Below are 131,426 nucleotides of genomic sequence, written 5' to 3' on the forward strand. Positions count from 1 at the left end.
TTGTGCTCGACGACGGCTCCCGAGCCCACGCCACGCTAAACTTCTAAATATACAATTAATGCCTATTAATTATAGTTTTCAAACCCGCGAAATGATCCTTCATTAACTTAATCGCCTCTTCTGTTTTATCAGGAAATTGTCTTCTGTCTTTTCATAATCCCTGCATCTGAAGCCTCCCTTTGGCAGCGGCTGATGGTACTTGGCTGACTGTTTATGGGAAGGCCTGCCTGTCCTTCTGGCCCTCTCGACAACCGCCACCACACCCTCATACCCCGGCCCCACCCTCCACCATGAGACAGAAAGCCACTGCGGATCTCCAGAACATTCTTATGGATTGTCTGAGCAGGCTTGGGAGCCAGAGGACAGCGATGGAAGTGAGATTGGGGTGGCTGCCACCCCCAGGAACCTGGTCAAGCTGGACCCCAGGTCGGATCAAACTGGATTTAAATCAGTGTGTGTGGGGTGGGGAGGGTGATGTGGAGAGGAAATTGGGGCCATCAACCTTCTGAATCGCTATGTAGCCCTTGTCCTCACTGCCGGCAGCCATGGCGCTCACCCACCCTGTCACCCTAGCCAGCTACTTACAGCATCATTAACCCACTGCACGGGTGGGAAAAGTAAGGCTCGAAAAGGGGAAATGATTTCCTCGAGACTGCAGAGCATGTGTCGGCACGTGCGATGGTCGGCACTACTGTCCTGCAGGCTTCCATTCCCCTGTCCCCTTAGCATGGAAGGTCCTCTCCTGCCCCCTTGCCTTTGGACTTGGTCATGTGACCTGCTTTGGCCAGAGGGATGGGAGGAGACGTGATGCCCACCACGGCTCCTGCATCTTGGATGGTCAGGAGATGCTCAGGAAAAGCAGAGAGGCAGGAGAGTAGGGGAGGGGGCGGGGACAGAGAACGTCACAGGACACAGCTTTGCAACCTGATTGGGTCAAATGCCAGGGAGAAATTGTACATCTGCCCAGCCTTACCATTCCCATCTGTAAAATGGACATGATAGAAGATCTACCTCATAAAGTGAGGAGTAAACAATCAGTGCTTTGCCCAAAGGGCCACTCCACCATTTCTGGGGTATTGTTCTTATCCTCATGGTCCAATATAGTAGCTAGAATTCCAGCCATCACATCTGCTTTCCAGGCAGCAGAATGGAAGATGGGATGGAGGATAAAAGGGGCGATAGGAATAAACAAGCTCTCTCTTAAGGAGGAGGGCATCTCAGAGCGCCTAGAGGAAGTGGTTGCTTCCTCACTGAGATTCCATGGGTTGATGGCCCGTCTGGATTCTGTTAAAGCCCTATTACAGCCTTTTATAAATGTACGGGATCTCGGGTTCCCTCCCTTTGCTCCAACTTTGTTTCCACAGCCTTATTTTAAGCCCTATCTTCTCCCCTCGTTCATGCCTTGAGGTAGTTTACAGACAAGCAGTTGTGATATGAGGGACGTGAAGGAGGCTTAGGGGGCACATGCCCCCAGCTCTGAGGGTCAGAGAGGGCTCGCTGGAGGAGCCAGGTCTCCAAGGCAGAGCAGGGCAGATGCACTACAGACCCCAGGCCACCTGCAACTTCAGCTGTGACTGCCAGGGACAATCCAGCAAGCACAGACTCCCAATACCCCGGTAGGATCACCTCCCTGCAACCCCCCCAAGGCCTTCTCCAGTCTTCCAGGAGCCTGCTTGCAAGCACACAGCCCGGAAGTGAGGCGACACCACCCTGGGATGCAGGCAGGACCAGCAAACATGTGCTCTGTACGCTCCAGCCTTCCGTCCTGCAGGCGGGCAGTCAAGGAGTGCTCTGTGCACATCCCAGAGGTCCGCTGCCTCCAGGGGTAAACTTGGCAACACATCCTAACAGCAGCCTGTCGCCTTCCATGTCATCCTCCTGTTCCCTCGCTCCTCTGCCAGGCATCACTCCACCCAAACCTGATCTGCTCTTGTCTCCTTGTCTCAGACTCTGCCTTGGGGAACCCAGACTAAGTCCAAGGGCAAGAATAGGATTTGCAGGGAGGAGGAGCACATCTTCTGCGATGGAAGGGGAAGCGGAGGCCTCTGTTGTTCAAGGACCATCTGAAGGTGGTGTGGCCAGGCAGAGAGAAGGTAGGAACTGCCTGGAAGTGGGCAGGGACAGCTCACTGAGGGCCTGGACTGCTGGCTGGGAATGAGGCCCTTGTCCTGAGGACAACAGGATGGGTTTGTAGCAGGGGAAGTGTCATGGTCAGATGGATGTTTGGGGGGTTTTTTTTGGTTTTTTGTTTTGTTTTTGCTTTTTAGGACCACACCTGCAGCATGTAGAAGTCCCCAGGCTAGGGGTCGGAGCTGGAGATGCCAGCCTACACCACAGCCACAGCAATGTGGGATCCGAGCTGCATCGGCAACCTACACCAGAGCCCACAGCAACTCTGGATCCTCTAACCCACAAGTGAGGCCAGGGATCAAACCAGCTTCCTCATCGATCCTAGTCGGGCTTGTTACCACTGCGCCACAACAGGAACTTCCCAGACTGGTGTTTGAAAAGCCCTTTCTGTCTGCCTTGTGGGAATCAACAGGAGGCAGCCAGACTGGAAGAGGGGGTGACCAAGCCGGGGACAGCTGACAGGCTCCAGCAGGATCATGGCAGCGGGGATGGGGGAACTGGGCAGAGAAGGGACTCTCTTGATGATGCAGAACCAAAAGTTTCAGTAGCTGGATCAGTGGTGCGGGAAGAGGAATTGGGGTTGACACCCAGCCTTCTGCCTTGGGCTACTTGATGGATTGTCTTGCCATTTACTGAGCTTAGAACAAGGTTTGAGGCAGGGTGACGAGTTCGTTTGGGGGCATGTAGTTGGAACTCCTTATCACCAACCTAGAGACAGTCATTAAGGCCATGACAGTGGAAGAAACCCCCCCAAAAAATGAGTCCATGGAGAAGACAAGGAGGCCAAGTCTGAGATTGAAGTAGGGCCACTATTTAAAAAAAAACATTTCATTTTGAAATACTTACGGATTCTGCAAAGATAGTACAGAGAAGTCCCATGTACCCAGTCTCAATGCTGCAATTTTTAAAGGAGGATTAAGTAAAGCCGACTGCTAAAAGCAGCTCTGAGAGGCTGGAGAAAATCCAACAGGGCTTGATGTCAGGAAAGCAATTTCACTTAGAATTTAGTTTGGCTACAAGAAAGTGGTTTAAACACATGAGAAGTTTATTTATTCCTCATTTAATAGTCTAAGTGTAGATGTTCAGGTCTGGAATAGAAGCCCGGTTCCTCTAAACCTTCAGAGACACAGGCTTCCGCCAGCCACTCCACCGTTTCCAGGATATTATTCTTGTCCTCGTGGTCCAATATAGTGGCTAAAATTCCAGCCATCACATCTGCTTTCCAGGCAGCAGAATGGAAGATGGGATGGAGGATAAAAGGGGTGATAGGAATAAATAAGCTCTCTCTTAAGGAGTCATCCCAGGACCTGCCACAGGACACATGATACTGCTTAGAACTTAGTCATGGAATTTAGTTGCAAATAGTCTGAGACTGTAGTCTTTATTCTTGAACCCTAAACCAGAGAGTCCAGTACCAAGAAGGAAGGGAGAATGGATACAGGGGAGTAACTAGTGACCTGTGCACAGAATCCAAGGGTGGAGGGTGTTCTGAAAGGAAGGATATGGTCGCCATCATGAAAAACAGCCAAGAGGTCAAGAAAGGTAGCCACTGAAAGTCCCATTGGATTTAGGGCCAAAAAAGTCAGTGGCAACTTGGTGGGGATAATAATAATTTTCCATGTGACCCCAGAGCCCTAGGTCTTGCACTCTTTACTTTTTCCAGAGTTGGCCTTTGTCAGATGGGTGGGGCGGAAAGACAGAGATGACAGAGGTGAGGGTATGGGACAAAGGGTGGTGGAAATCCAGACCACGGGCTACTCTAGAGGGAGCAGAAAGTGAAGATGAGGGAGTGAAAGGGAGCAGGTGTGTTAGAAAGAACCAAGAACTGTGAGAAGGACAGGAATGAGGGCAGAGGAAAGTCAACAGGTTTTTTTGGCTTCTGGTAGGGCATTTCCAGGTCTGCAGTGGGACTCAGGAGTGGGCGGCTGAAGACAAGAGAAAAAGGAGGTTGCTTCCAGGAGTGGGTTAGTTTACGACATTTAGAGATCATATCCAAGTGAGTGCTGAAATCCTCTAAGAGGTTGGCAGGATGTCAGGTAGAGGCAGATGCCAAGATTCCTTAGAGAAGTCCTGGTGCCTTCAACAGCACCCCCAGTCTTTAATGTGTCATTATGACACTGCCCCAAATCTTGAATGCTTGCCTATGGATTCCCAGGAAAGTGTTCGAACCCCTCACCTTTTACCTCTGAGGCCTTCTATGATCACCTGGCATGGATTAAGATGCTGTCAACAACAGCAGCCTGGAGGAACCAGTGATGCCAGTGCCTGGCCCTGAGTCTCCTGGGTGAAGCATTTCGGTGTCTGCTAGTCCGTTTTCCAACTGCCAGTGCCCTGTGACTCTCTGTGGGAGGCTCTGTCTGGCCACTGGAGCTCGCTCTCCCTGTGGTGGGAGCAAGACTCAACTAATGCCTGGTGGGAAGGCATTCGCAAGCCCAGCGTCCTTGCTCTGAGGGTGGGTAACGCCGAGGGGTGTTCCACAAGGGTTCCCAGCAGCATCAAGCTCGAGCTGTCCACAGTCGCTTCCCTTCCTCGCTCCCCTCCAGCCCTTCCCAGGGTCACCTCAAAAAGAACAACTTACCCTCTAATCCTCATCTCATGGTCTTCTCCGGAGAAAAGCCAAACAACCAGAGCACAAGATGCTGAGTAGCTGTCAGGTCCTGGGCACGTGGAAGTTCAACGACATCATTTGGGGCCCGGGTTCCCTCTGTATCTGCTATGCGGTCCTCAGGCTGGTGGCAAGATGGCTGCCCCCATGACGTCTTAACAAGCCCACAACAGACTTTTCCTCAGGTCTCATTGGCCAGGAGAGGGTCATGTGACCTTCTCTGAACCAATCGCTGACGAAGGAAGTGAAGGCTTTACTAAGATGGGCTTAGACCCACGATACAGTAAATGGAGAAGGCTTTCTCCTTCCGTGAATTTGTCGGAGAAGGAAGAAGAGGAAAAATAGGGAGGCCGTGGAGGCAGAGGAAAAAGAAGAAAAGGAGCCTAAATGGAGAGTGTCCAGAAAACTTTACAAGCTCAGAAATGCATATTTGGTTCTGATGTAGATAGTAAAGCCAGCATGTAGTGAGTAAAAAAATAAAATACCAAAAGAAAGAGAGAGACCAGCTTAAACTAATCATCCAGGGGCAGCAAGGGTGTTGGGGCCAACCACAAGGAACAAAGCATGCCCTCGCCTTCCCTTCCAGTCTGACTCTTCCTCCAGAGATGTGAAATAGTGGAAAGACAGAGCTGGTTGACCCTGAATGCCAGTCATTCATTGATCCGTTGTTTCACCAAGCATGTACTGAGTGCTTACTCTGTCTCTGCCCTGAAGGAGCTCACAGGCTACTTCGGGGGTGGGGAGGGGATTGGGGAGATAAGAAAACACAGAGGGCCAAGTGTGTGGGGAGGGGATTGGGGAGATAAGAAAACACAGAGGGCCAAGTGGCAAAGGCATCATCACCTGAGGATCCCCTGATTTAGCTGTTTCGCCGCCTAGAATCCCACTCCCCTATGCCCCAGGCTCACCCTCCTCATGCCTGCCCTGTAGAGCCACTCTCCTCCAGGAAGCCTCCCTTGATTTCCCCAGACCTCCAGGCCCCACCTTTTCCTTAAGCCCTCTTGGACGTTGGATGGGTCAGGCCCTGGACTGACACTGCCTTGGAGGGCTCCAAAGTGTCCTCGTGTCCATTTGTCTCATCCTCCCCATCAAGAATGAGGGCTCCTGGAGAGAGGGGTCATGTCCCCAGGGCTGACCCACAGCCTAGGCCCACCTGCCTGGACCCAGTCTCAGCCCCCATCCCTGCCTCATGGCCTCCTCTCCCTCCCTCCATCTCTCCCATCAATTTCTTATTTCATAAAAATCAATTTCTGTCCCGTTTTTGCCATCTGCATAAAAGACAGTGGCATCAATTAGCCTTCGTTCTCTCTCTCTCTCTCCCTCTTTTTTTTTTCCTTCCTCATATTTTTTGGAAACCTCTTTGTAGGGAAAATCTCATATTTCAGCAATTTGCATTATCCACACACTCAGCTTTGAAGTTCTAAGTTATGGTAAGAAAAGGACCCACTTATCTGCCCATAAAAAATGTTCAAAGCTTATAAATTCCCTGAAACAGATGTACATTATCATTGGATTTGCCTTTCTCTTTGCTAGAGCATGCCTAATAGAGTTTCGGCCGCCCCCTGGCCCCCTTCCCCCGCCCCTGTTAGCATCTTGTCTCCACAGAAGCCTGCTCCCCACTGGGCCAGACCGACTTCAAAGGTCCCAGGCTGTCTGTTAGAAGCAAAGCACAAAGTGGGAACATAGGGGCCTTTTAAATCCCCCACGTTTAAGTCAATATCATGCCTCCCTTCTTCCTCCTCTCCTGGCAGAGGGACATAAGGCAGCCATTCCGCGTCTGCCTGCACGAGTGCCAATTCAGCAGTTACCAGAGAGGGCAAAGGGAGGCCTCGCTCCGTGTGTCTGTCTTTGCTCTCTCCTTCTCTCCCGCTTCGCTTTCTGCTCCTTCCCTCACTTGAGAAGATGCTGTTCAGGGGCAGGGAAGGTTTTGCTGACCCCGGGTGTAGGCAAACAGGTGGATCCTGAGCCCTTTATGTGTGAGAATGTCATAAGCGATGTGTATCCAATGCGCCACCCTTGGGTCCTCCGATGAGAGGCTTCCTTTCCAGTCCCTTCACCACTGACTGACCAGATGGTCACAGCCTATTCCTCCCGCCCCTACTCCCCGTGGACCCTCCAATGTCTCAGGAGCAAATTCTCCACCAGCCCCTCACCCTGCACCCTGGCCCAGGCCGCCCTGGGCCTCCTCCTTGCCATCCACGCTCGCCCACCTTGGCCCCATCCGTTATTCCAATGGCTTTTACCCCTTCTCCTACCTCAGGGCCTTTGTACAAGCTGTGTCCTCCAGCCTTTCACCTGACTATTTCCTCCTCAGCCTCGAGGTCACCGCCTACATGTGGCTTCCTGGAGAGGCCCTCCCCAAGTCCCTCTTTCAGTCAGGTCCCTTTTGGTTATTCTGTCATTCGGTTAACTGGATACGCTTGGTGATTCCCTCACATGATTCCCCAGAAATGGTCACAGTTGATAACAATGTCATTTTGATGGGACAGCTGTCCCCCTATGAGACCGAAAGCTCAGTAAAGCTAAGGAGGCCTGTGTTATTTCATGTTGAGTGTGGTTCCTGACCCATGGCAGTTATCAGTAAGGTTTTGAGAGTGTAAATGGGCAGAGGAGTCTGGAGATGAAGTTGGGAGGGGATGGTTCAGGTCAAGGCCGGCTAAGCCCAAGAAGGAAGGACCTCCAAGTTTGGGTCATCCTTTGCTCTGACCAAGCTTGATTTTGGCGGCTCCCGGTCACCAGGGGGTGGTCTGACCCCAGAGACCAGCTTGCAGTAACTAAACTGCACAGCAAGACTGAGCGGGGTACCCAAATGCTAAATTCTTTCTCCACAGCAAAGGAAGGGAGGAGGGAAGGAGGCAAGAGGAAGGAAAAAAGGTCACGCAGGCCACACTAGAATATTCTGGTATTCTGGCTAGGAATTTCTGAACAAATCAGAATCAGATGCTGCTTTTTGAGAACAGAGCCAGGAGACGTGGAAGCAGGGGACCTCTGTTAAGATGGCCAAGTTCCCACTGTGGCTCAGCGGGTTAAGAACCTGACACCGTGTCCGTGAGGATGCGGGTTCTTTCCTTGGCCTCCCTCAGGGAGTTAAGAATCCAGCTGTGGTGTAGGTCGCAGATGAGGCTTGGATCTGGTGTGGCTGTGGCTGTGGCCTAGGCCAGGGGCTATGGCTCTGATTCAACCCCTCACCTGGGTGGGAACTTCCACATGCCGCAGGTGCGGCTGTACAGAAAGGAAAAGAAAAGGCAGAAGAGGAGAGGAAAGGTGACCAAGTGCCATAACCACTGGGAGAGGACCCTGCCAGGGGACGGAGCCGCTCCAAGTCCCCCAGGATCTGCGTCCCTGATGTGTCTGGGAGCACATGGGCTGAGCCCAGCGGTGCTGCCCCTCTGCTCCCACCACACAGAGCATCCCCTGCACATCCCTGGGTTTCCGTCTGTCCAAAGGCTGCTACCCCTGCATGGAGGCGGAATCGGTGAGTCAAGGAGCCTGAGCAGGACCCCCTGCGAGGCTGTCCCATGTCTGGTTGTCCTGACAACTCCCAGTCAACAGAGATGTGCTGAGGGCTGGGAGGCGGCCACCTGCTAGGTGTGGCTTGGGGCGGAGTAGGGGAAGCCAGGAACCTGCCCTGGGTCAGTCATTCAGCAGATATGTAACCAGCACCTATCTCTGCCTCGCCTTTGGGATTACGCAATAATCTTTGGTGAACACGATCGCGCTTTAGTGGAAACAGATGTTAACCAGCTAATCGGAAGCCTGAACAGGCTGATACGACGATCCCAACTCGGCGCAGATTCTTTATGAATTCAGCTCCTTGCTAAGGGTTGGTTGTACCCTCGAAAATCAATGCTCTACTCACAACGTTTTCATGGTCATTCACGGTTGTGCGCAGAGCAGTGAAACACTCGGCTTCCAGGTTCTCAGCTGACTGAAATCAAATGAGGCAAAACTCTGCCTTCCTATTTCAGCTCTCATGTCATAGACAAGTGTTCTTCCTGTGGTCTGTTCATCACTGGGTTGCATTGTCGTGCCCTGTGTTAGCGATGGCTAAAGGGCTCTGTAGGGTGCCTCTGAGCAAGCCGCTGTCAGGTGCCTTAATGGGGAAAGACGTGTGCTAGACAAGCTGCCCTCAGGCCTGGGTTCCCGTGGCTGCGGGGCCGTGAGTTCAGGGTTCACATAAATGTCGGAGAAACCAGGTGTCTTTAAACGGAAACACACACAAAACAAGGTTATGAACGGATGGGCTGATGGCAATGTTGGGACAGAGGCTGGCAGGACACTAACCCCAAATTTCCTCTAAGGCCAATGGTTCAGTCCTGGCTAAGTTAATGTGGGCGGTGACTTTGTAGAGAATAAACATCACAAATAACAATGCTGGGCTGTCATTAGAAATGTGATCAGAGCTACAAATGAAGGGGACGAGAAGGGCACCCTGAGAGCGTGGGCACCCTCTTGCTGCAGCCGGCCTCTCAGGCCAGGCCAGGCCAGCAGCCCCTCACTCACGTTTTTTTTGGACTTGGCTGGAATGATGGTAGAGGAGGGGGTAGGACTGGTTTTGGCTATTCTTTGTTAATGTCCACAGGCTCCTGGCAAGGGAGGTTTGTCGAGTGACTAACAGTTTGTCTCCAAGGACAGGAGACACGCTGTGTTGAACCCCACCCACACATTAAGGTTGTTAAATCGCTTTGCTGAACTGTAACTGTTTCCTCATTGGTTTCCTCACAAGGCTGTGCTAGGGATATCAGCAGATGAAGACTCAACATACAATTCGCACTCCCGTTAAGTGTCAGACCTGGTGATTTAGACTCCTCTGCAATCCTAGGGCTCAGGGCCCAGTCTCAGAGGCTGAGCCAGATTCTTGGAGGATAAAGAGAGTCCCAGATGCAGAGCAGCCAAGGTCCATTCCTGGGAGTCCTCTCCCCTACCCAGGGGACAGACAGAGCTGCTGGGCATGGCTTTTAGGCTGCCAGTCCGACCACTGCCCTATTCTTTTAGGGTGCAGCATTGCCGCCCTAAGGCCCAGCTTGTCAGAGCCCAGAAAGTCCCATTATGCCAATTTGGGATTTAAGGTCCAGCGAGGGGTGGGGCTTCCCCAGGTTCATAGCGCAGGGCTGGTCTGGAAGGAACGGAGTGAATTCATCCAACCTGGAAGGGAAAAGCAACAAGGCAGGTGGAGTGGCCCTCGTGTGTGCAGGGAGGTGGCAGGGAGGTGACACGTTGCAGCCCCTGACCCACGGGGACTTGACTCGGTGGCTAGGGGTGGGGGGGGCAGGGCACCCTTCATCAGTCAGGACCATGCCTCCTTCCCCACAGGCCCTACGGGATCAGATTCTCCTCGTTAAAGCAGCTACCATCTCCCGAGGGCCTACTCCGGGCCAGGCTCTGAGACGAACACTCAGGCCCATCAGATCATTTAATCTGATCCTCACAACAGCCCGATGTGCTGGGTACTCTTATTACTGCCATGTTAACAGAGGAGGAAACCAAAGCACAGAGAAGTTGGGTCACTTGTCCAAGGTGGCACAGCCAGGAAGTAGCAGGCTCAGGATTCAGTTAGGGTCTGCCTGACTCCAGTGTCCATATACTTAGCCGTGGTCTGTTCCGCCCATCTGAGCGAGGAGGCCCCAAGCCTGCGCCGTGCTGTGATCTGGCTGCCAGATCTGGTCACCTCCGCAAATTCCACCCACTCAGCCAGGTGTGCAGGACTCAGGATGTTGGGTCCAGAGAATCTGGAGCCACATCCTCCAGAATCCACAGATGGGAAGGGCTAGACTCCAAGCTGAACCATGAGAAGTGGCCCAGAGGGACAGGAGTCACAGCCGTGCCAGGCCTGGACAGGGCAGCACTGGGCTCCCCTTCATACCCACGTGAAAACCCCGCCACTTCAGCAGCCTTTCTGCTCCCCTGCAAGAGAGCTGGCTGGGGATCGGGGCGGGCACTGGTTCAGGGAATTCCACGTGGAAGGATTTCCTCTGCCATTTCCCGCCTTGCTTCTAGCCCTAAAGAGCCAGCAGCTGCAGCACAGAAGGCCTCGTTAGACCCACTTTACAACAAAGCAAACTGAGCCTCTGAAAGGTGAAGTCAGCAACTCAAATAGTGCAGCCAGACAGAGGGAGTCCCTCAAAGTCCTTTGGGGGGGGTGTCCCTTCTGCTTTGTCCCTTTAAGGAAAGGAGGGGTTTCACAGGGGCTAAAAGGAGGACCGGGACATGTGCTGAGTGAGGATTTCCAGGACTGGCCCCAAAGAACTCCTCCCCAGGAAAGTCCTCCTAGGCCTGAAACACCACTAGCATCCTTTCTTATACCACGATGCTGTCTCGAACAGACCCAGGCTTAATCGGTGCTGCTGACCCCCAAGGTCAGGTGCTTCAGGATATTTAGGGTTATGAGCTGAGAGGTCCCAGGGGCTGGCCAGGGATGGCACATGGGCACCAGGTTGAGAGCACTGGGACCCTGGAGAGTTCGCATCCGGTGGGGGGCGGCGGTAGGGGGGACCATCAGCTTCTTTGGATTGCCACCATGGGAATGCAGGCCTGCAGGAATCACAAATTTTTTTTTTTTTTTTTTAGGGCCACACCTGTGGCACATGGAAGTTCCCCAGGCTAGAGGTCGGATAGGAGCTGTAGCTGCCAGTCTACGCCATGGCTTGCAGCAACGCTGGATCCTTAACCCACTAAGCAAGGTCAGGGATTGAACCAGCATCCTCACAGACACTATGCCAGGTTCTTAACCCACTAAGCCACCACGGGAACTCCTGGAATCGTACTTTTTGATCTTTATGATAAAAGCCCCAAATCTAGATTTTTTAGGCAACAGCTTCAGATTTCAGAAGTGAGTTCTGATTTTTGGAAATCCCAGCTGGGTCAAATATGACATGATGGCCATGATGGGTATGACTCAGGATCAGAGGGTGGATTCTTGGAGACTCAGAGTAGGCAGGAAACGGGAAGGGAAGGGGAGGGCCAGAGTCCTCAGGGAGCATTGGTCCAACAAGCTGGATCAGCATCTCCCCCCTTGCCACCACGGGCTGGGAAGCATCACTTGTGGCCCACTGCTGGGCTGCCCACAACAGGCAGTCTGGCTGCAGCTGGGCCCTGCCGGCACTGGAAGGGTCACCACAATGGCCCCTGCGGAGTCCCTGGCCCATGACCGAGGCCATGGAAAGCCAAGCCACTTCCCCAAATATCACAGATGCCGGCTGGCCTGTCCCCATGTTCCCCGGAAGGGAGCTGAGGCCACAGATTGGAAACCAGGCCTGAGAGCTGGCCTGGGCTCAGCTTCCAGGAGGAGTGTCCATCTCAACAGCACACCTCCCCCCTCAAGTCTTTGTTCTCTGGTCTCTAAAAGAGGAGAAGAGAGTTCCCGCTGGGGCACAGTGGGTTAACCTGACTGCAGTGGCTCGGGGTGCTATGGAGGTATCGGTTCAATCCCCGGTGCAGTGAGTTAAAGGATCTGGCAGTGCCGAAGCTGCGGCGTAGGTCACAGCTGTGGCTTGGATTCAGCCCCTGGCCTGGGAACTTCCATATGTTGCAGATATAGCCATAAAATATTTTAAAAATTAAAATGAAAATAAAAAGGAAGAGTAATTTCTGTCCTACTATTAAATGTTCACAAACATGACAAACAGTTAGTTAAATTTTCACTGGTTTCCAAAGGGAAAAAAGACAATACAGTGAGGGTTCTTTCTTTTTAAATAAAACTAATTGATGTCCTTTTTTTTGTTTTTCTTTAAACAATAAGACACTGCAGGAGTTCCCGTTGTGGTTCAGCAGACATGAACCTGACTAGAGTCCATGAGGATGTGGGTTTGATCCCTGGCCTCACTCAGTTAAATAAGAATGCAAAAAATATTTGCATTCAAAAATATTTGAAATGTTTTTTCTTGAAATTTGACTTTCATTTGAAAAGTCTTTTGACTTTTGCTCTATTTTCACTTTCGCTCAAAATGTTACTGCTAGAGCTCCCATTGTGGCTCCCACTGCCATGAGCTGTGGTGTAGATCTAGACGAGGCTCGGATCCTACATTGCTGTGGCTGTGGCATAGGCTGGCGGCTGTAGCTCTGATTTGACCCCTAGCCTGAGAACCTCCATATGCCGCGGGTGTGGCTCTAAAAAGAAAAGAAAAAAGAAAAGAAAAGAAAGAAAGAAAAAAGAAAAACAGAAAGGGAGGGAAAAAAATGTTACCACTTTGTAAGCTTCACAGTCAAGGACTCACAGGGAGGAGGATGCACTGAATCCTCCAGTCAGTAAAGGGTGTGCGAACCCTCTGCCCACTCCCTCCCACCCCCACCCCCCGCCTTTTTGTCTTTTTCTAGGGCCACATCTGCAGCATATAGAATTTCCCAGGCTAGGGGTTGAATTGGAGCTGTAGCCGCAGGTCTACACCACAGCCACAGCAACACCAGATCTGCACTGTGTCTGTGACCTACACCACAGCTCACGGCAACACAGATCCTTAATCCACTGAGCGAGGCCAGGGATCGAACCCGCAACCTCACGGTTCCTAGTCTAATTCGTTTCCACTGTGCCATGATGGGAACTCCCCCTTCTTCTTCTTCTTTTTTTTTTTTTTTTTGGTCATGTCATGCAGAAGTTCCTGGGCCAGGGATCAAACCCAAGCTACAGCAGTGAAGCAGTGACAGCACCAGATCCTTTAGATCCTTAACCAGTAGGCCACCAGGGAACTCCACTGTAGTTCTTCTTCTAAACCTCTAATGCCCCTCTCCTCATACCTTTTCCATCCAGATGTGGGGACTCAGGAAGAGCCCACTGAAGAGTCAGCCCAGACATGACCCCCAAAGCAGAGAAGAGTAGGGGAGTGGCAGGGTACCCATAAGCTTGGGCAGCAAGCCCTGGTCTGCAGGAGGGCAAAGCGGCACTGCTAGGAGGTTGCACGGAGCCCCGCCTCCCCAAGGCTGGCTTTGACCACCTGCCTGGGTGCCTCCCCAGGGAGCAAGGGCCCCAAAGCAAAGCAGGAAGCCTGGAAAGGGCCACTCGCATTTCCCTAAGGAGCCAAAGGAGGAAGGCCAACACGTAATCCCTACACCCGGGCCCACTGTGGAGCACAGGCCTTGTATCCCACCAGATCCAGCTCTTTGGTGCCTATAGTTTTACAAGGGGAGGGTGGTAGGTTATGGAGGGCCTGGGTGGCAGGGCCATGAGGAAAAGAACTCAGCTCACACACAGAGAGCTCTTACTACATTCTCCATCCCTGTCCTCTGGTGTGGATATGGCTACTTGCTCCAACACCAGGAGGCATTTTGTTTTATTTTATTTTATTTTATTTTATTTTACTTTATTTTAATGGTCACATCTGCGGCATATGGAAGTTCCCCCGCCAGGAGTTGAATCAGAGTTGCAGTTGAGGCCTACACCACAGCCACAGATGCCGAGCCGCCTCTGTGATCTATGTCACAGCTTGTGGCAATGCCGGATCCTTAACCCACTGAGCGAGGCCAGGGATCAGACCCACATCTTCATAGAGACATCAGGTCCCTAACCTGCTGAGCCACAGCGAGTACTCCCCATACATGAGGCTTTTGGATGGGGAAGGGGTGTGGGGAACTCCTGCCTCCCTTACACCTGAATGCACATAATCCTTAAGGTCAAGCTGCTAGGGTCTCACGCTGCTCATGTTGAGGCCCAGGCCTCTGGGTTTCTCTCACTGTGGTCTACAAAGGCCCACCTGTAACACTGTTTCCCCAGATGGGAGCTTGTTTTTTGTTTTTTGTTTTGGTCTTTGTGTCTTTTTTAGGGCCGCACCCACGGCATATGGAGATTCTCAGGCTAGGGGTCTAATCGGAGCTGTAGCCGCCGGCCTATGCCACAGCCGCAGCAACACCAGGTGCCAGCTGCGTCTGCGACCTACACCACAGCTCACGGCAACGCCGGATCCTTAACCCACTGAGCAAGGCCAGGGATCGAACCCGAAACCTCATGGTTCCTAGTTGGATTATTTCCACTGTGCCATGATGGGAACGCGGGTGGGAGCTTGTTAACAGCACTGATCCCTGCTCCCACCCACCCAGGGCCACATAATCTCAGTCTCTAGGGGTGGGCCTGGGTCTCTGCATTTAAAATGCTCCTTGGGGAGTTACCATTGTGGCTGAGTGGTAACGAACCTGACTAGTATCCATGAGGATGCAGGTTCGATCCCTGGCCTTGCTCAGTGGGTTAAGGATCTGGTGTTGCTGTGAGCTGTGGTGTAGGCTGCAGACGGGCTCAGATCCCACGTTGCTGTGGCTGTGGTGTAGCCTGGCAACTACAGCTCCGAGTGGACCCTTAGCTTGGGAATCTCCAAATGCCTTGGGTGTGGCTCTAAAAAGCAAATAATAATAATAATAATAATAATAATAATAATAATAATAAAATAAAATGCTCCCTGGGAGAATCTTACGGTCCCTAGAGTTAGGCATTGCCCTCAAAGAGCCCTCTGAGGTCATGTGGGTCTCGACCTGGCTGCACAGGAATTTGCAACTTCCTGATGCCCAGGCCAGAGAATTGACAGCAGCAGAGGTGGAGCCCTGGCACCAGTACCTTTAAAAAATCTCCCCAGGTGATTCTGAAGCACTCAGAGGACGAGAATGATTGGCTGCGCTCATTCTACTCTGACTGCCCCCAGCCCCACTCACAGGCTGGTCTATGTCAAAGTCAAGTCTGGAGGGTCTCTTGTCAAGGTCAAGACCCTCCTGCCTCTGCCAGGCTCACAGACTAGGCAGCACAATTCTCCCTTTGTGGGTTGGCAGGGGGATGTGGAGGGGAAAGGAAGGCCCTGGGGTGGTCAGTGGGAGATGGGGAGTCTAGGCCAGTCTCTGCCATTTCGTCCCTTTCTGGGGTCACCTTCTGCTCCCAGGAGATAGGTCTCGCTCCCACCCCCCTCTTCTCATGCTAAAGGCAGAGACGCTGGGTGCAGAAAGCCCTTGGAAAACATACATTCATCAGTCAAAGCATTCAAGGGCATGAGCCCCTGAGAAGATGGGTCAGGTTCAGAGGCTTGTTGGTTTGGGAGAAGGTGATAAGACCAAGGAGCAGACTGGAGCCTCCAGCAAGAGGCGCGACAGCAGGAAGTGATACAGCTTTAATGATTGGAGAGGGGCGCCCTTGGTACAGCTTTTGGGAGTCAAGAAAGTGGTTGGCTGAACCACCCGTGCTGGTTCTATAAAACACAGGCGTGGGCTCGTACACCTAGAGAGGGGGTGACGCTGGGGCTGCACTGGACAAGCGGCACGGCTGCATTGGGGTCTCTTGGGCCTGCAGCCCCTGTATGTGCTGGTGAAACCCTACTTTCAGCGAGGAGGTGGGTGCTGTGGGGGTGGCGCGCCACAGCCCGCTGGCACCGAGCACAGCTCAGGGGGTCCCCTTTCATTCCTGAGAGCGCTGACAGGCCTCACAGAAGCAGGGTTATTAGTGCAGGCAGCCTTCCCCTCCTCCTGCCACCTCCAAGGTTGCCTTCCCTCTGGCCCAGTCATGATTTGACATCTAAACGTCGAGACAAGGTGGGGGGAAGGGGGGAGAGCAGAAGAAACTGCTTCTGGCTGTTTCCTTTGCCAAAAAGTGTAATTGGCACGGCTGCGTGTGAAGTGCATAGGCCTCTGGGGACACCCCCACCCATCCCCACCCCCACCCCCACCCCGCTCCCTTCCCGCGCTCCCTAGGCAAAGAGAGCTTCAGCCTGCCTGACAGCCTTCATCAGACGTCCCCGGTGCCAGAGACAGATCAGCGGAATCGGGCATCCGAGCAACCAGCCAGTGCTTGTGGGTATGTGTGCATGAGGCCGGCAAAGCTCTGTATCCGGTCTCCAGCTCCCAGGGCAGCCTGGGTGCTCAGAGCGCAGGTCCTGGGGAAGCTCCTCTGTGAAGGGTGTCAGAGTTGCCCACGAGACAAAATTTGTCCCCACAAGCCTGCAGGAAAATGTGCTCAAAATGTCACCAAGAAGCATGGTTGACCATTTATTCTTTGGTCCCTTGGTTCCTGGGTTCTTCGGTTCCTTCCCCTCCCTCTCTTCCCCCTCCTCTCTTTTCCTTTTCTCTCTCCTCTTTCTTCAACTTCCAACTACTTGGTACAACTTCCTTTAGAGCTCATGTACAACCGATCAAAATTGAAATCAAAACTCTTTTTTGTCTTTTTTAGGGCCGCACCCGCAGCATATGGAAGTTTCCAGGCTAGGGGTTGAATCAGAGCTGCAGCTGCCGGGCTACACCACAGCGGGATCCGAGCTGCATCTTCGACCTACACTACAGCTCAAGCCACCGCTGGATCCTTAACCCACTGAGTGAGGCCAAGGATCGAACCCACATCCTCATGGATACTAGCTGGGTTCTTAACCCAATGAGCCACAACGGGAACTTTGAAGTCACAGACTCTCTTGAGCTCAGCTGTTCGGCAGTGGCACTCTGCTGCCAGTGCTCCTGGCTGGTGGGCACTAAGACAAGCCAGGCACGGGTATGTGCCATGGCCTAGGATGAGGCAGATCTGCCTGCAGGAGGGAATGGGCAAGCTGGTGACAGCGCCTCGGAGCAAGAGAAGGGTCGGGCAGCTGTTAAGAGGGGTGGGCAGAGCTCCGTGAGGGATGCGGGGAGCTCTCCAAATACATTAGGTTGCAGAGAAAAAGGGCCCAAGTATGAATACTATGCTACTCCTTGGGTAAAAATAAAAGGGTGGGGTGGGAAGAGGATTAAGCTGTAACAGCAGTGTTTTCTTTCTTAAAAATAGACCTGAAATATATACTGCAAAGTGTCCACAGTTGTAAAATCTGGGTGGGGAGTCTCACAGTTATTGTTACACGGTTTTCTGTTTCAAACTTCATTTGAAATATTTTTCAAAATAACAAAATTGGGGGTGGGGTGGGAGGAGAGAGGAGTCGGCAGAGCACGGAGCCTGTTTAGGGCAGTGAAAATTCTCTGGATATGATGTGACATGATGGATACATGTCATTACACATTTGTCCAAACCCACTGAACGCACAACACCGAGAATGAGCCCCAAGGTAAAGTGAACCTCAGGAGATTATGATGGGTCAATATAGGTTCATCCTTGGTCCAAAAGGTACCATCTGCTGCGTGATGTTGCCAATGGGTAAGGCGATGCCCACATGGGGGCAGAGGGTATACGGGACCTCCTGCCCCTTCCTCTCAATGTTGTAAATCTAATACTGCTCTGAAAAGAAAAAAAAAAAAGGCCTTTAAAAGAAATTAACGAGAATTTAAACAGGGAGATATTTCATATAGATGTACTTATTCTTGTAAAAAAAAAATGGCAGTGACACTCCTGTGGGCACTGTTTTAACACACTGAATTCTCACGATGACCCCATGGGGTAGGTCTCTCACGATCCCCCTTTATAAAGGGGAGGCTGAGGCTTGAGAGGTACACGGAGTTACTAAGGGCTGGAGTTCGGATTTGAACCTGGGTAACCGGGCACCAACATCTGTGCTCACATCACCAAACCACACTGAAGGCCCAAAAGGTACCAGGAAGCTGGGGTCGGGGAAGTCAAAGGGAAGTACATTTCTTCCTGTACACCTCTGAGTACTATCAGAATATTCTACAAGCGCGTGTTACGATTTTTTTTTAAAGTTAAGTAAATCCCAGGTACCAAGATAGAATCCTGAGAGGCATGGAGCTTGGGGAGATGGCAGGGACCTCCTCTCACAGGCTGAGGAAACGCTCTAAGGCCACCAGACCACAAAAAGCCTCCCTCTGTGGACCCAATGCCTGGCTCGTTTCCATGGTTGCGGCCATTCTCAGCCTGGGGCACCATCTGCTCTTGTCTGCTCAGCATCCTCCTGTCCCTTCTTCTGGCACAGGCCCCACCCCCTCTCCACAGGTTGGACACGTGACTCCAGGTGGGCCACGGTGATTGCTCCAGGGATGGGTACCAGATTCAAGCCCATCCAATCAGAATCCTTTCCTGGGCTTGTCCTAGGGGAAAATCCTTTTTTAAAAATCTGGTTGGGCAACCCAGAATGCCAGCAGCCCCCACACCATAGCAAAGCATGTCAGGGTGAAAATATAAATACAGATCAGGAGCAACAAGAACCAGCAAGTCTTGGCTTCATTCACATCATGGATCCTGTTATCTCAAAGCCAGCTCCCTCTCTGCCTTTCCTGCTTTGGTTACATTCTGGTCAGTTTGAGCTACTTGCTGACTGACTAGAAGCCCACCACCCCAAACAAAGGAAGCCCGAATCCATTGGTTAAGGGATCCTGGGAAAGACCAGAATCCCACCTCTGCCACCTGCTGTGTGGCCTCAAGAGTTACTCAACCTCTCTGAGCCTCCTGAGCTCCCTGAGCTTGCACTGGCTGCCTCAGCGTTGTCCTCAGGATTAACTGTGCTAATCTAGTCCCAGGCTCATCAGTAACTAATAATAAAGCGAATACAGGGACAACACCTCAGCACACTAGCTTCAAAAATAACTCCTTACCAACCGCACTAAACCAACACCAGGAGCTCTGGAAAAGGGGGTGCCAGTTGGGAGACCAAGCAGCAGAAAGGCAGGCAGTTGATCCACATATTCTTCCTGTGCCCCTCCAGATTCCCCCTCCTCTCTCCTCTCCCCTGGGAGAACTCCCAGGGGGACCCCCATCAGTAGCTCCCTACTCTGACTTCCGGTGGCTTCAGTCTCAGCAGGATTCAGGCAGGCAAGACAGTGAGGTCAGGAAGTCCTTTCCCTACAGGGTCCCGCAGGCTGGCTGCATCCTTCCAGTAAAGGTCACAGCTCTTTCAGGTTCCCCCACCTCTCTCTCTGCTGAGGATGCTCCCGGCCACCCCCTCCACACCAGGGGAGGGACTGGCACCCACAGTGCCAGCCCAGGACCCTGCCCTCTTTCAAGAGGCTCTGCCCCCACTTTGTAAATATTCTCTTTATTAAGCTCACTTTGGTCACCCAGTTAGAGTGTGTGCATTCTCTGGTTTTCACAGGGTCCCTGAGTGGTTGACAGGGGTCTTTTGCCTGGCCTTCCCAGGTCTCAACCTCATACTATCCAGCTCTGCAGAGGACACTGCTCCAGGGTCCCAATTCTGGCCACTGTCTCCATGTCCCTTCAAGCTGCTTCTTCTTTTTTCTTTTTAGGGCCACATCCATGGCATACGGAAGTTCCCAGGCTAGGGGTCGAATCGGAGCTGAAGCTGCTGGCCTAGGCCACAGCCACAGCAATGGGGGATCCAAGCTGCATCTGTGACCTATGCCACAGCTTATGGCAATGCCAGATCCTTAACCCACTGAGCGAGGCTAGGGATTGAACCTGCATCCTCATATGGACCAGTCAGGTTCTTAACCTACCGAGCCACAATGGGAACTCTCCCTCTAAACTTCTGTACTCCAACAGGCCTCTCCAAAATCTGCCAGGTCTCAAACCCCAGAAAGGATCCCCAGTGAGAGGCAAGTGGCTAACAGCAGGTAACTGACAGCAGTCTCAATGAGAGGCACACAGGGTCACATCTGGGCTCTGGATGTGTCTTGAGAAGCAAAGCACCGATTTCTGCACACCAGAAAAGTTACCTGAGAGTGTATATTTATAGAAAGATACATAGAAATGGACAGACAGCATCTATCTACAGATACAGGAAGCTCTGGTAGAGAAGCACATAGGTAGGTATATATTTGCCAATGGTAGGACCCGAGGTTTCCACATCTTCGGTCACAACCAACACCACACAACTGCCCGATCTCGGAACCCCATGCTTGTTTACGTGGTTGGTTCCCTCAGCAGAGGTTACCAAGACGAGAAGGCTGGTTTCAAGGGCAGTCTTTCAATATGCGTGTGTAGCTTTCTAAAGAAGAGAGGAGGAGGAGAGGAGAAAAGAGAAATGTATTTTCTTGGTGTGCGGTCGAAAAGGCGGGACTGGTTTGGGGGCAGGGACGCGAGTCCGCTGGAAAGGCGTGAAAGGTACTTCCAGAAAGGATAGCTAGGGTTTCTAGGTTGGGACATTGAAAACACCACAGCCGGGGAGGTCGCGCCATCTGCAGTCCGCTGAAATCCCTTGTAGCACGTTACCATCAGTGAAGGGCACAATAAAATCAGAATCATACTAAGAGGTAGCAGCTGTTTATCTTCTCGGAGATTTGGAGGGTCTCTGGAAGCCAGGCCAGGCAAGGGTGCTCTCCTGGAAGAGACTGGGGTGGGACGGAGTTCTGGCGGAGGGCTCGCCCCGGGCTGGGAAAGGCGTGGGATGGCCTGAGCCGACACCCCAGCTCTGCCGCTCCGGAGCGCCCCCCCCACCCCCGGGGGTTGGGGGGAACCTCTGCCTCTGCAGGCCACTCCAACCCAGAGTCACTTCTTGGATGAGTTATGCAGTCCCCACAACATATAAATAAAAGTTTAGTTCTGTGTTCCCGTATAGCTTCTACATGGAGGCTAGCTGAATATTAGTGGAGTACCAATAATTATTAATAACAATAATCGTCATAATAACAATAATTAATAGAATAATAATGCCTTGCGGGCAGGGGGAGGGGGTCCTTCACATGGCGGGGGCGGGGTGGGCAGGGCTCTATGTCTGGTAAAAGTGGTGGTAATGGTGGTGGTGTTCGTGGTGGTGGTGATGCTCGTGTCTCTGGACCGCCTGGCCCGCCGGGCTCTCGTACACCACCACGGCGGGCAGCTCCCGCACGTGGTCCCGCCCCACAACGGGGCCGCCCACGGCCAGGGGCGCCTGCACGCCCCGGCACCCCGGCTGGCTCTCCTTGGCGCGGTGCTTGTGCTTCTTGTGCCCGAGGGGCGCCAGCGTGGGGAGGAGGGCGGGGCTGGCGGCCAGGTGGCCGGAGGCGGGCACTGCAGGGACGGCGGGTCCCACTGGGGGTTTGCTTCTGGCCCCTCTGGCCCCGTGGCCCACACTCACGCTCTTGCCCTGGGCCTTGGGGGACCTCACAAAGTGCTTGCTCCCGTCCTGGGTGCCACCCCGGAGCCGCTGCTGGACCTCGGAGACCTTGGCGAAGGGGGCATCGAGAAAGTGGAAGGAGCCGGGGTCCGCGCCTGGGGGCTTCCGGTGCGGGATGTGGGCAGCTTCGGGCTCGTGGGAGCGAGATCGAGTGGGGTTGGAGGCGCGGGGGGGCAGTTCTGACTTCTGGGCCACTGACGGGGAGCCTAGGAACCAATTCAGCAGATGTTGAATGAGCACCTACTATGTGCTGGTGCCGCACGGTGCCCCAGAGCCCATCCCCACCACCAGTTCTCCTCGACTCATAGAGGGGTTTTTCTTTCTTTCTTCTTCTTCTTCTTTTTTTTTGTCTTTTCTAAGGCTGCACCTGCTGCATATGGAAGTTCCCAGGCTAGGGGTCTGATCGGAGCTGTAGCCACTGGCCTACGCCACAGCCACAGCAACTCGGGATCCGAGCCATGTCTGCGACCTACACTACAGCTCATGGCAACACCAGATCCTTAACCCACGAGCAGGGCCAGGGATTGAACCAGCAACCTCATGGTTCCTAGTGGGATTTGTTAACTACTGCGCCACAACGGGAACTCCCATAGAGGAGTTTCTTATCCGAGCTCCTCCCCTCTCCCACCGACTGGCCCTCCCTGCTTTGGAGGAAATTTTTCTGGAATGGAACTTTGCCGTCTGCTAAGTGGGGAAAACTGTTTCTTTGTTAGATCTTTAAAAATAATCAGTTCTCCTTCTGAGAGCTTTGAAAGAGAGGAGACAGAGATGCTTAACTGTCCGAGGTCAGCGAAGCGCAGCAAAGGAAGGCTACAAGCATATTCCTTAACTTACGGAGGCAGCGGGGAGAAAGAGGAATTAAACAGGGGAGGAAGGGGAGAAGGGCGTTAGGGGGAGTGAGATTTAGTGGACCGTGTCTTCATTTATCTTAGCAAGAGCTGAGACGTCAAGGGCTGACAGCAGCGGTTTGCTTAAGGAAGCCAGAGCTCTCAGCAGAGGAGAAGGGAACGGGGTTGGGGGTGGGTCGGTGGCCAGCACCGAACCGGTGTTTTCATTGGATTATAAACCCTCGGCTACTACTTGAGTTTGTTTCAACTTTGTGCATGTATTACTTTATTTTTTTATTTTATTTTTTTTTGTCTTTTTGCCTTTTCTAGGGCCGCTCCCACGGCATATGGAGGTTCCCAGGCCAGGGGGTCTAATCGGAGCTGTAGCCGCCGGCCTACGCCAGAGCCACAGCAACGTGGGATCCGAGCAGTCTGCGACCTACACCACAGCTCACGGCAACGCCGGATCCTTAACCCACTGAGCGAGGCCAGAGATCGAACCCGCAATCTCATGGTTCCTGGCTGGATTCGTTAACCACTGAGCCACAATGGGAACTCCCTACTTCATTTTTTTTTTTTTTATGTTTCAAATGTCGTCTCCTCCCAGAAGACTCTGTAATCCGGCCGATAAAAGCTGTGCCTTCCCCAAGCTCAGGGGACAGGGAACATCCTCGTTTGGCCCACCTGCCCGCCCAGCCATGCCCGCCCCTCGCCGCCCTCCCAGGTGAAGGAGCTCCCCTTACCAGGCCCAAACTGGGATGTGTAGTTTTCTATGCCGGCGAGGTCTAAGTAGTGGTTTCTCCTCTCAATGTTCTCATCTACGCAATGGTGGTAGCAGCCAGACTGCTCCAGACGGCTGTCACCCTGGAACCTAGCGGGGGAGGCAAGCGAGGGGGTCGGCCTTGGCCCCCTAGTGGGAGGGGTCCCACTAGCTCTTGAGAAAACACCAGGACAAGTCCACCTGTTCCCTCTGTTAGTTTCCATCTGGGTCTTAGGAGCGGGGGAAGTGGGGGGCAGGAAGGACCACCCAGCCCTCCACCCCATAACCTCCCTGGCCTGGCCTCCCTGGGCCTTCCAAAAAGATGGACAGGGACAACTATGCTTTGAACAGGCCCAAAGCAAAGGAGAGAGTGGTGACTGGTCAAAACTTAAGGATGCTCCAAAGCCAGGCTTTCAAACCACGTCTCCTAATGCCTGCCTGGCTCCCCAGCAGGGGAGGGAGGAGAGAAGCCCCCAGGCCACCGGAGTGGAAACTGGCCACTTCCATAAGCCCAGAACGACCCTTCCCAGTGTGTGTGTAGGAGGGGGGAGCAGGGGAGAGAGGTGACCTTCTGGGCTCCTGCCCCTCCTCTTCGAGGGTCTCTGTGATCCGCTTACACCCATGTGCCTCCTCCCTGCTCCCCCAGGACGGCCCCCGCACATCTATCGCACATCTATCGGGGGCTGGGTGACCCCGACCCCCAGCCCTCTCCCCCCACCCCACATTGCTTCCCTGCTTGGGCGGCCTCTCTCTTTCTCCTACGCTAGTGCCTCTCAAGTCCCAGTCCTTTCCTTTCCATGTTCACAGTAGGTACCCACTCATCCTCATGCCTCCTCCATTCCTGTTACTTCATATCACTGATAACACAGCACTTTTTTTTTTTTTTTTTAAGGTCCACATATGGAAGTTTCTAGGCTAGGAGTCAAATTGGAGCTGCAGCTGCAGGTTTATGCCACAGCAACACGGGATCTGAGCCGCATCCGTGACCTAAGCTGCAACTTATGGCTATGCAGGATCCTTAACCCACTGAGCGAGGCCAGGGATCGAACCCACATCCTCATGGATACTGGTCAGGTTCTTAACTCCCTGATCCACAACGGGAACTCCAACTCAGCACGTTTCTTTACCCCATCTCTCTGTTTTCTTCCCTCCCTCTCTTCACTTCCTTCCTTGTAGTTACAGAAATAACAAGTGAAAGATAATTGCAGCCTTACAACCCCTTATCCACAATTCTGAAATCCAAAACTCCTGAAAATAGAGTTTTCACAACCCATTTGGCAGCCGTGCTCGCTCTAAACAGATGTGAAGGTAGATATAGCCTTTATTTCACTTAGTATAGTTACATGTATCCCTGCGGAAATATTTCTGTGCTAAATCCTGAGGTTCTGCTTAGACCCGCAAGTAGAAGACACAAGAAACACGTTGGGAGTACTTTTCTAAAACTCAACAAATGTCAAATTCCAAAACACACCTGGTCCAAAGCATTTTGGGTGAAGCAACGTGGGCCTACACTAAGCTGTCTTGGAAAACTGAGTTTGATTTGTGAGCCTGTTTCCTGAAATTACTGCCCTGTCCCAAGGAGACTGTGGACTCCTCAAAATCCCTCAGAGGCGGGTACACAGCTGGTGCTCAACCCGTTGCTCCGAGGCACTGGGCCCATGCCCTACCTGAGGAGAGCCCGTTGCTTCTTCTCCCAGCTTCGCAGTTCCTCCGCAGGCTTGGTCTCTGCTCTGGGCCTGGTGCTCTGCAGGTCTGAGTCATGTCCGAGAAAGAACCCAGTAAGCAGCTTGTTCCCAAGCCCGGCAGCCTCCCGGCCCTGCCTGAGCTGTCCAGGCTGCTTGGCACCCGGCCCCTGAAACCTTGCCTACAGCAGCCTTGCAATGGCTCCGTGGAGCGGGTTCTCCCTGAGCCTGGACTACAGGGAGGGGTCTCACAGCCACCTGACCCACTTAACTCCTCCCCCAGACTCACCTCCTTCCCAGACCCCTTAGCCGCCTTTGAGGCCCTGCCCATGATATTCATAGCGGCTGCTCCACCCCCAGGCCCACCTCCAGGGCTTTGCTTCCCCGGGGACCTTCCACCTGGAATTCCTTCCCTATCCAATCCCTACTCCTGCAAGGACCCGCTCAGCTCCCACCTGTCCAAGGAACAGCTCGCAAGAGAGCCCCCGGGACTCCCCGCCACTCCTCCCAGTGGAGGGACCCTTCCCAAGAACTGGGAGCGGACTGACCCCCGCGGGCAGGATGGTGCTCCAGCCCTTCCCCAGGGTGATTGAGAAGGATGCTCTTCTTGCTCTGGCTCCCATCAGGGGCCACGGTGAGCTTCACCCGCAGCGTCTTGCTGGACGTCGGGGAGTGGTTGACGGAGGAATCCACCACCTCATAGATGGTGTGCAGCAGGCTGGTGATGTCCTGGGTGGGGAGGGAAGCAGAGACCCACTGCATTTCAAACAAAAGAATCAGAGGGCCTGGGACACCCGAAGGGTGGAAACCTCCCCGGTTCCCCCAAAGCCCAGCCTCAGCAAACACTAGGATGTGGGAGGGAGGGGAAGCAAGAGTGAGGACGCGGCAGGGAGTGGCCTGAATGCACAGGAAGGACCATGGGCAGCGGGGCTCAGTGGCACTGGGAAGGACTCTGTGCAAATGGCTTCGGAAACCTCTCATCCCTCGCTGGTGGAAAGATGCCTGAGGATGCTACATTCCCTGGACCTCCCAGATGTCCTGCAGAGGCTAAGCCATCTCATAGGCGCCAGAGAAAGCTCTTAGGCTGGGTGCTGTGTCACAGGTAAACTGAGAGGAGAGCCATGGGTCCTGTGGGCGTGGGCATCCACGGCATCCGCTTCCTAGAGTTCCCTGGTGGCATTATCAAGGATAAGGAGAAAAGGGAACCCCTGTGCACTGTTGGTGGCAACGTAAATTAGCTCAGTTGCTGTGAAAAACAGTATGGAGGTTCCTCAAAAAATTAAACATAGAATTATGATACCATCCAGCAATTCCACTAAGGAAGGGTATATGACTCAAAGAACTGAAAGCAGGTTCTCTAAAAGACATTCGTACAGCCATGTTCATAGCAGCATTATTCACAATAGCCAAAAGGTGGGTACAGCCAGGCATTGTCATTGCTATGGCACAGGTTCGATCCCTGGCCCAGGAACTTCCGCGTGCCGCAGGAAAACACACATACACATAAACAACAAGAAGAACATAAAAGACTATGTGTTTCTGATCTGATGAGCACCCTCTGAATGAAAAATGGAAAAATGAATATGAGCCTAAAGCTAAGCAACTGAGAATTTAACCAAATCTCATCTTCTGTCTGTTACCCCCTTCACCAGAACAGCTCTCTCCAATCCATGCTCCATGAGGCATCTCAAATCTTTCTGAGTGGGGGACGGCAAAGGGACGAGGTCCCCCTCACTAGGGATCCCTAATTCCGGACATGGGCTAAGGTCCTTGGTCTGAGGGGAGGCTTCCTGCTTTAGATGAGGTTGAAACCCCAGAAAAGGCATTTGCTCTATAAGTCAGGCTCGTAGTCGATGATCTGCCTAGCGACTCTTGCTGAAGACAGACGGACTCAGCCTCCCGGTGCCTCCTCACTTATAAGCCCATAGGCAGAGGCGACACCAAGCACTGCCACGGCCATGCAGGTAAGGTCTTGGATGACCAGGAGTGGCAGGGCCACTGGGATACTGTCCCCACCCACAGGAGGGGGTAATACAGCCAGCCATGCAGGCTCAGGGTCATTCCAGAGAAGCCAGAAATCCAGAGTCTCCTGTTAAATCTTTAGAATCTTTGATTCTGGCCACAAAGTTAATTTTTTCCAGCTCATTCCCCTCTGCCCCCAGCCCCTGCCATCCATCATTTGATTTCTGTCTCTATGAATCTGACAACTTTAGGTACCTCCTATAAGTGAAATCATACAGCATTTGTCTTTTTGCAACTGGCTTCTTTCACTCAACACATTGTCCTCAAAGTTCATCCAGGTCATAGCAGATGCTAGAGGCTAGATAATAGTCCATTGCACGGATCCGTCACATTTTGTGGATCCATTCATCCTTCAGTGGACACTGGGGTTGCTTCCACCTTTTGGCTATTATGAGTAATGCTACAACGAACATGCTGTATGAATGTCTTTTAGAGACTCTGCTTTCAGTTCTTTGGGGCATATACCCATGAGTGGAATTGCTGGATCATATCACAATTCTATGTTTAATATTTTTGAGGAACCCCTGTACTGTTTTCCATAGTGGCTGAACCAATTTACATTCCCACCAACAAGGGCTTCCTTTTGTCCATATCCTCTCCAATACTTTTTTTTTTTTTTTTGGTCCTTTTGATAACAACCATTTTAACCAGCATGAGGTGATATCTCAGTGTGGTTTGGTTTTCTTTCTTCCTCCCTCCCTCCTTCCTTTCTTTCCCTTCCACCCTTTTTTCTTCTTTCCTTCCTCCTTCCTTCCTCTCTCCCTTCCTTCCTTCTTTTTATGGCTGCACCTGTGGCAGGTGGAAATTCCTGGGCTAGGGGTCAACCTGAAGCTGCACCTGCCAGCCTATGCCACAGCCAGGGTAACACCGGATCCCAGCAGCCTCTGTGACCTGTGCTGCAACTTTTAGCAACACCAGATCCTTAACCCACGGAACGAGGCCAGGGATCAAACCTACATCTTTACAGAGACAATGTCAGGTCCTTAACCTGCTGAGCCATGTTTCTCACCATGGTGGTTTTGATTTGCAGTTCCTTGATGATGAATGAGGTTAAACATCTTTCTAAGTGCTTCTGGGCTATTTGTATTACTTCTCTGGAGAAATGTTTGGTTAAGTCTTTGCCCATTTTTTAATCGAGTGATTTGTTTTGTCATTGAGTTGTAGGAGCTCTTTACATATTCTGGATATGAATCCCTTCTCAGACACATGATTTGTTGATATATTGTCCTACTCCATAGGCTGCCTTTCACTCTGCTGATTGTGCCCTTATTTTGGTGTAGTCCTGTTTATCCGTTTTCACTTTTGTTGCCTGTGCTGGGCCAGAACATCTGGGGGCTAGACTGGGATTGTGGGAGCTGCCCATTTGAGACCTGGGCTCTGGCCACACACTCGCTATCTCACTGGGGATCCCAGCTTTTCTGGCAAGGCCCACAGAGGACCCTTCTTCCCCCTTCTCTTTCACCACCAGGACTGCCCACTCTCATCATCTCCAGAAGCCCATGAAGGAGGTGCTATTATCTCTATTTTACAAAGAAAAGTGAGGTCCACCAATATCCTCACCTAAGCATCATATACCCAGATTGCCTGGCGTGCAATCCCTGAGGGTCCCAGCTGATTCAAGGTCTAGGACAAGGGTGCTTTGGCAGTCCCAACTGGACGATCAGCCCTGTTGACTGCACAGAGTCCAGCACAGAGGAGCAGGTACCTGTGAATATTCATTGTACAAACGAACACCTGAAGGATGAATGGGGACTTTCTCCTGAGCTGGGAAGTTGGCCCAGATGCCGGCTATAGTGTGGCTGCAGTGAGACAGAAGCCCGTGGGCCAGCGCACAGGCACGTGCGTGCTGACGGCCAGAAAGCGTGGAGGGGAACAGGATTTACAGCCAGACTGAGGAGTGGCTTTGGGGCTAAAAATAGACCAGAGGACGCTCCAGGCTGGATCTTCTCTGGACTGGAAGCCAACCTCCTTGCTCCTTGGCAGGAGAAAGAGGCCAAGGAAGGCTCTCCCCAGGGCTGGGCTGGGGCATCCTTCTTGGAAATCCTTACTTTCTCGCTATTCCTCTTGTTAGCAAAGGGGAAAGGAGAGCAGAACGCAGCGCAGAAAGCAGTGCCTGCCTGCAAGATTTCTGTAACACGGCCGACGTGGGAGCAAACCCTCTTAAGGCCAGCTCAGGAGGCGCCCTCAGCCTCTCCTGAGCCAGAAAGGAAGAGGGCAGTTACCAGGAGCTGAGCTGTCTTGGCCACAGCATGTATTAAAAGAGGGGAGGAGTTCCCGTCATGGTGCAGTGGTTAACGAATCCCGACTAGGAACCATGAGGTTGCAGGTTCGATCCCTGGCCTCGCTCAGGGGGGTTAAAGACCTGGCGTTGCCGTGAGCTATGGTGTAGGTTGCAGACGTGGCTCGGATCCCGCATTGCCGTGGCCCTGGCATAGGCTGATGGCTACAGCTCTGATTAGACCCCTAGCCTGGGAACCTCCACATGCAGCAAGTGCGGCCCTAGAAAAAGACAAAAAAAAAAGACAAAAAAAAAAAAAGAAGGGAGCATCCACCATACCCCTAAGAAGCCCAGCCCAGCTGCCCACGGAGGCTTAACACATAGCTGGGTCACCCCAATTCAGCTTCGTGACCCAGGCTTCAAGCCTGGGGTGCATTCCCCTGTGAAAACAATAACACCATTTCCAAACAGGCTGGCAGGGGGTGGGCTGGGGGATGGGGGAAAAAAAATAACCCTTCACACAAAACATCATAGCTAGAGGACACTTGAGGGTCTCCCCAGAGTCCAACACCAGAAAAGGTCTCCACTGATTTCCAAACACTCAGGCCCCCCTGGAGCCTTTGCCTGCCTGGAATCCATCCCCCCTTCCCCTAGCTACAGCACCTTGATTTTATTTTGCGAACCAAATGCATACCCCCTCCCACTTTCAGACTATGTGACTCAGTATCAAATAACTTTCCGCTGACTCTCAAATGAGCACACGGACCCAGAGTGGGACACTAAAAGCATCATAAATTTATGGCAAAAATGACTGGTTCAGGACCAGTGAGTTCTTTTTTTTTTTTGTCTTTTTTTTTCTAGGTCCGCACTCACGGCATATGAGGTTCCCAGGCTAGAGGTCTAATCGGAGCTGTAGCTGCCAGCCTATGCCACGGCCAGCCTATGCCACAGCCACAGCAATGCGGGATCCGATCCACGTCTGCAACCTACACCACAGCTCATGCCAACGCTGGAGCCTTAACCCACTGAACGAGGCCAGGGATCAAACCCACAACCTCATGATTCCTAGTTGGATTCATTAACCACTGAGCCATGAGGGGAACTACAGGACCAGTGAGTTCTGACACTCCAGATGACTTTCTGAATTTGGGGCAGGGGGTGGGGGTTGAAGATGGCATGGAATATAGATTGAAACTATCAGCCATGATCTTGCTACTGCCTGCCTGATAATAAACACAGAGGAAAGAGAACCATAAAGAACAGCTAGTCCTGAAGACACTGAGCCTCTGGATCCAGCCATGCCTGAAGCCAGTATTTCTGGACTGAGTTTTCAGTTACATGAGCCAACAGAATCGTTTTTTTTTTTTTTTTTCTTTTAACCTAAGGATATTTGTTGGGATTCTATTCCTTACACCCCAAAGAGTCCTGAATGATTAAAAGTCCCTCACAGCTTCTTCCTCCAACCTATTCTAACATCTTCTAATCCACAGCCTGAGGAAGAGGTGGTCTTTTTTCACCCAAGTCTCCCCTCTGGCAGCTTTTTCTGTCTGTAGAGAAGAAAACACTGAGCCCTGAACCGCGACAGGGAGATAAGGCAGTGAAGCTTCAGTTCTCCTGGGAACACCCTGAGGCCCTCGCGTGCTGGACCAGAGGTGGGCATGACGCCAGCCACATTCATCTCAGACCTCCATGTGGGCCTGTTAGAGGTCACACACCTGAACACCAGGGTCTCCTGGAGAGGGGAGAGGATGTGAGAGAAGGCGGAGAGAAAAGGAAATGAGGAGATGGAAGGAATGGTACCAAGGCCCAGGCAAAAGACAGGCAGCAAATAGTCAGCTATCATTCAGACCGGATCAAGCACCAGCTTGAACCAGCCCTCCCCTGTCTTCCCTTAACACCGAGAAGCAAAGTCACCTTGCTACCTGGGGCCTCCGAGGTCACAGACCACCTGTTCTGCTGGCTCCTGGCTGCAGCCCTGTCTCTCCGGATAAGCAGCCCCTGCACCAGTGTCTTCCGCTTCCTTAAACACCCCGAGCGCTCCTGCTCTCCCAGGCCCAGGGCTCTCCCCTAGCTCGGCATGCTACATGGCTCCGCGCCCGTGCCGCCTCCTCCAGGAGGCCTCCCTGGACACCCCTGCCCCCAACTGGGGCATATCACTCTGCTTATTTCCTTCTGCTCATGTCACAGCTCACAATGATCCTAAGACTGTTGGGGCCCCTGCTTCCCTCCATAGATCATCAGAGCTACACGTCTGGAAACTGCTGCATCTGGGTTGGTCCCCGCTGTGCATGGAGCCCATAGGGGATGCTCACAGGAGAGGCAGACCCAGGCATGGAGTAAGGGGAGGAAAGCCATGCAGGGGAGGTTTGCAGGGAGAGAGAGACACAGGCCTGCGGGGGGAAGTGGGAGGAGGAGCGGGCTGGTAACAGGGCCATGGGGTTGGGGGTGCTCGTTCCTGCATCTGTGGAGGGAGGCACTGCCCGGCCTTCACGTGCCCAGCCCCCCAGCTCCAGGGCAGACGGGTCGAGGTGGGAAGTGGCCTGGGGAGGTCTTCCTCCAGGGAGGCCTCGGGGCTCTGCTCCTGCCCCTTCGCCCCTTCCCCAGCAGGAACGGCGCCTAGGCTATAGCAGCCCCGCTGTCCCTTCCTGTCTGTCACCTCCCCCAACTCGGGTCTCCATGAAGCTCCCAGTGGCCCTGCTCCTGCCCTTAGGAGACGGGGCAGCAGTGGCAGGCACACCATGGCTGGTCCCGGTCCCGTGCCTGAGGGCGTGGCCTGGCGGGAGTCCAGACAGGTGCGCTCACCTCGCGGGTGACCTTGCCGTTGTTGTCAAAGTCATACAGGGTGAAGGTCCACTCCTGCCGGCTGTCCTCCTCCACAGACACGTCACACTGCAGCTCCTGGACACGGACAGACAATAGATGAGCGTGGCTGGTCACCCGGTGGCTGGAACCTCCTGGCTGCCCTCCCCAGACCCAGTGTGACAAGCATAATGACCAAGACATGATGGGCCTGGGAGAGAGGCCAAGCCGGGGAGGGGAGCTTGGGCCAGGGGAGAGGTCCCTGCCAGGTGCCAGAGAGCCTCTGGGTCATCAAAGGCCAAGGAGACACAAGAGGGCCAGGGGTGGCGGGGTGGGGGGTGGCGGGGAGAGTCTGGGAGGAGGAATTGTGGCCTCAGGAAGACTGAACTTGGACCCAGGGCTAGGAGGTACTGGAAGGAAGACACAGGGAACAGTAACTCAGGGAGCCATGGCGGGACCGTCAGGGTGGCCCTGACCTGGAAGGCAGGACAGGAGGAGCATGAAGAGCTCAAGTTCCAAAGTCAGCTCCAGGTGCCCTGCATGACTGTCCATAGATGCATGACCTTGGCCATGGCCCTGCGCTTCTCTGAGCCTCAGTTTCCCCTCATACGAATGATGGAACATGATGGTATCAACCTCATGAGGTTGTGGAGAGCATTAACTGCCCTGCCTCCCGTCTCCTGGTCCCCTCCACGTCCCCCTGCAGCTGTGGTGGGCACTTCCTGACCTCCTAGCTCAGCCACCCGGCCTCCCTGTCCAAGGACAGCCCCCCAAGAGTCCGGGATTGAATGTCCAGGGGCGACAAGAACGAGGGAGGGGCTGAGCAGGGGGACACATCTGAACACATGCAGTCTGGCTCTCAGAGGGGCCCCAGGGGATGGAGCCCAGCTGCCCGGGACCTGCTTGTCAACCTCCCCCCACCCCCCGCCGCCGTTATGGGCACCCCTCTTTCCCTGCTCCCTGGGATCACCTCCCAAGCCTCCCAGTCTCAGCGTCTGCTTTGGGGAAACTGGAAACAAGTGCGTAAGCGGCTTGGCACGGAGAAAAGCCCCATGAGGAGCAGTAGCTGCTATTGTCTCTGCTGGAAGGATTAATAGAGCGATGACGTCATCATCCTCACTCCCAAAACTCAAAGTGTCCAACTGCGGGGACTTGGAGCCGGGAAGCTCTGTCACTGGCGGCCAGCATGCAGGGGCCAGCAGAGCATCAGGGTTCCAGAAAGGATGGCCATGGGGGGAAAGAGCATCCACAAACAGCCTTAAAGAACCACAAGTTCTATGAAAACAAGCCAAGATGCCCCCAGACCATCTTGTCCTCAGCTCCCCTCTCCTCTGCATGAGGACAGGCTCAGCCCCCCAGGGAGGGGAGGCACTCAGCCTCCAAATGCCGATTGGAGGGAGCCACAGCATGGTGCCCCCGGCCCTGGCTTCCGCAGCTCGAAGCCGGCTCCCTCCAGCAGTTCCCGGGCGGCCCACGCTGAGTTCAAAGTCAGCCTTCCCTCAGTGGTGACATGCTTGTCTGCTACCTGCCAAGTGCCCGCTCTGCTCTCGGAGGCACCGCATCGTGCAGCACGGCACTTGTTCCACACACATGCTGCACACAGGTGTACACGCTGGCACTCGCGTGTGCACACGCACACAAACATACTGGCGTACACACAAGCATACACACATATGCATACACACACATATTCACACATACACATACATGCGTTTTGCATGTGCACGCACATGCTCGTGCACACATGGGTGTTTACCTGATTCCCTCTCCCAGCCCCTTCACTTGACCCCAAAGACAGCACGAGCTAGAAGTTCAGATACCTGGTTAGGTAACTGCCCCACCCCTGTGACATTGGTCATGTGGATCTTCCTGTCCTCCCACCCAGACCTCTCAGGTGAGTCCCCCTCGTGGACCACAGAGGAGTCACAGGCATCAGCCAGCCCTCTCCGGAAGCAGACCCACTTCAGCTTCCTGGGAAGACGTCCGGCTCCGGGCCTTCCTCTGCCCCTTTGCTTGGTGCTCAGCTTTGCCAAGAACTCTCAGAAGACCTGCAGGGACCCCGGGGAGGGGGTGGGGGGCACTCAAGAAGAAGCTAGCAACCTCCGCTCCTGTGTTCAGGGCCCCTGGTGACCTGCCTTATACACACACCCCTCTCCCTCATCCCTGCACAGTGCAGCTTGCTCTTCCCACACCACATGCCTCCAGGCCTTTGCTCCTGCTGTTCCCTCCGTCTGAAGTGTCCTCCTGATCCCAAAGGCTCCCCTATGCATCCCCTCTCCCAAGTCCTGCTCTGATGCCAGACACTCAACTCAGACACCTGCCCTCCCCTACCTCCGCCTGCAGCCACGGCTCCCTCCTTCGGGCACTGCGCAGTCTGGAACTGCCAGGATGCCCATCACTCTGCACCACTCCAGCCTGACCTAGATGACCTCCCTGCCCCCTCCATGCTCCCAGATCCCCATCGCATCACGACTATGCAGTTACTGGGCCTGGGTCCCTCTTTTGTCCCCCTCCCCATGCTCTGCTCTGTGAAGGTAGGAACCATGCCTAGTTCACTGCCTGGTTCCCTGGTACCAGCAGGTATCAATCAACATTGGTTGGGGTTCCCACTGTGGCACAGCGGAAACAAAACCGACTAACATCCACGAGGATGTGGGTTCAATCCCTGGCCTTGCTCCGTGGGTTAAGGATCTGGCATTGCCGTGAGCTGGGGTGTAGGTTGCTGACATGGCTTGGATCTGGCATTGCTGTGGCTGTGGTGTAGGCTGGCAGCTGCAGCTCTGATTCTGTCCCTAACCTGGGAACTTCCATATGCCATAGGAGTGGTCCTAAAAAGACAAAAAAGAAAAAAGAAAAAAACAAACAAAAAAACTGGTTAGAAGGATGAAGGCAAGTAATTGTGTCCCAGACACCCTTTTATGCACATGAGATGCCTTCACTCAATGCTTACACCATCCTGAAAAGACAGATGTTAACATCGCCATTCCGCAGGGGAGGTGAGTGAGGCAGGGCAGAGTGGGGAACTGAACCCCCATCTGCTGGCTCAGAGTCAGCGATACCCTAGTGACCTCACGAAGGCAACAGACAAGGAAGGAGGGAGGGTACAAGGAAGGCGGGGGAGGGGAGGAGCCAGCGAGCCCCATGCAGGCAGACCTGGGTCTCGCTCTCGGCACCTGGTACACAGATGGAGCTTAATATACGGTTGGGGGAGGCGGGTCAGACAGACTGTGGGCTCTGGTTGGGTATGCCCCTTTTGGTGCTGGCCACCTGAGTCCCAGATAGAGTCAGGGACCTGCCCAAGGCCTCCTGCCTCCCGGTGGTCCACCCACCTGAGCGCCAGCCCACCCCACCCCCCCAAAAATGTTCCCCAGGACACCTCGGAAGCTGGGAGCAAAGGCTTCTTTCACCAACGAGGGAACTGAGGCCCAAGAGGAGGGCAGTCACCCAGCAAGGCCAGAGTGCCATCTCCCCTTGCCCACTTGAGTCCTCCCCCCAGGCCCCCGGGCCCTAGCCCAGTGGCATCCTCTGGCCACCACCCCATGTTGAGAGGCTGGGGACCCAAGCTGAGCGGGGAGAGGGTGGGGTCCCCAGGGCCTGGGCCGAGCTGGGGCAGCCCCAGATGTGGCAGGAGGAACATGTCACTGAGGGCGGGAGTTCAGGCAGGAGGGGAGGGACATCACATCTGGACAGGCCTCCGCTCCCCTCCAGGAAAAGCAGCATCGAGAAGGGGCACCCCTGCTGTCCAGGGTGCAGCACCAGGAAAGGAAACTTACGTCAAATTTCAGCTGCTTCTTGGAGCCAGGGCAAGAGTCCCCGACCTTCTCCATCCTCTTCTCATCACCGCTGGCCAGCCCGTCCGTCTTCTCGGGAGGCAGGGCCACTGCAGGGGGGGTGGGGGGGAGGCAAGAGAGGTCCCATGAGGAGGAGAGTCCGAAGCCGGGCTGCGGGGCCACCACACTCACTGCGGCTTTGTCCTGGAGTCAAAATCACTGCGCTCTGGCCCCCAAAATGCACAGGCCTGAGACCCCACCCCCACCGCCACCCTTGTGCCTCCTCACCAGCGACTCGGGCCACCCCCGTGGGCCCCTCAGGCCTCTGTTCTCTGCAGTCCAGGTAGGCAGCCTGTGGTCGCCTAGGACAGTGTTGGGCCAAAGAGCAGGTGGCCGAGGGCAGGCAGGTGCTTTTGGAGCCTCCAGAGGGAGGAGCTCTGGACGGCGGCCACTTCTCTGCAGTCTCACTGCCTCCGTGAGGACATTTTGGCAACTTCCAAAAATAAAAAAATGCCCAAGCGCAGCCTGTGGCACACTGGGGGGTGGTCAGGAGCAGGGACAGACATGGAATTCAGCAGGGTGGGTGAAAGGCGAGTGCACACGTGCACGCACACGCACACGCACACACAAACACACACGCGTGCGCACGCACACCACAGTATCTTCAGGAGCCAGCTCCCCCAGTGCCTTTCATCCTGCCTCTGCTCCACTAGAGGGTCCTCATTCTGCCAGAGACATTGACCAGAGGGCTCTGTGGTCCCTGTGGGTCCTCACCATAAGGACAATAAGAATAAACCAGTGGGAAGGTGGGCACAAAGCCCGGGGCCGATGGACATCATGTTCCCATGAAAACCCGCCAGAGGTGCCAGGAGGACAGCCCAGCGTGGCAGCCATTGTCCCTGGGCTAGGACCCAGCCCACGAGGTTCCATCAAATCCTGGACATCCTACCAGACCCCTTCAGCCGCTTCTGCCCACTTTCTCTCCGCCGGAATAAGGGGACTGGGGTTTGCTTGGGAATGGGTTTTTCCAGAATATCTCACAGCTCCTCTCATTAGATTCCCTCAGCTGCTCTGGGAGAGGGATTCTGTTGTCCTGTTTTACAGGGGAGCAAACAGAACCTGACTCCCACTGGAGAAACCTTCCCCCCCATGTCCGACGTGGGGTGGCCGTGAAGGGCCGTGTGAGGAGCTGAGATACCTAAGCGGCAGCCCCAACCATGGGTGGGCTTTCTTGGGGAGTCAGGAGCCTGGAGAAATGCAGCCACCAGGCCCAGGAAACTAGGTGAGGGGTCCCTATGCCCCCACCACACTCACACACCCCAGCTTTGCAGACCAGGACCCAGGAGTAAGCTACTGGGGAAGGTGTAGCCAGGACTCCCCTGGTCAGGACTGAACCCCAGCTTTCCCCCTTTGCTCCTGCCCTGTGGGCCCAGCTGTTATCCAAAGCACTTCCCTTGGGGCCCTCCCGCACACCTTAGTGGCCTCCAAGGATAAAGACGAGGCGGTGACCTCACATGGCATTGACTACAGCGTTCATCCACTCGGTCCTCATGGCAACCCTGGGAGGCTGTAATTGTTATCAGCTCCATTATCCAGATGGGAAAACTGAGGCGCAGAGAGGCGAAATGCTTTACCAGTAAATGCCAGGGCTGGGCTTTGAACCTAAGCAGCCAGCCTGGCTCATGCTCTCGGCCACTCCATGCCATTCCTGACTCTCCACAGCAGCCCGGGGAGAGGATAGCCTCTGCTTGGGCTCTGATCCTCCCTACCCTGTGTGTGGCCCCAGGCAGGTCACGTAACTTCTCTAGACGGTTCAGTTTCCCCAACTGCAAAATGGGGATGGTAACAGTCCCCTTGCCAGAGGATTGTTTTGTGGATTCAAGGAGCTACGACAGGAGGGGCTAAGAGCCCAGGGCCCGCACACAGGGTCCAGCCATTAGTAGCAATGGTCTGGGGAGCGACGTCCCTAACCGATTCAGCTTTTGGGAAGCAGGAAGTAGGTAGCTCGGAGTTCCCATCATGGCTCAGTGGAAATGAATCTACTAGCATCCATGAGGATGCAGGTTTGATCCCTGGCCTCGCTCAGTGGGTTAAGGATCTGGTGTTGCTGTGGGCTGTGGTGTAGGTCACAGTCACGGCTTGGATCTGGCATTGCTATGGCTGTGGCCTAGGCCAGGAGCTATAGCTCTGATTCATCCCCTAACCTGGGAATCTCCATATGCCGCAGGTGCAGCCCTAAAAAAAACACACAAAAAAACGGGTAGCTGAGTTTTCTAAAAACGGAGGCTTCTGGAATACAAACAGATGCAGAGCATCATATCAAGTACATGCAGCCTGGGTGGGGACAAGCCCGGGGAGGGAGGAGATAAAGCTGTGGATGCTCCGGTCACCAGGCCAGACAGGCGGGGACAGGAAAGCGATGATGGCCAGTGACTGGTCCTGCTCCCTCACAGCTCCCCTCTTGGCTGACCCTGGAGGTATGCGCAGCCATGTCTGGATGCCCCCCTCCTTCTCGTCCCCCAAACACAGGCCCAGTGGGATGCAGGGAGCCCCAGCTCGCCATGCACCCCGTCCTCCCCCAGCAAGGCAGCAACTCCCTAGAGCTGTCAGGGGCTCTGGCTAGAGACGCCTGTGTCTCAGTCACAGACTCCAGCTCCTCCCTGGTGGTTTCACAGAATGAGGCCAATGAGAATAAACCTAAGAGAGCTGGCCCCTCGGAGACCTCCAGGGTGGGCGGGGGGGCCCTTGGCATCCTCATTGCCAGGGTGGTTGTCAGGGGGAAGGTCACGGATGCTGACCGTCCCAGGGTGGTGGATGAAACCAGGTCCAGCCCTCCCTGCTCCACCAAAGCCAACACCTCCATGGCCAGGAGGTGTCCTGCCCCAGGTTGGCACCAAGCCCCAGGGAAGTTAGATGGGAGATTGGTCAGTGACCCAAGGACAGTCAAGCATACAGCCCGCGCCACCCTGACCTCTGCATCTCAAATCTATCGGTGTACTGCTGGGCCGGAGCTGCTACCATCGGAGGAAGCAGCAAAAGAAAAAGAAGAAAGGAAAACAAAGGCCAGCTCCAGCTTCAAAGCTGCTGCCTCCCTCCGCAGAGGTCCTGGCTGGAGATGCAAGCCGGCCAGGCTTATCGAAACCAAACTTCAAGTTCAAAGGGAAGTTATCAGAAAACCACCTTCAGGTTCAATGTTGCCTTTCAAGTTCCACTTGATAAAACCCAAAGAAAAGAAACCTCTGTCCCTGCTTTCCCCTTCTCTGGAGCACCCCACCCCCTGACGGCCAGACAGCCCGTCCTTCCTGCGTCCTCCCCTGCCCGCCTTCCCTTCTCCTCTCCCAGGGAGGCAGGAAACACCGCCCCCCCATTCCTCATTCTCTTCGTACATCTTCTCCAAAGACCTGGCCTTTGTCCTCTCTTCACTGGCGGGTCCCTTCTTGACTCAGAAAACCACCCGGCGGGGACACCCAGCGGGGGCCCCTTCTCGGCTTGAGGACAGGCACAAATGGGTAGCAGGACCAGAAGCCATCTGCCCTGGGGCCTGGGGACCAGGAACAAGGACAGTTAGCACCCCTTCGCCCCCACGAAAGAAAGCCCTTCACCTTCTCACTGTCGCCCACCCTGTGGCCAGGAGAGGGGGCAGATAATAGGTTAGGAAGCCACGCAGACCCCAGCGTCAGAGACGGAGGTGGGGGGTCGGAGGGTCTGTCATCTACATGCACGAATGAGCTCTTAGAGCCAAACAATGCCAAACATCACCGGCCCCAGCCAACCCAGTACACACCAAATCACCCTCCCTGCCCCCCACCCCCATCTTCGGGCTCAGGGGTGAATGGGGCTCGCTGCAGGCTGCCCAGGTCCAACCAACTGGGGAAGAGAAGAAGGATATTTTTGTCCTTCTTCTCTTCCCTCATCCCTAAAAGATGGGTTTTACCACCAGAGTCCAAGCCCGCTCTTTGTCTCTTACTTCTGTGCAGCCCAGCGATTATTTTTTGCAGAGCTGATCTTTTGGGGCATAGTTTCAGGGGGACTCTGATGACTCTTCAACGGCACCAGTAACAACACTGCTAATGTGAAGACAGGAAGGAAAGCAGTGTGAGGAGCAAGAAGAAAATGAAGGGAAGGTACAGATTGAGGAGGATGCGAAGGCTTTACGTGCCAACAAAGTACCCTTGGTGACCTAGAGCAATCTACAACCCGTGAGCCAAAGCCAGTCGGCCGCTTATTTTTGTAAATAAAGTTTTATTGGAACACAGTGACACTCACATCCATTGTCTATGCAGAGTTGAGCAGCTGCAACAGAAGAGACTCCAATGTCCCAAAGCCTAAGATACGTACTTTCCTAGCGCTTTACAGAAAAGCATATGGACTGTGCCTCAGGTGAGTGCAGGTCTGCACACCTGCCTTGATAGGCAGGGTTCAAGTCCAACTTCCTCTGCTGCTCACCTGCTCGACTGGAAATCCTTGTGCAGTCCACAGCCTGCCCAACCATACACAGTGGCCATGGAAGAAAGAAAATGTCCACGCCTCCTTCTTAAAACCAAGTCTCAGCTCAAGGGAGTCTGGGGCAGCGTGTGGAGCTCCTTCTCTCTGGAAGCTCTTCCCCGCCCCTCCTCTCACCACGGCCACGGCTATGGCCACAAGGAGCCAGCCGGCTGGCTGTGTTTACCAGATGATGGCTCTGTCCCACATTAGCTCCCAACCTGGCATCTCTCCACCCCCAGCAACTGCCAGATTAAATGCATTACTTGACCATCTTCACCCGGCTCCCTTTGATGTTCCCTTCTCAAGCTTCAAAATACCTTTTGGAGGGAGATCAGACAGCATTAAACAGAATTACTAATTAATTAAGCAAAGTTAAATTTTAAACACTGTTTGTTGTGTTAGCCAAAAGCCTGAACAGAACAGACTTTTTTCCTCCGCTGAGATCAAAGACAGTCTCTTCCCTCTCCCCTCCCCCAGTTTAAAAAAGGAGGGGGGGAGGGAAGAGAGAGAGAAAGAAGACGGTGCTAGAGGAGCTCGGGGGAGAGCAGGAAATACCTGAATGGGAGCAACTTTGATCGTGGGTCCCCCACACCCACCCTCGGGCCCCATGGGAGATGTCTGAGGCTCACGGGGGACCACACGCTGGGAGAGCCATGGTCCCTTTCTCGGGACTGTTTAGCAGTGACCCAGGGAGCAGGATGGCACAGCCCACCCAGCCCAAGCCGCTGACAGCTGGCACCGCCCAAACAGCATGAGAAGAAGAAGAAGGGCGATGAAATAAAACAGATTCACCCTCCCGAGGCCCCACCCTCCTGAGCAGGATGAGCGCCCCAGGGGTCTTTTCCCCACCCCCCCACCCCTGGCTTGGGGTCAGGGTCATTTGGGGTCATTGGGAGACTGGCCCTGAGAAGCAGGCGGTGCACTGTACAACTCTAGGGGGCGCCATTCACACGCCGGACAGCCTCGATTTGTGTTTGCTTATGACATTTTTCAGACAGATGGCAGAAAGTTGTCTCAGGGCGGAGCCCCCTTTTCCAATTTGCAGCAACGCATTTGTCGCTAACAGAGTGCTGTCTAAACCCATTGAGTCTAGCACTTTATTCTGCCGTCCTATCTGCGATCTTCTGATGGTTTCACAGGAGCCTGCTTCATCCACAGAGCCAGAATGCAAGTTTCTTTTCTTTCTTTCTTTCTTTCTTTCTTTCTTTCTTTCTTTCTTTCTTTCTTTCTTTCTTTCTTTCTTTCTTTCTTTCTTTCTTTTTTTTGTCTTTTTAGGGCTGCACCCATGGCATATGGAGATTCCCAGGCTAGGGGTCTAATTGGAGCTGCAGCCACCAGCCTACGCCACAGCCACAGCAATGCGGGGATCCGAGCCGTGTCGGTGACCCACACCACAGCTCAAGGCAATGCCGGATCCTTAACCCACTGAGCGAGGCCGGGGATCCAACTTGCGTCCTCATGGATGCTAGTCGGGTTCGTTATCGCTTGAGCCATGATGGGAACGCCCCAGAATGCAAGTTTCTTGAGTGCTGGCCAGGCAGGCTTCCGCCCCAGGGTTGCCCATGGTGTAGAGCCCATACCGTGCATACACAGAGCAGATATTCCACCCCAGCAAGCTCCACGGCACCAAATCCCACAGGTGGCTGGAAGGCAGGCTACACAACAAACACCAGGAGTCCTGGCACGGTTGAGATGGGGAACTGGCAGGGGGAAAGGGGTGGTTTGAAAGGGGTAGGTCTTGGGCTAACATCCAAATCCTGGGTGACATCCGCAAGTGCCGGCTTATTTTAACACAATCCAAAAAGCCTTTGTGGATGTTAAATTCTGGAAGAAGAGACACATTCGAGTCAGGGTATGACTAAAGCAGCCCCCCCCCCACAAAGGCCAGAAATGAATGCTGAAATGCTTGGCGGACACCAGCCCAGTTACCGGGCAAGTCTCTCTCGGTTGATATAATTTAACACAAGCCAGAGCTTCCTGGCTGGAGTCTGGACACTTGCCTTAATGTATCCACAGGCCTTTCTCAATTGTCCCCGTCCAGATTATCTGCCGCAAATATTTTAGCCTCAGGGTGGCTTGCCAGGAGGTTTCTGACTCCCCAACCCTTCAAGAGCAGCTGTTAGAGAGGGAATGCAGATGGATTTTAATATTAGCCTATGCCAAATATAATTAGGAGGGTAAATCTGCTGCCAGTAAAAAGAGAAAGATATCATGTGTGCATTCCAGGCCAAATGGTTTCTTGCATTATCTGCACGCGGCCTCCTTGGGGAACGAGGGTCCTGAGGATCCACGGATCTGTTTGGCCATGCACACAGCCGTGGGCAGCATGGGGGATGCTGGTGCTGTTTGTGGGCACACGCGTGATTTCATTCATAACAGCCCCAGGCAGCGTGTGCCACCGCTTGCCTGTTATAGGAGGAAACTCAGCCTAAAAAGCAAACCTGGTTGAGCCACTTCTCTGCTGCTGTGTCTCAGCCCCATGTCTCCACAGAGCTGCTGTTCCCCACCAAGAACACTCTTTCGGTCTCTCCGACTCCTGCTCCTCCTTCAGGCCTTCAGGTTTTTGCTTTTGTCTTTTTAGGGCCGCGCCCGAGGCATATGGAGGTTCCCAGGCTAGGGGTCGAATCCGAGCTGTAGCCGATGGCCTACACCACAGCCACAGCCACACCAGATCCAAGCCGCGTCTGCCACCTACACCACAGCTCATGGCCATGATGGATCCTCCACCCACCGAGCAAGGCCAGGGATCGAACCCGAGTCCTCATGGATACTAGTCAGAGTCATTTCCGCTGAGCCACAATGGGAACTCCCAGGCATTCAGTTTAAACGTCCCTGCCTGACCCTCACGCCCTCAGGTGCTAGGTTAGGTTTCCCGCTTCAGCAATGCCTGGTCAACACCATTCATCACCATCACTCATTGAACTAACTCCTCCTCCTCCTCCAGTTCCGATATATCGTTCCGTACCCTACAAAGAGGTGTAGCGGCGGCGGCGGTGGCAGCAAAATGAAGCAAGAGTTAGCAGCAGAATCAGGATTTGAAGCCAGAAGGTGTAAAAACTAAACCCAAAACATCCCAGTTTCCTGCCGCCCCAGCCACGGGTCTCTCCACTCGGGTCCCACCACAATAGTTGACACCTGTTCCTGCCTGTCCGGCAACCATCCCCCTCCTTCTGATAATAGCACCGGCTTTTCTCTGGTGGGCCGCCCCTCCCCCACCCCAAGCTGAGTGGTTTATGGGGCGCTGATCCCCCTCCCAGCTTCCCCGGACACACCCGGCACCCAGACCCGGCTGGCTTGCTTATTCATCCTGACAGTCCCATGTCTGAGCTCAGCGCCAAAGGAGGGAGCGTCAGGAAGCCGATGAAGCTAAAGCGTCAGGGTCCCTTGCTTGCGGGGGGGGCCCCTTCCACATTGGAATGTGCCCACGTGGTTGGTTGTTTTTGTGACATTTTCAACATTAGGTATTGTATCCACCATCTGTTAAGGACGCTGTCTCTTCCCGCTGTGACATCCTCCATGTCCCTCTGTGTCTTGGGCATTTCTGGACCCACATGTCCCTCTGTGTCACGTGGTGTTGGAGTCCAGGCATTTCTGGACCCAAGCTACCTTAAGGAGGTTGAGTCGGGGACATACTGATTTAGGTTTAGAGGGAAATATTACATAGAAATACATACATATGCATTTATATATACATGGACTAGTTACGAAAGAGAATCATGCATTCTTTTTCTTAAAGAAGGCACCTGTGTTGGATAAGCTTTGGGTCCCGCCAAACCTAGACCTACCTTGCCCAGTACAGTGAGAATCACATTTGGCAAGAAATAATGGTTGTGGGAGCTCCCTTTCACCTGCACTGGCTCGGGTCATAGGATGTGAGCATCCAGGGCTGGTTGGTCACCTCTGCCACTGTAGCAGGACAGATGAACAAAGGGCAGAGGAAGAGAGGCTGAAGAGAGAGCGAGAGAATGAATGAAGGAGTTTGTGTGTGTGCGTGTGCGTGCTGATGACATGGTTTGAGCTCCCAGACCCAGCCATCCCATCTTGGGCAAGATCCGCCCTAGGATTTCAATTTCCTGAACGAGATCTTATAGGGAGTTTGGGTTGAGTATCCAAAATAACGCAAAGAATCCTGACTCAACTCACCATCACTTGGAAAAAGTGCATTTCAGGAAAAAAAACAAAATCACCGCCCAAACCAGTAGCTGACCCCATGCAGCACTTTTTTTTTTTTTTGGTCTTTTTTTGGGCCCATGGAGGTTCCCAGGCTAGGGGGTCCAACTGGAGCTCCAGCTGCCGGCCTACACCACAGCCACAGCAACGCCAGATCCGAGCTAAGTCTGCAACCCACACCACAGCTCACGGCAATGCCAGATCCTTAACCCACTGAGCAAGGCCAGGGATCGAACCCTCAACCTCATGGTTCCTAGTTGGATTCACCTCCACTGCGCCACGACAGGAACTCCCCCCATGCAGCACTCTTGAAGGTGGTTTCCGGCAGTTTCCACCACCAGGCACCTACCCCTTTCCTGGGTCTTTTCCTCCACACTCCTGCCTTCCCCGGGCTACATTTTTCTGTAAGATTTTTATTTAAGGGCCAGTTGTAACTGAGGGAAAAGAAGAAAGGGAAAGAAAAAAAAAAAGAAAAAAAACCTTCCCAACAAATAGCATTCTGGCCTTTTTTTCTCATCAGAGCCTGAGGTTGATGGCCACTCTGCTTTGAGGTTTGAATAGGACTGAGACGAAACATCTGTTGGGAGAGGGGGCGGGGGGAACACCGGGAGACGGAGAGGGATGGGGGAAAAAAGCCTTCTTTGGGCTAAAAATATCATGTCCCTTCCACTCGCCCCCCCTCATCCCCGCCCAAGTTAAAACATGTGATGAAATTCAACTTTTAAAATCTAACCCCGAGCTACTTGAAACTATGAAAGCTTCCTCGGTATCTGACACAAGTCAGAATTTCCACTGTTCAAGCTGCGCTTTTATGAAGAACAGACTTGAGAGAAACTGCTGTCACCGCTGAAGCCTGGGCTTCTGGGGGGACTGCGGTGGAGTGAAGTCGGGGCGACTGACACTCGCCGGCAGGACAGGCTCTGAACAGAGGGAGAGAAGCCAGCGGGGTGGGGCCCGCCTGCCCCTCCGTCTGGGGGTCCCCGCTGCTCTGCAGTCAACTCCCCTTCCTCTCAGACACACTGGGAACCACGGCCAGCCCCGCCGATTGACGAACCTCGCCTGGGAGTCCCACGGAGCCGTCTGTGGTCACTTCCTGAGAAGTGTGCTCTCCTGCTCTCTCTCTCTCTCTCTCTCTCCTCCCCAAGGGCTCCCTGAACTTCAGATTCAGTGTCCAACTGTCTACTCAGCCTCTCTATCTGAAAGCAGGTCAAACAGGCATCTTAAAACCAACGTATCCCCAAATAAAAGCTCTGGAGTTCCCTGGTGGCTCAGTGGGTTAAGGACCCATCATTGTCACTGCTGTGGTGCGGGTTCGATCCCTGACCCGGGAGTATCTGCGTGGCCCCAAACCCCCAAAATGAAAACAAAAGCCTGGATTGTCACCTGCCAAAATGTCCCCTCAGAACTGACACCACTATTTCCTTAATTCCCTAAGCCCAAACTCTAAGGAGTAGCCAGGATCCCTTTCTTTCCCTCCCCTACCTCCCTCTGCCCCTCCACCCCCACCCCAACCACTTCTCTCCAGCCCTGGGCTAGGCCAATGCCATCACCTCTCCCCTGCACTATCGCAATCACCTCCTGTTCTTACCGCTTCCTTCCTCCCTCGGAATGATCCGTCCTTCCCAGAAGCCACAATTATCTTGTGCAAATGGAAGTGAAAATCTAGGCACTCACCCACCTCAAACTTTCCAACAGTGTCTCTACAATTGCAGCATGAAACCCAAGGCCCCACCCTTGCAGACTGCCCCGGCCCCAGTCCTGAGGTCTCCTGCCACCTGCCGCCACAGGGGCCTCCCTTCTGTTCCCCCCTCAACCCAGTTCCATCCCCCCAGGGCTCTGCTCCCTCCTCCTGGCCGCTGTCCCTCCACATCCTCCCCTGGCTGGCTCCTTCCTGGCATCTGCACCTCCACTGAAGTGTCACCTCCTCAGAGAGGCCTGGCCACTCCACCCTTCCCTGGGTTTCATCTCTTTGAGGAGCGCCACTCCCAGAACCGTGCGTGCTCTCTCCCGGGGTGATGTATCCACTACCTGCCTCCCTCACGTGGACACCCCGACAGCTAGCCCCCCACCCCAACCTTGCTCTCGGCTGGAACCTTGGGTCCAGCAGGGCCCTGCACCCCAAGCAGGCACTCGGTAAATTCTCGCTGAATGAGAAGGAGACGGTCCGCTGTGTGACCCTGGGCAGGTCACATCGCCTCTCTGGGCTTCAGTCTCTTATTACAGTGGAAAGGGACTAGAGGCCTCTCGGGGGCTCCTCAGCTCTGTGAATGGCTAACATCTCACACCAGGAGCCTGGATGGACTGGAGGGGGGCCCTCCCTGGGGACCTGACTCTTCTCGTGAGCACCACTGGTCCCTGAGTGATGATTTTTCAACTTTATGATGGTGCGAAAATGATACGCAATCAGTAGAAACCGTACTTCTAATTTCAAATCTGCATCTTTTCCCGGGATGGTGACACGTGCTGGGATCCCTCTGGTGACACTGAGCAGAGGCAGCAGGTCCCAGCTCCCAGCCAGTCACGTGAACACCAGGGTAAAAGCCTGGTACACTTACCCTGTGTCCAGACAACCATTTTGTTTTTCACTTTTGGTACAGTATTCAGTAAATTATGTGATGTTCAAGGCTTTATTATAAATAAGCTTTGCGTCAGTGACTTTGCCCAGGTGTGAGCTAACATACGGGTTCCAAGCACGAGTTCAGTATGTCAAATGTAGGGACTGCATTTTTGACTAATGCTATTTTTTCCTTTTGTCCTTTTTCAGGGCTGCTCCTGAGGTACATGGAGGTTCCCAGGCTAGGGGTCAAATCGGAGCTGCAGCTGCCAGACTACACCACAGCCACAGCAATGCCAGATCTGAGCCACATCTGCGAACTACATTGCAGCTTATGGCAATGCCAGATCATTAACCCACTGAGCGAGGCCAGGGATCGAACCCGCGTCCTCATGGATACTAGTAGGGTTCGTTAACCACTGAGCCACAACAGGAACTCCATGACTAATGATATTTTCAACTAACAATGAGTTTATCGGGACATAACCCCATCAGAGGTCAAGAAAGAGCTGTATTTATTGAGCACTAATGGCACAGCAGACTATGCCACGCACTCAGAGGAGGAGGAGACGTCCAGAGATTCTCATAGGACTAAAGAAGCTTTGCAAATAGGCCTTCTTTGATCTGGACTAGTAAATAATTACAAACACCACTGGGCTCCCTGTCAAGAAAGATGGCCCCATGAAACAAGAGTCAGGCAGTTCGCATACTCTGGCCCACTCTGGACCAGGGCTGTTCTCTGGGCTGATGTAAACAACCTCGCCGTCTTCCCAGGAAGAAGGGCTAAACCTGCCCCCAACTAGAAACTGAAGCACAGAGAAGTTAAGTGACTGGTCCAAGGTCACACAGTGAGATGTGCTAAAGCCAGCCTGGATCTGGAGTCTGACTTGCAAATTCCCAGCGAGTTGGAATAAAGGGGGGAGGGCCCCTCTCATGCAGCCTGTCCGGGTTGGAGGAAGACAAAGTCCAGGCCACGATGACTGGGACAGGCCCTGGGCTCACAGCGGGGCTGCTCAGCCCTTCGGGTCTCAGTCCCAACGCCACCCCACTGCCCTGCTCAGCAGGACCTCCACCCTCGGGTTAGGGAAGCAGCCACCCCTGTGGACCCCACTGGGCTGAACCTGGGCTGAGCCAAAGCAAGGCCTGCCTGGCAGCACCCCTGGACCCAGGGGCTTTGAGGGGTCTTTAATGAAGGCAGGACCAGCAGGCGGGACCTGCTCTGTGGACTCAACTTTCTTTCTTTCTTTTTGTTTTTCTTTTTTGTCTTTCTGCCTTTTCTAGAGCCGCTCCCACAGCATATGGAGGTTCCCAGGCTAGGGGTCGAATTGGAGCTGTAGCTGCCAGCCTACACCAGAGCCACAGCAATGTGGGATCCGAGCCGCATCTGCAACCTCCACCACAGCTCACAGCAGCGCAGGATCCTTAACCCACTGAGCAAGGCCAGGGATCGAAGCCACAACCTCATGGTTCCTAGTCGGATTCATTAACCACTGCGCCACGACAGGAACTCCTGGACTCGGCTTTCTATAGAAGATGCCAAGCAGACTGCACTCTGCCAGTTTTCACCTCCAAGCAAGAGGTGCAAAGACAAGATGTAGCCATGATGCTAAGGGTCAGTGACAGGCAGGAGTGGGGACAGCAGGAGGTGGCAGGGGAGAGAGGGCCCCCCGAGAGAAGGGGTTGAGGAGCACAGAGCAGTAGTCCAGGCGATGCTGGGTCAGAAGGACAGCCCTGGACACGGTGCTTCCTGGAGGCCCTTCAGGGTGACATGCACAGGTCTGCCCAGCAGGCCTGGCACCAACGTCCACCTCAGGCCACAAGCCACAGGCTGCCACCACCTGTCGTTCTGCCCACCTGGGGAGGTAGGGATGTTGAGTGGGTACCCCCTCCCCGGTCCTCAGCGCCCTGCTGGCTCAGCGGGGGAGGTTCGGCTCTCCTTTCCCGCTAAGCCGCAGGTCCGCCCGCCACGCCCGGCCAGTCCTGGAGCGCGGGACTGCTCGTGCTTACTTTGTTCTTGCCACAGTTCAAAAGCAGCTCGAGGCCCCAGCCCGCGCTCCAAGCCCAGCCTTAATCTCCCATCCCGAGAGCTCCCAGCTGGCCAGTTAAGGCAGTTAAGACGCTGGATTAGGGCCGGCTTTACATAACAACGCAGGAGCTAAAGCCATCCTCTCCTGGGATGGCTAAAAGACTTCTTTTTATCTTCACGCCTCAGATGGCCTTTTTTCTCCCCTAACAGCCCTCCAGCCATCCAAGAGGCAATGAACTTGGCCAACAGGAAGACAAAGGAGAGATTCAGGACTTCAGCTTGCTCTCCCTTGGCCCGGAGCACAGAGGGATGCCTGCAGCCCAGCTCCAGGCCAGGTGGAGGCTTCTCCGTGGCCAGGACTCCTCTCCCCAGGCCTCATGGTTCACAGCCTCATCCCCCCTTCCAGAGGGGTGGGAGGTGGGGTGGTGGTGGAGGGGGGTGGCCGGACCCAGCGCCAACGGTGGCCAAGAACCACAAACAGTCACTGGGGCCAGCATCCCCCTGCAAGGAGTTTCAGGGGCCACACAGGCAGGCCCAGGAGTAAACTAGAACAGCCCCCCTCTGCTGCTTTATTTACTTGTCGTTGTCACTTTTGGATTTCATTGTTAGTCCTCCATTTCAAAGGAATATATAGACCACTTTCTTCTTGTAAAACATTAATTACAGTTAATACTACAACCTTCTTTGACCACGCTTTCCAAGTTTAGTTTCCTCCTCCCCTGTCCAGAAGGAGCTACTATTTTTGTCTGTCTAGGCCTCTAGCTACACTATATATATATATACTATATATATGTACGTTCATATACACAAGGAAATACAGATGCCCTTTTTTTTTCCATGAAAGATAACACATGGTCTGTGACAGGCCGCATCGTGCTGCAACCTGGTCTTACATTTGGTGCTTCTGTGTAAGCTTTTGTTTGAAGAAAAGGGCCAGAAACTTGATCACCAACAACCCAGTCTAAGCCCTAGTTGGGAAACTGAGTCAAGCTGGTGGATCCCAACCTTCAAAAGCCCTCAAAGCTTGACCTGCAGCGGGTAGGCCATGGGGACAGCCTCAGAGCCACCAGCCACACCCCCTGTCCCGGACAGGAGCTAGGACCTTTAGGCACCGTATTTCTCCCCCATGCATCAGTCCATGTTTGTAAGTGCTGCCCCATAGCTGTTTGTCCTCCCTACAAGATGCCCGCATCCTCCGAGTTCAGCCCCACGTCCCCATGCGTCATGTGATAGAGGGCAAGGGGGCCCAGAGAGGGAGGGACCTGGCTAAGAGCCACAGCAAGTCACTGCGGGAGCTGGGAGGGGAGCCAGGTCCATGGGCTCCTAGGCCAAGTGCTCTTGCTGCTTCATGACTGAACACAGAGACTGAACCAAGCACCCTCCCTTGCCGAGAGAGGCGGACTCCACGGGGAGGCCGTTTCATGTCAGCAGGGAAAGCGGCCTCATGTGAAATTGATGACATGATTGCAGACTGAACCCCAGTGGACAGAGAAGTGCCTCATTTGGGGGCAGTAACCAGGGACTCAGTAAATGCTGACGAGGCAGGCAGATTGAGATGGACGGGTGATATTTGGAGGATGGTTACATGGGTTAAGGAGTGAGTGATGGGGTTGAAGAGACGGGCAGAGGATGGGCTATGCGGGGCTGGATGATAGAGAAGCACAGGCCAGCTGATGCGTGGGTGACAAAAGAGTAGGGCGATGAATGAATAGGCAGTGATGGAAGGATGGGCGGGTGATGGGGGGGCAACAGACGGATGGATAAGTGTTGGATGGGTGGGTCAGAGACTACGGGGTGGGTGATGAGTGAGTGATGGATGGATGAATGGATTGATAGATGAGTGGACAGGCAGATGCTTAGATGGAGAGTGGATGGAATAGATAAAAGGATGAATGAACAAGAGCATGAACTTGCTAAGTTACCGGGTGAATGAGCAAATGAATAGATAAGTGGAATAAGCACAGAAGCCCATGGAATCCATGTCTGGGGTGGCCTCAGTCCCAGGTGCCTACCTCCTGCAGACCCTGACCTGACTCCCCAGATTTACCCTAGGCGCCAAGTCCCGGCATCTCTCCATGGACCCAGAGATGAAAGCTGAGGCTTAGGGGAGCCCAGGGAACCATGAGAATCAAAGCCACCAAGCCCCAGAGTGTAGTCACCAGATCTGCAGGCCACCAGGCTTGAGGGAAACACCCCAGAGCCTGGACAGGACTGTCTGTCCATGCATCTCCTCCTCCTCCTATCTGGGACCTGCTCATCATATCTGAGCAAAGTCTGGATAGATAGCTGGGTCCCCAGCCAGCCTCCAACTCCTGGACCACTGAGTGAATCTCTCAAAACAGGGCTTCTCAAAGTATTGTGTGCACACAAGGTCTCCTGGGGAGCCCATTACAGGGCAGGCTGGATTCAGCAAGCCTGGGGGGAGGTAGGAGCTTATACTATCAGAGCTCTTGGGCCCCATGTGGCCGCAGTCCTCAGGTCTGACCCAGGCTCTCCTCCAGAACCTCCTGGCACAGCCTACGTCTCCTTTCTAGACTTTGCAGGAGTTTCAAGGTCCAGATTCTCCTCCCCCCACTAGACCCCTGGGCGTCCAGCTCTCCCGCCAGCTGCCTGTCCCGGTCCCAGCAGAGAGAGCTTGACTGTTCTAAGGCTGCGCCCGTTTGATGATTCTCTCCTCTGATTCTGAGTAAAAAAGGGAAACATGGAGTTCTCGTGTGGCACAGTGGGTTAAAGAGCCAGCATCGTCACTGAAGCAGCCCAGGTCGCTGCTGGGGCGCAGGTTCGATCCCTGACCTGAGAACATCCCTAATGCTGTGAGCACAGCCAGAAAATAAAAAGAGGAAACAATTTTCCTTTTAGGTAATGCCATCTGGATCTTGCAGCAACTCAGGGAATCGAGTAGGAAACGTCTCCCGATTACCACTCCACAAACATGGAAACTCAGGCTCGGAAAAAGGACGTGGCTTCCCAAAGTCAAATCGGCACACCTGTGGCCAGCGCTCGACTCGCGCGTCCTACTTCATCCTACAAGGCAGGGCATCCCCTTGAAGGAAGAAAGGAGGGAGAGCTCCCGAGGAGAGCAGGGAGGGGCTGGGGGGTGTGGATGTGTGTGCTCACCTGTGCTCCAGGTGAGGGAGAGGTCGTTTAATGGGAAACACAAGGACTGCTCCGTGCAGTGCTTCCTAGGTGCCTAATGCTGCGTGAGGAGCCTACACACGGCCACTATAATCACCCCCAATGGGGAAGCCAAGGTCAAACAACCTGACCACGGCCCCGTGGGGAACACAGACTGAAGAGGGCCAGGATGTGAAGCTGCGTGGTCTGGATCCGCTCCAGGTGTGGACCTATGAGGCGCTACTTCCCTCTTCACCCCACCCACCCCCATGGAGTGTCAGAGTCCTGTCCTCTGCCGGGTCTGCAGATTTTCTGGAGGGCACGCTGGGCACGAGGTAGACCCGATGGCCCTTCCCTACCTCCCTGGCCTTGAGAAGAAAGTAATGGATTCTAGTACCTTCTAGCCGGAAGTCCTCCTCTTCCTCCTCGCTGAGCGTTTCTCTGAAAACTTCGCCCACAAGCTCCTAGAAGAAAGCAAAGCAGGGCTATTAAGGAAGAACTGGGGTCCGGTTGGACCCTGGCCGTGTTATGGTCAAGGTGCTACAGTGAACATGTGTGTGGCAGGTCGCAAAGACGCAGGGACCCTGTTCTGATTCTTCTGATGGAAATTTAGCTCAAAGCGGTAGACCCTATCGCTCTAGAAAAGTTAAGTACTGCACCGCCGCTTTTTTGGACGCTAAGTTTTTCTCGGCTTCCAACCCACCACGAAACAATGCACAGAACCACGTTTCTTTTTCAGAAAGGGGGTTCCACCCTCCATCCTGGAAAAAGACAAAGGCAAGATCCCTCCTCTATACTGTGAGCCAGCTGCAGGGACTCGGGACCACAGCCTCCCTGTGGGTCCCACGAAGGGACCTCAGTTTGGGTCCTCCCTCTACCAGAGAGTCTCAGGCGGGCTGTCTGGTGAGTTTATAAAGAGAGCCTGGTGTGCTGTGGGCGGGCAAACTTAACATAAACCCTTAACACAATCCCAAACTCTTCAGCTCAGCCTCTAGGAATCCACAGGCTTTGGGTCCAGCTGACCCTCCATCCCCGTTCCCATATCTTCCCAACACACACATCTTCTGGCGACTAGCCTGATCCTGGCACAAGCCTTGCCTTGGTCCCCAAGCATGAGTTAAAAATGTCTAGCCTCTCATCCCATGAGACAAAGCTGCTCCGAATCAGTGGGGAGGCTGCCACTCAGGTTGTCAAGGGGCGTTCGTTTGGTCCACAGACTGGGAAATTTCTGGACTATTAATAAAGGTCCCATCTATCTGATCTGCCCCAGCAGGATGACTCCAGATACAGAGAAGACAGGACCAGCGCTTGTCAAACTGTCTTGTGTCTTTGCTGGTTTTCTGCCAAGAAGAGTACTGTGTGCAAAAAAGATTGTTTGAAACAAAGGTAAACAAGTCCCCTTCCTGCAAGACTGACTACGGTAACGGATGCTGCAGATCTTTAAGTGGTAGCTTATCCCTCAAGCCTATTTAGACCCTAAAGTTTTGTTTTTCAAAAGCATCACACAGGGAGTTCCCATCATGGCTCAGTGGAAATGAATCTGACTAGTATCCATGAGGACACAGGTTCGATCCCTGGCCTTGCTCAGTGGGTTAAGGATCCAGCATTGCCGTGAGCTGTGCTGTGGGTCTCAGACATGGCTCAGATCTGGCGCAGCTGTGGCTGTGGCATAGACTGGCAGCTATGGCTCCCATTGGACCCCTAGCCTGGGAGCCTCCATACGCCACAGGTGAGGCCCTAAAAAGACGGAAAAAAAAAAATCACATGGGATTTGTGTTCTAAAGAACCCACGTTGGGAAATGTCGCTCTCTGGGGAGGGGGGGAGGTGAGGTTTGGGGGGGGTGCACTGCTTATCTCCCTTAATGCCCCCAGTGATGCTACAGCTGTGCTTCCTGAACCACTAAATGATAAGCAATAAAAATAAAAAAAAGCAACTCAGCATCTCTCACCAACTTCTCTTCCTGAAGAAAAAAAAAAGTATAAAGAAAAGGGAAAAAACACTCTCTTCTTGAAAAATTAGAAGAAAAAAAATAAATAATCCTGCACTGGAGATGCCTAAAAGAAAAAGCAGAGCTCGCCTTGATTAACAAAAGAAAAACAATGCTTTGTATAGCTGATCTTATCAGCTGGACCCAGCTGGAGATAAGTCTCTTGTGTGTATGTTTTTTAAAGATGAACAGCTAACATTTTATGGATTAGGGGTGGTTTTCTCTGTTCTCTTTCTTCTTTCAAAGCATTCTAGGGTCGTACACACGCTGTCTTAGAGGTTGTTCAAATGTGGTCATTCAGACTCCCAGTGTCCCATGGACTTCAATACCAGGCTACTTTATTCTCCGAGTCAGGAGGACTTCGCTCTCCTTCGCCGCCAATTATTATAATCACCGAACACTTCCTGGGCTTGTAAACTGGCTGTTTGTGTTAACAGAGCCAGAGTTGACAGGGGAACTGGGAGACGGTGACAGGAAGGGCCGCACTCAGCTGGCATCATTAGACGGCTGGGACGCCCTGGCAGCCAATTAGAGCTGATCTTTCATGCTGGAGAAAGACGGATGCCGCCTCCCCAGAAGGGCTGGCAGGCAGCGCTGCCTTACGGGAGCAGGTGACCGTCTTCAAGGGAAGCAGCAGACCTGTTCACGCTGGGGCCTCACGGAGGGCGGGAGCTGGCGCTGACCCCCGCCGCCTTGACTGCTCCTGGCAAGGCCGACTGGACCCGGGAGACAGATGCTTTGGGGCACCTGCCTCTGTACTGGCACACTCAGAGGAGTTTAAAGACGTCACCACATCACCATCAGCAAAGCAGCCGTCTGGAACCCCGTAACGATGCCTGGCATGTGTATAACACATCCCCACCCCCACCCCCACCCCCGTCATCACTGTGGAGGCTCTTTAAGAAAAACTGTCTGCTGGGAGGACCTAACTCTCTGACATATTAAAGGTATGTCTCTGCACGTTAAAGCAGAGTTCTGGCAAGTTCTGGGGTCGGCCTCTTCCCGCCAGACCTTACCCTGCTCTGCCTAACACATTAAAAGCTCCTCAGCACCACGGTGCAATGCAGGTGCTCAACCACGGCACAAGTTCACTTCCTCCACTGACCCAGACAGCCCGGGGCCCAGGGAGTGTGGTGTCTGTGGTCAAGCTCTGAATCACCGGGACAGGGACAGAGGCAACATAGCCTGTTGAGCCAGATGCAGCGTCAAATCCTGGCTCCGTCGCCTCCCTCACCCTTGGCTGTGGGACCAGCCACTGGCTTCTGGGAACCTCAGTCTACTTAGCTGTAAAACGGGCACAGGGCTAAACCACAGCAATAAGACAACACCAATAAGACAGCTGACACTTATTGTGCATTTCCTACGTACCAGGCACCGTGTCAGGCACTATATATATATATATATATATATATATAATATATATATAATATTATCTGCCTGTACCATCACAACAGCCCTGCTCTTCTCCGTCTCTCAAGGAACCACCTGGCACACGCTCATAAAAATGATTTGCAAATGTTAAGTGAGACATATAATTGTCATTGGTTTTTTCCTACAGCGAAAGGGTCCCAACCCTCAAGGAATGAGACAGGACAAGAATGACAGTCACTCACATCACCAAGCTCTCATGCTCCTTGAGGCACTGATCCACTGGAATCTTCACCAGAATCTCTGGAGAACAAGATTCCCAAGAACCCTGGGTTTAAATGAGGAGGAGGCTCCAGGAGGCCAGACGACCACCTCTGGATCATCGGCAGAGCCAAGATGTGAGCCAGCTCCGTCGGGCGCAGGCCTGAGCTTGTACCCGGGGAATCAGGGCTCCTAAGGGCATGGGGTCAGAGGTGGATAAGAATCCTGGGACTTGCCAGGGACCAAGAATCACACTTAAAGAAGAGCAAGAAAACAGCCCAGCCAGCAGCTCCAGTGGGTCAGGGGCCAAGTACTCCCATCTGCCCTGCAGACTCAAAGGCCCCACGGCTCCTCCCTCCCAGGTTTGGAACAGGCCCAAGCCTCAGCCAGGAGCTCTACATGTAAGGTTTGGGGCCAGGCCCCCAGGAGCATCCTGCAGGGAGATCCTTGACAGCCACAAGCCTCAATGTGGGCCCCTGTGGGTGCAGGGCAGGGAACTGGTGTTGCTTAGGCCTTGGTTCAAATCCCAGCTCTGGGGAGTTCCCCTTGTGGCTCAGCAGGTTAAGAACCCAGCTCATATCCATGAGGACGCAGGTTCAATCCCTGGCCTTGCTCAGTGGGTTAAGGATCCAGCAATGCCGTAAGCTATGATATAGGACTCAGACATGGCTCGGATCCCATGTTGCTGTGGCTGTGGTGGTATAGGCTGGCAGCTGCAACTCCAATTCAACTCCCGCCCCGAACATCTATATGCCACACATGCAGCAATTAAAAAAAAAAAAAAAAATCCCAGCTCTGCTGGTCACCCAGCTGAAGGAGCTTTATCTCCAGAGTGCCTCAGTCTCCCCATCTGGACATGGGGATGAGAGCAGTCACACTGTCTTGCGGTGGCTGTGAGGATCCAGTAAGCCACGGCACAGAAAGCACTTAGCAGGACATCTGATGCCATGATTGGGGCTCGACGAGCAAGAGCTATTGTTTATTATTTCTTCTGCTCTTCTTATCAGATGGTTACCAGAACATTGCAGGAAGAAGCTGAAAGGCCCACCAGACCCAAGGTGCCCTCAGACACTGAGAAATATGTGCCTCTTCTGCCACAAGCACTGTTTTTAGTGCTTTGCATTTACTCCCCATGGCAGTCCTTTGAGTGGTGTTGTTATTACTCCCATTTTACAGATGAGAAACTGAGGCACAGAGAGGTTAAGTGACTTGTCCAAGGTCACACAGCTAGTGTCAGAGCCAGGCTTGAAGGCAGGCTGCCCGGCTTCAGAGCCCTTACCCTTCACCACAGCCCTATAGGAAACTCGATAAGCAGTCATCTCCTTTCTCTCTGTTGTGCCCCTGTGTCCCCTTAGCCATCACTCTGATCCCCTGGTCCCAGGCTCCCTCTCCTTTGGACAGATAGCCTCCACTCCAAGATCAGATCAAAGACCTTCCTGGCTCTGTCCTCCTGCCCCTCCCAGCCTGGTGCCAGGCTGCCACCCCCCCCCCACACACACACCGGCCCAGTGGCCAGGCTTGGTGGCCTCTCAGGCCACAGGGCGTGGACCTGCCTCCTTCCCAAGTCCTAGTGCTGCCCCTCCTTTGCCCCACGCTGGGCCCCAGGAAGAGAGGCCAGCTCTTCCGGGCAATGAGTGTATAGCCAGCATCAGCCCAGAGCCCAGAATTGCAGGCGCAATGCCTTATAAGGCCTCCGGGGACGGGAACCCACATCAAAGCAGGGCCTTGGGGAGCGGGCTGGAGTTCGGTTGGGGTTTTTCCTCTTTGTCTTTGAGACTTCATACTCCTGAGCTTAATATATTTCCCCACCGCCTGCCCCAGCAGTGCTTTGTCAATCTTTCTGTTCTCTAAGAGCTAACAGATGTTGGTGCCACGGGGTTTCAAAGGAAACTCCTGGTGCCCACAGAACACGGCACAACTTATAGATTCTAAGAATGCACAGAGCTGGGACAGGCCAGGGGAAGAGAAGGGTGGGAGGCAGGACCCAGCCACCCCGTCACCCTTAGATCCAAGCAGTCTGCCCTGGAGCTGCTCCAGGAAATTCCTGGCGAGCTCTCTCTTCCCAGCATGCCGCACAGAGGCGGCGTTCCTGCGCACAGGGCATTCCTGGGGAACCGGCGCCACTGTGGGCAGGCCTCTCCGAGAGCAAACTCTGGCTGTCCAGGACAGGGATGCTCCATTTCCAGAACCCGGCCGGACCTGGGAGTCAGGCGCTCGCCTGCCCACCTTCGGCAGCTGAGTGATAGATAGCAGATGCCTCCCTTAGCCCCTCTGGGCCCCGTGATGCTCTTTGTGAAATGGGGGTTTTGATGTCAAACAGGAGTCAGAACGAAAAGGTAGACGAGGAGTTCCTGTTGGGGCTCACTGGTAACGAACCCATGTAGAGTCCACAAGGATGCGGGTTTGAGTCCCTGGCCTCGGTCCGTGGGTTAAGGATCCGGTATTGCCTTGAGCTGCAGTGTAGGCTGTGGCTGTGGCGTAGGACGGCAGCTACAGCTCTGATTAGACCCCTAGCCTGGGAACCTCCCTATGCGGAGAGGGCGGCCCTAAAAAGACCAAAAAAAAAAGTAGGCAAAAATCCCTAGGATCGTGTCTGATGGGAAGGGTAGGGAACATGAACTTCTCTCCGCCTTCTGTGGCGCCCTATTCCTGCCGCGTGCTCAGACCATTCTCACATTTTATCCTTAGAAAACCCTAATAATTCAAAACCTTTGTGTCCACCCTGGGACAACATGCACACATGTGCATCAGGGAGGCATGTTCAAGTTCAGCGATTTTTTTTAATGTATTTTTGTTTTGTTTTGTTTTCTGTTTTTTAAGATTTTATTTTTTTTATATATATATATATATTTTTTTGCTTTATAGGGCAGCACCCATGGCCTATGGAGGTTCCCAGGCCAGGAGTCTAATCGGAGCTGCAGCTGCCGACCTACACACAGCCATAGCAACGTGGGATCCAAGCCGCATCTGTGACCTGCACCACAGCTCACGGCAACACAGGATCCTTAACCCACTGAGCAAGGCCAGGGATCGAACCCACAACCTCACGGTTCCTAGTCAGATTCGTTTCCACTGTGCCACCACGGGAACTCCCTAAAATTTTTTTTGTATAATTTTTTCCTTATTTGAAGTTTTATCAAAGAATAGTTGATTTATAATGTTGTGATAATTTCTGCTGCACGACAGCAGAAGTTCAGTTATCCATCTACACACATCCATTCTCTCTCAGATTCTTTGCCCCCCTAGATGATCCCAGAATATTGGGTAGAGTTCTCTGTGCTATACGGCAGGTCCCTGTTGGCCAGCCGTTCCAGAGATGTGTGCTAGGGTTTTGGGATTGGCACGTCCAGTGATGCTGAGGCAACGCAGTTCCTAATAACCCACCATGGGTGTTCATACACGCTGAACACCCATCAAAAGAAAGTGGGCTCGATCCAGGCAGTGGATACCACGCTGTGGCTCAAAAGAGCCACATACGCACTGACACACGGAGCACCGTGCCACATGCACGACGGACAGAGTGCCCCGGAAAACACCGAACACAGCCAGGTACCCTGAGATCACCCACAGGTACATAATGTAGATGGTTCCCCTCCAGGGAAGGGACGAAGACAAGATGGAGGGAATGGGAGTCAGAAATTTCAGCTTCATCAGAATGGATCTCATTTTTTTTTTGTCTTGTTGTTGTTGTTGTTGTTGTTGCTATTTCTTGGGCCGCTCCCACGGCATATGGAGGTTCCCAGGCTAGGGGTTGAATCGGAGCTGTAGCCACTGGCCTACGCCAGAGCCACAGCAAAGCGGGATCCGAGCCGCGTCTGCAACCTACACCACACTCACGGCAACGCCGGATCATTAACCCACTGAGCAAGGGCAGGGACCAAACCCGCAACCTCATGGTTCCTAGTCGGATTCGTTAACCACTGCGCCATGATGGGAACTCCTGGATCTCATTTTTAAATACATTCACGTACCACTTGGGTCATTAAAGCCTCCTTTAACACAAACCCGCACAGTAGCCCACTTGACAAAAGATGAACTGGAGGCTCAGACAGGAGATTAAATGGCTGGTCCAAGGTCCCTTAAGGAGAGGAAGTGGCTGGGCTGGGTTAGAGCCCCCAGGTCCCGGGATCCTTATCCGAAGAAGGGGCAGCAGGCCAGGATGACACCTGTGGTCCCCTGGAGCACAGACCTGGGGCTCCAGCCCCCCACCTGGCTGTGGGACAAACCCCTTCTCTTGGGCTCCACCCGGGAACCAAGAGTGGGAGGGAAAGCGGCAGGGCTGTCCGCTTTCCGGGTCCCAGTGTCAACTCCAGGATGCACCTCTAAGCGGTGGACCTTTGTTACTTCTGCCCTGAGAGCCTTCTCTGGCCTCCAAAGTCTGCGCCACCCACAAGAGCAGGGGGAGGGGAGAGGGTACGGGCAGCAGCTTCGGGGAGTTGGGGGGGGGTGGAAGGCGGGGGGAGGGGGTGGTTCCCAGGGGCCCTGGCTCTCCCTTAGGCTGGGAGGGGCTAGGGATTCCCTCCTCCCCAGGGATGGGAGGGAACACTCACCCCTCCCGGACCTGATGTCAGCAGACCCCAGACCCCAAGAGGCAGCCTCCAAAGAGAAACAGCACCTGCTCTTAAAAGAGTGGAATGGGGAGTTCCCGTCGTGGCGCAGTGGTTAACGAATCCGACTAGGAACCATGAGGTTGCGGGTTCGGTCCCTGCCCTTGCTCAGTGGGTTAACGATCCAGCGTTGCCGTGAGCTGTGGTGTAGGTTGCAGACGCGGCTCGGATCCCGCGTTGCTGTGGCTCTGGCGTAGGCTGGTGGCTACAGCTCCGATTCAACCCCTAGGCTGGGAACCTCCATATGCCGCAGGAGTGGCCCAAGAAATAGCAACAACAACAATAACAACAACAACAACAACAACAAAAAGACAAAAAAAAAAAGAGCAGAATGGGCCAGGGCCCTTGGCCACTTCCCTGAGGACACGGCAGCCTCCCGTGGCCACAGGTCACCTGTGGAGGTTTCAGGTCCACCTGCTCAGCACCTGTCCCCTGAGCACGGCGAAGCCACTTGAGCCATCCCAGGACCCTCCTCATGGGAGCAGGCAGGAAACATGTCTGGTGCTCAGGCTGCATCTAAACTCCTCTCCAATGTCTGGGTAAGGACCAACCCAGGAGAGCACTCCCAGGGGGACAGAGAGAGGCCAGCGCTCTGTCCAGGGGGACGGGGACAGGGCGTGCGTTCATGGTCTCGAGTCCAGCCTTCTCCATAAGGCTGGCTCCCCAAGGGCAGGGCTCTGGGTCTGTTTTGTAGTAGACCAGTGTCTCATGCAGAGCAGGCCTTCGATAAATAACCTGTTGGATGAACCCGGGGCCAGTCACACGACAGTCACAGATGCCACTAAGTTGCCCTCCTTGCTTATCATAGCAATTCGGGTTACTTGCAATGGCAGGCTCTGGCCCCCACGGCCCCCAGCACCAAACCAGGGTCTCCTAATACCCAAGTCCAAATTCCCAGCCAAGCTTGGGAGCCAGAGGAAGGAAGCTGCCACCGCCTGCTTCGCTGCAGCGCCTCCACAACTGTCCTGAGCACAGAGAGCTGGGAAGGCGGAGGAGGAGGAGGCGCCCCCCGCCCCTCACCCCCAGGGCTGCAGCCTGCAGAGCCAGCCAGCCTGTGTTTGGCCTGGGAGGACCAGGGCTTCGGGGATGCGTGGCAGTCATTAAAATTCTTCAGATTTCTCCCTGACTGTTTTTCATCTGTGATCCCTGTACCCATGTCCCAGGGATTCCAACCTGAGCTTGCATCCTGGACTTGGGGGTGGCTTTGCAGGAAGGTGGATGGCAGGCAGGGAGTGGGATGGTGGGGCTTGGCAGAGAGGGGTATTACTAGTAGTATTTTTAAGGCCGCATCGTCAGCATGAGGCTGTGGCATAGGAAAGTTCCCAGGTTAGGGGTGGAATCGGAGCTGCAGCTGAGACCTATACCACAGCCACAGCCACAGCCACAGCTGGATGCAAGCCACACCTGTGACCTATGCTGAAGCTTGTGGCAACTTCGAATCCTTAACCCACTGCGCGAGGCCAGGGATCAAACCCACATCCTCATGGACACCATGTCGAATTCTTAACACACTGAGCCACAAGGGAACTCTAGCAGGGAGGACTTCTGATCCTTGGGGCCTGACTCTGGAGCCACCACTGTGTCCCCTTCCTCTAAGCCTCAGGTCCTAGACCCTACAGGACAAAAATAACCCCCAAAGATGGGTTTGTCTAGTCCTGGAAAAACAGCTGGCCATGGGCAGCAAAGAGCTAGCAAAGTCCACTCGCTGGGCAGTTACCCCTCCAAGCTGTGGCATCCACAAGCCATCACTCTAACTTCCCCTGGAACTGGGTCCCCCTGGGCTACCATGAGTGCTTCACATTTTTCTTTAAATTGGCTCTTTCTCTTCTTTCCTTTTTTTTTTTTTTTTTAATCTAGTCTTGCCATAAGCAATAAGATCGAGAAAATTCTGGGTGCAGTGTACTAGTTAGAAATGGTTGGTTTTTTGGTTTTTTTTTTCTTTTTCAGGCTGCACCTGCAGCACCTCTCAGAGTTCCCAGGCTAGGGGTCAATTTGGGGCCTACACCACAGCCACAGCAACACCAGATCCAAGCCTCATCTGCGACTTACATCACAGCCTGTGGCAGCACAGCTCGCTTAACCCAGTGAGCGAGGGGAGGGATCGAACCTGCATCCTCCTGGACATGTCAGGTTCTTAACCCGCTGAGCTACAAGGGCAGCTCCAGAGCTGGGGTTTTAAAGAATATAACACATGTGAAACAAACACAGAACCAGGATGTCCCCCCTTGACCCCAAGTCCCATCCCTCCCAGTCAAAAGTAGAAGGTGCTTTGGGAACCAGGTTTAAGGAGCCCAAAGCGGAGGTCTTTGCCTCCATCTCTGCCCTGAGCAAACAGGCTGCTTTTGACAGGGGAGGAGGTGTTGGGGGAGGAAGTGGGGAGGCCCAGGTGAGGCAAGCACCTGGCGAGGATGGATGAAAGGTTCTCACGGCCCAAAGGACATCCCTCCCACCCGATCACAAGCCCTCCCTCCAGGGCTCATGCTTCTGGTTGTGGTTTCTGGACGTGGAGCAAATGGCTGCGGCCAATAGAAAATGGCAAAGTTGAGCATGACCCACGGTGCAGCCTGACCTCCAACCTTCGGGATTGCAGAGCTCTTCGGAGGAGATGACCCAAAGCGAGGCAGATGGTCCAGGGCTAGGCGGGGCTTCCAGAACGCGCTGCTGGCGTGACTGGAAGTTTCCTATATGTCTGTGGTTCAAAGGAGTGTCTTGCAGTGGGAACCAGGATCTGAGGGGCTGCTCAGGGCGTGGGAGCAACTGAGGTCACAAATATAAAGGACTCAGTGATAATAACAACTAGCCTTTCTTTGGGGAGGGCCAGGCACGTGCCAGGGCTCTGCTCAGCACGTTGCGTGCATTGCGAAACGCTCCCAACAGCCCTACAGGCTGGGTGCCACTGTCACCCCACTTTAGCCTCAAGGGAGGCTTAGTGACTTAGTTAAGTGAGTCCCCTGAGGGTCTGACTTGACCCTGTCTGCTTGACAATGCATGACCTTGTACAAATGCTTTCACCTGTCTGTGCCTGGTTGTCTCACCTGAACATGGAAAGGACAGCCCCTGCCTGGCACTGCGGCTGCAGAGGGGAAACAGGAGCGCGTATGGAAGCCTGCAGCGCACTCCAGGCAGTCGGCACGTCAGCCACACAGCTGGCACTTCTCTTTCTGCCCCCCTCTCTCATTCTCTGCCCTCCCATCCTCTCCTCCACCCCCGCAGACTCCAGGATGCCGGACAGCTGATCAAAGCTGGACCCAGCAGAGCCTCCACCGCCCCGCGAGGCCCCAAGCAGCACCCCCGCAGGCCGCCTGCACTCAGCACCTCTCAGAGTCTCTGCCCTCCTGCCTGGCCCCTGGCCAGCCATGCCACTGCCAGCTGACCCTGCCGCCCAACTGGCCTGCCACACCGCTGGTTGCCACGCTGCTGACCAGCCACACCACTGGCCTGCCACGTCCCGCAGCCGAGTGCTGATAACAGGAGAGGCCAAAGGGGTGGGGTGCGCCTCTGAGCATCGAGCAGCTGGGGTTGCCTCTGCCAGCAGCTCCTGGCCCTGGGACAGGCCCCAGGTCTGCTGCCAGGGTCCAGCGTGTATGCCTCACCGAGCAGGGTGGCTGTGAGCCAGGCTGCTTATGACAGCACTGTCATCTGTCCACGAGAGAACAGTGCCCCATAGACCACCCAGCCACCTCGATGCGGGGAAAAGATGTGCGTCTCTGCCAAGACCAGAGGCCAGCCCAGTTGGGGACCCCTCGTGACCAGAGGACCCAGGGACGTGTGGTATTCCTCTCAGCTTGGAGAGTGAGAGGGTTAGGCGTCTTGCTTCTGCTAACTTAAATAAATAGATGGAATACAATCCTCTTGTTTCAAATGATATGAGGAGCCCTTATCATTTGCATGAGAGTAGCTGTTTAGGCGAGACTTTGGGACCCTCCTCCCACGCGCGCGTGTGCGCTCAGCCCACCCCATCAGGCCCTGGAGTTCTTGCAGGAGTCATCTTCTGTCCCCTGCGATCCTAGCTGACACAAGGCCTGTCTTCTTCTCTCCTGCCCCGCCCCCATAACCCAGATTTGAGGACCTCTCACCCTCACTCTCACCGGCTGGACCACCTGCCTCCAGGGTCCAAACCCTGCCTGTGCTGTGTCCTCGGCCTGGAGACTCTTCTCCCAGTGGCTGCCAGGTGAATCTTATCCCTCCCTCAACCTGGTGTGACTGCTGACTCCCAACAGCCCTACCCCACCCAGTGGGGGCAGAATCCAGGGCCACCCCTCGGGCTTCCCAGAAGACTCAGTTCATTCAGGATCTTAGTTGACGATGTGTTGCTGGCTCTGTAACTCAGCATCCACATCTGTAAAATGGGCCTGTGACACAGGAGGGCCTTGAGGGTCACAGGAGAGGTGGGTGTGAAAGCCCAGAAGAGTTAAGAACCCTGTTTGGGATCGAGGGGTCCCAGGTCCTCGGTGCTGTCAGGTAGGAGAGCAGCTGAAAAACTGCCCAGAGTCCATTCCCCTTGCGATTGTAAATAAAAGAGGCATGTTCTCTGGAATGTTTCTGGAAGGACATGCAATGGTCATGGCTACTCTTGGGGAGCTGAGCCGCTGTTCTTGCACTGTCCAGCTTTCTGGACTGTTTGGATTTTGTGTTCTTCTTTTTTAAACCAAGAATATAACAATGTTTTTCTACTTAAAAGAAATGAGGAGTTCCTGCTGTGGCTCAGCGGAAATGAACCTGACTAGTATCCATCGAGGATGTGGGTTTGATCCCTTGGGCTAAGGATTCGGCGTTGCCATGAGCTGCAGCATAGGTTGCAGATGTGGCTCAGATCTTGATTCAACCCTTAGCATGGGAACTTCCCTATGGCGCACGCGCAGCCCTAAAAAAAAAAAAAAAAAGGAAATAAAACTTTTGGAAAGTGGCTATTCCATGGAGAATGATGTGGTTCCTCTACCTACTCGATGGCTCCCCCGAGCTCCTGGACCAGCACCCCAGACTTCACGTATCCCAGGGCTGCCCCCCTGACTTCTTCCCTGGTCCAGCTGGAGCAGCTCCCTCCTTCTTGCTGCTCAGGCCAGACACCCGGGAGTCAACCTGCCATGTCTCTTCCAGCCCTTGTTCCATCCACAGTATATCCTGTGGGCTCTATCTTCAAAAGGTACCCCGACAGCAAATTTTTTTTTCTTTTGTCTTTTGTCTTCTTAGGGCTGCACCTGTGGCATATGGAAGTTCCCAGGCTAGGGGTCTAATCAGAGCTGCAGCTGCCGGCCTATGCCACAGCCACAGCCACACAGGATCCGAGCCACGTCTGTGATCTACACCACAGCTCACAGCAACACCGGATCCTTAACCCACTGAACAAGGCCAGGGATTGAACCTGCAACCTCATGCTTCCTAGTCAGATTTGTTTCTGCTGCGCCATGACAAAAACTCCCCTGGCAGCAAATTTTCACTTCCTCCACATCCATCAGATGCTCCAGGCCAGGGAGAGAGGCCATCCTCTCTCACCAGGACATAGCAGTCATTTTCTATTCCCCATATCCACCTCCCACCTCATTCTCCAAAATCTTACTAATGCTTCACAAAGCCCCACCAATCTGTTACATCACCCCCCCGTCCACAGAATGCCTCCCGTCGCTACGCCCCAGCCACCCTGGCCTTGCTGTTGCTCCAACATGCTTGGCGCAGTCCCACCTCAGGGCCTTTGTACATGCTGTTCCCACTGCCTGGAATTCTTTGTCCAACTCTCCCTTCCCCCCACCCCTCCTTCAGGTTTTGGTCGCCATCACTTCATCACCTGGGTGAGGTCTTCCAACTCCCCCCCTCATTTTGTTTGTTTGTTTGTTTGTTTGTTTTTCAGGGCCGCACTTATGGCATATGGAGGTTCCCAGAGCTGCAGCTGCCAGCCTTCACCACAGCCAGAGCAACACCAGATCCGAGCCACATCCTGGACCTACGCCACAGCTCGTGGCTACGCTGGATCCTTAACCTACTGAGCGAGGCCAGGGATCAAACCCGCATCCTCAAGGATACTAGCCAGGTTCTTAACCCGCTGAGCCACAGGGAGAACTCCCTGATCCCCCTCATTCAAAATTGCAGTGCCCCACTTCTCCTCTCTCTGCCCCTTCCCTCCTTCATTCTCTCTGGGGAATTACCAGCATCTGACATACGCATCCGTGCCTGAAAGAAGAGGCACCCAACGAATACAGGCTGACAACTAAACGCGGCTCTGTATTCACTGACTCGGAAAGCCATTCCCTGCATTTTCTTGAAAGAGAAAAGCAGTTGCCAAAGAGCAAAGAGAATCCAATTGCATCTGTTAAAATTATCTGCGTGTGTTTCCATGCAGAGGCGTCAGAGAGGCCCATCTGGAAAGAAGGCACGAGAATGTTGTTCCCGGAGGTTTGGGCCTGGACGCCGGATTCAAGGTTGTCAAATGCATGATGACGTCTCCAATCAGAAATAATAGCAAGGCATTTGGAAGAGAGCACAAGGAAACAAAATGGGAACGTGAGCTGATTCTAGAAGGACTGGCGCACGGATGCCCCGGCCAGCAGGGCTCCTGCTCCAGTGCGGGGTGAGATTTGCAACTCTCTGGGGAACTGGGGAGTTTTCTGGTCCTAGTAGGAGGGAAGGTGGAGGCTCTGTGCTTCTCTACACCCCAGACGCCACTGCTCCCTCCCACAGCCATGCCGTGCACACAGACCGGGAAGAGACCACTGCTGGAAGCCCAGTGCTTCTCATTGCCTTTGGCTGCACACCCAGAGAAAGCTGGGGGGCTAGCAAGACCTCTTTTTGTGATCATGTAATGCAGTCGAGGCTTGGATTCCAGAAATGGCATGATGCCAGCTGAGCACATCAAACTGGGCTGTCACCAGGAGTGGGGGAGGGTGGCAGCTCCCTCCACCCACCCCAACCGCAGCACACCAGCCAGGTCCTACTGTTCCCACTGTCAAGGAGGGAGGGAGGGAGGAGGGAAGGAAGGAAGGAAGGAAGGAAGGAAGGAAGGAAGGAAGGAAGCCCTCCATAGGCTGACCAGATTTCACAAATAAGAGCATAGGATACACAGTGATACTTGAATCTCAGATTTAATAATTTTTTTACTATAAATATGTGCCATGTAGCATTTGGGAATATACTTAAATTTAAACATTACTTGTTATTTGTCTGAAATTCAAATTTAACTGGGCATCCTATATTTTATCTGGAAACCCTTCCCCTCCATCACTTTCATCCAAGAGGTATGGACAGGGCGGATTTCTCCCCCTAACCACAAAGGTGGACACATGTCTCAGAGCTGACCGAGCAGACTGGCCACTCCGATTGGCCAAGACCTGCCGCAGGACCCAAGCCAGGCCTAAGAGATGCAATCCCAGGACAGCTGCTCTCTTTCTCCTGACATTAATGAGATGCGTGGGTGGGGATCTGACACTGAGGAAAACATATTACCTCCTCACAGGGAGATCCTGTCTAAGAAAAAAACCATCTCAGAGGAAAAGAGAACAAGGAGGCGAAACAAAAGAAAACATGTCCTGACAATATTGCCTGAGCACCTGGATCAAACTATGCCTGAAGCTAGTATTTCTCCTAGACTTTTCACTTACATGAACCGCTAAATGTTCCCTTTTTGCTTAAGCCAGTTTGAGCCTCTTTTCTGTCATGAATGAAATCTGCTCAATTCAGCCTCTTCTCACCCCACCCATCCCTGGCACAATGCTGGGCACAGAGTCCACACTGTGAGAGTATTTAAGCTGCATATGTTGTAACTTTACACTTTACTATGAAAGTTAGTGTAGGATTATGGGAAAGCCTGGGCTTTCAAGACAGGAAAGCTCAGTTCCCAGCTCGGTCCCATCCCCATTCTGGGTTTACACAAATAACTCAAGTCTTGTGAGCCTCAGTTTCCTCATCTGTAAAACAAAGATACCTATACCTGGCATGTCTGTATAATTTCACTGCCCAAACCAGGACGCTTTTGAGAGTGAAAGGGGGCAATTAGAACAACCAGGCCAGGACCACAGGAGTGGCTGGAACTGCCTTGGGCAAACAGGCCAGTGGTACAACGACCTACAACTGACCTTACCCACCTCCATCTGACCAGCGGTCAATGCCCTCGGTCCTGTCCACCCACCCCTCTGCCCAGGACACTCCCCCACTCTCTCCTTCCAGCTTTAACTGAGGTCTCCGAGGGCACCTCTTGGAGAAGCCATCCTGAGATCGCCCCACACTCAGTATGGTTCCCCCTCTGTGACCCCGGCCACCTGTGACACTCTCATTGTTGTCCCCATTGTCCTGTCTGACTACCATTTGTGGATGGCCAGTCTCCCCGCGTGGCTAAACTCATCAAGGACAGGAACTGCACATTGCTTCCTCATTACCGAAGGCCCTACAGACCTGGCACCGTGCCTGGAACACATATGACAGCAGCCAAGAAAGTAGACAGCTAGCCCTCCTTCTCTGCAGGCTCCATATTTTCTCCGTGTGTCGATAAAACCAGCCTGGGTGAGATGTCACCCAGGGCCGACTGGGACGAGGATCACAGAGCGGGGAGGGTGTGCGGCAAAGGGAGGGCCTGCCCCCAGCAGGCCAGGACACGCTGATAATGTTCTCAGAGCCAGGGACTCTGGGGGACAGCAGCCCCAGGAGGCCCCGCCCAGATCAGCGGCCCCCGAGGCAGTGGTGGTGGTGGTGGCGGCGGCGGCGGCGGCAAGTACGCTGGCCCTGCGACAGCTTTCACTGATCTGGGGCCAACATTGGACTGGACCTGGGCCGGCTGCTTCTTCCAGAATCCAGCCCTGGCTCCTATTCAAAACACAGGCCCGGCGACTCCCCACAGCCCCAGCCAGCTCTGCCCTGGTGGCAGCCAAGTCACTGCCCAGAATGCAAATTGGGCAGGTGCACAGGGCCTCTCCGACCTGAGACCACGGCCATGACATCCCGCACAGCCCAGACTGTTCCACCTATGAGCATACAGCATCCCCTGGGTTGCTCAGCCCCTTACCACACAAGCAACCCTGGCCTACCCTAGGGTAGGCTCCCCACCCAATTTCTCAGTCCAGCCAGGCTCCCAGCCTGAGGTCAGCTACCTGGAGAGCATGTTGCCATACCAGCACCTTGACTCACACCTCAATCCAGATGGCACACCGCTTCTTTATTTTCACAGCATCCCTCCTCTGCTCTACAGCCCTCGATGGCTCCCTATTCCCAACCCTCTGAAGTCTTGCCCTACCTCCCCCGTCCTGCTCACTGGGAGACAAGTAGCTACAGGGATGGGGAAGGCTAGCCTTGGAGCCTCACCTTCTGTCTCTGTTTCCCCATTTGTGCAAAGGGAAGGGGCAGGGCTACAAGAGTCCATGATTCCATGGGCTCACAACAGGGCCAGTCCAGCCGGGCCCTCCATCCTTCCTCGGCTCTTCAGGAAGGGCTAATACCCACTTGCAAAGCCCCTGGCCAGTCTCTCAGGACCACCTCTCTCAGGAGCAAAAACCCTGGAGGAGAAGGAAAGAGATCTATGGGATCCGAATGTTTCCCCTAAGCAGATTCGGGATCAGCCCAGCACAGAGCTCCCCCAGCCCCACCACGCAGGAGCAAGAATGGACAGTTCAGACTGAGAAATGGGAAACACAGAAAACACCCCAGGCAGGACCCCAGCAGCTCAGCCTAGTGCACCTCCAAAACCATACTTATTAAGGTCAATCTCACGATAGGTTGAGTCCTAAATAAAACTAAAAGTTGGAGTTCTCTTCCGACATAGCAGGCTAAGGATCAAGTGTGGTCACTGCCGTGGCTCAGGTCACTACTGAGGCACAGGTTCAATCCCTGGCCTGGGAAATTCCACATGCCACAGGTGTGGCGAATGAATAAATACTAAAGGTTAATATAAAATACATAAAGAGGTACTTGTAGAAAAGGAGGGTGATTCCCTGCCCTCCAAAAAGGATCACTATTTTTTCTTCTCTTTATTTATTTTTTTTTTTTTCCCGCTTTTTAGGGCCACATCCAGGGCACATGGAGGTTCCCAGGTCAGGGGTGGAATCGGAGCTATAGCTGCCAGCCTACACCACAGCCACAGAGACGCCGGAAGAGATCACTATTTTTGAATATTTTTAGCATTTATCAGCTCGATGTAGAGGAGGGTATAAATGTCTATGGGTAATGTTGCTTCTTCCTTTGGGTGTTTCCTGGTCTTATACGAGGTATTGATATGTTCTTGTATTACAAGCACAGGAGGGTCGATATGGAGAGGTGGGTATTACAAGCAACAGTCCTGGAAAAGGTTGGGCCTCTTCCAGAAACAGAAAGTTGGCTAGGCTGGCAGGAGAGGCTACTTATAATGCCAAGGTCAAAAAGAGGGATCCCTCACGATCCACCTGCCCAGGCCCTTAATAGGAGACGAGGCAGGGCCCAGACGGGAGTTGCCACCTCCCAGGAAATGAACTTCCAAGGTGGTCCCACTACTTATAGGATGGTACTAGCAAGGTACACAGCTTTGCCTTCATGGTGCCCCTGACCAGGCTGATATTTCAAAAGGCCAAGTGGGGGTTGGCTGGGAGCACTGGCTACATGGCGCTTCTGCCCCGCAGCATCACTGGGCACACTGGATGGCAGATACACAACACCAAACAAAACCCCAGGAGTTCCTTGGAGACAGCACACGGTTTTGAAAAATCCCTTCAGTCTGTCCGTGTCTTTCAACTGGGGAGTTTAATCCATTTACATTTAAAGTAATGGTCGAAAGGGAAGGAGTCTTTACTGCCATTTCGTTCACTGTTTTCTGTCAGTACCATAGCTTTTTCGCCCATCTTTTTCTCTCTTGCGGTCCTCTTTCCTATTTCGTTGAATTTCTGTATTGGTATGCTTTGACTTCTTTCTCTTCTTCTTTTGCGTAGCTTCTCTGGGTATTTGTGTGTGTGTGTGTGTGTGGTTACCATGGGGCTTACACAGAACATCGCACAGTTCTAACACAGTCTATTTTAAGTTGCTGAAAACTTAGGTTCGAAAACTCAAGCATACAAAACTCAACACTTAACTTCTCCCTCACCCCTGCCACCTGTCACACTTTATGTTGTCGTCCCAATTTACATCTATTTATACAGTGTATCTATTAATATACTTTCTGGTGATAGTTACTTTTAACTCTTTGTCTTATAACTTTTGTGAGGTTTTTTTCTTTTTTCTTTTTACAGCCACACCTGTGGCATAGGGAGATTCCCAGGCTAGGGGGCGAATTTGGAGCTGAAGCTTCCAGTCTATGCCACAGCCACAGCAACCTACTGCAGTTCATGGCAACCTACTGAGTTCACGCAACACTGGATCCTTAATCCACTGAGCAAGGCCAGGGATCCAACCTGCATCCTCACAGACACTATGTCAGGTTCTTAACCCACTGAGTCACAATGGGAACTCCATCTTATAACTTTTGTACTGGAATTAAAAGTGACTTAACCCACTGTTACAACAGTATTCTATATTTATCTATGTATTTACTTTTACCAAAGAGTTTTATACTTTCTCATGCTATGGTGTCAATGTTGCATTTTATATAAGGCAGATCTATTGACCTAAGCTACTGTTTGCCTAGGAAGGACTTCAATTCTCCTTCATTTCTGAAGAATGGTTTTGCAGGATTAGCATTCTTGGTTGGTGTTTTTTGTTTGTTTGTTTGTTTGTTTTTTTCCCCAGTACTAGGTCTCAAAGATATATTAGCATCCTCATGTTTGTTGTAGAACCATTTACAACAGCCAAGATGCAAAAACCCTACATTTCCTTTAGGAGATAACTGGATAAAGAAAGTGGGGTTTATATGCTATTACAATGGACAACTACTCAGCCTTTAAAAAGAAGGACAGGAGTTCCCTTTGTGGCTCAGTGGTTAACGAATCCAACAAGGAACCATGAGGTTGCGGGTTCCATCCCTGGCCTCGCTCAGTGGGTTAAGCATCTGGGGTTGCCATGAGCTGTGGTGTAGGTCGCAGACACGGCTCGGATCCCATGTTGCTGTGGCTCTGGCGTAGGCCAGCGGCTACAGCTCCAATTAGACCCCTAGCCTGGGAACATCCATATGCCATGGGATTGGCCCTAGAAAAGGTAAAAAGACAAGAAGTAAAACAAAACAAAACAAAATAAAATAAAATAAAAATAAAAAGAAGGACATTCTTGGGAGTTCCCTTGTAGTCTAGTGGCTAGGATTTTGGACTTTCACTGCTACAACCCAGGGTTCAGTCCTTAGTCTGGGAACTAAGATCCCACATCAGGGTGCTACATGCTGTGACCAAAAGAAAAGAAGAAGGAAATTCTGTAATACGAAACAACATAGACAAACTGCAAACTGCAAAGATGAACATTATGCGAAGTGACATAAGTCAGTCACAGAAGGACAAATACTCCATGCTTCCACTTACATATGGTATTTAAAATACGCCAATTCATAGACTCAGAGAGTGGAATGGTGTCACTAGGGGATGGGAGAGGGGGAAATGGGAGTTGCTAATCAACAGACATAAAGCTTCAGTAAAGCAAGATGAACAAGCTCTAGAGATCCACTGTACAACAACTGAACCTGCCGCCAACAAAAACGTATTATTGTACACTCACCAATTTGTTCAGAGGGTAGATCTCATGTTAAGTGTTCTTACCACAATAAAATAAAAAATTTTAAATGTATTTATTTATGTATTTATTTATGGTCTTTTTTTTTTTTTTCAGGGCCACTCCCGCAGCATATGGAGGTTCCCAGGCTAGGGGTCTAGTCGGAGCTACAACTACCAGCCTATGCCACAGCCACAGCAACACAGGATCCGAGCCGTGTCTGTGACCTACACCACAGCTCACGACAACGCCGGATCCTTAACCCACTGAGTGAGGCCAGGGATCGAACTGGCAACCTCAGGGTTCCTGGTCAGATTTGTTTCCGCTGCGCCATCATGGGAACTCCTAAAAATATGTGTAAAGCATGAATAAATAAATAAGAAATACATAAGAAAACCCCTTTAGGAGTTCCCTGTCGTGGTGCAGTGGTTAACGAATCTGACTAGGAACCATGAGGTTGTGGGTTCGATCCCTGGCCTCGCTCAGTGGGTTAAGGATCTGGCGTTGCCGTGAGCTGTGGTGTAGGTTGCAGATGTGGCTCGGATCCCGAGTTGCTGTGGTTCTGGTGTAGGCCGGTGGCTACAGCTCCAATTCGACTCCTAGCCTGGGAATCTCCATATGCCGCGGGAGCGGCCCTAGAAAAGGAAAAAAAAAAAAAAAAAAAGACAAGAAAACCCCTTTAAAAGCCCCCTTATGTAGCAAGTAAAGTTTGACATTTAAAAGGGAGGTCGAGAAAGTTGACTGGTTGGTGTATCTGGGCGATTGGTTCAAGGGGACTCATCACCATATTCTCTCTACTTTGTGTGAGTGAACTTTTCTATAATGAATACCTGCTAAGAGGGGTTTCTGGGCAGCTTCGCCTGAAGACTAAAAGCATGACTTTGTATCCTCTTGGGAGAAGCAGCCAGGTCCAAGGCTCACCAGGAATCAGATAGTCAAGAACTAGGATCCCATGATGTCAGCTTCTGAGAAGATGCTAGATTCCTTTAGGCACAGTGAGATCACAGCGAAACAGGGGAGCTGGATGTTGTGAGGCACTGACTGTGGGCTAGCCACCATCTTAAGAGCTTCATGTTTATGAACTCAATCATCACAACAGCCATGAGGCAGACCCTGCCATTTCCCCCATTCCACAGATGAGGAAACTGAGGCCCAAAGTGGTTCGGAAACCTGACCAAGAGCCTAAGAAGTGTCAGCTGTGGGATTCAACGCCAGGCCACATGGTGCATGAGGCTGTCCTCTAACAATCATACTTGCCATTCCACGTCATCCCAGAGCAGATCACACACCAGCAGGGTCAGATACAGACATAACAAAGCAATGGGTTAAAGCTATAGCATCCCCATAGCTTTGGAACAGATTTCACTGTAAGTGCAGTGATAGGTTCATAACTACGATTAACCACTGCTAGAGTAGCTGATCTGTCATTCTAAACATGTACTCTCTGTCCCACTTGCTTATGGAATTCGCCTTGAAATTAGCATTTAAATCTTTAAGAAAAATTGGATCCTCGATTAGACATGTAAGTTGAATGAACTAAGCAACAAAAGCACGAATAGGCATAGCTGCCATGCTCCATGCACGGAAGTCACCTGGACATTAGGGAATCTCATTAGCATCAGGGCACTGACCCATCACCCACGCTGGGCCTGCTTCACTCACTACCCACCTGACTTAGCCACCCCTGCCCTGAGGAAACCTGCTCTATCGGACCCTCTGGGACCCCATCAAATGACTCAGCTTTGGGCTTAGTCACGTGATATGCCCAGGAACAGAAGGCTGTCCAGAAGCAAGTTATGCCTCTTAGAGACCCTCAGGTTTTTCAGATCCACTGAGATATATGCAAACTGCAGGACAATTTTTCTATAAATCACCAGTTCAGACCCAGAAGCCAGAGGATAAAAGTTATCTTCATATTCAAGATAATACTTTCCCTCCCCTTAGGAATACAATTGTTAGGCTCCATTAATAGAAGTATTATATCAACATCATTGGAGGTGATACTTGTTCTATCACTAAAAGAGGATCAACCCCACCTAGAAAATGAAGTTTCGTATGTAAAGACATGGGTATACTAGTTTGCTAATCAAAGTGTGGCCTGAGAACTAGCAGTCTCCACCTAGTCTGGGGAACTGCTAGACATGTAGAGTCTCAGGCCCAACCTACTAAATCAGAATCTACATTTTTACATGATCCTTATGCAATTCATATGCACATTCGAGTTCAAGAAGCCTTAGTCAAAGGATAACCAGAAAGATGACTGCATAATTAGAGCTGATATTTACTTACTTAGAAGGTACCAAGCCCTGTTTTAAGTACTTTACACGTATTAACTCATGCAAATTAGTTAACCCTCCTGCAAATCCGATCTATCACCATCCCCATTTTACAGATAAAGAAACTAAGACTTGGAGAGGCTAAGTAACCTACTCCAGAACCCATAGCTTCAGAGTGGGAGAGCCAACAGCACAATGGTGAAGAGGTGGAAACTCAAGCTGAGGACCCCGGACGACCTGCAGGAGAGGGTGGAAGAGGCTGGCTTCCTCTTTGGCAGAGGGAGAAGGTCAATTGTGGGTGCCTGGCAAAGGCAGAACAGAACTCATGGTAGAGACGGCACAAATAGTCTATTCCTTGAGGAGCCAGAGCCAAAGAAAGAAGCCACTCGAGGTGGTGAGCCCCCCGTCACAGGGAGGTATTCAAGCAGAGGCTGGGTGGCCTTCGGCACAGAATGTACTAGAGAGGATTCCCACTTCATGAAGGAGGCAAGCTTGCTGGCCTGGACTTTGCTCTTTAGTCCCAAGGCCAGGAAGATGTTTCCTCCACCTGCTGGAGGACTGGAAGGTGAGTGTGCTCTCCTTCCCCACCAAGGGCTGGCTGTGGATGAAGATGGTCCATGGGAGCCTAGGACATCACTTGGCCTTATGAAGTCTGAACAGATGATGGGGCCTGGTGTTACTCCTCTGGCCCAAGCATTTTGTTCATCCTGGATCCCAGACCTGCGGCACTGGTGGTCCTTAGAGAGCAGACAGGGCTAGCTAATTTAAGCCCTGGCTGGGGATGGGGGCAGGGAGCAGGGAGACACCCCTCCCCCCTGCTCTGAGCCTCTGTGGCTCAGTGATTCGAGCTTTCATATAGGGAAAAAAGTCCCCATTCACTGACCCATGGGCCAGGGCTTTGGTTGGCCGGACCCAACTCGCTGGCATCTTCAAGTGACGGCAACTTGGACCTGATTCACACAACACAGTGAAAATGTTAAACCCTGATGGGAACTAGTCTTCTAAATATGCCATACCATGCAAATCTTCCAGAAGGATGCAGACCTGGCCTGGAGGCAGCACAGCCAAGGCTCAGACCACTCTGGTCCTCAGATACTCGTCTGGAACACGAGGACGGTAATGGCACCCAGCTCACAAAACACCCAGAACAGTGCTAGACACACAGTCAGCACTGCATCAAAATGCAAAAAAATCCTCGTCATTCAAAGGAAAGGTGCGTTTTACTGGGTATGTTTGCACAGTGCCCTCAATAAAATAATGATCCAGGTACCAAATAAAAGGAGTTTCCACTGTGGCTCAGCAGTAATGAACCCAACTAGGATCCATGAGGATGCCAGTTCGATCCCTGGTCTCACTCAGTGGGTTAAGGATCCGTCCTTGCTATGGCTGTGGTGAAGACAGGCAGCTCCAGCTCCGATTTGACCCACGGCCTGGGAACTTCCATATGCCACACCTGCGGCCCTAAAACAAAAAAAAAAAGAAAAGAAAAGAAAAAGAAAAGGAAATAATGACCAAAAATACTCCCCATGTCTGGGCACAGAGAAGTTTCCGGATAAATGGTGGCTGTTATCACTGTGGCTCCTGCTGCTCTCCTTTTTATTACTATAACCAGATTCTAAGGAGAGAAAAGAAAAAAAAAGGGGGCACAGATCCCAGGGTCCAGCCTAGGAGCCTGAGGTGCATCGAGGAAGGACAGGAGACAGCCGGGTGATGAGGGCAGCGGGAGGAGGGGAGGCCCCTGCCTGGGTAGAGGCTGGGTGGCTGGATCTTGGAGGCGGCGGGGCCTCTGCAGAGCCAGCTCCTCGGGCCTCAGAAGTCAGGCCAGCTTTCAGTTCCCGGCATTCCGGCCCCAAGTCCCCAGTCGGGCCGGCTGCCCAGGGCGCTCAGATTCTTCCAGGGCCCAGGATGTGCTTCCAAAGCAGCCTCGTCTCAGTCTCCGGCCCAGAATTCTTTGGCCGGCAGGGACCTCGTCTCTGCGAGGCTGACATAGCCCAGCTGCTGGGCTCCTTCTCCTGCACTCCCACTACAGCCCCGCCAGCTCCTGAGTGGACAAACTGGAACTGCCAGTGTCCCCAGGCCCCACTTCAGTCACACATTTGGTATAAACGCCAGCAAAGGGTTTCGGCCACCCCTCCCCGGTCTCTCGGTGCCTCTACAGTGGCAGAAACCGCGTGTCAAAAATCAGAAGGTCAAGACAAGTTTCTCCAGCCTGGAGCAAAGTTCCATGAAAGGCCATGATTTAAAGAAAAAGAAACAAAACAAGAACCCTCTCTATTGTCCAAAGCAGCACATCCCAAATCCAGCCTTGTTCTTGATGCTTTTTTTTTTTTTTTCTTTTTAAGGCTGCACCTGCAGCATATGGAAGTTTCCAGGTCGAATTAAAACTGCAGCTACCAACCTACACCTCAGCCACAGCAACGCTGGATCCAAGCCACATCTGCAAACTATGCTTGTGGCAATGCTGGATCCTTAACTCACGGAGCGAGGCCAGGGATCGAACCTGCATCTTCACTGTACACTATGTCAGGTTCTTAACCTGCTGAGTCACCACAGGAACTCCATGTCCTAGCTTCTTGAGTTCAGGAGACTGCCACGGCCTCCCCCCACAGCAGGTTCCTCCCTCAGGAGGCTTTCTGCAGCCAGGCCCACGTCTGCAACCTCGGCCTGAGTGTCTGGGACTCGTTACCATCTATAGATGACAGCCCAGAGCCAACGTTAAGCTGGACCTCGGTTCTGGATATCTAGGGTGTAACAAACCACCCCAGACTTAGTGGCTTAAAACTGCCACCCCATCGTCTCTCCGTGGATCACCAGGGCTCAGCTGGGCGGCCCTGCTGGTCCTACCTGAGTCTCTGGTGTGGCTGCCGGCAGATGCAGGATGGAGCTGCCATCGCCAACCAGGAGCTTACCTGGGCCAGAGCAAGCAGCATGGTTCAGTCGGTGTCTGGCCCCCTGGCAGTCATGGCTGGAGGACCTGGCTCAGCTGAGACACAGGGACAGCTGGGCTTCTCTCTTGCTCCATCTGTCCCCAAGCCTCACTCTCTCCGGGTGGCCTCTCTACCTGGTTTCTCCAGCCAGGTCTTTGGGCAGCTTGGGGCTCTCAAAACCACAAGAGCAGAAGCTTCCAGGATTTTTTAGGTGTTCCTTCTCGTGCCATCTACTGGGTAAAGCAGTAACAGAGCCTGTCTAGACTCAAGTTAGGAGAATAAACTCCACTTCTGAAAGGAGGGGCTGGGGGCAGAGTGTCAAAGAAGGTGCAGCTGATTTAATCCATCATGATGCCCCACCTCCTACATGCGGGCCACTCCTCAGCCCAACACCCAGGTCAGCGTCAGCACACAGCCTCAAGCGGCATGATCACGCAATCTTTTCTTCCTTTTGTTATTTATTTATTTATTTTCTTTTGCTGTCCCTGTGGCAGATGGAATTTCTGCGCTGGGCCGAATCAGAGCTGCAACTGCAGGCCTACACCACAGCCACGGCAACACCGGATCGGAGCCACATCTGTAAGCTACACTGCAGCTTGAGGCAACGCTGGATCCTTCACCCACTGAGCGGGTCCAAAGATCGAACCTACGTCCTCATGGACACTATATGAGGTTCTTAACCCACTGAGCCACAAGAGGAACTCCCCGGTCATGCACCTTACACCTTAATCTATGCTAGGCAGCAGGCTTGGGATGGGTCTGCGGCATACACGTGGAATAAGCAAACGTGCACTCCCACCAGAAGCAAAGACAGGAGAGAACTGGGATGCACAGCAAGGCACAGGCAGTGGGCTTTGGACCTCACAATCCCTGCTGGGTCACCAGAGGCCTCTGCTGTCCTGTCCAGATGGCTGTATGAGATGACTTATGCACGGTGCCATTCCCACGGCTACACACACACGGGGACATCTGAAAGGTGTGAGGCCACCATGTTCTTTGCAGAGACCTCAGCCTACGTATGGGCACCTGTAAGACCTAGCCTCTCTCGGTCCCTCGGATAGAAAAGAATCTCATCTTGGCAAAGCTCTAGGCAGAGGCCAGAGGGACTGCTGTAGGGAGGACAGCCCTGGGACAGCCCTTAACTGCTTAACTAAAATCACACTCGAGGCATTATTAGCAGACAGCTCCAAATTCATGATCTGAGGCCCTTCGGCTCAAATGGACTAATGAGTTGAGACATCCCTGGGCAGGCAACGCACCCTGGCCTTCAGAAACATCCCAGGGAACTCGGCAGATCAAGGCTGGCATCTGGTCCACGAGCTGCCTTGCTATGGCTGGGCCAAGAGACAAATGCATTACGGGGCCAGAAAGACACCTGACAATACGCACAGCTCAGGAAGGTCAACCAGGCAAAATTCCTAACCCACAATTCCCCCTCCCCATGCCACTCCTCCAGCCCTGTAGGCTCACAGTGACCCAGAGCTGTTGCAAAACTGCCCAACCTCATCCTGGATCAGAAAAATAAGTTGCCAGCTCTGTGGAAGCCCACAAAATACCCAGAGCCATGGACCCACCACAGAGAGTGGGCACTGGCTGTTCAGCCCGTTCCCTCAATCCAAGTTGCTTCTGAGCAAGTGCCAGGGGCCTCACACAGCAAGGAGCACTCAAAGTCTCAGTGGGGAACTCAGGAAACTGGTCCTCAAATTGAAAGCACACTGAGTTATACTAAAACCCCATACTCAAGATTCACAACGCACCTTGGCACAATAAAGGTTCTGAGAAGTTCTGCAGTAAACAAACTGGTTTAATTGGTTGTTGTATATCTATCGGTCCCCAAACTTATTTTAGCACAGGATCTTTTTTCTCCCAGTATTTAGGAAGCACTGTCCTATGAGAAGCAGGACATCAGCATAGGGCAGATGTTACAGCCACAACCCTGGAGGAACTCCAAATAAGTGAAGTGGGCTGGGTTGTTTATTTGTATAGGAAACATACAAAAACCTTCATCTCCATGAAGAAATAAGCTGTCTCTCTCTCTTTTTTTTTTTTTTAAACAAAGAACCATCTTAGTTTATCTATGAGAGAAATAGAAATATTTATTGAAAAGAAAAAGGAGTTCCCTGGTGGCCAAGGATCCAGCATTGTCACTACTGTGGCACCAGTTCCATCCCTGGCCCAGGAACTTCCAGATGCCAAAACAAAAAAACAAACAAACAAAAAGAGAGAGGAAAAATATCTCTATAGGAAAACAGATGAAAGAGCAGTGATAAAGGGCAACTGAGAGGGAAACAGGACTGGCGGGCAGGGCAAGGCACTCATAGAACCCAAGCCACTCTCGGCTCCACCTAAGTGTTGCCAGGCTGAGAAGTTGATGCCGGTGTTACCACATCACTACGCTATACGCTCGTAACTTACGTCATACTGACTGTGCACCTGCTCTTAGACTTCAAATTTTTTCGCTGTACAGCAGAAAGGATCACAGCCTTATAAATTAACTACACTTCAATCAAACTTTTTTTTAAAAAGAAAAAAACCATTAAAAATAAATAAATGAAAAAAAGTAACAGGAAGTCAGAAATCTGGACGACTAAGTGAAATCCCCTATTTTTTAAATGTTGCTTCTTCTATTCGATTTTTAATTGAGTGGGTCAAATACAGTTTTCCTGGCAGCCAGAGGTGGGTCACCGACTCTCAATCTCTGCCAAAAGGAAGAGAGTAAAATGCTCATTAACTTGCTGCCATCACCTGTTTCCCAAGCATCTCTGGCCAGGGGACCCTTGGGAAGCAGAGTCGTAGGGTCTGAGTGTCCTTGCCACCGGCATTCCCCCGGCACGTGCACTGCATTCCGAGCGTGCACCTGCTCTTACGGCAGATGCAGGGAAGACCGCCCCAGGATGTAGGTTTTGCCTCTGCAAAGGTTCTGCCCTGCACCTTGGGCCGCCTCCTCTGCTTGGGCTCACCCAGATCCACGTGGCAAGGGGTGAGCTACTAGCCCAGCACACAGTGGAAGCCCAAGTGCCTGGGCCATCAAGAGGTCCCCACATGGCATCCTAATGCTGAGGTCCCTTTCAGAAATAGGATCTGTTCTCAAGCCAAAAAGGAAAAAATCCACCAGGAAAGACTCACAAAGAAAGGCTTAGCTCAGGGGACCAGCAGAATACCTGGGTATAGCAGGTCAGACAACAGGAGACACACACAGCCACAGACTCACTGAATCTTCAACCGGCCCATGTGATATGTGGCCAGGGCTTTCTTTGAACGTTTATTTATTTATCTTCGCAGATGAAACCCATGGATGTAAAGCGACTTCTTCCAAGGGACACAGAGACACCTGCACTTCTGACAAGAGGAGGCATCATGAAAGCAGTGACCAGACACAGCCCGTGCCACAGCCAGGCTGGCTCCAAGGTTGCTCAGGAGGCCACCTGGGCATTTGCTAAAGCAAGAGAGAAGGTATAGGGGTCTCATACAGTTCTCAGAATTGGACAGACAGCCACAGCAGTGCAAGAAATGCATCCAGTTGGAACCTGAGTGTGACTATGTCAGCAAAGCATGAGCAGCCCCCAGAGGCAACACAACTCCACATGGAAAAAGAGGCAGAAGCTTGTGGATCCTGGAGCTAGACCCGGCCAGGTAAGGAAGTCAGCAGAAAAGAAGACCCAGGCACCCACAGCTCCAGCAAAGGGCACAAGACTCAAGCAGGGGTGGCAGCAGAGGTAGACACCTGTGCCCAGAGACCCACTGGAAGGTGGCTGTCCAGACGGGACTACATTTCCCAGCACCCCTGGCATCATGAGCCCACAGGATGACCGCTCTGTGCCATCTCACAGCCAGGGATCACTCCCTCATTCCTTGTCCCCAGCTAGAAGCAGAGGGCTCAGGGGAGCCGGTGAATGAGCCACAAGATGGAAAGAGCCTGGGCCACTGATTCATCACATGGCTAACAGTCACTTTCCAACCAAGGTACTTGGTTGTGACTGGTCCATGAAGGACAAATAAAATTCTTAGGTGTTAAGCCACTGTCATAGTGAGGTTTACATTTCTGCTACAACAGCTAGGGTTACCCTCTCTAAAATGGGAGGAGAAAGAAAGGAAAATCCCACAGATCAGAGTTCCCGTTGCAGCTCAGCAGTAAGGAACCCGACTGGTATCCATGAGGTTGTGAGTTCGATCCCTGGCCCCACACTGCAGGTTAAGGATCTGGCGTTGCTGTGACTGCAGTGTAGGCTGGCAGCTGCAGCTCCAATCTGACTCCTAGCCTGGGAACTTCTATATGCCATTAAAAAAAAAAAAGAAAATGCCACAGAGAGAGATCCTCACGAGGGTGAGCAGCTCTAGGCAAAGGCAATACAAGAAAAACTCACCTTGTTAAGTCAAATCTGCCTCCTACATGCAGCCTGAAAGCCCCCAAAGTGAGGTCAACTTTAAGGCCCCTGGGTGCTTACTTGTGCCTACTACCTTGATCAAGAATGCCTTACGAAAAGTTATTTTGGAAAAAAAACCAGTTATTTATTCATATATTCTACCCACCCACCCAATGACCCGCTGGCAAGGCATTCCTACCACCTCCATGGATAAGTAAGGACCAGGGGGTCGAGAAAGTCAGTGACTGGTCCAAGCAGCTGGGAGAGGCAGAGGTGGGATGTGATCTAAACCCTTGCTCCTTCCATCAGTCCCTCCTGCTCTGGGTTATTTCACACCTTTTCCCACCCATCACTTTCCACACCTCCCACTACACTGGGTAGCTCATAAAGGGGCCGTTGAGACGGCCCCTCATGCAGCCTCATGGTGCTGGTGGGGGGCTCAATACTCACTGCGGGGAGTCACATGACAAACTGACAACCCACAGCCTCTCTCGGGCCTACTTCTGGCGTCTCCTGAGCCCACACGGGAGGCTCACAGCCAAATCTAGCTCTTGGCCTCTGCTCCCGCAACGATCTTATTAGTCACTAGTTATTGATATTTAAACAAGGCTTTTTTTTCTTTTTTTCTTTTTGGTCTTTTGGGGCCACACTCGCAGCCTATGGAGGTTCCCAGGCCAGGGGTCAAATTGCTGCTGGCCTACACCACGGCTACAGCAATGCGGGATCCAAGCCGCATCTGCAACCTACACCACAGCTCACGTCAATGCCAGATCCTTAACCCACTGAGCAAGGCCAGAGATCGAACCTGCGTCCTCATGGATGCTAGTCAGACTCCTCTCCGTTCCTTCATGACAGGAACTCCCTAAACAAGGCATTATTATCACTGGGGTCTGCATCATCTTTGCTGCCTGGGGAAGAGGAGGGAGGGCGAGTGGCCACTTCATGCCATCTGACATGGGGGTGGGGAAAGCTGCTCCTCCCAGCTGTTCTGAAACATGCTTAGCAGTGCACGCATCTGCCAGGCACCAAGCCTCCATTTATCCAGGACCTGGGCAGGGCTCTGGGAGAAGAACTAAATTATCGCATAGCTCCAACTTTAAACAAAAGGCAGGAATAAACCGAGACACTAGTGATCAATCTCAGGAACTCAGAACCATCAAGAAGCCAGAGGTGGGCTTGGTAGAAGCTCTGCTGCTAAGTGGAGCCCACCTGCCCCTTACAGTAGGATGGCACCACTGAGGCCAGATCACCCTTTGTCGTGGGGCTGTCCTGTGCAGCAGAGCAGGCTGAGAAACACCCCTGGCCTCTACCCACCAGAGGCCAGTAGCAACACCCACCCAATTTGTGACAGTCAAGAATGTCTCCAGACACTGCCACATGTCCCCAGATCCCATTGCTCTAAATGAGGGTGCAACCAATGGGGGCCACACCAAAACCTAGGTCTCATGCTTTCAAATCTCCCGTCTTCTCATCCTGGGTTCTTACAGGAAATGTCCCACTTTTTAAATGTTGGCAACGAATTCATTAAAAAAAATAACCTGCTTAAAAATAGCCTGCTTATGCCATAAGAGCCAAAAAACAGGTGTGCACCTCACCAGCCGAGCCGCCACTAAGTCCAGAAGGAAAAGGAGAAGGGACACCACCCATGTCCCAAGACTGGAGAGGCTCTGAGCTCCCCAAAGGCCACGCTCCAACCCCACAGTCCAGAAGAACCCTCCACAAGGCTCCCACGACAAAGAAGGAGACGGACAAGGAATCCAAGTGACCTCAAGGGGAAGAGTGTCACCACCTCACCCCCTTGGCAAACGCTCTCTCCCAGAAACACAGGCTGCCCAACCCAGGCCCAGGAGAATCGATTCCCTTGGCAGAAAAACAGAATTTCCTCACCCGGCTCCCTACCCCCCGCCCCCCGCCCCACGTCGCCCCCTCGCCCCCAAATATAATTACCCTCCCGCCGACGTTTCTAGAGCCCAGGCCCTGCGCAATTCTGATCTGCAGAGCAGATCCTTGTGAACCGCCCACCTCTAACAACAGCTGGCCTCTGGGCACTGGTGACTCTTTCAGTGCCACCCCCCCCCCACCGCCCCATCCCAGCCCCCCCACCAGAGGCCTGGAGTCTGCATCTCTCAACCGCTGCTTAAAGAACTTGTTCTAAGCAAGTTTCCTTCACTTGGAGCAAAAATCTGGGTTACTAGGGGGAGGGCAGTGGAGAATCTAATAAATCTTCCAATATACTTTTTGGCCAAGAGGGAAAAAAAAAAAGAAAGAAAGAAAGAAACCCTACTTACTGGTGTCATGAAACAACTTTCCAGCTCCCTCTGAAGAGAGCGGGTTCAGAAGTTACTATTGTATTCAAGCTGTATTAAATCAAGCTGTGAGCAGCACCGGGGTTATGCTTTTAAAGAATGCCCTGAGCCAATTCTGATGTTTAAAGGGAAAAGGAAAAGTTTCCAAGGCTTCCATAAATTCCGACGAGAGGAAGTTTCAAACTTGGGTGTTCACAGTCCGTGGCCCCCACATGGAAACAGCTTGGTTTCATGTATTTGGTTTTCCTGTTCAAAGTTGAGGGTCTTTTAACTTTGTATTTTTACAGGGCTCCAAAGAAAAGGGAGAGGGAGCCATTCGCTCCCCGAGTGCCAAAGAAAACCCCAGAGCCTCTGTCAAGAGGGCCTCTGCCTGGGGGCAGGGGTGCGGGCAGGGGGACCCCCTGGTCCTGGCACAGCCCGGGGACAGCTCCTCCTGCCCGCTGGAGGCCAGGCCTGCGGGGCCAGCTGCGAATAACTCCACCCAGATCAACGCGGGCTGGGGCGTGTGAGTGCAGACCAGGCAGGACAGTCACTTGGCCAAGGCTGGGCTTCGGCGGCCGCCAGCGGCAGGAGGAACAAAATGGAGCCTTTCCAAAACCAAGACGAGGCCCGGCCAAGAGCCAAGGAATCCTAATTTTAGTCCCTGGGGAAAGACGGCTGTGGCTGCTCAGCCAGAGCACCAAGTGAGGCCCAGCATCCCTCAGAAATGTCAACCAAACCAAACAGGCCCTCCCAGGACACCTCCACCCTGAGCCCTGACTTCAAGGAGCTCACCCTAGGTCGGGAGGACTGACTCACCCACACCAGTTTCCAATCCCCAGCCCCACTCTCCAACCACTGGCCCCCTCCAGCCTAGGAGGTGGTGGAGGCCAGGGCTGTATGCCTATTTGACAGGCAGGAACACTGAGTCCCAAGAGAGGCAGTGGTGAGGCACAGTGGACATGGGCAGTCCTGAGTCTGGATCCCATATGGAGTCCCAGCATGCAATACCTCTGTGACCTGGAAGAAGGCACCTTGTCACCCAGAGCCTCAGTTTGACCATCTGTAAAATAGGAGTGAGAATGCTCCCCTCAAAAAGTTGTGATGAGGCACAAATAAAATTTACCAATATACCCACACACAATGTTAAAAAGTGACTCCCAGGGAGTTGCAGCTGTGGCTCAGTGGTAACCACCCCAACTAGAGTCCATGACGTTGAGGGTTCGATCCCTGGCCTCGATCAGCGGGTTAAGGATCTGGCATTGCCGTGAACTGGGGTGTGAGTCGCAGACCGTAGCTGGGATCTGGCATTGCTGTGGCTGTGGCATAGGCCGGCAGCTGCAGCTCCGATTCAACCCCTGGCCGGGGAACCTCCATATGCCAGGAGTGCTGCCCTAAAAAAAATAAAATAAAAGAGGCAAATAGATAAATAAAAAATAGACTCCTGAGCCGTACCCCAGTCATAGAGGGTTGACAGCTGTCGTTCCCTGGGCCAGACATCCCTCCCTGATCTGTGGTCAGAGCACCCTGGCCCTTTGTGGGTTACTGCCTCCCCTCTCAGTCCCTGTGGCTGTGGACCTGACCTGTTTCCAAAACCGTTCTCAGAATCGGCGATGCCTACTGCATCGGAATCGCCATGGGTTGAACCCCAAAGTTACTGATTTGTTTAACCTTCCCAGGTGCACAAGAGGTGGTTCTAGGAACAGCTGCCAGGAAAACTGGAGACGTGGTGCTCAGAGAGGGTGTTAATTCCCCCAGGAAGCTGCACCTCTGCCAAGGGTCTCAGATTCCGAAGGGCTTGGGAGGATGGGACCCTGTCCCAGATTTGAGGCCAAGATGTCCCCAGGGAGAGCTCCTGTGGGGCAGAGACCAGGCAGAGTTCTGATCTGACCCCAGAATGCACTTGCTGGCTCTCGCCCCCAACCATCCGCCTTCACCCCACAGGGCGGCTCTAGGGGAGGATGGACACCCAGAACCTCCAAACCAAGCCTCCCCGTGTCCCCTTAATCCTTGACCACAGCCCCTAGGCCCGAGGGGTAAACACAAGACATTCATCCCAGCACAGGGCAATTTCAGTGGCAGAAGGTCTCCATAGCAAACATCCGGCTGGAGAGACTGATTAGGTACCTGGTGGTGAGACAGTGCTCGGGGGAACAGTGGCGAGATAGGGATGAGGTGGTGCTGAATGACGGAGCTAGGGCTTTTCCAGCAAGGAGGGAAATAAGAAAGACCTGTCTGGAGGGGAAAACACTTCCAGAAAGACTTTGCGCTCTTCTCTCTCCTTCTCCCTCATGAGGAGAGATTTTGAAGGAAATGTGGATTAGTTATAGTAAGAGCAGCTTTTCTGAGGACCATCCATGCCAGATCACAGGGGTTCAGAAGGAAGACCTTCCTGAATTCCTACATTAGCTGCAAGAGGGAGGGTCAGTGGTTAGTCCCATTTTACAGGTAGAAAGACTGAGGCCTCAGAAAGATTCAGAAAGTTAACTAAGGTCACACAACTGGTAATAGCAGGTCTCAGAGTCAAAACCATCCAGTTTCAGAGCCCACTCCGCTACCCTCGTCTGCACAGCAGCACCGCTGCTAGCCTCCATGTTCTCTGGGCTCAGCAGACACTGGCTTTGGATCCAGTTCTACCTGACTCAGAGGCACACTCAAGTCCTAATGCCATGATGCCTCTAAGGAGGAACTTTGTGGGGGTGAGCATCCATCTTTAGAGGCCGGCTAGCTGTGCACAGAGGATTTCTTTGTTTCCCAGGGTCCCAGAGCAGACCCCTGAGCTCCCGGCCAGCTGGGACACAAAGGAAGGGGATGGGGTTCATGACCCTGCAACACTCAACCTTCCAGCCTGCCCCAAAGAACATGTGGGGTGGAAGGAGAAGCACTAGTTAATTAAAAAAAAAAAAAAAATTCAAGGGATTTCCCGCCATGGCTCAGTGGTAATGAACCCGACTAGTCTCCATGAAGATGCAGGTTCGAACCCTGGCCTCGATCATTGCCATGAGCTGTGGTGTAGGTCGTAGACACGGCTCGGATCCCACGTTCCTGTGGTTGTGCTGTAAGCTGGCAGCTGTAGCTGTGATTTGATCCCTAGCCTGCAAACTTCCATATGCTGCAGGTGTGGCCCCCAAAAGATAAATAAATAAATAACTTCAAGATAAAAGCGACTTAGAAGTGACTGAGCCCAACCACACCTGCCCCTATTTAGGAACAAGATGGCTGAAGCCTGGTAAAGGGAAGGAAGTCGTCCAAAGCATTAGTGAAGCAATTTCACTCTGCGAGTATTCGTAGATGGATACCTACTACATGCCGGGCACATGCTGGCGTGGAGCTCCGGGGGCTCCCAAGAAACCCCGCCCCCTCACACCTTGGACTTGATGTTCCTGCAGGAGGTGAACAGTAACTCAATGACCACATGCATTAGTCACGAATAACCAGGGGCTGTGAGCAGCCCAAGAAAGCAGAGAGGGCAAGGGTGTTATCAGGAACAACAGTGACGAAGGAACAGGTTCTGAGGGGGGCCCCTGGGAGGGCTGCTCTGAGGCTGTGATGTGGAAGTCGAGTCCTGAAAGGTGGGTAGAGTAAGAGTATCAGGAAGAGCATCCCAAGCCGAGGGAACAGCATGTGCAAAGGCCCTGAGGTAGAAGCGTGATGGAGGTGTTCCATAAAGGACCAGAGTAGCTGGGACAGAGGGAGGAGGGGGGAAGAGGAAGAGGACGGCTTATGTTTGGATGTCTGAGCCACAGTTGGGAGGAGGTTTCAAGCAGTGGGACCCAGGTAGCCAGGAAATGAGAGGTGGGAAAGGGGCATATCGTGGCCCCTACAGACTATGGGAAGGATTTTAACATTCCTCTCAAGGTCATGGGGAGTCACAGTAAGGATTTAGGAAGGAGTATGATTCTATAAAATCCCCTTGTGTTCTGTACGATCAGTCTGGCTGAAACACAGAAGATAAAATCGGAGGCTGTTGGAATTCTCCAGGGAGTGATATGATGGTGGCTTAAACCAGCATGGGGACGATGGCAAGAAAGGAAAAATTCTGAGATTTCATTTAGTCGCAGAATTGACAAAAGCTGTCCATCCGCTGACCCTTCCACTGAAGGAAGGGAGGACGACCTCCAGGTCCTGACCCGAACCTCAGGGGAACGGAGCAACAGCCACTGGACTGGGGAGGCCTGGAGAGCTCGTGGGTTCCCGAGGAAGAGGAAGAGGACAGCTTATGTTTGGATGTCTGAGCCACAGTGGGAGGAGGTTTCAAGCAGTGGGACCCAGGTAGCCAGGCCACCTGAAGCTCCCAAAGCCCCCACCCAACCCTGGGAGGCGCCGTGGACATGCACGCGGCTCCACACAGCCGTGCGGCCAGCTGGTCACCCTCATTCCAGCTACACTGCTGACCAGCCGGCGCCTCTCTCCATCACCTCCTCCCACAGAAGGCAGAGCCTCGGCATCTGCATCTCTCAGATCAGGATCTCAGAAGAGGGAATGGGGTCAAGTTATTGGAAGGCGACCGCCTGCAGTCCCCAAGCCAGGGCCCATGTCACTGACAATTTCCCAGGCCTTGAAAGGGACCTTTAATCCAATTGTCTGTGTCAGGCAGTCAATGGGCAGCCCCTCCTTCTCCTTCCACCTTCGTCTCAGCTCTCCCTTTGAAGGCAGCCCCAGGGAGAAGCTGGCCGGCACAGGCGCAGCCCAGCCCCGACAGCTGCTCATGGGCACAGCCAGGAGGGTCTGTGGGATCCCAGAGAGGACCACCGAGGACCAGCCCTCGGTGTGAAAGCCTGGTGCCATGCTGGTGTGGTTGGGGGTGGGGGCTGCATGTCATTCTTTTTTTCTTTTTCTTTTTAGGGCCATACCCGTGGCATATGGAGGTTCCCAGGCGAGGGGTCGAATCAGGAGCTGTAGCTGCTGGCCTACACCACAGCCACAGCAACGCAGGATTTGACCTGTGTCTTCGATCTACACCACAGCTCATGGCAATGCTGGATCTTAACCCACTGAGAGAGGCCAGGGATCGAACTTGCAACCTCATGATACCAGTCAGATTTGTTTCCGCTGAGCCAAGGCAGGAACTCCTGCTCATCATTCAAAGACCCTCCAAGGCCCACTCCTCACTCAGTACAAAGTGCTGCACAGATGTTACAGTCCCCCCAGCAAGACATTCGCCAGATGGCAGGACTGAGGCTAACAGACATTACACTGTCACTTTTGGAAGTGGAGTCCTAGCCGGTTCCCCCTCCAGAGGCCTTGCTTAATACATATCAATACGAGTAATGCTCCTAAATGCCCTGTTTCTCACCGGCTCGTTGTCAGGTCTTGAGCTCAGTGTCTCCCAGACATTCTCAATGGACACAGCCGCTCTGTGGGGCAGGTGCCATGGCTACACCTATTTTACAGATGAGGAAACAGAGGGACAGAGAGGTGAAGGAACTTGCCCAAGGTCACAGGGCTAATAAGAGGCACAGCCAGCATCTGCACAGGGTCTGGTTCTCTCCGGAGAACTTCTCTGCTTTATTATCTGCCTACCCCAAACAGGGCCTACGGAAGCTTTTTTTTCCCTAATCACCCCAACATAAATGTTTAATACCATAGGTATATTGTTGGTCTCTGTGTGTGTATATTTATGTTTTACACATAAAAAGAGTACGATTTTTTTTTTGCCCCACCAAGAACCAATTCTCACCTCTTCAGGGGCCATAGCATCACCACTGGGAAGAGTTTAGAATTGAGACCAGGGCTGCCCAGTAGGAAGAGAATGCAAGCCATGTGTGTAATTTTACATTTTCTAGTAGCCACATTTTTTTAAAAAGGGGAGAAGTGGGTGAAATTAATTTTAATAATGCTATTTAAGGCAAAATATCAAAAACCTTGCCATTTCAAAATATCACTATGATTTGTTATTGATGTAAAAATTAGTTAAGGAGAAATTCTATATCCTCTGTTTTCACACAGAGCCTCTGAGATCTGCCATGTATTTCCAACCCAGCCCAGCCCTAGTTCAAAGGCTCAACAGCCATGTGAGGCTAGTGGCCCCTTAGGGGACAGTTCACCCGGATGCTCTGACACTCTGCTAAGGCGGGATCGTTTCTCTTCCCCAAAGCCTTGGAAATGAAGCTCTGAGAACCTTTCTCCCACCAAGGAACCCTTTGGAGAGTCAACACCAGTCCTAACCAGTGGTTCCAGGGACTGCGTTCTTAGGGCTACTTTGGACGGGACCCCTTGCTAAGACACTTTCGAGGAGACATGAAGATGACTAAGAACTGGCATCTGCCCTCGAGCAGCTTATCATTTAAGGGGAGGGAGAGACACATGTGCCAAACCCTACGGCAACCAGGCCTAGAGGCATCTCATCCGTTATCGTCTCATCTTCCCACTCAGCCTGGGGGAAGGGGGTTGTTCTTTAATACCATCCAGGGAGTTCCCTTCGTGGCACAGTGGTTAACGAATCTGACTAGGAACCATGAGGATGCAGCTTCGATCCCTGGCCTTGCTCAGTGGGTTAAGGATCCAGCGTTGCCATGAGCTGTGGTGTAGGTTGCAGACGTGGCTGTGGGGTAGGCCGGCAGCAACACCTCCGATTAGACCCCTAGCCTGGGAACCTCCATATGCCGCAGGAGCGGCCCTAGAAAAGGCAAAAAGACAAAATAATAATAATAATGATAATGATAATAATAATAATAATGCCATCCCATTTTATTGCCAAGGAAACTGAGATTGAGAGACCATGGATCTTGTCCAGGGACCACCTGTCTCACTTGGCCAACTCAGAACATCAGCCAAGCAATGTAAAGGCTTTTATGAACAAGGAGGGGCAGTCTTGCGGGGGGGCGGGGGGGGAATGTGAGAAGGAAGCGGGAAGCCACAGTTCTGAGGATAAAGACGGGGCAGGCAGGGGCATTTGCAGGGAATGAAGAGGCAATGCAAGGGTTCCTGGCAGAAGGCACAACACACGAGAACCCTTAACAGACAGGTATTCTAGGTGGAACTAAGATGCCTGAGCACACAGCCCATGTGCAGGGCACTGCATGAGAAGAGTCCAAGTTCAATCCTCGAGACGGGGACACGCACCCACCGTCCAACCCTCGGGCCATAACGCCAGAGGAATCCAACTTCCCAAAATATTTACCAGAAGGCTCTGGGCACCAGACTCCGTTCTGTAAACTTGGGTACCACTCCAAAGCTGAAACGATACATCTCCGGGAGAACAAGATAAACGCTCCCTTGCGTTCTAAATACTGACAGGGCGGTGAGGAAGAGAACGATACAATCAAACCCTCTCCAACTGCCCAACTTGAAAGGGATTATCCTCAGAAGCAAGAAGAGGGCAAGGGTGTCGTCTCCTTATCAGGCACACGGCTGCTCCAGACACAAACACAACTCTTGGCAGACGCCCTTCTTCCACGTGGAGGTGGGGAGGCCGGACAAAGTCTGAATCTGCAAAGGTCAACCCCGTCCTCCCTGAGGACCATCAAGCCAATGTTGTTTTTTCCCCTAATTTCCAGGAGGGAACAGTCCCTTCCCTGAGCTGAGAACGGACCCGGAGCTCAAGGAACGAGGCCCATGATTCTCCAGCCTGCTGGAGCCACGCGTACAGCCGATTCCCCCTCACTGTATCTGAGCAGAAGTCTCCTTTGGGAGGCGGGAAATAGGCCCACTGCACCCCAAGGCACCAGCAGAGGAAACTGCAGGATGAGTTGATTCTGGAATGTGGATGAGCAAGGCCCCCACCTCCACCCGACTCCCGCCTCTGACCATCACCCCTGGACAGCATGGATTGAGCACGCGAGTAAGTGCTCGACACGGATGATCTCGCTGAACACGCTTCACGAGCCCACGTGATGGATGACTGTTATCTTCAATGAACAAATGGAAATGGAGCCTTGGAGGAGAGACGAGCCAGAGTTCCACAGCCAGTAAACAGCCGAGACAGCTGAGCCCAGGCTTCTCCTCCTGCGGGGGGCCTCCCACATGGCCACACCACCCTGTTTCTTCCTCTTTCTGCCATGCACCCCCAGGTCACAGCCCGGCCCTGAGCACCCCACCCCCCATCCTGATCTGTGAGCAGCGGCCCCCTTCTACTCGCACCACGAGCCCCAAATCTCCAAGGAGGGTTAAGACAAGGTGGGCACACGCCTCGGGGCTCCCCCAGGCTCCCGCCCCATCACAGGTCACCCACTCCCAACTCTAGAAATGCAGCCCGGCCTTTCAAATGGCCCGTCCAAGAAGCGGGCTCCCTAGCATAATATTTTCCTCCCACAGAACGTGAGAAGAAAGGGCTCTTTGCTTGTCTCCTGAAATAACTGGCTCTCACCATAAAGCAATCTTCTGCCCAGTGAAAATATTTCTGTAAAACTTGGTAACTCTATCTGCGGTGCCTTTTCTGAACATCAAGAATCTTGAGGAGTGAAACACGGCAGGGACAGACTTTACAACAAGCTCATGAAGTCATGTCTACCCAGACATTCTCTCCTTAACGCTGTGATTAATTTGCTGTTAACCACAGGGACTTTGTGTCTTAATACTCTCAAAGCAAAGCACCAGGGGAGTTCCCATCATGGCGCAGCAGAAACGAATCTGACTAAGAACCATGCAGGTTCGATCCCTGGCCTCGCTCAGTGGGTTAAGGATCTGGCGTTGCCATGAGCTGTGGTGTAGGTCCAGACATGGCTCAGATCTGGCATTGCTGTGGCTCTGGTGTAGGCCAGCAGCTGTAGCTCTGATTAGACCCCTAGCCTGGGAACCTCCATATGCCATGGGTGAGGCCCTAAAAAGCAAAAAGTAAGAAAGAAAGAAAGAAAGAAAGAAAGAAAGAAAGAAAGAAAGAAAGAAGAAAGAAAGAAAGAAAGAAAGAAAGATCAAAGCAAAGCACCAGTTTGCCTTCCTATAGAACAACACCCACCACCTGGGGTCCAGCCAGGTGGGCAGCGGAGCCCCTAGCTGGGGCTCAAGGGCTGGAAAGGCCTCTGCTGAGACCAGGCAACTTCACGCGGCCATCATGCACAGGTGAGCTGTCACCTCGGGCCTGTCCGTGGCCAGGCCGGAGGCACAGGTTATAAAACAAGCGAGGGGTGTCCTAAGTTCAGGACATAAAAGCACTCACAACTAACCCAACTAACGCCAAGGCCCCTGGATAAGTCACTGAAACCTCCTCGGCCTTAGCCTGCCCACCTGGAAATGGAGAAGAATCACTCCAGGGAACTCTTGAGTGTCCAGAGATGTTCTCTCTGGACCTCATCATCCATCACGCGGCAGCCAAGCCCCTTCCAGATGCTGTCGTAGGCCCCCACAGAGATGGAGTGGGTTCCCTGGGAATCTTCCCGAACACATCAGCAGCTCCAGAGGCCTTATCGGGGCTATTGAGAATGTTTACGGAGGGCTTACTGCATGCGGAGCCTTAAACCACAACTGCATTATTTCATTTAGTCCTTAAAATGATCCCAAGAGATGGATCCTTTTTTCCTTCATTTTATAGGTAAGGAAGTTAAGGTCCAAGGTCCAGAGAGTTCAGTCAAAACCCAGGTCTGAAGCCCAGGTCCAAAGCTCTGTGCCCCTGGAGTGGAAAAGACCCGTAGAGGGGACAAAAAGTTAAATAATGAGAGTAAAACATAGCCATAAAAACTAAGGCAGAGTTCTTAGCCCGGGGGGCTATGAGCACCCTGAAACTGGAAGTAAAGTTACAGGAGCATTTATTTGAGGAGAAAGACATCAGATACAGCAGATACCCAAAGGGTCTTACTCCCTATCCCCCAAGGGTTTTTAAGAATCACAAAAAGAATGTGTATACATATATATACATGACTCAATCAAGTGGCTGCACAGCAGAAATTGACGGAATCCTGTGAATCAACTACAATTAAAAAAATTAAAAAAAAAAAAAAAGAATCACAGAACTGTGTCACTTAAAAGGGAAGTGTGACCCATGGGGGCTGCACGGAGGAGGTGGCAAATCCCTCATGCTCTTCCAAGATCCCATGGCAAGGAGTGGTTCTCCCCAGGGAGTCAGCTAATTGTCACACAAATTCTCCAACTGCTGACTGCAACTACTGTCAGTGAGTCTTAGGAGGCGCACAGACACTGGTTCCCTCCACCCAGCATGCACTCTGCAGCCTTCTCCTCACGGTGGGTTTTCCCTAAAAGGGAACCACCCATCCCTTCCCTCCTAGCCCTTAAGGTTTAGGGTTGGGGGTGCTGATCCCAGCCCCTACTCTAAAGTGGCCACAGGAACTCAGGACCATCAAGAGGCATGGGGTTTGGTTCTGGGATGGCCACGTGACCCCCATCAAAACAAAGGGTGCCCAGGCTGAGCTTTGGCTGAAACTCACTCTTCCAGTCAGAGATAGAAGCCCAGGCCACTGGGAGCCAAACTGCCACTACCTGGGGGAGAGTCTGCCCAGGCATGAAGCTGCCCCTGCTCCCCCCCCCCAAAAAAAGGCAGAGATCACCTACCTGGGACAGAGTTGGAGCTCTGAAACCCAGCAGTCCCTGAATTTGCTTCACCCTCCCCACTTCCCCGTTATCCTGGCCAGTAACGCTCTCAGTACAAAACAGGTGAGATGAGCTTAAAACCTAAATGATCCTGACTAATCCACGCAGCAAAGGGTCACACTTACTGAACCACAACAGCCCCCCAACCACCCCCCCCGACCCCCGCCGAAGCTGCTGCCCTCCTAGATCTTGAAGACCCTGACCTGGGGGGAGAAACTCTGGCTTTGCCAGAAAAGAAGCAGAACCACGCCTAGAGATGACATCAGGGTGTGCAGAGTGTCCATCGGGGCTGGGGTGTGTGGGCAGAAGCGCAGCTACGGAAATGCGCCGTGTTGATCTAAGACCATGGGCCACAAGCCCGTAAAACAGCCTACCGGCCCAAGCACGAGGAATCAGTACAAATACATCAGGGTCCATCCCTGCATAAGGACCTTAAGAGCAATAAGATTAAAAAGCAATTAGATTATATGTACCAATAGGGAATGATTTCCAGGACGTACTGTTAAGTCAAAAAGGCAAGGTATAGAACTAGATTACAACATGCAACTTCGGTTAAAAGAAAATAAAGACTCCGTCACTTTTTTATGACTCCCCACCTTAAATGAATTTTTCCATTAGCCTACAAATGCCGATACTCCCCAGTCTTGTTGTTTGTTTCTTTTTGCATTTTAGGGCTGCACCTGCAGCATATGGAGGGTCCCAGGCTAGGGGTCGAATCAGAGCTCTAGACACCGGCCTACACCACAGCCACAGCCACAGCCACATGGAATCCGAGCTGAGGCTGCAACCTACACCGCAGCTCACGGCAACACCGGACCCTTAACCCACTGAGCGAGGCCAGGGATCAAACCCGCCGCCTCGTGGTTCCTAGTTGGATTCATTTTCACTGCGAAAGGAAACTACGCCCCAGTCTTGTTGGCCAACAGGGCTTCTAATGAAGTTAACATGCGTGGTGGATGCGTGTTGGTATGAACTTCCGGCACACGGCTAGAAGCACCTCCAGGAACCAGAAAAAGCAGATGCCTTGGAAGAGGGATGCGGGGAGGCCAGTGGTATTGGTAGAGGTGGAAAGTGGCTTCCTCGTTATTATATACCCCTTAGTACTGTTTTGATATATAGATAATTTTTTTTTACCATGTGCATTTCATTTACCAAAAGCAAAGTGGTGAGGCCTTTTATAAAGTGGTTAGCCTGAGGCATTGCCCCACTGGTCCAGAGCTGTGCAATCCAGGCAGAAGCATAAAAGGCCTGCTCCTGCATTGCTGTGGCTGTGGTGAGGCTTCAGCTCCTGCATTGCTGTGGCTGTGGTGTAGGCTGGTGGCTTCAGCTCCGAGAGGGGAGACAAGCAGAGGCCAAAAGGAGGTGGGGATTTGGATTTGGAGGGACAGCCCTCTGGCCAGACTGCCAGGCCCCTCTGAGCCCCATCCACCCGGCAAATGTTCCTTGAGCACCTGTCACATGCCAAGTGGTGCAAAAGGCCCTGAGGACACAGCAGTGGGCCACACAGGACCTGGCTCATAGACTCTGCAGTCTGGCCTCAGTTTCCCCAGAGTAGTCCTACTGACTGATCCTAGCCAGGTTTCTGCAAAGCATCAATACCTGACCAGTCTCTGTGCAGCTGGGAACTACATCTAGCCACTTGTGATGGAGCATGATAATGTGAGAAAAAGGAATGTATATATGTATGTGTGATTGGGTCACCTGGCTGTACAGTAGAAAATTGACAGAACACTGTAAACCAGCTATAATGGAAAAAAATTAAAAATCATTAAAATAAAGAAAGAATTCAAAAAAAAAATATATGTGTGGAAGGCTCTGTAAACAATAAAGCTCGGGCTGACTGCTGGCTCTTCCTACTGGAGAAAAGCTGGCCCCACTCTGTGCTCAGCCCCAGCCCCAGGAATGGGTTTTGCCTTCCAGCCCCTCACACCAGAGCCAAGGGGACCAGTCCTCACCCACGAAGCCCAGAAGCAGATGCCAAGCAGGCCCTCCAAGGTTAAGAAGCCCAAGAAGGGAGTTCCCGTCATGGCTCAGTGGTTAACAAATCCGACTAGAAACCATGAGGTTGCGGGTTCGGTCCCTGCCCTTGCTCAGTGGGTTAAGGATGCGGCGTTGCCATGAGCTGTGGTGTAGGTTGCAGACGCGGCTCGGATCCTGCATTGCTGTGGCTGTGGTGTAGGCTGGCAGCTTCAGCTCCGATTAGACCCCTAGCCTGGGAACCTCCATATGCTGTGGGAGTGGCCCAAGAAATGGCAAAAAAAAAAAAAAGGCTGAGAAGGCTCCAATTCCCCAAGTCACTCATACTGGAGACGCACCATTCTTCTCATTACTGACCCCAGCAGTGGCCAGCCTGGGCTTCCTCCCTCCAAGCTTGAGGGGAAGCCAGGCCTCCAAGGAGCAGGTTCTGAAAAGGCCCCAAGGAGGGTTTCACCGGTGTGTAGTGGGGGCAGAGCTGTGCTTCCAACACCACTGTCAGCAAATAACCCCTTCCACCCCCTCAGGGTCGGAGGTTAGCCTGAGGCATTGCCCCACTGGTCCAGAGCTGTGCAATCCAGGCAGAAGCCACTAGCTCCATGTGGCTGTTTAAATTTACACTTAAATTAATTCAAACACAATATACTTAAAATTCAGTTCCTCAGTTGCAGGAGCCACACTGCAAGGGCTCAATGGCTCCAGGTGGTTCCTGGTTCCTAACCTGGACAGTTCAGACAGAGCATCCCTGTCATTATAGAAAGTTCTAGAAGACAGAGAATCTCCATCATCATAGAAGGTTCTAGAAGACAGATCATCTCCATCATCATAGAAGGTTCTAGCGCTAGGTTAGATACCTTTGTTAAAGGATATCTCTCTCCTTCCTGTTATAAAAGGAAGGGCCTGGCTGGTCTTGCAAAAGAGGCCAGGAATCCATAACTGCCTGCAAACTTCTCAAACCACTTATAGGTTTGAGGGTCCTCAGCCACGGGAATGGCACAGGGACAGAAGCAGTGACTGAGAACCTGCCACGAGGTAGGAGCTGTGCTGCTCGTTCTCTGGCTACACTCTGAGTCCTTCCCAAACCCCACTGCCTCCAGCTACCGTCTTCTCTCGCCACCCCTTCCAGGGAAGCTTGTCCCTACAGCTGCACACATCCGCTCTTTGCTCATTTCTCATTCTCTTACAAGATGCACTGGCTCTTCGACAGTTACAAAAAGTAGGAGTTCCTGTTGTGGCTCAGTAGGTTAAGAACCCAACTAGTATCCATGAGGATGTGGGTCTGATCCTTGGCCTCCCTTAGTGGCTTAAGGATCCAGTGTTGCCTGGAGCTGCCATGTAAGTCACAGTTGCAGCTTGGATCCCGCACTGCTGTGACTATGGTGTAGGCTGGTGGCTGCAGCTCCAATGCAACCCCTAGCCCGGGAATTTCCATATCCCAGTGGTTTGGCCCTAAAAAGAAAAACAAAAAGAGAAAAAGAAAATTACAAAAAAAAAAAAAAAAAAAGCCAAGCAACATAGACATGTCTGATGTGAAAAGTGAAATTCCTTCTCTCCTTACTGCTTCCCACCACTCCATTCCCCAGGGAAACAGACTTTGACAGTGTATCATTCCAGATCTTTCTACATGCACCTGCAAATGTGTAGACATAGGCCTGAATGGACTTTTGTATACCGCAAAAACCAGGACCACATTATACGGATGTTCTGCTCTTGCTTTGCTCATTTGACAGCATCTCAGGGCCTCCTTCACATCCGCTTGCAGCCCTCACTCAGCCCGGTTTTCCCAGTTGCAAAGAGATCCACGAAACGGCTGCACCACTGTTGATCAGTCTGTCTCCTGGTGATGGCTATTTGAGTGGTTATAAACTTTCCCTCTTCTAAATAATGTAGTCTGTTACATAATAATAAATATAATAAATAATAATAATATGCTGTTACATGTTAAATAATAATATTAGCATATATGCTAATATGCTAAATAATAATATGTTCTTACAAGTGCGTGCTCCTGGGCAAGCGTTCCTTGGTTCCTTTGGGACCCAGAGCAGTCTCACTTCTGCTGTCATTCCACCAAGATAGCCACACCAGACTAGCCACCAGGGCCCTTAATCCAATGGACACCTTTCCGTCCTTTTTCTTACTCAGTCTGTCTGTCCAGAAGCTTCGTCCAGGAGACCACGCCCTCTCTAGCAGACTACTTCGACGGCCTGAATAAATCCCACCTCCCAGTATGTCCCCTCCCCTAAACCTGGGCTGGATCCTGTGACTTGCTTTAACCAGGAGAGTGTGGCATTGCCAACTTCAGGCCTCCTAAAGCTTAAGAAGGCTTGGCAGTTTCTGCTTTTGCACTTTGGGGAAGCCAGCCATCACATAAGAAGTCTGGTTCCTCTGTGACTGCCATACTATGAGGAAGCCCAAGCTAACCACATGGCGAGGCCACCTAGAAGAGAACTGAGGCCCCAGACAGATGTGCCAAGTGGAGCTGGGCAATGGGCCCCTCCCTGTTGGAGCCAACCCAGCTGTTCTACGTGGAACTGCAGTTAAGTTGTCCCGGTCAAGCCATGCCCAAAACACATAATCTTAAACAGATTAAAAAATGATAAAGTCAAGAGTTCCCGTTGTGGCTCAAACTTGACTAGTATCCATGAAGATGCAGGTTTGATCCCTGGCCTTGCTCAATGGGTTAAGGTCCAGCATTGCTATGAGCTGTGGTGTAGGTCATAGATGCAGCTCAGATCTGGTGTTGCTGTGGCTGTGGCGTAGGTCAGCAGCTGCAGCTGATTCCCGCACCCCACCCCCAGCCTGGGAACTTCCATATGCTGCATATGTTGCAGGTGTGCGGCCCTAAAAAAAAAAAAAAGGACTAAGTCACTAAATTTGGAATAATTTGTTATACAGCAAAAGACACCTTTGTTATACCTTTTCTATACTACACTCTGAGAGGAGGAAGCAAAGGCCAGGAGAGGTCACAGTAGATATCTAATAGCTAAGCTGGGAACACCTCCAGGCTCAGGGTTCCCAAAATAGTGTTCTGTCCAGAAAGATTCAGCCATGTATTCTTGCCAGGATGCAGCTGCTACTTGTCATGTTCAGAGGTTGGTTTCTAAGCTGAGAGGACATGGGGGTCCCCCAGGGGCCCTCTTCACGCCCTAAGCAAAGGGAGTGGGTGAGCAAGACAGCACCCAAGGCACTCCTAGAAGAATTGTTCAGACCAGAAAGTCAACAAACCAAAAAAGCCTTGAAGCCAAGAAAGACAATTTTGGCACAGAGGGGTTAGGTAACTTGCCCAAGGTCACACAGCTAGTACAAAACAGAGCTAGGTCTTCAAACTAGGCATTTGGGCTCAGCATCTGCGCAAGTGGCCAAACACCACTATTTTCTAACATTCTGATAGTGACCCCGAATGTTTTATAATGAGACTCTGCATATGGGTTTGGGTATAGATGTGTTTTTAGATACATACAGATTTAGATCTATCTCTTGGTGTGGACACCCATGTCTATATCTATCTTCTATAGACATGGATATCCAATGCCTATAAACTAAACTGAAAGCAATATTTACTCTTACTATATAGGATGTTCTCTCATATTTTAATTTTTTTTTCTATTTCTTTCTTTCTTTCTTTTTTCTTTCTTTCTTTTTTTTTTTTTTTTGGCCTTCCCAGCAGCATATAGAAGTTTCCAGGTCAGGAACTGAACCACCACCACAGCAATGACAATGCCAGATCCTTAACCACTAGGCCACCAGGGAACTCCCTCTATGTCACTTTTTTTGGTGGGGGGGGGGCTGCACCTGAGGTACATGGATGTTCCCAGGCTAGGGGTCAAAAAGGAGCTACAGCTGCCAGCCTACACTACAGCCATGACAACACAGGATCCGACCTGTGTCTGTGATCTACACCCCAGCTCATGGCAACGCTGGATCCTTAACCCACTGAGCAAGGCCAGAGAATAAACCCGCATCCTCATGGATACCAGTCGGTTTTCGTTTCCGCCATGCCACAATGGGAACTCCCTATTTCACTTTTTAAAATGATGGTTACTACCCTGCTTCCATGAGCCATGAATGGGGTTATAACATAGCTTAAGTGGGGGGGGGGGGGGCAACTTCGCCCATAATGACAGCTCTAAAATCAGACTGACCTGAATTTGAATCTTGCTAGAGCAGGATTCCACTTCCGAGTCAAGTGACTTTGGGCAAGAAGGTGGATTTCTTTAAAGCCTCAGTTTCCCCAGCAGTAAAACGGGGATGATGATAGTACCTGCCTCATAATGAGGCTGTGAGAACTGAGCGGTAGGAACAGCTCTTGGCCTAGGACCTGGCACAGAGCAGATACTCAAATGCTGTATCTGCAGTTCAGCACCAGGCTTAGCATACAGTAGGCACTTAATAGCCACACTGAGGCTGTAGCCACAGAACATGCAGAAAGGAAGCATGTACCTATGACTGACTGAGGCAGTGGGCTGACTGGGAATTCCAGGGCAGAGGAGGAAGACGCATGCTCCTTGAACACACTGAAAAATCAACCTCATTCCTAGTTTACAGTAGTTTTCTGACATCATCTTTTTGCCTTTTTTTTTTTGGTCTTTTTGCCTTTTCTTGGGCCGCTCCCACAGCATATGGAGGTTCCCAGGCTATGGGTCTAATCAGAACTGTGGCTGCTGGCCTACACCACAGCCACAGCAACGAGGGATTTGAGCAGCGTCTGCAACCTACACCACAGCTCACGGCAACGCCGGATCCTTAACCCACTGAGTGAGGCCAGGGATCGAACCTGCAACCTCATGGTTCCTAGTCGGATTCATGAACCACTGTGCCACGACGGGTGTGGAATGGCCTCCGGCACACTGAAGCAGCACCCCCAAAGCCACTCAGCGGAGCCGCCATCAGGCAAAGCCTCTGTGTGAGGGGCCCACTGGCCTGTGCAGACTTCTGGAGTTAGAGACACACCCTGGGCCCTGAGCCCACTTGGAAGGTTCTGGTCTTCCCTAGCCTCACTATGGCCTGAGGGTGGCCAGTTCCTCATGCTGACAGGGGCCCTTTAGGCTCTGCCCCACCCTCTCCAGGGCCCCAGCTCCTTACATACTCAAGCTCAAGGCCAAGGCCTTGGGCAGCACAGAGCAGGCCAGCCAATCAGCGCTGAGCTGACACTACTTGGTGGGATCAGAAAGGAGAGAAGCTGGAGTAATGAGAGATGGGTGAAAAAAAGGGATAATTTGAGTGGACAAGGACTCAAAACAGGTTGTAACATATAGGATCCCCGCCACTGCCCCAAATCCCCAGGTGCGACCCACCCCAAATGCTGGACCCTGCATTTCTGTCCAAACGTCTCAGAAACTGGATTCTGGTCCTAAGTCAGATCCCAGAAGTGGGTTGAAGACGCTCTCGCCAATTGTGCCTCCTGATCTTTGCACTTCCCAAACCCTTTGTCCGAGATGCTTTTTCCAAACCTTTCAGCTCCTGGCTATTTATGCTTTGGCTCTCAGAAACTCCCCAGTCCAAAGTAGAACTCCTCCTCAATCTCTGCCCTGTTCTTTTTCTTCCTTGCACTTAGCTCGCATCTGGGTGATCATCAGCTAACCACGCCAGAAAGCTTCAAGAGGAAGGACGACGTCTCTTTAATTCTCTCTGATTTGCCAACATGAACCCATTTCCCTCAAACAGCTCAGCAAGGTAGGAACTACGATTCCACCCATTTGACAGATGCAAAAGCTGAGGATGAGCAACGAGCCATCACATGGCCCAAGGCCACCTGGATGGGGAGAGGTACAACTGGGACTGGCCCCCAGAAGTCTGACTCTGAATGCTCTAATCACACTTCTGACACCTACTGTGTGCACAGGCTGGGCCTCAGTATAAAGAGGCTCAAACCACATCTCTACATACTTAGCCCACCTGCCCTCCCATCTTGTTCCCCACCCAAGTGAAACATACTATCCACGACTCCCCAGAACCCAGCCTTGGCTTGGGCTGTACCCTCTGCCTTGGAGGCAGCCTGAACGTGGCTCTCCCTTGCTGGGCTCAGGACTTTAACTTGCTGAGCCCAGCTCCTCATCTGCACATAGGGGAGTAATACGTGCAAAGAAAGCATGTAAAGCATCAGGTTCTTTTTATTTATTTATTTATTTATTTTTTTGCTTTTTAGGGCCACACTCACAGCATATGGAAGTTTCCAGGCAAGGGGTTGAATTGGAGCTGTACCTGCCAGCCTACACCACAGCCACAGCAATGTGGGATCCAAGCTACGTCTCTGTGACCTACACCACAGCTCACAGCAATGCTGGATCCTTGACCTACTGAGGGAGGCCAGGAGCCAAATCTGGGTTGTCATGGACACTAGTCAGGTTCGCTTCTGCTGAGCCACAACAGGAATTCCCATCAGGAAGCTTTACTGTCCACTCATATGTACTATTACCACTAATTTAGTCATACCCCACCCAAATCTTGAAGGTCTAAACAATCACAAGCCAGGCCAAATCGAGCTGTCTGGGTCCACCCAAAGAAAGTGTTTTTCAAAAATTTTATCTGGCTGACAATAAATGTTTTAATTAGAAAATCTCTCACATAAGAATCCAGATGGCTGGATTCTCTCAATGATCAGAAGATGTGGCAACACCAGGGCCCCATTCCCACAGGGCAACAGGTGGCTGGAGCTGCAGGGTGCTGCTCCCTTGACCCAGGATAGGTGTTCCCCGGGGCACCCCTGTCCCCGCACCTCCCAGGGATCTTCCTGCTGAGTTCATTACTATGACTTCTCTGGCCCTGGGAGGCCCTTTAGATGCTGACCCCTGGCCTCAGTCTTGCCGTCTCTGGGGTCTTTGTGTTTTGGCCGCACCTGTGGCGCAGAAGTTCTCCCAGATCTCGGGGCTCACCTCTGTCTTGCTGACCCCGCACACAATGGTCTGCTCCTCTGGACAAAGACCAAGCTCCACAACATGCCTAAGAAAGCTCCCAGGCCCAGGCTGTGACTCCTCTTCGGCCAACTAAATGCCAAGGAGCATCTCAAACAAACCGACCTCTTCGCTACCGGGCTTTCTCATGTGTAGCCGGTCTGCCCGGCAAACCCTCCTAGGGCTGTTATGAGTCCTCTTCCCTTGCCTTGCTCACCACCCTTCCCCCATGCACCTTTGGCCTTAAATCACAGCTCCTTTGAGACCACCGCTGACACTGGACCAGTCGGCACCCCCTGCTATAGGCTCTCAGAGCCCCCAGAGTATCCGTTAACATTCCCTTAACACTGTCGTCTTCATTATTCAGGATCTACCTTCCCAAACTATGAGCCAGTCTAACACGAATATCAATGCAAAGTAAAATATTAGCAAACCAAATACAGCAACATTTTAAAGCAGCAATCTATTGCGGCACAGAAGCATTTCATTTGGGAATGCAAGGAAGGAAAGTTGAACATTAGAAAATCTAGCAAAGAAAATTGAACGCTAGAAAATCTGGGCACGGAGCAGGACAGAGAGGGTGGGGAGTGGAAGGGGGTGCGGATGGCAATAGAATAAATAATTCTGTGCCCATAGTTCCTATCTGTAAAGTGGGGATAATAATAGTACCTGCTTCAGAGGGTAGTTGCTAGGACTCAAATTGTAAAGTGGTTGTAACGCTGGGCACACAGTAAGCCATATAAATCATGCGTCCAAATCATACATTATATTAGCAAAGAATCGTCAGCTCCATCCAACACCCCAAAAGCCTTGGATAAAATTCAATAATTATTCCTGGTTTTAAAAATCTTAGTAAGCCAGGTGACGAAGACAGCTTTCTTAACTAGATGCACAAGGAACATCATGCTTAATGGTTATTAAACAGTAGAGGAGATTCTAACCAATGCAATAAGATAAGAAAACTACATGAGAGGCAAAGATGAAAGTTTAGTTCCACTAAACTCTAAGTTCTGTGAGGCAGGAACTATGCCCTATTTCTCACCGTTTCCACAACATCCTAACCACACTCAGCTATCTGCAGAATGAACAGCCACTCGGATTAGGTCTGATTCCCATTAAATGTTCTCAAAGAACCCGGTCTTCTCCTTTGAGGCACAAATCACAACGGAGATTGTGCAATTTGTTTTTTAAAAATACTTATCTTTTCCTACTAGGGTGTAATCCCCATGAAAACAAGGATCATGCTCTGCTGACAGAGCAATTGATGCCTGGCTCAATTCCTATGGCACAGATGCATGAATGACTCGAATAGAATATATGCAATACACAATTGCTAAAGTATAATAAATGATTTTACCCGACTTCTCAGCTGGAAGATCTGAGGCCCAGAGACGCTTCAGCTGATGCCACACCACTCTGAAGCCCACCCAGTATGCTGGGGTCCTCTGAAAGGCGTCAGCCACACACAGGCCACACACAGCCCACATCATGGCTCAACCAGGAAGGAAAGTGAAGCCCAGAGCAAGTCCTCAGAGCCCTCTAAACACACACCCGTCCAAGACGCACCCCAGTGGGCAGAGCTGCCTGGGGAGAGCTCCACACGCCACCCTTTTGGGGCTAAGGATGACTTCAGCGGCTGGGCCTGAGGCTTCCCTCCCAAAGCCCCGTGACGGGTACCCACATGGATAAACAGCCCTCTCTGCTTCCCTGGGAAGTTATCAAAGAATTACTTATGTCTCTGGAAATGCTTGTTTGGAAAAGGTTCTCCGCCCCACCTGAGCTTGGCAGGAGCCGCAGCATCACCAGGCCTGCCCTTTGGGGAGGGATCAGGCTTTTCCTCCAGCTCCTGAAGGCACTGGGCCATTCTTCATGCGCAGCGTCTGAAGCCGGCCATAAAGAAGCAGGCAGCGTCCCAGGATAAACGGAGCGCAGTGACATCAAAGACTGCCTTCCAGATTAAACAACTGAGGCCTTCAGCGCTCTCTGGCATTTCTTCCAGGATATTCTGGGCTCCTGCCTCAGTTCTCCCTCGGATGGAATGGCAGATATTTTGTTTGTGAGAGTCTGAATTTTTTCCTTCCTCGGGGAGGGGAGGGGAGGGAGGAGGCGAGGGGAAGGGAGGGGAGAGAGAGAGAGAGAGAGAGAGAGAGGGCTCAGAGAGGAAGAGAAAGAATGTCTGGTGGCGACAAGAGCCACGAAAAGAACATGTGTGAGTGGAAAAGAGAGAGGGAAGTCAGGGAGGCGTCCGGAAGTGCCTGCTTTGGAATCCAACAGGCGACCTAAAAATTCCAAAGTTGTGAACCTCCAGCCAGGGAACTGAGCGGAGGGAGGCTACAAGAAGCCCTGAGCTAAGAGGATTGAGGGGTCCCTGTCTCCCCCATGCCCACAGTCCCCCCTTGGGGGCCATGCCCCTGGCCCACGGGGTCAGGCTGCACTCCCCTTCCTCAGACGCATCTGGCAAACAGAGGCAAGGGATCCTCTTCTCTCAGCCACAGATTCACAGCAGCTCTGGGGCAGGATGGGCTCTCTCTGGAACAGGCTTCTTGTCCCTGGGCTACAGCCGACCCTCCTCCCCCACAGGGCAGTGGGGGCCACCACTCCCACCCAAAGAACTGGAATACTGCCCCAAGTCCCTGCACAGGACATTGCAGGCTAATCAGCTCCAGGGATCGTGCTGGTGGCTGGGGAGGCAGACTGGCTGCCGGCCTGGCTCCATCCCGCCCACCTGTCCAGGGGAACAGGTAGCATACACGTGCCACTAACAGATGAACAGTGGCGGGGGAGGGGTGCGTTTCAGAAAACACGAACACCAGGAGAGAGACCCAGGCCCCCAACCTGCAGCGACCGTCCCCTCTCGAGGGCCCAACCCAACCCATGCGTTGTCCACAGACGCTAACGAGCCAGGGGACTCAGCCAGCTCTCCCCACCCAGATGCCGCCCCCTCCCACACGTTCCTTCTGTCTCAGCTTCTCCCCAGCATTGCAGTCTGTTAACAGGTGCTTGGACATGCTTATACTTTGTCTCCTTGATTAGACTGGAAGCGACAGGAGGACAGGCACCCAGCCCTTTGATCTGCCCCGAGGCCTGGCACAGCTAAGGAAGCCAGCATTCATAACCATTCATTACTGACCACAATTAATAGCTGAGGGCCTGGAGTTCCCGTCATGGCTCAGTGGTTAACAAACCCGACTAGTATCCATGAGGACACGGGTTTGATCCCTGGCCTCGCTCAGTGGGTTAAGGATCTGGCATTGCCGAGAGCTGTGGTGTAGGTCACAGAAGCAGCTCGGATCCTGCGTTGCTGTGGCTGTGGTGCAGGCCAGCAGCTGCAGCTCGGATTAGACCCCTAGCCTGGGAACCTCCATATGCCATGGGTGCAGCCCTAAAAAGACAAAAAGACAAAACAAAAAAAATAGCCAAGGGCCTGAAAGAAAAGGCCTGACTGCACCCTTCCATTTATTCCTGCTTCCGCCTCCACCTGGCTGGGAAAGAGAAACTGGGGGAGGAAGAGGCAGAGATGGTAACCTAATCTATTTTCACTCATTCATTCATTCAGCACATGTATTGCTAGTGCCACTGTGTACCCTGGGGGACACCATAGGAAGATGCAGTCCTCAGAACATGACTCTTCAATTGCTGACACTCAGCCTTACTGCTCTTTTTTTTTTTTTTTTTTGTCTTTTTAAGGCCACACCCACAGCATATGGAGGTTCCCAGGCTAGGGAGAGAATCAGAGCTGCAGCTGCCAGCCTACACCACAGCCACAGCCACACTGGATCCTTAACCCAGTGAGCGAGGCCAAGGATGGAACCCACAACCTCATGGTTCCTTGTCGGATTTGTTAACCACTGAGCCACGACAGGAACACCCAGCCTTGCTGCTTTAAGCCCTCAAAGGGACAGTCTGGCCCCCGAGCCTGGTGCCCGAGCTTCCTGGTATAAGGAGGAATATACTCCATCCACCCATCGCCCACCTTCTCTCCTCACTCCTGACACCACACTGGGTGAGGGGATGGAACACTCCCCCGAGTTCTAGGAGCTGGTGGGACGCGCCCTGGTTGTCTCCTGGTTTAGCTCCCCCCACCCGACCTCCATCCCCAGTTTCTGGACAGTTTGTACAGGATGTGAACACAGAGGGTCTGTTTCTGAGTTTGAGGGAACAGAACACGCACGCAGCCTGACTCGAGGAACCAGTGTCCTTCTCCAAGAAGAAAAGTTTCATAGAGAGAGGAAGCCAGTCCTCGAAGCCCCTACCAGAGCACCCAGAATAGGACACCCTGGCCCACCACCCATCATCCTGAGGGACCCAGACCTACGGGAAACCAGAAGCCACACCTGGCACTCTGCCCAGCTCCAGCTTGCCCGGATCTCCTCCCCAATCCCCAGGGTCCAGGTGGGGCGAAGAAGCCGGCCCGGGTGCCACGGGCGGAGGGGACAGTCCTTGGAGAACCTGAAGAAGCCAGCCAGCGGAGGCCCGAACGCCTCCACCAGCCTCAAAGCAAATCATCTTTTAATTCTGAAACACCAAATATTTAATTTATGCTTTACCTCAAATGTCAAGTCCACCTCCCGGCACATAGCTTTGAAACCACGTAAGGAGGCCTAACACGTTCCATATGGTGAAGACATGGGGCCTTTTAATTGTGCCAACTGGTATCATTCAAGGGTAATTCCCCTGGAATCCAGCACTCAGGCAGCAGCTGGGCGGGCCTCCACTCTCCTCACCCAGCCCCACACGTCCCCGCGGGCTCCCACCGGGCCTGCACCCTCCCCGCCTTCCCCCAATATCCAAATGCACGAGGTGCCCCCTCATCAAATTACCCAACTGCCTGGCAGCCACCTTTGATCCAGAGGCAGGCTCGCCTGCACCGCAGCCCCCCCGCCTGCTTCCCCAGGCAGCTCTGCCATAAAAGAACAAAGGGGCCAAACGGGGGCAGTGGCGGGGGGTGGAAACGGTCTCAAATCCGGTTGCACAGATTCATATATACACGTGCACGTCCAGGCTGCGGGAGCATTCACAGACGCCCAGGTTCTGCTCCTCTGCGTGGTCCCCCAGCAGCAACTCTGTGTCCCTTATGCTACTCCATCCACCTACGGAGCTTTTCCATTTCTCCCATGAGAGTTTTCAGATCTCACTTTCCCAATCGGTTTTCATTTGGAACTGCCTATTGCTGCTTCGGGTTGCTAATAGCCTCCTGGAATCGTGGAGATTATTATGCTTATGTTACGTTCCAAGCGTTCAGCCCCTGGATGTCCTACATCCAGGGTTCACGTATCCCGCTTTCGTAAGTACTCAGGTACCTCCCATGTCTCGTGTGTCTTTTCCTCCAAGCCTGGGTTTCCTTGAAGCGCATCATGTACCCACTGAAAGGGCAGAAGCCTTAGCCGGTGTCCCTCCGAGTGAAGGCTAGAGAGTATGGGGGATGGAGCTCTTGTTTCATAATCTGGGCTCCCACCTCCACCCCGACCAGGGCCTCTCTCCCCAGATTCTACCCTCTAGGAAGTCTTATCGGCCAGAACCCGGCCAGGGAGGAGCACGTTATTGCGCCCGTTTTGCAGATGAGCTAGTTAAGGCAGACCAAGGCCAGATGGCTCACACGAACGAGGGGGACAAGCTATTGTGACCACAACTGACCTCATTCATTTGGTGTGTGGGGAGGGCAGGTATGGGTTGGTGCCAGCCAGGTCACCCTCTCACCTCCCAGGATCTTGCATGCAACTCAGACCCACCTTGAATATTTACTGAGCTACGGAGACCCCCTTGGGGAGGAAGAGGAAGAGAGGCAGGGGCCCTGGTGCTTCCACCTGTCTCACAACCTGTCTTGTCCCCAAGTGCTCTGCAGAAGGTGGGCGAGCTCCCTCTTGAGGGGGAAGTGCTGTGGGGCAGGACTTTACCGCACACGCGGCTTCTGCTGTCCTAGGAAGTGCTCCAGAAAGGTTGAAAACCAGAGTCCACCCCAGCTGGCTGGCAACTTTTACAGAGTTTTGAGGAAGATTAAGACAATGTAAGCAAAGTGCTTGGCACATACAGTCACTTAATAGTAGTTATCATTACAGTAATAATAATGCTACGATAATAATGCTACGAATGTGCCTCTCCCCCCCCCACCCCGTCGCTTTGGTAAAAGTCCAGGTGATGGAGGGGAGACAGAGGCTGTCCTCAGGTGGGGGCTGGGGCTGGTGGGGGGACCACTGCCAGCGCTCGGCACTCAGCACCCTTTGGAGCCCATGCCCTTCTACATCCTGATGAGATAACGCAAGAACCTAGAGCCACCCTTTCTGGAAATCACGGAAACAAAACAGACTGAGAGTTGCCCACTTGCTACCCTGTTCAGTATCTCCATGTTGCCCGATTGTGGGGCATTCCTGTTCCCATTCTCAATTTTGACCCGTTGTACCTAATATTGTGTCTCAGAATCGATTTTAAACTGTCTCTTTCAACTTAGCCTCATCCTAAGCAATATTATCCATGAAATCATGGGTCTAATAACCTACTTTTTTTTCCGGTTTAAAAAAAAAAAAAGTAACTACTAAGATAAAAGATATCCCCCCAGGTACCACTTGAAATCACCTCCCAGGCCCCCGCAGTGCAGCACTCCCCACCTCGAGCTCACCCCGCCTCCTCCCCAGGCAGACTTGCTGCACCCCTACACCCCCAGCGCTGCAGGCTCAGGGGCCAGGCCAGGGGGTGGTGGGAACCCAGGCATCCGGGTCCCAGACACCGAGCACAAGTCTCAAGGAAGCAGAGGCTCCCTCCCCTGAATATCTTGGACGGCAGAGCCCACCCTCCACCACCCAACATATGTCAGGCTGATGGCTCTGGGTCTCACATCTTCAAAAGTGCTTTGAACAAACACTAATGACCCCTCAGCATTTCTCTGAGAGAGGGGGCAGGAAGGGAGGGGGGCAGGCACCCTCCCATGCTGTCCTCAGCTGGGGGAAGAAACCAGTCCTCAACAAGATTCCGTGACTTCACCAAAGCCACAGACTTAAGCTGGGGCCCCCTCCTCACCCTCCCTCATTTCCCCCAATGGCAACTTTTACTGGCTCGCATTCCTCTTGCTGGGAACACTACTATTTAATTAAAAACGACAGACTTTTGTTTTCCTCTCCTTCCTTCCTCCTCCCTCCCATCCTCCAGGACTGGATGCCAAGGAGACCCACCAAAAACATGCGGGTAACATTTGTTATGGCTTTGAAGATAAAAGTCAATTGAAGTAAGCCCTCGCTGTATTTCAAGTTTCCCCTAAAGCATGGAGCAAGCTGCCTGGCAGTTTAGGAAAGGAAAAAAAAAAGGGACTGCAAATAAATGTCATTCTACAAGAATACTTTGTAAAAATAAACAGGCCGAAAAAACGCAAAATTGATTAATGGAAATCCACTCAGTTGGGCTCTGTCTTGAGCTGCAAATGCATTTGTTCATATGGCTAAATCGGATCATTTTCATTGGGCTTTAAATAAATAAAGAGATCAAAAACTAGACATGGTGGGGGAAGAAAGGGAAGTTGGTAGTTCTGTTTTTAAAGGCTCTCCAACTGCAGCGCCCCCACCCACTAAGTTTTGGCCTTTCCGAGGGGACAACGGCTCCAAGTCCAGCCCAGCTAACAGATGAAGAGAAATGGAGACGGAAAAGCCCCCAGCTCAGCAGTGGCAGTGGAGGAGGAGATGAGAGCTTCTTCCAGATGCAGAGCGTATTTCACACATGCACCAGAGGCGACTTCATCCACAGGCTCGCCTCCCAACACTGGTCCCTGCAACAGACTGCACCCTGCCTGGGTCCCACTACTCAAATACATGCATGCACGCACGCACCTGCATGCATGCACCCGCACCCCTCCCCAGCCCATGGACAAGACCAAAGAACTAACCAGACCCGAGTCTCAGTCTGCTCCCCTCTAAGTTTAAAAAAAAAAAAAATTAAATGTCACATCAAAAAGTTGATTCATCCTTTGATCCTTGGCTTGCTCGAGTTCGACGCAGACCATCTGAAAGCCCTGTGCAGAGTTCTGGAGCCCATAGGACATCTGTGAACACCAGTCCCAGGCCAGGAGCTGGGGCTGGACTCACTCACTCCCCTGTCACATCTGCTGCTCCCCTAGGAATAGATCTAACCTCAGGGACCCACAGGGTGAAGGCTGAGGGTGGGCTCAGGCAGCAACAGAAGGAGGCCCTCTCTCTCCTTGTGGGCCAAGGAGGGGTCTCCTAGCTCTACCCCCACCCCCCTACCCAGTCCTGCCCCTCCCAGATCACAGCCTACTCCACTGGGGTTCCAGGGCAGATGGTACTGATGAATGCCACAGACAGTTGGAACACATTCAGAGGCCAGCACAGTCCTGCCTTCCACCCAGACACCCCAATATGCCTTTCCTCTCTCCCTAGCCCCAACTCCCTATCTACCTCTACATGCTGGCCGCAGAAACAAGAGCAAGCCCCCAAATCCCTCCAGAACAAGCAAGCTTCCCCATCAACCAGACCTGTACCACTTCCTCACCTAGGACCCTTCCCCCCAGACAGCCCTCTGCCCCCAACTGGAAAGAAGACTGCCACCTGTCACCAATAAGGTTCCCCCTGGCATGGGGGTACAGGGTCATGTCAATGGGGCAAGGACAGCTGAGAAGGATTTCTGAACTTAGAAGCCAAGAGGGTGCTAAAAGTTGGGGATGCGGATGGAGACCCAGCTCTGAGGTTGAAGGGGGGGGGTAGATGGAAATCGTACCCGGGTTCCTCTGCCAACGGTGCCCACTGCCCGCAGCTGTCGGGATCCGGAGCTGCCACCCGGGCAGCGCTGCCTCCCGATCCACTCTTCGATGCCTTTCCGAGCCCAGGCGGCGCTCACTGCGAAGCTGTCACCTGGAGCGGGGACGACAGGAAGCCCCTGAGTCTGGCCCCCTAGGCTGAAAGTTACCCAAGAAAGGAGAGAGGGGAGAAAGAGTGGGCGAGGCAGAGGCGGCGGGACTGGGATGGTATGGAGAACAGAGCACAGTCCGAGAGAGGGACGCGGGTAATCGGAAGAAGGGGGTCCAGCGAAATCCCAAGAGCAGAAACTCAGAGGGGAGAGCCAAGGGGAAGCAATACCCCAGGACCGAAGAGCTAGCGACACAGGCCAGAACTGCGGAGGCGAGAGATGCGGGTCGGAAAACCCGAGCACTGAACATGGGGTGAGGGGATGAGGGGAACTGAGGGTCAGGAGAGGGGGTGCAGGAGGCGCAGGAGCCAAGATCTCCGGACAGAGAGCCGAGGGCCGGAAAGAGAAGGGGCAAGGGTCTTGGAGAGGGGGCTTGGGAGTCTGAAAAGGAGATGCAGTGAGCGCGGGGTTGAGGTACTCCAAGAGGAGGGGTTGAGGGTCAGAGGAGCTAGCACAGGCTTGCTGGTGGAGAGAGGTGGGACAGAGCTGGGGGCACAAAGTCTCCTCCCAAGAGCGGGTTTGTGGGACCGGTGGCTGGAGTTGGGGATGAGGGTGGCCCTGGTAATAAGATCCCCGCGGGTTAGGCCATTCCGCCGACGCCCGCGGTGCTTCCCAGTCTGTCCCCCCGGTCGGTGCCCAGCGCGCCCCTACCTTCCGGGCTCTCCCTGCGCTTGCACACGGCGGCTGCAGGCACATCGCGCGCGGCGGCGGCGGCGGCGGGAGCCGGAAAGAAAGGAGAGGCAGAGAGTTAGCAGTCGCGGGGGCGAGGGCGGCGGGAGGCAAGGGGCCGGCGCGCGGGCGGGGACACTGACCCGGCTTGGAGTGAAGTTTCCCCATGCTGGGGGTGCAGCGGGCGGGGGCGTCCCTAAGCCATGCGCCCGGCCCGAGGGCCCTACGGCTCGCAGCCCCTCGCCTCGCTCTCCTCCTCCCGGAGCAGCCTCAGAGCAGAGCGGAGCCCGAGGCGGCGCCGGGACGCGTTCCTGCCGCCGCCGCCGCTACCGGACTGACGCCCGGGCGCGCCGTGCCCCCAGCCCGCCGCCGCTGCCCGCGCCTCCCCGCCCGCCCATTGGCCGGGCGCGGCGCATCAAAGGCGAGGCGGGCAGCGGAGGGGGAGGGCTTGGGGCGGGGCTGGCGAGCTGGGGGCGGAGCATGGAGAGGCGCTGCAGGACTAGACACAGCGCCCCCCTCCAGGCTGCTGTCTCTGACCCCGCCGGGGGCTGAGGACCAGGGATTGGAGACCCGGGGTGAGGGAAAGTGAAGGAGCTCCGGCCAGTAGGAGTACTGCTGGGTCCGGTCCTCTCTTAAAACAACCGATCCTCTCGCTAACAGTGCTGTGCAGTCCCTCGGTTCTGTTTTTCCTCGAAGCGGAGAGGAGGACTCAGCAGCTCCAATTAACAGGTGATGAAACTGAGGTCGGAGAGGAGCCGCTGCTCTGTGCCCCTGCTGCTTTGCCCCTCCCAGTCTTGCACGGCCTGACTTTTGCCGAACGTGTTCGCTTATTACTCAACCCCGTGCCTGCCCCCTCCCCTCCCTCGACCTCTGGGTTTGGGTTTGGTTGTTCTGGAGAAGCCCTACTGCGCCTCCGGCCAGCTGTGGGTCCAGCCAACTCCCAGCAGCTGCAAGTGTCCAAAAGCCACGAGTAGCCAGCCAATCGCTCTGTGTCCTCATCCAGGGGCCCGTGGGTGCCCGCCGGGGGTCGGGGCACGCTGCCAGCTGTGCAGCCCGGAAGGGGGTAACCGCTGGGCCTTTGATCTTCCTTGGTTTCCGCTCCCCGCTGTCTCTCGCCAGACCCAAGGGCTTGTTTGTTTTGTCTGGGGAGGTCTCTGCGGAGGGGAGGGCGGCATCAAGGGGTTCCACTCCACCTTTGTGGTTCTCTGAGAGAACGCCTGCTCTGCTAAGGACACTGTGGGCCTGTTAAGTTCGTCCTAGTACTCGGCAGTCTGGGCGTGGGAAAAGAAAACCATGCAATCGGAATGAGGAGACCAGCTCGGCTCCCTTGCACTGAAATCTCTGCAGAAGCCTCAGTGTTCTGGTCTGTAAAATGGAGGCTCATTTCTGCCCTTTTGGCCAACTCCTTAGAAGAGCACTTCCTGATCATGTGAGCAACATATGTAATATCTAAGCTTTCTAGTAGCCAAATTAAAAAAAAAAAAAAAAGTACAAGAAACAGATGAGGAGTTCCCGTTGTGGCTCAGTGGTTAATAGATCTGACTAGGAACCATGAGGTTGCGGGTTTGATCCCTGGCCTTGCTCAGTGGGTTAAGGATCCAGCATTGCCGTGAGCTGTGGTGTAGGTTGCAGATGCGACTGGGATCTCACGTTGCTAGTGCTGTGGTGTAGGCAGGCAGTTGTAGCTCTGATTAGACGCCTAGCCTGGGAACCTCCATGTGCCAAGAGTGCGGCCCTAGAAAAGGCAAAAAGACAAAAAAAAAAAAAGAGAGAGAGAAAGAAAGAACAAAAGAAACAGATGAAACTCATGTTAATAGATTTTATTTAGCCCACTACATCAAAAATTTCAACATACAATGAGATATTTTACATTCTTTGTTTTGCACTATTTAAAATTCTGTGTGTGTTTTACACTTAGAACACATCTCAACTCAGACAAGCCACGTTGTAAGTGATTGGTGGCTACAGTTTTGGACATTATAACTGTGAAGCATCTACAGGTCTCAAAATGTTATTGGGAACTGCATGGCCCTCTAGAGTCATAAATCTCTTCATCCAGCAGTGTCTTACTTCCATCCTCCAAACTTCCTTTTTACACACACTTTTGGGTGGAAATGAAGGCTAATCTTATAAGAAGGTATATTAATGCTCTTAGCAGGTTGGTTTCATTTGAGGAGTGCTGGAAACCATCCCCAAATTATTATTGTCCATTTTATTTATTCATTTTTAATATGGCTATACTTGCAGCATATGGAAGTTCCCAGGCTAGGGAATCAAATCAGAGCTGTAGCTGCAGGCTATACCACAGCTTGCCACAACATCAGAATCTTAACTGAACGAGCCCAGGGATCAAACCCACAATCTCACGGATACTATGTTGGGTCCTTAACCTGCTGAGCCAGAACAGGAACTCATATTATTGTCCATTTTATATTACAGTTCTTTTTTTTGTTTGTTTTGCTTTTTAGGGCCGAACCCTTGGCATATGGAGGTTCCCAGGCTAAGGGTCTAATCAGAGGTGCAGCTGCCTGTCTATCCCACAGCTACAGCAACATTTGAGATCCTAGCTGCATCTGCGACCTACACCACAGCTCACAGCAACACCAGATCCGTAACCCACAGAGCGAAGCCAAGGACCGAACCCACATCCTCATGGATCCTAGTTGGGTTTGATCCGAGGAGCCACAAAGAGAACTGACCTACTGTATGTCAGCCATTATCCTAAGTCATGTACAGCTCTTACAACCACTGTCTGATGCAGACTTGTACTTGTTCTACAAAGAAGGGAACCCACTAGGCTCAGAGAGGTGAAGCCACTTGCCCAAGGTCACACAGCGAGTCAGTGACCTGGTTAGGAACTGAACCCAAGCCTGTTGATTCCATTGTCCCTGTAGTTTTCACAATATCAGGCAGTCCCAACACTGTCCAAGCTTAACATTCCACCGTTAGCAAGAAACTCGCTCATCTGGAAATAAATATTGATTCAGTGCCAGCTATGTAACAAACACTGTTTCAGGCACTTAAGATCCATCCGTGAACAAAATAATCCCCACTCTTGTGGTCTTGCATTCCACTGGGAGGAAGACAGAGAAGAAACAATGAACATAATGAATGGGCAGATAGTGTGGTAAGTTAGAAGACGTCAGCAGCTACAGCAGCAGTTCTCAACTGAGGGCAGTTTTGTGCTTTAGGGGACGTTTGGAAATGTCTGAAGGCATCTAGCAAGTAGAGGCTAGGACTGCTGCTGAACATTCTGCAATTCATAGGACAGACACCCCAAACAAAGAATGATCCAGCCCCAACCGTCAGTAGTGGAAAAGTGAGAATCCTTGAGCTGCAGGAAAATAGAAAAGCAGAGCAGCATGACAGGGATCAGAAGTAAGAGGGAAGGGTCTGAATCTGAGCAGGAGTTTTCCTGCAGATTCCTCCAAAGGCAATGGAATTCGGTTGGAGATGCTGTTTGTCTCTCTCACCCCCCACCCCCCCACTGGTACCAGGGTGCAACTAAATCAAAGTGAAACTCCGAGCGGTCTTTCTCACAGTGCTCAGAAAGTTGGTGACTTCCTTAAAGCAGTCATGGCTTTCTTCTTGCCTGAGAAAAAAGTATCCCCTCTCCCCCTTGGGAATTTCTTTTTACAGTTCAAAAAGAGATAAAAGCAAGAACTAAAACTCTGCAGTTACCAGTATGAGTCTTGGGGGAAGTAAATCCCAAATGTCCAGCCCAGAAACAAAGCACCCCCCCCCCCGCCCCCGCTTCAGCCTGGCTCTTCTCAGCCCAGCAGGCGCTTAGAACCTCACTGCTGTGAGCTCCTGTTGTGGCACAGCAGAAATGAACCTGACTAGCATCCATGAGGATAAAGGTTCAATCCCTGGCCTTGCTCAGTGGTTCGGGGATCCGGTGTTGCCTGTGAGCTGTGGTGAAGTTTGCAGACTCAGCTCAGATCCCACATTGTTGTGGCTGTGGTGTAGACTGGCAACTGCAGCTTCAATTCGACCCCTAGCCTGGAAACTTCCATATGCCACGTGTGCGGCCCTAAAAAAGTAAAAGAAAAAAGAACTTCACTTGCTGTTGGAATCATGACACCCCCACCCCACCCCCAGGTACCTGGCCCTGGGGGGAGTCACCAAAGAGGTGGGCCTGATGGTGAAATCTCAGCCTGTCCAGGGCTCTCGGGGGAGGTTCCCCAGGGGCCACTAACCCACCGTCCACCTGGGGTGGCCACTCGGCCCTTTGCCAGCTTCCTGCCCCACAACTCACTGTCTTTTTATGTGTTTTAATAATTTATCTGGCCCATTTCTTGGGCTGTATACTTACAGTGACACATCTTTTTCTTTGAAGATTTCCCATCCTTTGGGGGAGGAGAATGGGGAAGGAAGGCAAGGAAGAGATAAGAGAGAGAGATTATAACAGAAACGGGTTTCATGGGGCTTGAGATTTAGCAAGGCTGGTTTAGGTGAAATCTGTTAGATGTGGAGCTGGGAGGTTTTTGAAACACACACACACATACACACATCACCCTGGTTGGCTGCCTCGTGCTTGTCCCCAAGTGAAACCATCTGATCTGACCCCCTTCAAATGCTGCTCCCTAGAGGAAGACCTCCTTGACCTTCACACCTGAAGAGCTTTGACCACTCTAAAGAGCCAAGGTCCCCTCCCCTCTCTCTTCACTGGCACTGCTTATTTTTTAAGGGTGCAGCTAAATTTGGCTGGACTCCTGGAGGTGGGGTCTTGCCTGACTTGCATCTCTAGATGCAGTAACCAGTATTGCCCATAGAAGGCGCTCTAGATGGAATGAGAGGAAGCCGCCCAGTCCCATCTCCACCCTGTGATGTTTTACCATCAGTAAGAGGGTGAGAGGGCTTCCAAGAATATGACCAGGGCTAGGCTAAAGAAAAAATAATGCCTAAATCTCGCTAGGTCCCCCAAGATCCCTGGTGAGTTTGGGCATCGCTAAGCACTAAACCTGATTTGGGTGAAGAAGGGAGAATTACACTGTTCTGTGTGAAAAAGTCACTGGACTTTTCAAGATGGCAACCAGAAAACGGAAGGAAAGAGTGACAAGAGAAACACGCTGAGAAGAGAGTGACAAATATAAGGGCCTAAGAAGGGCGCTCCTGTGAGGGGAGGCAGCCAAGTAATTTTCAGGAGTGAAGTCTCGAATGCCCTTGGCAGTTGTCACTGGCTCTGCTCTGTGCTGGAAAAGCCCCGCATCCCTCCAAACCTCAGCAAAAATACTAACCAGGTCTCTTGAGTAGTGGTACAGGACAGAATGAAGGAACCAGGAAAGCCACCCAGTGTAGACCATCCATGGGGCAACTGGCCACGTACAGTCTTGAGAGGGGAAACATTCCTCAGGAGGACACGGTGACAAGAGGCTGGAGGAGGAATGCCAGCCCAGCGTCAGTTCTTGGGGAGGAAGTTGGGGGCAGGCTGGGCTTCCCCCAGAACAAAGGGTGGGTCCTCAAGCTACTCTATTCAAGCCTTCAAGGAAAAAGCTCCCAAAGACATCTGCATGAGCCGAAATGTTAGTAAAACAGAATCGAATTTTTGTGCCACCAACATCTCCCAGGTCTGGGATGTTTTTAGCAAGTGCAGGTGACCTTGGAGGAGAGAGAGCGCCAGCTCGGCTTCATCATGTCCCTGCTCTCCTCCAGCCCCTGCCTCTCTGCTCCTCTCCAGGCTCCTCTGAGAACCTTTCTGCTCACAGTACCACACTGTCTACTTCCAGACTTCTTTTATGAAAGGAAGAAAGTCCCACCTTTTTAAGACTTTGTTTTCCAGTTACAAGCTGGCCTGGTCACCACACTCAGTCTGCACATCCAAAAAATAGAAGGAGGGGTCTAGCAGAGTGGTACTTCCTGAATCGGGTTCTACCAGACACCACAATTGTGAGATGCTCTAATTATGTGAAAGAGCTTCGTGGGAAACTTGCGGCAGCTCTGGTGTAGCTAAAGGGAAATTAGTTCCTTTTCTGCAGGACTTATCAGAACCTTCAGTGACTGGCCAACCTTTGTGATTCTCCAAGAGAAGGACATCCTATTCAGGGTTTTTCTTTTTCTTTCTATTCTTTTCTTTGAACAGCCACACCCGCGACATATGGAAGTTCCCAGGCTAGGGGTCCAATTGGAGCTACAGCCACAGCCACAGCAATGCCAGATCCAAGTCACATCCACGATCTACACTGAAGTTTGTGGCAACGCTGGCTCCTTGACCCACTGAGCAAGGCCAGGGGTCGAACCCATATCTTCACAGACATGATGTTGGGTTCCCAACCTGCTGAGCTGTAATGGGAACTCCCTAAGCAGGGTTTTTCAAACTCACTGGACTGGGGAAACCCTTTATAGGAAGCATGAGTGAAAACAAATGTTCAGAAAAGAAACTTTGGAAAATGCTGGTCTAGATGCCTTCTAAGCTTTCTTCTAATCTGAGATTCCACGTGCTAAATCCAGGGACCCAGCCCAGGAGGGTGGCAGGGAGGAAAGCCCAATGGGGACTCCCTGAAGGAGTATCCCCACGTGTGTTTACAGCGTGCACTTAACATGCCTCACAATGTACATGCCCACCTCCAGACCTCTGAGCCATCAGACACCTACTCTGCTTGAGGCTCCATGAGGGGCTCAAGGCAAGAAGGAAAAGCATCACTGCAGCAGAGCTCATGGTGAGTTTGCCTGCCTCACCTTCTTCCCTTCTAGTTTAGCCTCATCTCTCCCCTGCTCCTCCTTCAGCCTCCACCACCCCTGCCTTCTCCTTCCATCCCACAGAGCACAACGTCTGGGTGGCCCTGCTGCCCTGTGGGTACCATATGACCCCTTCACTCCTTGGCCAAAGTCGATTGGATGCCTGACCCATGAGCCCAACCAATCAGGATCTCCTTGCAGAACTTGAATAATGAGGTCCAGGGCCCAGGGTCCACTTGCTGTCAGTCTCTGAAGCCAAAGGGCTCTTAGGGTCTGGAGCAGCTGCTTTGGGGTCCCTGTGAGCTGATGAACAAGCAGAAAGAAGCAGGAGTAGGGACAGTCAGAGAGAAGCAGAGATGGTAAACCAGGCAGAGAGAGAGGTGAAGGTAGGCAGATAAACTGTCTTGGTCCCTGATACAGCCTGTTCCCACATTTTAGCCTTACTGGTTCTGCCTGTACATTCTCTTCTGACCTCGGGTCTCTGAAAGACCCTTGGTCCCCCTTCCCTAGGCTAGGGTCAAAGAGACTAGATGAGAGTTCCTTGAAATTTAATAGCATATGAGTCCCCTGAGGTTGTGTTAAATGCAATCTGGGATTTCCTGTTGTGGCTCAGGGGTAACAAACCCGACTAGCAAACATGAGGACGCAGGTTCAACTCCTGGCCATGATCAGTGGGTTAAGGATCCAGCATTGCCGTGATCTGCAGTGTAGGTCGAAGATGGGGCTCAGACCTGACGTTGCTGTGACTATGGTGGAGGCCGGTGGCTACAGCTCTGATTGGACCCCTAGCCTGGGAACCTCCATATGCCACAGGTGCAGCCCTAAAAAGACCAAAAAAAAGAAAAAAGAAAAAAATGCAATCTGGGCTGAGACCGGAGAATCTGCATTTCTGTGGATGCTGCTGATCTATAGCCCACGTCTGAGGCTCTAGAGAATGAGGTCTAGCAGCTACTGGGGTTATAGAAGTTGCTCCATCATTGAGTGAATAGCAGTACTGGGTAGGAGAAGAAGGAACAGACGGTGAGGAGGAGGGACCTGAGAAATAAAAGCGCTCTCTTTTATTCATTCAGTCAGTCAACAAAGATTTGTTGAGGGTCTAATTTATACCAGGCTGTTATGTTAACAGAACAGACAAAAGATAAGTCAGTGACATACACAGTATGTGTACGGGCAAAATCAAGTGGGGAAAAGGGAGGAGAAATACAGGGGAGGGGTTGCAATTTTAAGTAGAGGAGTCAGAAGGTAGCTTTGGGGAGTTCCCGTCGTGGCGCAGCAGAAACGAATCCAACTAGGAAGCATGAGGTTGCGGGTTCGATCCCTGGCCTCCATCAGTGGGTTAAGGATCCGGCATTGCCGTGAGCTGTGGTGTAGGTTGCAGATGAGGCTTGGATCCCGCATTGCTGTGGCTATGGCATAGGCAGGTGGCTACCACTCCGATTGGCCCCCTAGCCTGGGAACCTCCGTATGCCGAGGGTGCAGCCCTAAAAAGACATAAATTTTTAAAAATTTAAAAAAATTTTTTTAAATAAGGTAGATTTTGGAGCAGAGCTGTGAAAATGAGGAAGGGGACCATAAAGATGCCAGGGGAAAGCAGGTTCAGGCGGGGGAACAGCAAATGCAAAGGCCCTGAGGTGATGGGAATGCTTTGGGAGAGAGGAGCCCAATGACTCTGAAGCAGAGAAAATGTGTAGGGGGAAGGAAAGATGCGACTGGAAGGTGACCAGGCTAGATCATGAAAAGCCTGCAGGCCTTGGTGAGAGCTTCAGCTTTACTCGAGGGAAATGGGAGACATCAGAAGATTGTGACTGTGACCCAGGCTGCTGAGTTGAAAGCTGAGTGTGGGAGCAGAGGTGGTGACAGATGACAAGGCAGAGACAAGGAGACCCACCAAGAGGCAATTGCCGCAGCCCTGGCAACATGTGATGGTGGCTTAGACCATGATGACGGCAGTGAGGAGGGGAGAGGTCGGATGCTGAATGTATTTGGAAGTCAGAAGCGACGAGATTAGCTAATACTCTAGATGTGAGGAGAGAATGAGCAGAGTTAAGGAAGATGCCAAAAGGGCCTGAGCCACTGGGAGGAAGGAGCTGCCATGAACTGAGATGATGAAGCCTGTGAAGGGGAGAGAAGGCAGGTGGGGGAAGCTGTCTGCTGAGCAGGGAAGCTCAGGGCTCAGTTCGAACACGTTATTTTGAGAGGCCTGTTGCATATCTGAGCAGCCAGATCAAGTAGGCAGTTGGATCTATGAGCCCAGAGTTCAGAAGCAAGCTGCAGGCTACAGAGATACACCTGGGTGTCATAAACCTATAAAGGGAATTTAAAGCCTGACATTGGATGAGATCCCCTGGGGAGCGAGCGCAGACAGAGAACAGAAGCAGCCCAAGGATAGAGCAAGTTTCGGGATTGGCAAGTATCTGCCCATCTCCGCAGGATCTCAGCAGCTCCGTGACCTCTTGACCTCCATCCAGTTTTCATGGGCTCCTGGAGAATCCCCTTCTCGGCAAATCCTTCTCATACCTGCTCACCCCACCCCTGTGCACACGCACACGTGCACACACACACACACCCATAGCAGACAGGATTCCTGGCTCAGCATCTGAACTCTCAAAGCAGTTCTTTGTTCACAGCAGCCCTAGAGATAAACGAAGCGCTCCGGGCGTCCAGCGCAGGACCTGGTGGATGCCAGCTCCCTCTCTGATGAGGTGGTTACAAGAGAGCACTCTGCCCTCCCCAAGTCAGCCTCATACCACCCTGTGACAGGGACTTTAGGAATATTTGCCACAGGCAGGAATGACTTACCAAACGAGCCCATCTGACCAGAGGTGACACTGTCCCCCATAGCATCTCCCAGAGTCCTCCCCGGCCCCGATCATTTTTCTTTCTCTGGGCTCCATGCCCAAAAGAAGGTCACTGCCACCCTACCACTCCAAGCAGCTTTTGCCCATCTCACACACACACACCCGGCCCTGGCCAGGGCAGGAAGGCAGAGGGAGCTGCTCAGACACCCGACCACCACCGTCCCTTCCCTTTGAAACCACAGGGATGAGCTTTTGTTTCGCTGCAGCCCTAAGGATGCTCCATTTGCATCTTCCGACAGAGAGCTGGGGTACATCCTCCACCTGGCGCCTCTTTTAACATCCTCATCTGCAGGCTTCTCTGGGTGACAAGTATCTTTGTACTGTGCCCCCCTCCGCCGCCCCTCCCTCCCTCCCTGGGTTCTGACTCTCTCTCACAGGCTTCCGTCTGCACAAAGGGACCATTGAGAGGCAGGCCGTGGGACGCCGCCTTTGATCTGGGGTTCTAATAACGTGTGTATGTTTGCGTCCCAAAACAATGCAGCAGCCTCGCTGGATGGATGGAGGTGGGGGGCGAGGAGGAAGAGACAGTCAGCAGGATGGTTCCGGTGGAGGCTTGTCGACGAGCATCCACACGTTGGCTGGTGCATTTCAGGAGCACGTCTGCTGAGTTCTCCGGTGAGGCACACTTGTCACACAGACAATGGCCCTGGCACTGCCCATGACTTGCCAACCCAAGACCTGAGAGGTTGCTGGGACCGCCCCGGAGCTTTTCAGAGCAGGCAGCCAGGGGTTCACCAGGGGAAGGGTAAGAACCCTAAGGGAGGGACTTGGACAGGTAGAGCTGGTGGCATCTGCTCGGCCTAAACAGACAGCTACTGCCCAAGGGCCCAGAGTTGCTAGACCGCTTTGATTTTTCAGGAGCAGCTGCAACTCCAAGCTCCTAGGTGGAAGCTCCAAATTTTAAAATACTGGCAGCAGAGAGTTGCTGCTGTGGCGCACTGGGTTAAGAATCTAACTGCAGTGGCTCTTGGGTCACTGTGGAGGCACAGGTTTGATCCCTGGCCCAGGAGAGTGGGTTAAAGGATCCAGCATTGTCACTGCTTCAGATGCCATGGGTGTGGCCATAAAATAAATAAATAAATAAAATAAAACATTGGCAGCAAATTTTAAAAATTCCAAGTCATGGTGTGGTTCCTGAAACATGCGTTCCTGCTGGGACCCAGCCTCTGAGCACAAAATCCACTCTTCGTTTAGGTAAATGCATCCAGAGAAAGTGCACTTTGGGGAAGGCCATAATTCAGACGAAGCCCAGGCTCTCCCCCAAAAGGGGAAAAGCAGGGTGATGATGGGGCTTCTTGCCCCAGTGTCCCTCAGACACCTCCTGCTGCCGTCAGCATCATTCCTCCAATCTCCCAGCAAAAGGGTACCAATTCCCTCCAATGTGTCAGGACTTGGCTGGGCGCTGGGGATATAAGCACAGATCAGAAAGGACTCCCCCAAGTCCAGGCAAGCAGACAGAAGCGTGGCCAGCTAAGCTGTCCTGAAGGCTCACTGTGCACATTGCTTTGCCTCACAGAATCCCCACCAGCCCCTGAGGCGAAGGGACTGTGATTACCATCCTTACTTTAGAGATGAGGAAATGAGCTCAAGGAGAAAAACAGAGCTTCTCAACAAAGCAGCAGAAACTAGATGCCCAACTCACTGCCTGCCAGCTGAGCCCTTGTGTGTGGCTACTACTCTACACTGGCTCATGGGCTGCAAGATGCAGCACCCAGCTTTATGCCATGGAACTCTTGGTGTTGTGCAGTCAGCAACCTGTGCAACTGTACACACCCACCTGTGGTAGGACAGAGAAATTATAACGAATTAAGGGTTCATCGAGGTATATAGAAAGCCCAAATGTTGAGATTGGGGCCTCCCCTGGGAGGCTTCTTCCCAGCATAAATCTTGCTTCTGGAGAAGAAAAAGTTCCTTCTTTGCCAAGACCTTCCCCCTTCCACAGGTACCTGAGAGAAGCAAAGCCAGAACATTAGCACTTTCTGGCTCCAATATCTGCCTTCAGTTTTCTTGTCTGTCAATGGGGATGGTAGCTAGGAAAGGAATCGAACATCCAAAACAATGGGAGAGGGATTCTAGACTAAAGGGGGGGTAGCTCTGCCTTCCTCATCTGCCAAGGGGATGACCCTCACCAATAGATGGTAGAGACCCTCCCTTCCTCCATCCATAGATGGCAGATAGCTCCCAGGCTTTGAGAGCAGGAGGGGGTGGTTTTCTGGAACCATCAGCCATCATTAATGTTGCCTCACTACTGCCATCATCGTGACCTTCCACCGCTGGAACCATGCTCGGGAGGGGCCCTGCCTCCCCCCTCCTCCCCCCACCCTCCCCCATAAAGCATCCCATGGTTCCCGCTCCCATCAGGCATCAGGCCAGCTCTTTCCAAGAACTCACTGGGCTGCACAGCACAGCTGACCTTCTGTGTTTGCAACACAGACGCAAAGTGACGAAGCTCCAGACAGTGTCAAGTAAGGTGGGGCCCGCCCTGCCCACTGCCCTCCATCCTTGGTTGCTTTTTGCCCTGAGCAGTGGGTGGGGGTGGGGGGCCTGGGGGGCAAGAGCTGAAGTCCCTCCATCTGTTGCCTTGAATCTCTCTGGGAAGGGCGCTGGGGAGGAGGGCCTGGGTCACATCTTATAATCCACAGGTGGCAGGTCAGACCCTAAGAGAGGAGAGGAGAGAAGGACTGAGCCCCCGGGAGGCCCTCCCCCTCTACTCCCTGCTCCTCCTCAAAACCCTTAACCTTCCTCTTTGTAGGAGGAGGTTCTTGGGGGCCCGGATGGTTCAGGGGGACCTACAGAGGACTAGAAGGAGAGCTGCAGTCCCTTTCAAACCCAGTGTCCCCTTTGGATAACATTGCAATGCACATGGAACTTGCTGGATATCTCTAACTTCAAACGAAAATCACTCCATTTCAAAAAATTTTAAATGCCCATAAAAATGCCAGCTTTTCTGTCCTCAAAAATCAGCAATGTGGACTTCCCATTGTGGCTCAGCAGATTAAGGACCTGATGTTGTCTCCATGAGGAGGTGGGTTCAAACTCTGGCCTCACTCCATGGATTAAGGACCTCAGCTCTGACTCGATCCCTAGCCCAGGAACTACCATATGCCACAGGTGCCGCTGTAAAAAGAAAAAAAAAAAATCAGCAAGTGTGCCAGCATATGGAAATCCAGAGTTGGCATGCCTGCTCTCTCCCTCTTCTTGTACCCCAGGCCTCTCTGAGATCCAGCATCTGACCAGCTCCTCAGTCACGCAAGTGGCCTCCTGAGTCAGTCCTCTGGCTGCTGCTCTACTTTGGTTTCCTGCTTATCCATCGGCCCCAGTATAGCTGTCGCCTCTTCCTCCACAAGCCAGCTGTCTTTCTGCTGTTTCAGCCCCTAGCCAGAGCTAGGGGAGTGCTTAACTTCCATCCAAGCAGCTTAGTTAAACACTTCTTCATCCCCCACTCTCACAGCCCCCAGATGGAATTCCGGAGCCAGCTGTTAATAGACTAATAGGAAAGGAGCAGCCAAGCCTGGGGTTTAGAGGATGAGCAGGAGTGGGGAATCCATCCCACTTTTACGCAGCTACCCTCTGAAGATCAGTCCCCAGCCAACTCCTGGCCAGAGGACCAACTCCTTGGAACCCAGGTGGTGACAGACAGTCTCCACCAACCACTCCATCCACCCCATACTTGTTGCTAAGTTCAAGGTGATCCATTGAGACACTGTCATCAGGCTAAACTAGACCAGCCTGATGCAGAATAGGCACCCAGCTGGGTGCTCTAGGCAGGTCTGAGATGAATCCAACCTTGGGAGATGAGCACAAAATAGCATTAGTGGAGGTGAATCATAAGCTAAGGTATGGGAAGGCTTAGCACAGAGCCTGGCAAGCAGAGGTACAGTAAAAGGGATCTCATCATTATTCGTATAAAAGCATCAAAAATAATGTTTTCTTTAGGACTTTTTGCTTGTAAGTGACAATGACAGAAACCCAATAGTCCAAGCCAAAAGGAATTTTATGGGCTCACATAACCCACGGGCTAGAAGGACAGATCACGGGCAGCTTCAACTAAAACCTAACAACCATGTGTTGAATGTGAAAAGAGAATGATTCTTCCCCAGCTCAGATGAGAAAAATCCTGGGGAAGGATTCTGATTGGTCTAGCTTGGGTCACGTGCATAATACTGGACCAATCACTAGAGGAGTTTGGTTGGTCCAACTTGAGTCAGAGGCCCAACCCCATGGCCAGACGGAGTTGACTGGCAGCCCCACCTCAACCTCAAACACCCACTGAACCTCCACACTTCTTAAGAATAAGAAATGAGTTCAGGAGTTCCCATTGTGTCCCAGCAGTAATGAACCAGACTAGTATCCATGAGGATGCGGCATTGATCCCTGGCCTCGCTTAGCGGGTTAAGGATCTGGCGTTGCTGTGAGCTGTGGTGTAGGTCGCAGACACGGCTCGGATCCCGCATTGCTGTGGCTGTGGGGCAGGATGGCAGCTACAGCTCTAATTCGATCCCCTCGCCTGGGAACCTCCAGATGCTGCAGGTTCGGCCATAAAAAGTCAAAATATAATTATAAAGAAGGAAAGGAAAGAGAAACTGAGTTGGCAAAGCTCTTGAATTTTTCCAGCACATAGTCAGTACCATATGAATGTTTCTCAAATAACTTGAAATAAGTCCCTTCCAGGCCTATGGGTGCAATAAGGCCTTTTTGGTTGCCTTTTCCCAATGTGGTAAGTTCAGGTCCTTTCAAGGTGAACTCAAAAGCTACCCTTCCCCAAGGCCTTCCCTGAATTCCAGCTGGGGAGTGACTTCTCTTTCTTCGGTACCTAAACCCACTTGATCAGCCTTTCTCTTCCACTGCCGGGCAGGTCTGGAGTCTTCTGTGAACTCGTGAGGCCTGAGGTCTCCCCCGGAGCCGAACCCAGGGCCTGGTGCCCGGTGGGTATGGAGGAAGTCCTGGGAGAATGCCTGAGCCTTTCACCCACTGTGAAAGCCCAGCCTGCCTCCAAACCCTCAAAAGGGCAGCAGCAGGAACACCACTGCAGCTGGGGCTAAAACATACATATATATATATACAGCTCAGCCCAGCCTGCTGGTGAAATGCCGCAGTGCCACAGACCTCTGGGTCAAAGTCCCTAATTCCACAGGCTGAGATTTCAAATGAGTACTCCAGCTTCTGAGCTGAGCACATGGAACCTTCTCTTTGGAAACACTTGGCAAATCGGCAGCTCTAAGAGGAGAGAGGCCTGGAGCCGGAGTGGGTGAGGTCTGACTCAGAGGTGGGAGGCTGTCTTCTCCAGCCCTGGCTCTTTCATTAACATCATTTCCAGGAGTTCCCCTTATGGCTCAGCAGTAATGAGCCAGACATGTGTCCATGAGGACTTGGATTCAATCCCTGGCCTCGTTCAGTGGGTTAAGGATCTGACATTGTTGTGGCTGTGGCGTAGGCCAGCAACTGCAGCTCTGATCTGCCCCCTAGCCTGGGAACATCCATATGCTGCAGGTGCAGCCCTAAAAGAAAAGATACCAAAAAAAAAAAAATAATTTCCAGCTTCAAGTCTCTTGAGTCAATGTGAGAGAACCAGTGGGGACAGAGGGGCCACTCATATCTTCTTGAACCCCTTGACCTGACTCTTCATTGCTGGAGATCTGGTTGCAGGTGGCCAGAGATCTCAACCAATATCCCTCTGTGTGGGAGTGCCACTACCCCAGCTCTGGCCACTTGGAGTCGTGACTCAGCTGCCCTGGGGACTGAGCCCAGATCACCCTCCGGAGGACCCTGCTTCATAACACTCCTTGCTGGGGTAGCTGTGCCCTGGTTCCTCCCCTTCCTGGCCCTGCCTTGCCAACCCCATACGCACACTCCTCTTCTGAAATCTGCTTCTGGGAACCCAACCTCAGAGAAGACAGAGGGAGGGGGATTAAAATGATGGAAGTAGCTATGGGTTATTGAATGCTCACTCTACTTCAAGATCTTTTCATGAATTTTCTCTTTTAATGACCTCAACGACCTTGCAAGGAATTTTTATCCCTATTTGTGTGTGTGTGTGTGTGTGTGTGTGTGCGCGCGCGCGTGCATCTTTTTAGGGCCACACCCATGGCATATGGAAATTCCCAGGCTAGGGGTCCAATCTGAGCTGAAGCTGCCAGCCTACACTACAGCCACAGCAAGGTGGGATCCAAGCGTGTCTGCAGCCTACACTACAGTTCACAGGAACACCGGATCCTTACCTCACCCATTGAGGCCAAGGATCAAACCCACATCCTCATTGACACCAGTCAGTTTTGTTACTGCCGCGCCATAACAGGAACTCCTATCCCCATTTTAAAGATGAAGAAATTGAGTCTCAGAGAAGTAAAGCAACTTGCCCAAGCTTATAGAGTGACTAAGTGTTGAGCAAGGTTTTCTAACTGTTCTGTGTACCGCCTTCCATTGGAAAGATGCCATGGGTAAGGACTATACACACATCTGTAAATTAAATTTGAAAATGAAGCCATAACCAATCCATTAAACAAGCATGGAGGACAGGACACATCTACGAGAGATCGAAAGTGTGATAGCGATTGCTTCTGTCTGCCAGGCATAGCTCCCCCTCTCTACCCCATCTTTTTCGGGTATCAAATAAGGGTAGAGGTACACTAACCATTCTTTCCCCCTACCTGGTCCTTGAACTCAGAGATGGATGGTGCCTGCAACAGAAACATCAGCTGACAGAACCTCTTGCCGAGATCCAGCTCTTCAGCCCCATCTTCAATCCTCTGAGCTACCCACCCCGGGATTAGGCCATTAAAAGCCCCCCCCAAAGGCTCAGGTTAGTCAGAGGCCATTGCTGCAGTTTGTCAACAAGTCACCTCAAGGGATGCAGAAATTGGGATGAGGAGCAGGGTGTGAAAAGTGACTTATCCCCAGATATGAAATTGGGTGAGAATATGAGCCAACAAACACCCGCTCATTATGTAAGCAAATGTGAGTAGAATTTTTGCACGTGCAGCCAAACAGACCTTGGGGATGCATGAAAGAAAAGGGATGGGGAAATGCCTTCCGTGGATGCCCTTTTTTAAGCTACGTCTCTCTGCCTGTTCGCCTTGTTGACAGTGCGCTATGCTTTTGCTTCCTTCTTTTCATAGTTAAACCATGTTGGTGATTTGCAAGGTGACAGGGCATGAGGAATCTGATGGTCAGCTTGGGTAAGGCTGGGTCCTGGATGGAGCACAGAGTTCTGGGTGGTTCAGCAGGAAGGCCATAGGCTGGGGAGTGAGGCTGGGGGGATGGTAATCGGTTCTAGTGACACTCTGGACTTGCTGCGTGTCATTGGACAAGAGTCTTCCCCCTCTGGGGCTCAGCCACCCTTTTATAAATTGAGTGGGTATCTCTGAGGTCACGGCTGAATCTAACAGGCTCACGTGTTTGGGATAAGCATGGGGGCACCTGACCTAGGTCGCATGAAGAGACGGACAAGAGGAGGAGAGGTGGCAAGGCGGGGTTGCTGAGTCCATTCAGGCCTCTCTGGGGCTTTCGCCTGAGACTCTTTCGGAGCCTGAGAGCCTATATATGCCGCATTCTTGCCATTCCCATGTTCTTCTCTCCTGACCCTACATGACTCCCATAGTAGCAGAAAGAGTTATTGATGCCCAGGATCCACTCTCCCAGACTGTTTTCCTGCCTCCCTGGCAGCTGAGCATGGCTCTGTATGACAGCACACGAGCAGAGGGGATGTGTGTTTGCCCTTCACTTTGTCCTTCCCTCGTTTTGCAGGTTGGAGCTTAAGCACAGGTACCGATCAGCTTCAAAGGCAGGGATGGGCAGAGGATGAGACCGAAGTCACTTGGGCCCCTGACCCGCATCATCAAGCCCAGCTGCCCTGCACTCCAGACCACCTGCTAACTTGAGTTTCACCTACTAGAAAGAACCTTCTTTGTCATTTAAGTTACATACTTTGGGGGACCATTTTTCCAGCTGCTCACCCTGTGCCCTACCTGATGCCTCTTAGCCCCCATCCGCATTCATACCAGATCTTCAGAGGCTTTGCCAGCCAGGGCGGAGCAGCTAATCTCCGCCAAAAAGAGAGGAAAGGAAAGAGAGAACTGGGAGCAGGCAAGGAGAGCTCATTCATTGGACGCCCACTCTGTCCCAGGCATCCGTTATCTCCAAAGCTTTCAATTTTCTCATCAGCAGCAACTACTGTCCATTTTTTTCCCCTTGAAGTGACAGGTGCACTTCTTTCCTTTTTGGGAAAAGGTCTCAATACTCAAGTCCGAATAACCGTAACTTCTCTCTTAATAAATTTTTTTC

General features: G+C 52.6%; 1 protein-coding gene across 1 annotated transcript; it reads right to left on the reverse strand.

Moving 5' to 3' along the window:
• Positions 1-20,225: 20,225 nt before the first annotated feature.
• Positions 20,226-113,949, reverse strand: NKD1 (NKD inhibitor of WNT signaling pathway 1). Its single transcript, XM_047790553.1, has 10 exons — positions 113,754-113,949; positions 113,593-113,625; positions 112,753-112,886; positions 52,437-52,503; positions 35,694-35,800; positions 31,924-32,019; positions 25,430-25,610; positions 24,867-24,951; positions 23,183-23,310; positions 20,226-21,818 (listed from the first exon to the last, which is right to left on the reverse strand). The coding sequence occupies exons 1-10, from the start codon at positions 113,776-113,778 to the stop codon at positions 21,226-21,228; spliced, it is 1,449 nt and encodes a 482-aa protein (XP_047646509.1). The 5' UTR covers positions 113,779-113,949; the 3' UTR covers positions 20,226-21,225.
• Between the last annotated feature and the right edge of the window lie 17,477 nt (positions 113,950-131,426).

The sequence above is a fragment of the Phacochoerus africanus genome, chromosome 8, assembly GCF_016906955.1.
Source record: "Phacochoerus africanus isolate WHEZ1 chromosome 8, ROS_Pafr_v1, whole genome shotgun sequence".
In the NCBI taxonomy this organism is placed as follows: domain Eukaryota; kingdom Metazoa; phylum Chordata; class Mammalia; order Artiodactyla; family Suidae; genus Phacochoerus; species Phacochoerus africanus.

Coding starts and splice junctions, on each gene's coding strand:
- NKD1 (XM_047790553.1), bottom strand. CDS start 113,778: ATGGGGAAACTTCACTCCAAGCCGG. Junction 25,611..31,923: donor ACGGCAAGGTCACCCGCGAG/GTGAGCGCACCT, acceptor CTCCCCACCCAG/GACATCACCAGCCTGCTGCA. Junction 23,311..24,866: donor AAGCAACGGGCTCTCCTCAG/GTAGGGCATGGG, acceptor CTCCCCCGCTAG/GTTCCAGGGTGACAGCCGTC.